This window comes from Zea mays, chromosome 4, assembly GCF_902167145.1.
Source record: "Zea mays cultivar B73 chromosome 4, Zm-B73-REFERENCE-NAM-5.0, whole genome shotgun sequence".
Classification (NCBI taxonomy): Eukaryota; Viridiplantae; Streptophyta; class Magnoliopsida; order Poales; family Poaceae; genus Zea; species Zea mays.
Genome location: NC_050099.1, coordinates 168,470,468 through 168,614,646, shown reverse-complemented (window position 1 = coordinate 168,614,646; position 144,179 = coordinate 168,470,468). Strand labels below are relative to the sequence as shown.

General features: G+C 46.9%; 2 protein-coding genes and 2 pseudogenes across 2 annotated transcripts; 2 read left to right on the top strand and 2 right to left on the bottom strand.

The window, feature by feature from the left end:
* Positions 1 to 61,919: 61,919 nt before the first annotated feature.
* Positions 61,920 to 64,963, bottom strand: LOC100277067 (uncharacterized). Its single transcript, NM_001371586.1, has 7 exons — positions 64,530 to 64,963; positions 64,057 to 64,230; positions 63,840 to 63,932; positions 63,655 to 63,723; positions 63,194 to 63,400; positions 62,541 to 62,666; positions 61,920 to 62,416 (listed from the first exon to the last, which is right to left on the bottom strand). The coding sequence occupies exons 1-7, from the start codon at positions 64,782 to 64,784 to the stop codon at positions 62,270 to 62,272; spliced, it is 1,071 nt and encodes a 356-aa protein (NP_001358515.1). The 5' UTR covers positions 64,785 to 64,963; the 3' UTR covers positions 61,920 to 62,269.
* Positions 64,964 to 90,345: 25,382 nt separating this feature from the next.
* LOC109945578 (uncharacterized) lies at positions 90,346 to 91,357 on the top strand (annotated as a pseudogene).
* A 799-nt stretch (positions 91,358 to 92,156) lies between these two features.
* On the bottom strand, positions 92,157 to 95,088 carry LOC100281530 (neutral/alkaline invertase). Its single transcript, NM_001154448.2, has 4 exons — positions 94,456 to 95,088; positions 93,451 to 93,882; positions 92,789 to 93,347; positions 92,157 to 92,666 (listed from the first exon to the last, which is right to left on the bottom strand). Exons 1-4 carry the CDS (start codon positions 94,873 to 94,875, stop codon positions 92,371 to 92,373), a joined length of 1,707 nt encoding a protein of 568 aa, NP_001147920.1. The 5' UTR covers positions 94,876 to 95,088; the 3' UTR covers positions 92,157 to 92,370.
* An 875-nt stretch (positions 95,089 to 95,963) lies between these two features.
* On the top strand, positions 95,964 to 96,120 carry LOC111591481 (uncharacterized; annotated as a pseudogene).
* The last annotated feature ends 48,059 nt before the right edge of the window (positions 96,121 to 144,179 follow it).

Below are 144,179 nucleotides of genomic sequence, written 5' to 3'. Positions count from 1 at the left end.
CTTATTCAGCTCCATGAGAGCAAAATCCCCCAAAATATGTAAATGTAAAATCTGAGCATGCACCTTCGAGTGCAGAGAAAAAGAAAAAACAGGGAGAAGCTCGAAAGCCATCCCTAAGGGGATGCAGAGCATGACGAAGCTACAAAAAATCGTTCCTAAGGGAGCGCAGCGTAAGTTTTTGCTCAAAAATCATTCCTAAGGGAATGCAGAGCCAAATGCCGCCGAAATATAAGGCGAAGCGTGAAAAGTCAACGTGAATACCGCCGAAATATAAGGCGAAGCGCGAAAAGTCAACGCGAATACCGCCGAAATAGAAGGCGAAGAAGTTCAAAAGACGTTTCTAAGGGGATGCAGAACTTACACCGAAAAATAAGCGGTGCAACCGAAAAATAAACAGCAAAGGGATTTCAGTCATTCCTAAGGGAATGAAGGTTGTGGATGAAGCTTCGAATGTGTGTGTTTGAGCATTCATTTGCATAATACATAACATCATACATTGCATTCATAAACATTCATTTAGACATAAATAGGATCATCATCATATCATACAGACACAGACAGTTGCTTCGGTTCTAAGCATACAGCTTCAAGAAGCAGATTCATGCTTTGTTGTGTATGAAAAGAAGGGAAGGTGTTTTTCGCCTTCGGCTCAAAAATACAGGTTTCGACCACATGAAAGCATTTCATACATCGATGGAAAGGTAAAAATATATTACAAGGTATGGACAAATTTACAGAGTACAATCGGATTCTTAAGTTACAATATTCTTTACAAGGGTTAATACAAAAGTTTTCTTAGAATTTTTTCCATAGCTAGGTACTCGAGCTTCGTCATCATCTGTTGAGCTTCGGATTGCCAGCTAAGCTTCGGCTCTGTGTTCTTCAGCTTTGTCATCCTGTACATATCAAAGCATTATAAGGAAAATTCAAGTTTCAAGGAAAAGGTAAGCACAAGGTATGATTTTATTACCGGCTTGAGATGACTCCGAGCTTCGTCGCCAGCTAGGCTTCGCCCACCCTTCGTCCATATTTGCTTTATGAATCTGTTTCCTATGCTTCGAGCTAGGCTGGGGATATCAATCAGATCTGCTGGTGATAAGCTGAAGTTTGGTCTATTAACAATTTTTCTATGCGTGCAACCAGACTTCATGAAGGCAACAGCTGTGCCCCGAGAAGCTAGCAGGGCACAGAAATCACTGTGTCCAGCTATAACTTCATCAAGAGCATCAACTTCGCCCTCAATGTGTTCGAAGGTCCCTGGTAGGTCTTCAACCAAAGGACTAAATTTCTCAGAGCTGGCTTCAACCGAGTTGAAGACCTGCCTTAGCCGCTGCACGCATCGGTTGCTGAACTCTAGACATTTATCTTGAAGCTCTTTCAATGATTTTTGCAAATTTGAACTTTTTTCAACCTCAGCCGCAAACTTTGTATCAAATTTCTGCTTTTCTTGTTCGAAACTTTCTGATTTTGAGAGAAGCTCCTTATCCAACTTTGCAATTTTGGCTTCAGCTTCTGCCAGTAAAACTTCCATTGTCTAAAGTTCGAAATCTTTCTTTTCAAGAGCAGTTGTTTGATCTTTTATTTTGCTTTCTAACCCTTCAATTATAACTTCGTGCTTTTTATCTTCAAGGTCATGTTGCATCCTCAAAGCTTTGCTTAATAACATACTCTGTACAGAAGCAACCTTCGTTAGAAAACACCTTCGTTGTTAAAAACAATGCAAAGTCGAAGAAAAGTTTTTACCTTGAAGTTAGAATAGAATAAACTACCGACGATATGCTGTCGTCGGTAGCGGCTAATATCGGTCTCAAGCTTCGGGAAGCCAATGCTCTTCGACAGAGTACCGACGACCTTCGCTCCAGTCTGGTCTCGGAGAGAACCTAAGCTTTCATCATCGATACCGCCGAAGAGTAGCGCTCCTGGCTGATACCCACAGGAGATGGCATAGTCTCTCAATTCTTCTTTCTCAGCCTTTGTTAATTCTTGTCCAATCAAGTTTTGAAAATTGAAATTTTCTTCTTCCGAAGCATCTTCGGCTATTTCCTTCTCTTTCTCAGGCACTGTGGCCATGGTTTCTTCGGCGGTTGCAGCAGCTTCTTCTGCGGGCATGTCCAGAAGTATTTTATCAATATTAGAAAGTGTTCTTTCTAAATTTGCATCGTCAGCTGTTGTAGCTTCAGTAGGTGCAGCTTCGGCAGCTGTAGTGCTCTCGACAGCTGGTGTCTTTGACGCCGAAGCTGGCGGTGGTGTTTCTTCAATAGCTTCAATCACAGTAATAATTCTTTGTTTTTTCGGCTCAGCAGACATCTTCGTTGCCGAGGGTTCCTTCTTATTCTGTAAAAGCTTCGTCAGATGTGGCCCCAGTGGACTTAGCTTGATAGGCAAGGATTCAGTCATTACCTTTAAGATTTCTTCCATGTTGGCAGCAGAAGGTGTTGAAGGAGTTTCTTCTTCCATATCAGTCGCCTTCTGCTTCGGAGCTGCAACTTTCCTTTTCTTCGGAGCCACTGCCTTCGGCTCAGGGCTCAGTTTTCTCTTCTTCAGGTTTTCTTCATCTTCTTTTACCATTCTAGTGGCCTGTCTGCCCACAACACTAACAACTCTTTTTCTTTTTTGCCCTTTGGCGCCCTTGCTCAATCGCTCATAGTCTGGATATTCAAAATTCAGGGCATCCATTACCCGATTCAATCTTCGCTTTGGTCGGGTGCCGAAGGCTGCATTCATAAACTGATCTTCTTTTCTCGTGTAATTGCCTAGAATCTTGTTGCACATAACTTCAATTGTATCCAACCATTCTTGGCAGGGTTCTTTGAAGTGTTTCTTGAACTTGAAATGATAGGGTAGCCGAACGAGTTCACTCTTCTTTTTCTTTCCTTCAAGCTTCGGCATACCCCATTCCCTCAGCGTTGGAAATACTCGGTTGGCCAGGTATTCTTGAACTAAGTCCCTAGTTCCGATGTGTTCAGATACAATTCTAAACTCATACACAGCATTTGGGCATGGTGCCCCCGGCGTCATGTTGCACTAAGGCCTAGTTAGCCCGAAGGTTAACTCCAGCGGGCTCTGCACTAGCTTCTATTTTTTCTCATCAATTTTAACATAAAACCATTCAGATTTCCAACCGGTCGGCCATTTAGTGCGATAGCTGACCACCTGTGTCTTCATGTCTTTGCGATAAGCAAAGTTGTAGCAGCCAAAGTTCTCATGCAGTCCGTCTTCCCTAGCCTTCGTTTGATAATGAAGTTCATGTACTCGGCAGAAGGCTTCGGCGAGTGGCTCCACCCCTTGACTTTGGAGGGCCCAGATGTAAACGCTGAGCCTAACAATGGCGTTAGGGGTCAGCTAATGAAGGTAAATCTCAAAATTTTCCAAGACATCTCCAATCATCTCGTGCAGAGGAAATCTCAGCCCTGCTTTGAAGAAGCTCTTAAAGACCACCACTTCATCATTCTAGTTTCGGGATAGTTTCTTCCCCACCAAAGCGAATCAACCCCTTGTCAGCTTCTTTGAAGTAGCCTAGCTTCGTCATCATAGCCATATCAGCTTCAGACACAATTGACTTTCCAAAATCCAAATGGCTGGGCTTCGATGGCATAGCGGTGTTATAATCAATCTCTTCTTCACCAATATCACCTTCTTCAATGTCTGCCTGCTCCACTTCAGTAGCAGGAGCGCCCTCCGTTACAACTAGTCCTGATCGCCTCATAACTTCGGAGATCAGAGCAGTTTCAGTAGCTTCGATTTCCTCTCCGTCGTGTGTAACCCTAGCTGTTGAGCGCACTCTGTCCATTTGATGTTGAATTTCTTGCGTTTTAACGAAGTTGAGTATTTTTGACGAAGCTCCCTCTTCTCACGAAGCTAGAGCAAAGTGATCCTTTGGCTGAGAATACAGTGAATAAGCTTCGGCGATGGTCAAATTTTTCGACAGCATAACAGTACAATAGCAGTAAATGTTGTGGTAACTTCACAACTACCCGTCTGTTTATATAGTGTTGCAGGTGGGAAGGTGAATCGTCAAGCCGCTCGCACCCGCTGAACAGTCACCCGCACTCGCTGAACGTTGGACCATAGTGCCCAAGAAGCTAAATCACCAGATCGCGCGTACCCGTTGCATGGTGGGACCATCCTTCACTCGGAATATTTAAATCGTTTCCCGGCAACGAGCTCAGGGAAGGTGTTTTTCGGACCTTCGGCATTCCGAAGCCTGAGAGAGTTTTTCACGGGTCGAGCTCGTTACGAAAAACGATCTGGCACCATGAAGGGGCTACTGTTGGGGGCCTGCTTCGTCGCCGAAGGTCCCATAAGAAGAAACACCTTCGGAAGATTGACACAAAGCCGAAGCTATCAATCAAAGGGCTTCAGAGTACATTTCCAAATGCACCAGCTTAAAGATGAAATGACCAATTGACCCGTGATAACTTGTATTATTATTGTAAACCTTTGTAAAGGACATGAATGTAATTTCTCACAGGCTGTATCCTGTGCCTATAAATAGATGAACAGTACCCATGTACTGTTCACGCTATCTTGTATTCGCTCGTGCGCAATGCTTGGATTTTTTGCCTTCTGTCAAGCCGAAGGTATAAATGTGATTAAATATTGTATTTAAATACTTGAATTTATATAATGAAGATATGCGAGTAATGCTATATGATTGTTCATGTTACCTCTCATGTCTCATATGCTTTGTCTCTCATTATCACTTACCATGATGATGAAGGTACGTCCTTCATGACCTTCGTCCGAAGATCGTTATATCCTAAGGGAAATAATGCTTCGAAGGACGAAGGATATTAACCTTTAACACTATGTTGCCTTGTTCTTAATTCATAGCATTTGAGAACAAGTCCCCAACAAGAACTCTATTTGTCACACCCGGTTTTAGAAGGCAAACCGAATGCGAACTATGTACGTGCCAGGATCAGAACTCACGTACACAGCGATTACATAAATGAACATCATCACACAATGCTCGAATAATAACTTAAAAGAGTACTTATTACATCATAGAGTCATAGACATCCACATAGTCATTGTCTTAACAGGTAAATCAAAGTGCTAAACGAAACGCAGTAAAGATAAAGCCTCCACAGGCAGCTGACTGGGGGTTGCCGCCAACCCACACCTAGAATTCATCATAGTCTTGGAACTCCTGGAAGTCTCCTTCCACGGCTTCGCCTTCTCCCGAGCAGTGGTTACAATGCGGACAACCTGGTGTTTTGTGGTAAAGCAAGGATGAGTACACATCAACGTACTCAGCAAATGTCCCGTTTGGCTGAGGTGGACTAGCTTTATGTGGGGTTAGGCTCCAGCAGTTGCTTTTAGTTGGTCAAGTATTTATCATTAGTAGAAGCCAGATTTTAGCATTAACCAATCCGTAAACCATTTCCTCATCGAGGAACATCATCATCATAGTCGAACCAAAACCATGTCATAATCATTATATCTCGAACCATCTGTATCCCTAATCAAAGAGGATCCCAAGGCTGCTCTTAACCGTGAGCACGGCTGATATACCAGTTTCACTACCCTCTGCAGAGGTTGCACACTTTACCCATGAGTCATGATTCCCTTTCTACCCGGGGAGAGCTAATCCCCATTGACCACTACCTAGGTGGTCCGACAGGGCATCACTACGTAGCTTTTACAAAGATTCCCTAGAGATCATAGCTGCCCGTTAGGTTTCTCCAGTTTGATAAACACAGTACCCCTCCCCGCAGGAGAGTGACTAACAAAGAGCAAAACGAAAGAACCTCGGCACTCAGCCTCGGCAGAGCAAGCACTGTGCCTGGACCCCATTGACGGCACGACGGCTAAGCAACTACACCTCTAGTTCATCCAATTAATCAGCTAAGGGCATCCCATTTCACCCTCATGGTTGCACTGTTATCCCGGGTGGTCTCTCAACGAACCAGTCCTTACGGAGAGGTACTCAGGAAACAGCCTGAGCCCCCTAGAGTATCACAAGATCATCAACATCAACAGGATAACAGTATCATAAATAGCCACATCATGTTCATTGATTATGTTAAAGCAATAGCAAAGTGCTAACCATAATAGCCCATAAGGTCATCAAGGATATAGTAAAGTGCAAAGCTAGTCAATCCTTAGGTTTCAAGTAAGTAATGCGGGGTAGTAAGTTATAAATGAATAGGACATAATGGGACAGAGGACACTTGCCTTCACCAAACTGCTGATCAGGGACTTCCTCTGCAACTGCCTCGGGAAACACAGACTGCTCGTTGTCTACGCAAAGCAATCATTCACACTATGCACTTGGGAAAATAACAAACAAAAACAATATACCAAACATATGCAGCAGAGAGGGGTCACAAGTTCATAACAGAAAAGGGATAGGCACTCTAAAGTTCCCTAGGTCTGGGGGTAGAGGACTACACAAAGTGATTTACTATCCACTAATCAGGTCTAAGTTAGTGGTGGGATTAAATAATTATCTGGTTTAAGTTCCTAAACTTAAGTGTTTAAGTCCATAAACTTAAGTAATCCAACTTTTATTAAAGTCTACTCATTTCCAATTATCTTAAATAAGGTTTCAATAGTCTTAATCCTATCCTAGTGATTAGCTATTAATTAATACATGGAAACAGCAGGGAAACATTGCATAAACAGATAGATAATAATATTATGAACATTTTGCAATTTGAAGCACCTAATTTGGAGTTCATATGACAAAGTTATGAATTTTACAAGATTAGGGGTTAAAATTATACCCTAAGGACTTATTTTTAATTAAATAAAAGGGCCAGGGACTTAACTGCGAGAAACCAGGGACGGTGGGCGCAATTTCCAGAAAACAGGGGGGCTCTTTAAGAAAATGCGCGGGCGAAGGGGTATCGGGCGCCTACAGCCGTTGGATCTCAGATCGGCGGCTAGGATTAGATCCTGCGGCGGGCGCGCGGGCGCGCGGCGGCGTGAGTGGCTGACAGGCGGGGCCGGGCGGACAGCGCGCGCAGGCGGACTGACAAGCGGGGCCTGGCGGGCAGAGAGACGGGGTGAGGGGGTAGTGGGCCTGGGCCGCTGGATCGCTGGCGGACGGCCAGGATTAGGTCCGGGCGAGTTGAATCAGGACCGCCCGATCTGGGTTGAACGGCGGAGATCGGATGGGCGGCCGGGGTCTTCCCTACGGCTAGCTGGGGCGGCGGCGCTCGTCCCCGCGGCGGAGGGCTCGCCGGAGACGAGGGGCACGGGCGACTAACGGGGCTCTGGGGCAATCCGAGTGGTCGGGGAGGTCAGGGAGGGCACGGGGACTCCATTGGTGGGGTCTGGGTCGGGGCAGAGGCACCGGAGGGGGGCGGTTCACGGCGGGGCGGCTCGGCGGCGGGGTTATTCTACTCCGGCGAGCAATCAAACGCAACAGAGAGCAAAACAAGGGGCGATAGGGGCGGGAGAGGTCCCTTACCTCAAGGCGGGCTCCGGGGACTCCTCGGCGGCGACAGAGACGCGACGGGGACCCGGGTCGACGGTGGCGGCTGCACGGCGGACGACGGGTGAGCGCGGGCAGAGAGAAATAGGGAGGGGGAGAGGGAATTGGGGCGCGTTCCGGGTTGCGGGCGTCGGGGCGGAGCTCACCGGGGCTAAGGGCGCGGCGGAGCTCCAACGGCGACGAGAAACCGAGCTCGGGACGGCGGGGTTATGGCGGCGGCGCTCTGCGTGCGCGCAGCGAGGGGGAAAGAGGGTCTACCGGGCGCAAATGGGGGGAGAGGGTGAGGGCGAGTGGGGCTCGGGGCACAAGTGGCCGAGGGCGAGGTGGGGCGAGTCCCACGCGCGACGTGGGCGCGGGGAAGGCGGGCGCGAGCAGCTCGGCGGCGGTTACGCGGGGACGACGGGGCTGACAAGCCGGGCCCGCAACGCAGAGAGAGAGAAGAAAGCGGGTGCGGGCGCGAGAGAAGCGGGGCTGACGGGTTGGGCCCACGGGCAGAGAGAGAGCGAGGGAGCGGGCGCGCGGGGGAAAGCGGCAGCGCCGACAGGTGGGGCCGGGCGAGCAGTGAGAGAGGGAGGCGGGTACGCGGGAGGCGACCGCACCGACAGGCCGGGCCCGCTGCGCAGAGAGAGGAGGGGAGAGAGGCGCACGCGGGAATGGGCCGGCTGGGCCGAAAGGCCGAGGGGGCGGCTGGGTTGGGCCTCTTTGCCTTTTTCTTTTATTCTGAATTGTTTTTCCCTTTTCTTTTTACCTATTCTATTTGATTCAAATTCAAATGAGCCCCAAAATCCAAATTAGACTTTTTGAGAATTATGCACCAAACAAAAGTGAAATCTAGGGTTCAACATGATGCAACAATTCATACTCCCTTAGGGTTTAACATAATAGACTATAATTACAAGTAAAATAAGCACTTAGCTCCTATAGAAATGAGAGAGAAAAGAATTAGGAAGGATGAGAAAAGGAAGTAACACCTGAATTTGTGAATATGAGCAAAGAAATTTTATACCCCCAAATTCAGGGTGTTACAAACCTATCCCCCTTAAAAGAATCTCGCCCCGAGATTCAAGGTTGGTCAGCAAAGAGTTCAGGGTATTTGGCCTTCAGGTCATCTTCTCGTTCCCAGGTTGCTTCTTCTTCGGAGTGGTGACCCCATCTGACTTTGCACATTCTGATGGTGTTCCTCCGGGTGACTCTGTCTGCAAACTCCAGAATCTGCGTTGGCTTCTCTATGTATGTCAGATCCTCCTGGACTTCCAAACCCTCCACTGGCAACTGTTCTTCTGGTACTCGCAGACACTTCTTCAATTGCGATACATGGAACACATTGTGCACTGCTGACAAACTCTCTGGTAGGTCGAGCTGGTAGGCCACTTCTCCACGCTTGGCTTGAATCTGATATGGTCCGACGTACCGGGGTGCTAGCTTGCCTTTGACTCCGAACCTTCTGACTCCCCTGATAGGTGACACCTTCAGATAGACGTAGTCTCCCACTTCAAAACTCAGTTCTCTTCTCCTTCGGTCCGCATAGCTTCGCTGCCTTGACTGGGCTGTCTTCAGGTTCTCCCGAACCATTTTGATATTCTGTTCGGCTTCAAGCAAGATGTCGGGACCAAACACCTGTCTCTCTCCAGGCTGGTCCCAGTGCAGCGGAGTCCTACAACTCCGTCCATAGAGTGCCTGAAACGGTGACATCTTCAAGCTGGCCTGGTAACTATTGTTGTAGGAGAATTCTGCATAAGGTAACCTTTTGTCCCATCCTGACTTGTCTTGCAACGCACAGGCTCTCAACATATCTTCTAAGATCTGGTTAGTTCTTTCAGTCTGGCCGTCTGTCTGCGGGTGATAAGCTGAGCTGAAGTTCAAATGTGTGCCCAAAGCTTCTTGTAACTGCTGCCAAAAATGAGATGTGAACTGCGTTCCTCGATCTGACACTATCTTCTTCGGCACACCATGAAGGCAGACTATTCGTGACATGTATAACTCAGCTAACGTTGCTCCGGTGTATGTCGTCTTCACAGGTATGAAGTGGGCCACCTTTGTTAAGCGGTCCACAACCACCCAGATGGAATCATAACCGGCCCGGGTACGGGGTAGGCCAACTATAAAATCCATCCCGATCTCATCCCACTTCCACTGAGGAATCCGCAATGGCTGCAACAATCCGGCAGGCCTCTGATGCTCTGCTTTGGTTCTCTGACAACTATCACAGATGGCGACATATTCTGCGATCTCTCTTTTCATGCCATACCACCAAAACCTCCTTTTTAAATCCTGGTACATCTTCTCACTTCCAGGGTGTATGGAGTAGGCTGTCTCATGAGCTTCCTTGAGGATCAATTCCCGAATAGGTTTGAGGTCGGGAACACACAATCGGTCCTTGAACCAGATTACTCCTTCTTCATCCTCTCGAAAGTCTTTGCCTCTTCCTTCTAAGATCAGCTGCTGAATCTTGTTGATGTTTTCATCATCCTTCTGCCCTTCTTTGATCTCCCGCTCTAGGGTGGGCTCTAACTCCACCGTTACTCCTTGCGTACTGTTTAGGAAACCAAGGCTCAGTCTGTCGAACTCTTTGGCTAACTCATACGGCATCGGGTACGATGCCAACATATTAACTTGACTCTTCCTGCTCAGAGCATCTGCAACAACATTGGCTTTGCCTGGATGGTAATGTATCTCCAACTCATAGTCTTTGATCAATTCCAACCATCTTCGCTGCCTCATGTTTAACTCTGACTGGGTGAATATGTACTTCAGACTTTTATGATCTGTGTAGATGTCGCATTTCTGTCCATACATGTAATGTCTCCAGGTCTTTAAAGCATGAACCACTGCTGCCAATTCCAGGTCATGTGTGGGGTAATTCTTCTCATGGGTCTTCAGCTGTCGAGATGAGTATGCTATAACTCTCCCTTCTTGCATCAGTACACATCCCAATCCGGTGTACGAAGCGTCGCAATACACTGAGAATGACTTGTGAACATCAGGCAGGACTAACACAGGAGCTGTAGTCAATCTATTCTTCAGTTCTTCAAATGCTTCCTGACACTTTTGGGTCCACTTAAACTCAACTTTCTTCGCTAGCAACGCTGTCATTGGTCTAGCAATCTTCGAGAAACCTTCAATGAAACGCCTATAATATCCGGCCATTCCAATAAAGCTCTTGATCCCACGAACGTCCTTCGGTGCTTTCCAGTTCAGGATATCTGCTACTTTCTTTGGATCCACTGCTAACCCATCTTGGTTTATGATGTGACCCATAAATAAGGCTTCATGAATCCAGAACTCGCATTTGCCCAGTTTGGCATACAACTGATGCTCTCGAAGTCTTTGCAATACCATTTTCAAATGCTCTACATGATCTTCTTCACTTTGAGAGTATATGAGAATGTCATCGATGAACACTACCACAAACTTGTCTAGATAATCCATGAACACACTGTTCATCAGGTACATAAAGAAGGCTGGAGCATTTGTCAAACCAAAGGACATAACTGTGAACTCATATAACCCGTACTTGGTGATGAATGCTGTCTTCGGTATATCCGAGGGTCGGATTCTGAGTTGATGGTAACCTGATCTCAGATCTATCTTCGAGAATACGCTGGCACCTCTGAGCTGGTCGAACAAATCTTCTATCCTTGGCAGGGGGTACTTGTTCTTGATAGTGACTTCATTCAAGGCTCTGTAATCTATGCACATCCTTTTGGTACCATCTTTCTTCTCTACAAACAACACTGGAGCGGCCCAAGGCGAGGTACTTGGCCTGATGTAACCCTTCTCTAGCATCTCATCTATCTGCTTCTTGAGTTCCACCAATTCTGGTCCAGACACTCGATAGGCTCTTTTGGAAATGGGGGCGGTACCAGGGATAAGCTCTATGGCAAATTCAACCTTTCTCTCGGGTGGCATGCCCGTTAGCTCCTCGGGAAACACATCCGGAAAGTCCGACACGACCTTGATAGCCTCGAGTGGGTTGGGCTCCTTACTATCAACTGAAATCTGGTGACAGACTCCTTCTTCTGACTTAGGCATCCTTAGCTCGGCCACTACCTCTTCTCCTGACGGGGATTTCAATGTTATGGTCCTCTTGTCACAACTAACATTTGCTTCATACTTCATCAACCAGTTCATCCCTAGTATGACATCTATCCCAGGGGTGCCTATTACTATTAAGTCACTGGGGAAACCTATCCCCCTTATTTCCACCATTATATTTGAGCATATTTTATCTGTTTGCACCTTGCCACCAACCGAATTAATCCTCATGGGCGGCATCATTGCCTCTACTGAGATGTTATGCAATTCTACCCATGTTGCAGTGACAAAAGAATGAGTTGCACCAGTATCAAATAGCACTTTTGCGGGATGAGATTCGACTGAGAACATACCTACTGCCACATCTGGTGCATCCTGGATCGCTTCGGCCTCCAAGTGGTTCACCTTTCCGCGGTTGTATGCTTGGCTACGATTGCCTGCTGCCGGCTGCAGTACACCTTGCTTTGCTGGAGCATTGGGGTTGGTCTGCTGCTGCGCCATCTTCTTTGGGCACTGCATCGCCCAGTGGCCTTGTTCTCCACAGTGGAAACATCCTCTGCCTCCTCCTTGTGCTGGGGCTGCTTGGTTGCTCTGATTCGCTGCTGGGGCAGGAAGGCGAGGTGCCTGGTTGTTCTGCTTCTGATACTGATTACCTCCCTGCTGGCTGTGCTGACGATACTGCTGCTGCTGCTGCGGGTACTGCCTCTGAAACTGCTGCTGGTGCGGACGCTGATTCTGATTCTGATATCCCTGTGGGTGACCAGGTCTGCCTTGCTGAGATGAACTGCCTGAGAAACGTGGACGGCTGACGCCTCCGGACTGGGGTCCACTCATCTTGCGCTTCCGATCTTCCATATCTTTACGCTTCTTCTCAGTCATGACTGCCCTATCGATCAGGTGCTGGAAGGTGGGGAAGGTATGATTCATCAGTTGGTAATGCAGGGGATCCACCAAACCTCTCATGAACCTGTACTGCCTCTTGGCATCAGTGTTGACGTCTTCAGGTGCATAACGAGACAGCTGCAGAAACTTGTCTCTGTACTCACTAACAGACAGGGGTCCCTGCTTCAGAGCCAGAAACTCCTCCTTCTTCACGATCATCAGTCCCTCTGGCACATGGTACCGACGGAAACTCTCGCTGAATTCCTCCCAGGTGATGGCTTCGGGGTCAGCATGGGTGGCGAGGTAGGACTCCCACCAGGACTGGGCTGCTCCCCTCAGCTGGCGGGGACCATACAGAACCTTCTCCCTGTCGTCGCATTGGGCGGTGCGCAGTTCCCTCTCCACTGTGCGCAGCCAGTCTTCTGCATCCATGGGGTCGGCAGAATGGGCGAAGGTAGGAGGGTGCCCTCTCATGAATTCACCACGCTTATCTCGTGGCATCTGGGCATTTGCACTTGCAACTGGGGTTGGGGCTGCTGTTGAGCCTGCTGCATGGCTGCCAGAGTCTGCCCAATGGCCTGCACTGCCTGGGTCTGCATCAAGAACATCTGCTCCACTGACATCGGGGGTGGCGGGGGAGGCTGCCTCTGATTTTCCTCCTGCTGGTCATGCTGCTCTAGCTGAGCATGCCTGTTGCATCGGCGCCTATTGTCAGACATCTGTGGAAGACATTTACACATCAGCATCGATCTTACAACCCTTCAGCATAAGAAAAGAGAATACAGAATTCCTCATGACACTGAGTGAACAAAGAGCTTCACTGATCCTCATTCATGATTCAACACAGCTTCTCAGATAAGAAAGGAAAGTAAGAGTAAATGGCTTCCCAACTAAACAACTGACTTCATTAATATTACTAGCTAAGCCAAACTGCAGGGGAAACCCACATGTTGGCTACAGTCATTACAAAGATTCAAATCCAGTACAAGTTCATCATAACAAGCATGAAAGCGACTGATAAGCAAACTAAACTAAATGGAAGCAACTGATAAGCAAACTAAATTGACTACCTACGACTGAGACATCTGACTTAAGATTTATTACAAACTCCGACGCTAACGATCTAAGGATCCAGATCTATCCTGGTCTTACAGACAGGAGAACCATAAGTGTGGTGACCACGTGGCGGTGAGCGGTATGGGTGCTGAGTCCCAACAGGTGCGGGAGAACCACCCTCTTGGTGATGGCGCTCTGCCAGCTCAGCACGCAACTCCGCAATCTCCGTTCGAGCCCTGCTTAGCTCGTCCAGAGAGTGATCCAGCTCTGTGTTAAGCACTGCGACTAGGTTGACTGTGCTGCTCAACCTAGGGTTAGCCTCACCAACAGGTGAAACAACCACACTCTCTGTGCTGCCAGTAGGGCGGCGGGGGTAGTACCGAAGGTTAAGACCGTCGGCCACGCCACCGAACAAAGAACAGTACTGAGAGAGTGCACGTCGTGCTGCATCCTGCATAGCCGCCTCTGCAGTGTCCCTCTCGGAGATGGAATAGTGCTCCGAAACGGCCTCCGCACCCCGGAGGTCATCCTCCGGACGGCGAACTAGGCAGGTAGCCTCCCAGCGGTCCGGGTACCTCCCGCGACTGTGCTGGTAGACCACACAACGATACTCGATCGACCAGGTGTGCCGGTCGAAAGCCTGGCGCAGCAAGGTGTCGAGTGCGTCGTGGAAGTGACAACCGCGAGCGGCGTCACGGGTGATGGGTCGGGCGACCCATCCTTCCGCCTCCTGCGGCTCAGAGGACTCCGTGCTGTGGTCTGAGTCGTCGTCGTCGGGGTCTCCTCCAACAGCTCCTCCAACAGCCGGGACGCCCCGCGGTGGAACAAGGGGCGCCTCCAGCTGGGCAACAGAGGAACGGGGCCTCACGGTCTCCACCTCCTGCTGGGGTGAGGAGGAAGAGCCCTGCTGCTCTCCGTGCTGGCGCCGGCGTTCCTGCTCCTCACGCAGGCGGTGGTGCAGCCTCTCCAGGTGACTCGACTGTCCGGACACGGTGCGGTGCAGAGGACGCTCCGCCAGTCGAGACGGCAGGAAAGGAATCACCGACTTACGTGCAGTGTGTCTAAGACGAGCCATCTACAAAAGACACCGTAAGCATAAGAGTAAGAGCAGAACTAATATGACAAGTGAATAAACCAAAGATAGAATAAGATAAAAAATTTTTAACAAGGTATAGTATAGATAGATAGTAAAACATAGGGTTGGTCGAGGTGACCGACTTTTGAAGTAACAACAGAGGTCAAGGTGAGAGGGAAGGTCAATAGTCCTTAGTACGACCAGTGCTACTCTAGGTCAACGGTCCTACAGTCAGCATGGGCTTTGATACCACTTATGTCACACCCGGTTTTAGAAGGCAAACCGAATGCGAACTATGTACGTGCCAGGATCAGAACTCACGTACACAGCGATTACATAAATGAACATCATCACACAATGCTCGAATAATAACTTAAAAGAGTACTTATTACATCATAGAGTCATAGACATCCACATAGTCATTGTCTTAACAGGTAAATCAAAGTGCTAAACGAAACGCAGTAAAGATAAAGCCTCCACAGGCAGCTGACTGGGGGTTGCCGCCAACCCACACCTAGAATTCATCATAGTCTTGGAACTCCTGGAAGTCTCCTTCCACGGCTTCGCCTTCTCCCGAGCAGTGGTTACAATGCGGACAACCTGGTGTTTTGTGGTAAAGCAAGGATGAGTACACATCAACGTACTCAGCAAATGTCCCGTTTGGCTGAGGTGGACTAGCTTTATGTGGGGTTAGGCTCCAGCAGTTGCTTTTAGTTGGTCAAGTATTTATCATTAGTAGAAGCCAGATTTTAGCATTAACCAATCCGTAAACCATTTCCTCATCGAGGAACATCATCATCATAGTCGAACCAAAACCATGTCATAATCATTATATCTCGAACCATCTGTATCCCTAATCAAAGAGGATCCCAAGGCTGCTCTTAACCGTGAGCACGGCTGATATACCAGTTTCACTACCCTCTGCAGAGGTTGCACACTTTACCCATGAGTCATGATTCCCTTTCTACCCGGGGAGAGCTAATCCCCATTGACCACTACCTAGGTGGTCCGACAGGGCATCACTACGTAGCTTTTACAAAGATTCCCTAGAGATCATAGCTGCCCGTTAGGTTTCTCCAGTTTGATAAACACAGTACCCCTCCCCGCAGGAGAGTGACTAACAAAGAGCAAAACGAAAGAACCTCGGCACTCAGCCTCGGCAGAGCAAGCACTGTGCCTGGACCCCATTGACGGCACGACGGCTAAGCAACTACACCTCTAGTTCATCCAATTAATCAGCTAAGGGCATCCCATTTCACCCTCATGGTTGCACTGTTATCCCGGGTGGTCTCTCAACGAACCAGTCCTTACGGAGAGGTACTCAGGAAACAGCCTGAGCCCCCTAGAGTATCACAAGATCATCAACATCAACAGGATAACAGTATCATAAATAGCCACATCATGTTCATTGATTATGTTAAAGCAATAGCAAAGTGCTAACCATAATAGCCCATAAGGTCATCAAGGATATAGTAAAGTGCAAAGCTAGTCAATCCTTAGGTTTCAAGTAAGTAATGCGGGGTAGTAAGTTATAAATGAATAGGACATAATGGGACAGAGGACACTTGCCTTCACCAAACTGCTGATCAGGGACTTCCTCTGCAACTGCCTCGGGAAACACAGACTGCTCGTTGTCTACGCAAAGCAATCATTCACACTATGCACTTGGGAAAATAACAAACAAAAACAATATACCAAACATATGCAGCAGAGAGGGGTCACAAGTTCATAACAGAAAAGGGATAGGCACTCTAAAGTTCCCTAGGTCTGGGGGTAGAGGACTACACAAAGTGATTTACTATCCACTAATCAGGTCTAAGTTAGTGGTGGGATTAAATAATTATCTGGTTTAAGTTCCTAAACTTAAGTGTTTAAGTCCATAAACTTAAGTAATCCAACTTTTATTAAAGTCTACTCATTTCCAATTATCTTAAATAAGGTTTCAATAGTCTTAATCCTATCCTAGTGATTAGCTATTAATTAATACATGGAAACAGCAGGGAAACATTGCATAAACAGATAGATAATAATATTATGAACATTTTGCAATTTGAAGCACCTAATTTGGAGTTCATATGACAAAGTTATGAATTTTACAAGTTTAGGGGTTAAAATTATACCCTAAGGACTTATTTTTAATTAAATAAAAGGGCCAGGGACTTAACTGCGAGAAACCAGGGACGGCGGGCGCAATTTCCAGAAAACAGGGGGGCTCTTTAAGAAAATGCGCGGGCGAAGGGGTATCGGGCGCCTACAGCCGTTGGATCTCAGATCGGCGGCTAGGATTAGATCCCGCGGCGGGCGCGCGGGCGCGCGGCGGCGTGAGCGGCTGACAGGCGGGGCCGGGCGGACAGCGCGCGCGGGCGGACTGACAAGCGGGGCCTGGCGGGCAGAGAGACGGGGTGAGGGGGGTAGTGGGCCTGGGCCGCTGGATCGCTGGCGGACGGCCAGGATTAGGTCCGGGCGAGTTGAATCAGGACCGCCCGATCTGGGTTGAACGGCGGAGATCGGATGGGCGGCCGGGGTCTTCCCTACGGCTAGCTGGGGCGGCGGCGCTCGTCCCCGCGGCGGAGGGCTCGCCGGAGACGAGGGGCACGGGCGACTGGCGGGGCTCTGGGGCAATCCGAGTGGTCGGGGAGGTCAGGGAGGGCACGGGGACTCCATTGGTGGGGTCTGGGTCGGGGCAGAGGCACCGGAGGGGGGCGGTTCACGGCGGGGCGGCTCGGCGGCGGGGTTATTCTACTCCGGCGAGCAATCAAACGCAACAGAGAGCAAAACAAGGGGCGATAGGGGCGGGAGAGGTCCCTTACCTCAAGGCGGGCTCCGGGGACTCCTCGGCGGCGACAGAGACGTGACGGGGACCCGGGTCGACGGTGGCGGCTGCACGGCGGACGACGGGTGAGCGCGGGCAGAGAGAAATAGGGAGGGGGAGAGGGAATTGGGGCGCGTTCCGGGTTGCGGGCGTCGGGGCGGAGCTCACCGGGGCTAAGGGCGCGGCGGAGCTCCAACGGCGACGAGAAACCGAGCTCGGGACGGCGGGGTTATGGCGGCGGCGCTCTGCGTGCGCGCAGCGAGGGGGAAAGAGGGTCTACCGGGCGCAAATGGGGGGAGAGGGTGAGGGCGAGTGGGGCTCGGGGCACAAGTGGCCGAGGGCGAGGTGGGGCGAGTCCCACGCGCGATGTGGGCGCGGGGAAGGCGGGCGCGAGCAGCTCGGCGGCGGTTACTTGGGGACGACGGGGCTGACAAGCCGGGCCCGCAACGAAGAGAGAGAGAAGAAAGCGGGTGCGGGCGCGAGAGAAGCGGGGCTGACGGGTTGGGCCCACGGGCAGAGAGAGAGCGAGGGAGCGGGCGCGCGGGGGAAAGCGGCAGCGCCGACAGGTGGGGCCGGGCGAGCAGTGAGAGAGGGAGGCGGGTACGCGGGAGGCGACCACGCCGACAGGCCGGGCCCGCTGCGCAGAGAGAGGAGGGGAGAGAGGCGCGCGCGCGGGAATGGGCCGGCTGGGCCGAAAGGCCGAGGGGGCGGCTGGGTTGGGCCTCTTTGCCTTTTTCTTTTATTCTGAATTGTTTTTCCCTTTTCTTTTTACCTATTCTATTTGATTCAAATTCAAATGAGCCCCAAAATCCAAATTAGACTTTTTGAGAATTATGCACCAAACAAAAGTGAAATCTAGGGTTCAACATGATGCAACAATTCATACTCCCTTAGGGTTTAACATAATAGACTATAATTACAAGTAAAATAAGCACTTAGCTCCTATAGAAATGAGAGAGAAAAGAATTAGGAAGGATGAGAAAAGGAAGTAACACCTGAATTTGTGAATATGAGCAAAGAAATTTTATACCCCCAAATTCAGGGTGTTACACTATTGGACACGGCAAGGACCATGCATGATGAGTACAAGACTACAGACCGGTTTTGGGCTGAGGCAATTAACACTGCCTACTACTCCATCAACCGACTCTATCTTCACCGAATCCTCAAAAAGACATCGTATGAACTCCTAACCGGTAAAAAGACCAATGTTTCGTATTTTAGAGTCTTTGGTAGCAAATGTTTTATTCTTGTTAAAAGAGGTAGAAAATCTAAATTTGCTCCTAAAGCTGTAGAAGGCTTTTTACTAGGATATGATTCAAACACAAGGGCATATAGAGTCTTCAACAAATCCACTGGATTAGTTGAGGTTTCTTATGACATTGTGTTCGATGAGACTAATGGCTCCCAAGTGGAGCAAGTTGATCTTGATGAGCTAGATGATGAAGAGGCTCCGTGCGTCCCGCTAAGGAACATGTCCATTAGGGATGTGTGTCCTAAGGAATCCGAAGAGCCCACTAATGCACAAGATCAACCGTCATCTTCCATGCAAGCATCTCCACCAACCCAAAATGAGGATCAATCTCAAGACAACGAAGAAGATCAAGACAATGAGCCACCTCAAGAGGAGGACAATAATCAAGGGGGAGATGACAATAATCAAGACAAGTAAGATGATCAAGAAATTCAGGGTCAACGACCGCCACACCCAAGAGTCCACCAAGCGATGCAATGAGATCACCCTATGAACTCCATCCTCGGCGATATTCATAAGGGGGTAACAACTCGATCTTGTGTCGCACAGTTTTGTGAACATTACTCTTTTGTGTCTTCTATTGAGCCATACAGGGTGGAAGATGCGCTAAGAGATTCAGATTGGGTGTTGGCAATGCAAGAAGAACTCAACAACTTCACGAGAAATGAGGTATGGCATTTAGTTCCATGTCCTAACCAAAATGTTGTAGGAACCAAGTGGGTATTCCGCAACAAGCAAGATGAGCATGGTGTGGTGACAAGGAACAAAGCTCGACTTGTGGCCAAGGGCTATTCACAAGTCGAAGGTTTGGATTTAGGTGAAACCTATGCCCCCATAGCTAGGCTTGAGTCAATTCGTATATTACTTGCCTATGCTACTTACCATGGCTTCAAGCTCTATCAAATGAACGTGAAAAGTGCCTTTCTCAATGGACCAATCGAGGAAGAGGTCTATGTTGAGCAACCTCCCAGCTTTGAAGATAGTGAGTACCCTAACCATGTGTATAAACTCTCTAAGGCGCTCTATGGGCTCAAGCAAGCCCCAAGAGCATGGTATGAATGCCTAAGAGACTTTCTTATCACTAATGGCTTCAAAGTCAGCAAAGCCGATCCTACACTCTTTACTAAAACCATTGCAAATGATTTGTTTGTATGCCAAATTTACGTTGATGAATCATATTTGGGTCTACTAACAAATCTACTTGTGAAGAGTTTAGTAGGATAATGATTCAAAAATTCGAGATGTCTATGATGGGGGAGTTGAAGTATTTCCTAGGATTTCAAGTGAAGCAACTCCAAGAGGGCACCTTCATCAGTCAAACCAAGTACATTCAAGGTATACTTACCAAGTTTGGAATTAAGGATGCCAAGCCCATCAAGACACCCATGGGAACTAATGGGCATCTCGACCTCGACACGGGAGGTAAATCCGTAGATCAAAAGGTATACCGGTCGATGATAGGATCTCTACTCTATTTATGTTCATCTCGACCGGATATTATGCTTTCCGTATGCATGTGTGCAAGGTTTCAAGCCGATCCTAAGGAAGTTCACCTTAGAGCCGTGAAAAGAATCATGAGATATTTAGTTTATACACCTATGTTTGGTCTTTGGTACCCCAAGGGATCCACTTTTGATTTACTAGGATATTCCGATGCTGATTGGGCAAGGTGTAAAATTGATAGGAAGAGCACGTCAGGGACTTGTCAATTTCTGGGAAGATCACTGGTGTCTTGGGCTTCAAAGAAACAAAACTCGGTAGCTCTTTCTACCGCCGAAGCCGAGTATATTGACGCAGGCCATTGTTGCGCGCAATTGCTTTGGATGAGGCAAACACTTAGGGACTATGGCTACAAATTGAGCAAAGTCCCTCTCCTATGTGACAATGAGAGTGCAATCCGCATGGCGGATAATCCCGTTGAACACAGCCGCACTAAGCACATAGCCATTCGGTATCACTTTTTGAGGGATCACCAACAAAGGGGGATATTAAGATTGCCTATATTAGCACAAAAGAACAATTAGCCGATATCTTTACCAAACCTTTAGATGAGAAAACCTTTACCAAACTTAGAAATGAGCTAAACATTCTTGATTCTCGGAACTTTGATTGACACTTTGCACACATAGTTCTTTTATGTACCTTTGATCATATCTCTTTTATGTCTAAAACTAAAGTGTTTTCAAGTATATCTCTATAATAAGTCGTAAGATTGAAAGGGAAATGGAGTCTTCGGCGAAGACAAGGCTTCCACTCCACTCTATCGGTATTATTTACCCTTCGCCGTCACTCCACACCGCTCTCCACTTTAGTATAATCTTCACTCTTATTACTCATACCATTGAGGAGAAAGTAAAAAGGGCTCTCAAAAGATTCCATTTTTGGCGATTAATGTCAAAGGGGGAGAAATATAGCCCAAAGCAAAAGGACCGCACCACCACCATTTTTTAAAAAGAAGCTTTCAATTGGTATCTTACTTTTGATATATTTCAAATTGGTATGACTACTTTCAAAATTGGTATCTAAAACCCTCTTGAACACTAAGAGGAGAATTTCATTGAGGGAGAGTTGTGTTTAAGTCAAAGGAAAAGTATTTGAAACAGGGGGAGAAAATTTCAAATCTTGAAAATGCTTCTTGCAATCTTATTCATATACCTTTGACTATTTGCAAAAGGACTTTGAAAAGATTTTCCAAAAGAATTTGCAAAAACAAAACAAGTTGTGCAAGCGTGGTCCAAAATGTTAAAAGAAAGAAAGCAATCCATGCATATCTTATGAAAGTAAAGAATAAATTGGTTTAATTCCAAGTAAACCTTTGCACTTACCTTATGCAAACTAGTTCGATTCTACACTTATATTTGCTTTGGTTTGTGTTGGCATCAATCACCAAAAAGGGAGAGATTGAAAGGGAAATAGGGTCAAACCTTTTCCTAAATGATTTTGGTGGTTGAAATGCCCAACACAAATAATTGGACTAACTAGTTTGCTCTAGATTACATGTTCTACAGGTGCCAAAGGTTCAACACAAACCAATAAAAAGATCTAAGTTAGGGTTCAAAACAAAGGAGCAAAAGAAACCGAAGAGAACCCTGGTTTGGCGCACCGACTAGTGTCCGGTGCCCCAGGGACCGTACAGGCTGAACTCTTCACCTTTGGGTTTCTGGAGAACCGCTCTGCTATAATTCACTGGACTGTCCGGTGTGCTAGTAGAGCAACGGCTCCAGCGCTATGGTCCACTCCAACGGACACCTGCAAAAGCGCTACAGTGCGCGGACAGTTCGCGCAGAGTCAGAGCAGCGCCAGAAGGTGCACCGGACAATGAATAGTGTCTGTCCAATGCAGCACCGGACTGTCCGGTGCCCCAAGATGTTAGAGCTCCAACGGTCAAAACCGTCAGAACCCTAACGGTTGGGTGACGTGGCTAGCGCACCGGACTGTCCGGTGCGCCCATCGACAGACAGCCTCTCCAACGGTTGAATTGGTGGTTGGGGCTATTAATACCCCCCAACCACCACCACTCCAAGCATCCAAGTTTTTCAGACATCTCATTCAATACAAGAGCTAGTGCAATCAATACAAGACACAATTCAATAGAATCAAAGCCTCTCCAAGTCCCAAATCCACTCCAAACAAATAGTGACTAGAGACAGAGTTTTGCTCGTGTTCTTTGAGCTCTTGTTCTTGGATCGCTTTCTTCTTCCTCTTTCTTGTACTCAAGACACTTGTAATCAAAGCAAGAGACACCAAGTTGTGGTGGTCCTTGTGAGGGGTCTAAGTGACCCGTTGATTAAGGAGAAAGCTCACTCGGTCTAGGTGACCGTTTGAGAGAGGGAAAGGGTTGAAAGAGACCTGGTCTTTGTGACCACCTCAATGGGAACTAGGTTCTTTGGAACCGAACTTCAGTAAAACAAATCACCGTGTCATCTGCTCTATTTCTTTGGTTGATTTATTTCCGCCCTCTCTTTTGGACTCGGTTTTATTTCTAACGCTAACCCCGACTTGTAGTTGTGCTTAAAGTTTGTAAATTTTCAGTTTCCGCCTATTCACCCCCCCCCCCTCTAGGCGACTTTCATGGGGTACTACCAATGTTTTCTAGCTTAGTAGTTAGCTCATTATTATGTATGCTAAGAATTTCCATTTTCTGTAGCAAATTTTCAATAGCTTCTTGGGAGATAGCTAACTTAGCCTTAAGTTTTTCATTCTTTTTAATAAGGTCATCATCGGTAGCAGTAGATGGAACACTAGATTCTAATAGCTCAATTTTAGTTGACAGCTCACTATTAGGGTTTAGGGTAAGTTTGCAAAAGTTTCGAATTTTTCTAGCAAACCTTTATAATCATTTTGGGAGCTAATGAACTTACTTTTCAAAGTTTTAAGTTGAGCTTTTTGCTTAGTGCAAACATCCTGGAAAAATTTAACGGCTTCCGCAAGCTCATCTACGGAGGGCTTTCCCTCACCTTCATCATCACTACTAATTTCATCACTAGAGGATGGAATGCTCATTTTACATCTTGCCATAAGGCATTTGCGTGATGACCGTGATGAGCGTGATGAGGACCGGTGGCTGTGCGTCCTTGGAGGTTCATCTTCACTTGAAGAATCATCCCAAGTCTTGACACTTGTTAGCGCCTTGCCTTTGCTCCTCTCCTTTTTGGGTTCGGCCATAGTTTTACAGTTGTCCCTGAAGTGGACCTTCTCTCCGCATGCGAAGCATCCTCACTTTCTTTGCTTTTTCCTGTCAATGTTAAAGAGAAGATCCACTACCTACATGGGCACACCCATTAGATTAATCTTGTGGATCATCCTCATTACCTTTCTGACGCGTCGGATTGTTTCTTCGTCCTCGGAGGATGATTTTTGTGGTTGATTATCTCCTTCATCATCACTTTCTTTTTCTTCCCCTTCTTCACTTGAGGAACTTGGAGTGGGAGCCTTCTTTTTACCCTTCCTTTCGTCACATGCAAAAGCATATGGCCTTGAGGAAGTTGACTCCTCTCCCCGACACATTTTTCGCGACATCTCAAAGGCCGCGATTTTCCCAATCACAATGGTCAGAGTCATGATACTCAAGTCCTCCATGTTGTAAATGATGGTGATGATGCTCCCATATCTTTGTTGTGGTAGCAGGGAGATAATCTTCCTCACAATGTCCGCATCACCTAGCTTATTTATGCCAATAGAATTGAGCTCACTGATAATTAGATTCAAACGAGAATACATGTCTCTAACAAGCTCATCATCTTTCATAGCAAAAGAATTATACTCATTTAAGACTAGGCAATGTTTTTGCTCACAGACATTGGATGTGCCGTCATGGAGCTCATGCAATTTTAGCCAGATCTCATTAGCAGTTTTCAAGGTGAATACTTGATTAAAAATATCCATGCTAAGAGATTCATACAAGCAATTTTTGGCTCTAGCATTTAAATGAATTTATTTTTCCTCACTTGTGGTGGGTTTCTCGGGATTCTTAGGGGGTTTCATCCCGTCACGAGTGACTCTCCAAACACCTAGATCAATGACCTCTAGGTAACAAGCCATTCTAGCACTATAATATGGGAAGTTAGTGCCGTCGAAGTGTGGTGGCCTATGGGTGTCCATCCCTTCCTCTAAAAAACGTCGGCTCTTTTAGCGGTGAAGCTAAAACGTTTCAAATGAGCCAAACCAGGCTTTGATACCACTTGTAGGAAACAGGTGACGCCTAAGAGGGGGTGAATTAGGACTTCTAAAACTTTCACTAAACTAGGCCATAAATAAATCCCTAGAGAAAAACCTATCCAAATAATCAAACTAGAATGTGCAAACTAGGTTTTGTCTAATTGTTGCTATCTCTATCGCAAAGGCTAAGTTTCAATCTACACTATATAAGTATGAATACATGATTGAAACTTAAATGATTAATATAAATGTGGAAACTTAAAGAGCAAGGTAGATATGCAAACTCTCATGGATGACGCTGGTATTTTTACCGAGGTATCCGGAACCGCGCAAGGTCCTAACTAATCCTCGTTGGTGCCCCTACGCAAAGGGAAGCCCACGCGAGGGCCAAGCACCTCGGTTGAGTAACTCCGTAGAGAGCCACAAGCCTTCTCCACGCACAAGTGGTGCTCCGCTTCCGGCTCCTCTCGGACGCTCCCCGCCGTCTCCACTATCGAGCTTCCGACCGAAACGTCATGGGCCTCGTTCCCTCCGGTACACGGTGGCGGCCGTGACACAAACGCGGTTGTCACGGTCTCGCAAGACTCTCGCCCCACTCGGTACAATTACAACGGCTCGCGCAAGAGCCGAGGGGTTGTGTGGTTTGTCTAAACTCACTCAACTAACTAGGATTCACCTAGAGCAAGCGTTAATGCGGTCTAACTAACCTAAGCACTTCGCAAAGCACCTACGCTAATCATTGAGTGATTCTATTAAGCACTTTGGTGTTTGAGCTCTTGGAAATGTGCACTATATGTCTTGGTATGTTGCTTGGGCTCTCACACTTGAGAATGGCCGGTTGGGGTGGTATTTATAGCCCTCAACCCCAATTCTAACCGTTGGACAGAAAGCAGCAGCTTTCTGTCGTCGGGCGCACCGGACAGTCCGGTGCACCACCGGACATGCACTGTGCAGCGTCCGGTGCACGCCACATCAGCCGACCGTTGGCGTCTGTAGCAGTCGACCGTTGGATCAGACCGTTACCCGGCTGTCCGGTGCACACCAGACAGTTCGATGCTACAGCCCGAGGGCTCCTGTCTACGACCCCTCTGCGCAGACTATCCGGTTGTCCCCCCGGACAGTCCGGTGCGCACCGGACAGGTACTGTTCACTGTTCGGTGCGCCACGAGGTGCTGGCTGATAGCCCTCTTCTAGGGCTATGCTGATTCCTTCGAGCTTCTTTTGTTCTTGAGTCTTGTACTTCTATGCATCTTTTTATGTCTTCTTTTGAGGTGTTGCATCCTCATTCCCTAAGTCCAATCCTCTTCGCATTCTGTGAACTACAAATATAAACACTAGCAAACACATTAGTCCACAGATTGTGTTAATCATCAAACACCAAAACTCATTAAGCAAAATGACCCAGGGTCCATTTTCCTTACAAATATCATATTCGGGTCTACTAACAAATCATCTTGTGAAGAGTTTAGTAGGATCATGATACATAAATTCGAGATGTCAATGATGGGGGAGTTGAAATATTTTCTTGGATTTCAAATCAAGCAACTCCAAGAGGGCACCTTCATCAGCCAAACTAAGTACATTCAAGACATACTTAAGAAGTTTGGAATGAAGAATGACAAACCCATCAAGACACCCATGGGAACCAATGGGCATCTCAACCTCGACATGGGAGGTAAGTTCGTGGATCAAAAGATATATCGGTCGATGATAGGTTATTTACTCTACTAATGTGCATCCCGACTAGATATTATGTTTTCTGTATGCATGTGTGCAAGGTTCCAGGAAAATCCTAAGGAAGTTCTGAAAGTTCCCTATGCCCGGGAACAAGATCTGGATGTCGCCTAGAGGGGGGGGTGAATAGGCGAATAATAATTATCACTTTATAACTGGAAATTCTTACTCTACTCGAAGGCTGGATCGTAGTGGAATGAAAGACCCTTCGAGTAGGTTGCAGCGGAATTGAAGTTCCTGTCTTAAAATACCCTGCACTTCGAAGACAACTTATACCACATATAAATATTGAAGTGCAAGTATAAACAACAAATAAGACAAAGAAATAGCACACAGCACAGAGCAGAGCACACAGACACATGGATTTATCCCGAGGTTCGGCCAAGCCTGAAATGCTTGCCTAGTCCTCGTTGGAGTTAGCCACACCTGGGCTTGGAGTCTATTTCAACTCCTTCCTCCGTTTGCTCAGATCTGTCAGTATGACAGATAGAGCCTTCCACTATGTTGATATTGGTTACAACAACATCGTGGCTTCTTACAGTCTTCTCGACAGCACTCCGGCAGAGTAACAATGCACTCAAGACTTTGCTCTAGCTCTCAGCAGCACTTCTCCACTCTCTAAAGGCTTATAGCTTTGCCTCTACACAAACTAGAGAGATATACACGAGAGGGAGAGAGAGAATTGATCCAAATGATGTATACAATTGTTGGCTCCACTTGTGTACTTGTTTGAGGCGCCTAGGGGTCCCTTTTATAGCCCCAAATGGCCTAGGAGCCGTTGGAGCTTCATTTGGAAGCTCCCAGCCTTCCCTGGTTGCGGGTGCACCGGACTGTCCGGTGGCGCACCGGACAGTGAACAGTAACAGATCTGATTGGCAGTTTCCTTCTCTGGAACAGCTAGCCGTTGGTGCACCGGACAGGTACTATTCACTGTCCTGTGCACCGGACATGTCACTATTCACTGTCCTGTGCACCGGACAGCTACTATTCACTGTCCTGTGCACCAGCCAACAGCACACTAAGTGATTTTTCCTCCGTTCTTTCTCCGTTTGACTTCAACTTTTGGGAGGATTTTCCTGAGACTTAAACAAACACATTTAGAGTATAATCCAATTGATTTAGTCCTAGAAACTTACATCTTTCTTGTTCTTCTCCTAGCTTTTCTGTTTCTCCTCCAGCAGAGCTCAGAATGGTACTTTCTCTACAGAAAGAGTTAGAGAGCAAACCAAAGCACCAAACTTGTAGTAAGAGGTGTATGCAACATGGTTGAACACTTAAACCTTACATACTTCACCTTTTTCATCGTTTTACCCAATTTGGCATGTTTGAGGTCGATGTTGGACTCTAAACCATTAAGTCAACTTGATCTAGATTGACATATCTGAGCTCCAACTCCCTTGTTCATTTCTCGAGCTTGATCTTGAGCCTTATGACTTACACCACATAATTGTAGATGTTACCTCATTGGTTGTAAGTCATGTCCTTATGTAGTGATCCTTGATGCACCATAACTCTTAACTCGATCAACCTTGACTTTGCAAGTCTTCTTCTTCACCCTTGGCTTTGGGTTCCTGGTCTCCTTGACCTTCTCCCGTGCACTCGGTACCTCGAAGCTCTTTGTAACACCCCAGGTGTTACTCAGGGTGTCCATCCCAAGGTTACCCCCTTTACCCATTATCACATGAAGACTGATTGGGCAAAGTATAATACTTGGAATTCTAGGTCCTGAGCAAGTGTAATCCACCTTGGATGTCATGCCCTAGCTTATCATGCACATCTAAGTGGGGATCTCCCAAAACCCTAAAGCAAAACCCCCATAGGCAATGGGAACCCTAATTGAAGCCATGATCAAAAGATCATGTAAACCTTATGATCATGGTTTGGGCCAAATATAAAAGTTGTGGTACACTTATTAACCTACAATTAATAGTAAGGAAGTACCCCCAAAAAGTTTTCAGAAAAGCCCTAAACAGTTCACCTAAGTTTTAGCACAAGGGAAAATTCAGTTTTTGCTTAAGTACAAAAACTAACCCTTGCACAAAGACTCCACATGTTCACCTTAATCCCCTTTTCAAAACCTTTCGACCCAATTGACAAAATGGCGCCAAATTAACCCTAGAACACCCTAGAAAGAGATGACACCTACCCTAGGGCGCTAGACACGACTTGACACCCCTTTTGTCTCGGTTCGGGCTTGGCTGACACAGCAAACTTCTCCCCTCTCTATCTCCCTACCCCGACCATATCTCGACTTGGAACTCACAGCGAAAAGATAGGATTTGGAGCAGAGAAGCGACCGTACACAGCGACTTTGCCAAGATACGCACGCTATGGCGCTCTAATCGGCCGTTGAACCATGGCAGAAGCAAGCTTCCACGTGTTCGACGCGAGCTGGCATCCGGGGGCGCGCTCAGAGCACGCCCGTGCGTGAACCCCCGCGCACCCGCGGCCGCCCGTGACCACGCCCGCGCCACGGCTATAAAGCCCGCCCCAGTGCTTGGCTGCCTTCCCCGTTACCTCCTCCGTACCTCGCCGGACTCGCCCGAGCCAGCCATTAACTCCGGCAACCTCCCCGCGACCCGCCAGTGCCGCCCGAGAGCAACCACCGTGGCCAGTCCCTCTCCCGTCCTCCTCCGTTCGATCCAAGCCCTTAGAGAACTTCCTGGTGAAGCCGTGAGTCTTGCTCAAGCTTGACCCAGGGACCCGCATCACCGGAATAGCCCAATCGCGCTCACCGGAGTTCAAGAACCCGCCGGCGCACGTGGACCGGGTAAGCCCCGGCACCATTTTCCAATTCCTTGCGCGTATGGCCTCTGTGTCACCCCGTGAAGCTCCTCGTGCACCCTAATTGATCTATGCCGCCGTGGTTTGGCCGGAGCAGGAGCCGCCGACGACCCCCGCCGCCTGTGCTCGTGGCTAGGGTAGCTCCGACCCCCTCCGACACCGACCCGCACATCGGCGTGACCGTTGCGACCTCCCGGACGTCACTGACCACCCCGCCAAAGCTCTACTGCCGCCGGTAAGCCCCACCGCCGTAAAATGTACCGCGGGCACTGTTTAAGCCGGTCAGGGAGCGCGGGTTAGATTTTAGTTAAGTCCAGGGGGCTTTGCGCAATGTCAGTGACTCAAACCAATAGTGGACCAAGGGCTGTTCTGTGAGAAAAGAAAAGGAAAAACCCCAGGGGCCTCGGCGTAAACACGTTTTCTTTTTCTATTTTCGAATTTCTTTTCTTTTGTTATAACAGATAGCTAAGTAAATGCATAACTTGCAGAATAATCATCCAAAAATGCTCAAACCAATTTTGCTAGATTCAGAAATTTATGAGCTATCAGAGAAAAATAATAGAACCCGTAGCTTCTGTATTTCTTTCTGGAGTTTAGAATTAAATAAGAAAACCACTCAAAACCCAATATTAGGAGGAAAAATAGGAATATTGTTTGACCAGGGTTAGAAAAATTTGGAGAAACTTATATCTACCTACTAGACCAAGTAAAAATGTTAAACCTCTCTGTCCACTCCATTTAAGTTAGTTTTACCCTTTATTCTATAATATGCTTAAGGATAAGGAAAATAGAAAATGCAACTTAATTAATGAACCAGAGAGTAATTCTATTTTTGTTAGGTTACTTATTCAATATAGTTCACTGGAAAAATATGTCATACCTTGGTTTAGTACAAATTAAGTAGGATATCTTTTATTTTATTAAAACAAGGATAACTTAGAAAAACCCTACAAAAATGACCCCAAAGTAAAAACACCCCCACCCTTGGGATGACTATTGTTTTATTAGAGGGAACTTAGGAAAAATATGAAATCTGCTGTTTGACATTTTTCAAATAATAATGCAGTAGAAAGTGCCTTTTTGGCATTAAACTTAAGAAAAGCATAACTAAATAACCACCCCTTAGTTTTCTGTAATTTTTAGCACAGAAACCTATTATTACCATAGGATGCCAACAAAAATAACCTTTAGGGCAGAACCCACCCCTAACTAAGAGGTGTAGTGTAAAGTGGCCCATTTTGCCTAACTTTTGTTATTTTTGTTTAAAGCCTAACTTTTATACTTTAAGCCTCAAATTCTTAAAACAAGCTAGAATAGCCAGTGATAACCCACTGGAATTTTTACAGAATTTTTGGAAATTTTTAAAACCCTGTTGTAGTTCAAACCTACCCTAGAAACCCAAAATGGAAATTAAGGAAGGGAAAATGAATAATAGAAATTTATGTCATCTTAAGACCTTTGTAAATTGTCCACTGAAATCTATAAAGACAACACCAATCCACTATAATAATCTAAAAGAAAACCTAATCTTAAAAGGTAATAAGTCTATATCTATGTATACCACTGGAAGCCCAGCGTGACTAAGAAAACCCTAAGTTACTTATTAACTTAGTTTCTTTAGCTTATTGTTCTTAAATCCTGCATAATCATGACATACATGTTCATTGCATTTCGATAGACTGTAATCTTGCTGACGGAGAGTACATCCTCGTGCCGGAGCAAGGAGCTGCTCAGGAGGTAGCCCCAGATCCAGCACCCGAGCCTGCACCAGAGGACCTGCCTGCCACAGCTTTGGAAGGCAAGCCCCGGTTTTATGCATAACCTGTTATTTATGCTATTTTACTATACTTAATGATTGTAGGATTGATTGTGCACTTAGGTGTAGGAGTTGACTGAAACCCTAGTTGCATGATCTCAGGAATCCCATTGAGATGGATACTAGTATGCTAAGTCGAGTAGCTGCTTTATTAATCAGGAATTTCGGTAGAAGTCGAGTGATTTTTCTAGCACTCGCGCGAGGTCAGGAAATTGATTGTATCCACTTTCGTATCATAATGATGTTGGGTTGTGGACAACAATCCATGGGGATTGGTTGTCTACGGGGTAAAAATTTGAATAAGGATTAAGGTGTGGTACCGTGAGTCAAGCGTTTGAACGTACTGAGCACATGCCGAGAAATATGGTAAATCGGTAAGCCTAGTACCTGATTGAACCTGGCAGCAGATTGCCCTCCTCACGCGACCTGAGACGAGGTCTCCCATTCCGGTTATGGTGGGTACAAGTGCGGTCATTGCACGACGGCCAGTCGGGGTCAGTGAGGCATTGTACGCCAAGGCGGTGAGCCCCTCTCTGCTGACGGGGAATCGATGGGGACGGTTGATGTGTGTGGGGACGGAGTGCCCCTGCATGTCGTGTGTTTAGGTTTACCTTGCAAGGATGAAAACTCGATTCGAATCGTCTGCTTCTCGCAGCTAATGAGACTGCTTGATCCATGCTGCTACATTGAGTAACAAGTGGAATGATGCGGAGATGATATAAGATGTTGATTGCTAAAATGATTGCTACCTTGTATGAATAGCTAGTACATTTTTAGCCTTAAGAGAGTCACACTTAACTTTGACCAAGTTAAAATCTTGATTTAGAAACTCAGCTAGTGCTTTTGGCAACCAAACCCCCACAGCCAAACAGCTGCATGTCTAGAGGTAGAGGAGTAGACTCCTCACACCGGGTAAGTCTAGCTGAGTATTAGTATACTCAGCCTTGCTTGTGGCATAATTTTTACAGGTTCTCTGGAGGAGATGGTTGCTGGGATAACTTGGCCGTCCACCTTGCCACCGGGTTGGACTGTTGAGTGGGACCCTGCCTCGGCCGAGGAGGAGCATGAGGAGTGATGGGACAGGCTTCCCCATCTCTCTGTTTAATTACCGTTAGTTTTATTCCGCTGCACTTCGAACAATGATGGTTACTTTTGCAAAAACTCCGATGATGATGATGGTGATGTAATAATTTAACATTGTGACATGTATGGTTTTATGTTTTATTGTATTTGCTCTGTGACTCACCTTCGAGTGAGATTGTGGTACTTGATCCTGTCAGTGGCCGTGTCGGACTAGATCCGAGGGATTGACGGGTTATTCCCATTTAAGTGTGGTCTAGCCTTTGAGGCGGGATTTGGGCACTTAAGTTGGAATATTTCGGGCAGTTCCGCCACAGCTGGTATCGGAGCTTGTACCACCACAGAGGAATCAATAAAATGTAAATACCATCAATTTTCTAAATAAAACTTGATAGAAACAAGGTTGGATAAATAGTAGGACGAGCAGGATAGACCTAGGACGCGAAGCCTTAGGATAATAGAGGGGTAGCTAGGTGGCTAAGTACCTAGGCCCTACAGGCCACTTTTACAGGATGGGGGTTCCTCCCTATTTCCTTTTATCTTGTGGTGAGGTCGTTCAGGACGAGCATGCATGCATTCATAATTAAGCAAATGGATAACTGAGTAAAGGACTTAAAAACAAGATAACCACCCAGTACCTTTTCATTTAACTAGAGAAAGGCTGCGTTTTATTTTCCTTGTTCTTTTTATAATTCTTTTTCTTTTACTTACGCTTAACCGTACACAGATGACTTCCCACGGATCCTCCGATGACGGAAATGCACTGACCCACACTGACGGACTTGCACGAGAGGGCTTTCCCCGCATTTTGTGGGAAGTACTTCAGGGGGCTGGATACACGACACCCCCTCAGTACGCGGTGCAGTAGTTCGAGAAGCACCGGGTGCCCCGCTGTAGGGTGAGGATGACTTTGGAGCCTCATCCCCTGCAGCCAGGTTGGCGCTCCGTGGACTCAGAGTCTTTCGGGTACCGGGCAGAGGACACGATCGAGGCGATCGCTCTGCATGGGTTGACTACCTTCTACGGATTCCATCCCTTGGAGCTGGCTACCCACCCCATTGGCTTGTTCCCCGCTGAGAAGGAGGACGACCCAATGTGGAAGGATCGGGTGGAGCACGCCAAGGACATCTGGGCCATCTACCCAGGACAGACTGCGCACTTGACAGTACGGTGCATGAATGCTCTGTACCGTCTGCAGGTGATGCGCGGTGAGGCAATGTCCCATCTGATGGCACTGCTGGAGGCAACAAAGATCACGTTGGATAACAGAGAGGAGCTCGTGGTTGATCTATCTCAGGAAATGGTGGAAAAGGACTTGCAGGTGGAGCAGCTATCCACTGATATTCAGGAGTTGGAGGAGCTGGTAGGCACCAGGGAGAACACCATCGAGGTTCTCGAGGATCAGCTCATTAACACTCAGCAGCAGCTTGCTGAGGCTAACGAGCACCTGGACATGCATCACCAAGAGATCCAGGACCAGGAGGCCAACGAGGACGTCGACATTGAGGGAGGAGATGAGCCTGCCTCCAGTGTGGACACCGCTGGCTCGGGAAGACCACCTTCCCCCGAGTCAAGTGTTGCTTCGTTCGCTCACTAGGTGTCCAGAGTAGGCTTAGAAGTTGGATAGTCGGACTCCTCGCAGCTAGCTTAGCTTTTGCACCCTTGGGGTACTAGGCTAGGTAGAGTTGAGTCATTTTGGGAACAATTTGATGTAATCGTGTTAAACTCTATTGGGAGATTGCTTGATGGATGCTTTTAACAGTTTAAATATTGGAAGGAAAAATTTATGCCTCGTAAAAATCCCTTTTGTTGGAATCGGAGTCTATCATGCTGTTTTAACTTTTTCCCTGATAAAATCTTGACATTGGAACTGTGGGGTTAAGTAAGTATGTGGTTTTTCAGATGGCCGGGAGACAGCGTCGTGGCCAGAACGAGCACGTTCCACCGCCACCCCCACCTCCCACTCTGCAGGAGCTCATGGCTCAGCAGAATGAGATCCTGAGGCAGCTGGCTCAACGTCAGCCACCACCCCAGCATTATGGTGGTGGAGACCACCAACGTCACCCCGCGGCGGCCACCTATCAGGAATTCCTCAGCACCCAGCCTCCACTGTTCACAAGGGCGGAAGACCCACTTGACGCAGATGTATGGCTGCGAGTGGTGGAATCCAAATTCCCACTACTCCATGGAGTTTGCTCAGAGGTCACCAAAGTCAGGTTCGCCACCTAGCAGCTTCGCGGACCTGCAAGGACTTGGTGGGATCATTTTCTTGCTATGCAGCCAGAGGACCGAGAGGTGGAGTGGAGGGAGTTTAAGGCAGCTTTTAGAGGACACCATATACCCGCCGGGATCATGGACAGGAAACTCAATGAGTTCTTGGCACTCACTCAGGGCAACAGGACAGTGTTGCAGTATGCCCAGGCCTTTAATGACTTGTGCCAGTACGCGGGGTATCATGCAGATACAGATGAGAAGAAGAGGGACAGATTCAGAAGGGGGCTCAGCACTAAGCTCCGGGATCGTCTCAACACCGTCAGGGCCAACAGCTACAATGAGTTGGTAAACATGGCTATCTCCCAAGAGGACTGCATCACAGCTAGGCAGGCAGAAAAGAAGAGGAAGACCCCCATGGCGGGACCCTCAGCTCAGCCACAGCGCTTCAGGATTGTGTCCGACACCCAGGGCAGGGGGCCTCAGCAGCAGCAAGGGCGATGGGTAATCCGACCTCAGCAGCAGCAGCAGCAGGGACCCAACCGCACCCAATTCACAGCTCAGAGGGGCAATCAACAGCAGCAGTACCGCCAAGCCAATGACAACAGGTGCTTCACTTGTGGCAACACTGGGCATTATGCCAAAAATTGCCCCAGGAACCAGCAGAGGCAGGGGCAGAATGTCAATCAAAACCAAGGCAAGAGTCAGAAGGTGCAAGTGAGGCAGGGCAGGCTGAACTTCACCACCATGGCTGATATTCCAGAGGGAGCACCCGTGATGACTGGTATCTTTACAGTTTTAAATTTTCCTGCTATTGTTCTGTTTGATTCCGGTGCTTCACATAGTTTTATCAGTGCCAAGTTTAGTGCTAAATGCCAGTTGCCCTTCCACCATACCGATGGGGGCATTACAATTTCAACACCCGGAGGCAGAGTTGCCACTTATCAAATCAACAGGCAAGTGCCTATAAAATTTGGTAGTCTGGTGATTAGAACCACCCTTCTCATCTTAGGATTGGATAGCGTGGATATTATTTTGGGAGCTGACTGGTTGACCAGGCATCAGGCAGTATTGGACATTGCAGCCAGAGCCATTGAAATCCATTCCCCTGCTTATGGCGAGACTGTTTTGTATTTACCCAACCAGGGTTGTACCCGATCTTGTGCCTTTGTTATGTTAGAATCCCCAGTGAAAGAGATCCCAGTAGTCTGTGACTACCCGGATGTGTTTCCGGAAGAATTACCAGGAATGCCACCTGACCGAGACATTGAGTTCGCAATTGAGTTGCAACCCGGGACTGCCCCGATCTCCAAGAGACCCTATAGGATGCCTCCCGCGGAATTAGCAGAATTGAAGAAACAATTGCAAGAGTTGTTGGACAAGGGGTTTATTCGTCCAAGCACTTCACCATGGGGATGTCCAGCATTATTTGTGAAGAAAAAGGATGAGAGTTTGAGGATGTGTGTTGACTACCGCCCTCTCAATGTGGTGACCATAAAGAACAAATACCCGTTGCCTCGCATTGATGTTCTGTTTGATCAGTTGGTTGGAGCCAAGGTATTCTCCAAGATAGACCTTCGCTCAGGATACCATCAGATCAAGATCCGTGCTAGCGATATTCCCAAGACGGCTTTCTCTACCAGATATGGACTGTATGAGTTTCTGGTGATGTCTTTTGGGCTGACCAATGCCCCGGCTTATTTCATGTACCTGATGAATTCAGTGTTTATGCCAGAATTGGATAAGTTCGTGGTTGTCTTCATTGATGATATTCTGGTTTATTCCAAAAATGAAGACGAACATGCTGAGCACCTGCACATTGTGCTTCAACGACTACGCGATCATCATCTTTATGCTAAGTTGTCTAAGTGTGAGTTCTGGCTAAAAGAGATTAAATTCTTGGGTCACACAATTTCTCAGGATGGGATATCAGTTGATCCTGAAAAGGTGCAAGAGGTAATGGATTGGAAACCCCCGACTACAGTGAAGCAAATTCGAAGTTTTCTGGGATTGGCAGGGTATTATCGACGATTTATTCCGGACTTCTCTAGAATCGCCAAGCCAATGACTGAACTGTTGAAGAAGGGAGTCAAATTTGAGTGGAGCCAAAAGTGTGAAGATGCTTTTCATACCTTGAGGCAGCATTTGACAACAGCCCCAGTGCTGGCCCAACCCGACAACACCAAGCCATTTGAAGTTTATTGTGATGCTTCTGGTACTGGTTTGGGATGTGTCTTGATGCAAGAGAGCAGAGTGATTGCTTATGCTTCCCGGGCACTCAGGCCCCATGAGCAGAACTACCCTACACATGATCTAGAATTGGCAGCTGTAGTTCATGCTCTGAAGATTTGGAGACACTACTTGATGGGAGCTCACTGTAACATCTACACTGATCACAAGAGTCTCAAATACATTTTCACTCAGGCAGATCTGAACATGAGGCAAAGGAGATGGTTGGAGTTAATCAAGGACTATGATTTGGAGGTGCATTACCATCCAGGGAAGGCCAATGTTGTGGCAGATGCCTTGAGCAGAAAGGCCCAGTGTAATTGTATGAGCATGGATGTGGGAGTAACCACCCTGTGTGATGAGTTGTGCAAACTGAACCTGGAAGTTGTTTCTTCGGGTAAACTAAGCTATATCTCGGTGGAGCCCACATTGCAAGAACAGATTGTCAGGGCACAGGTTGAGGATAAGGGTGTTCAGGTTATCAAAGATATGATCAAGCAAAAGGCAGAAAAATACAAGTGTTTCCGACAGGATAGCAAGGGAATTCTATGGTTTGGAGATCGATTGGTTGTTCCCAAGGACCCTGAGCTTAGAAAGAAGATACTAGATGAAGCTCACCTTTCAAAATTCTCCATGCACCCTGGTAGCAACAAGATGTACCATGATCTCAGATCTCTATATTGGTGGACTAGAATGAAAAGGGAAATTGCCAAGTACATATCCGAGTGTGATACTTGCCAGAGGATAAAGGCTAGTCACTTGAAGGCAGCAGGCCCTTTGCAACCCCTTCCCATACCATCTTGGAAATGGGAGGACATTTGTATGGACTTCATAGTGGGATTACCCAATACCTCCAGGCACCATGATTCTATTTGGGTTATCGTGGACAGGTTGACCAAGACTGCTCATTTCTTGCCAGTGCATACCACCTACAGGGCAGAGAAGTACGCTGAAATTTATGTTGATCAGATAGTAAGGTTGCATGGTATTCCCAAAACCATTATATCGGACAGAGGAGCACCATTTGTGGCACGATTTTGGGAGCAACTGCAAGAGTCACTTGGGACCCATGTCATCCGAAGCTCAGCATACCACCCCCAAACAGATGGCCAGACAGAAAGGGTGAATCAAATTTTGGAAGACATGTTGCGAGCTTGTGCACTACATTATGGAAAGGATTGGGACAAGTGTCTGTCTTTGGCAGAATTCTCTTACAATAACAGCTATCAGTCCAGTTTGAAGATGGCACCTTTTGAGGCATTATATGGGAGAAGGTGTAGGACCCCACTAATTGGTCTCAAGCAGGAGAAAGGGAAATTTTTGGGCCAGACTTGGTACTCGAGGCAGAGGCAAAGGTCAGGGTGATTACCAAGAACTTGGAAGCTGCTCAGGCTAGGCAAAGGAGCTATCATGATAAGAGGCGGAAGCCTCTACAGTTTGAGGTGGGAGATCATGTCTATCTTAAGGTATCACCCACCAAGGGTGTTCAGAGATTCGGGATCAAAGGCAAGTTAGCTCCTCGCTATATTGGACCCTACGAGATCAAGGAGGCTTGTGGACCCGTAGCCTATCAAGTGGAATTGCCACCTCACATGTCAGCAATTCATAATGTGTTCCATGTATCTCAGCTGCGGAAATGCGTTCGTCTGCCCACTGAAGTACTCCCGGAACCAGACATTGAGATAGAACCAGACTTATCCTACCAAGAGTACCCCGTCAAGGTATTAGATCAAAAGGAGAGATCAACTCGGGCAAGGTCGGTCAGAATGTATAAGGTTCAGTGGAGTCACCATTCAGCAGAAGAAGCTACATGGGAGACTGAGGATTTTCTACGCTCTCGCTTCCCCGACTTTCTACCCAAAGGAGTCGGTATGTAACCCCAAAACCCCACCCCCACCTGCCCTTTGAATTCAATTATAAGAAAAACTTAGATAACGAGGATAGTCTAAGTTGTGGATTTAACTTAAGAAGGGCTTCCTTCTGAAGTTGCAAAGAGGACGACATTCGAAGAGCAGTTAATAAGAGAAACTTAAGTGTGAAGGAAAAACAGCACCAGCACACCTTCAAGCACCCTCCAAGGGACTCTACCCAAATCTCGGGACGAGATTCCTTTAAGGGGGGAGGGCTGTAACACCCCAGGTGTTACTCAGGGTGTCCATCCCAGGGTTACCCCCTTTACCCATTATCACATGAAGACTGATTGGGCAAAGTATAATACTTGTAATTCTAGGTCCTGAGCAAGTGTAATCCACCTTGGATGTCATGCCCTAGCTTATCATGCACATCTAAGTGGGGATCTCCCAAAACCCTAAAGCAAAACCCCCATAGGCAATGGGAACCCTAATTGAAGCCATGATCAAAAGATCATGTAAACCTTATGATCATGGTTTGGGCCAAATATAAAAGTTGTGGTACACTTATTAACCTACAATTAATAGTAAGGAAGTACCCCCAAAAAGTTTTCAGAAAAGCCCTAAACAGTTCACCTAAGTTTTAGCACAAGGGAAAATTCAGTTTTTGCTTAAGTACAAAAACTAACCCTTGCACAAAGACTCCACATGTTCACCTTAATCCCCTTTTCAAAACCTTTCGACCCAATTGACAAAATGGCGCCAAATTAACCCTAGAACACCCTGGAAAGAGATGACACCTACCCTAGGGCGCTAGACACAACTTGACACCCCTTTTGTCTCGGTTCGGGCTTGGCTGACACAGCAAACTTCTCCCCTCTCTATCTCCCTACCCCGACCATATCTCGACTTGGAACTCACAGCGAAAAGATAGGATTTGGAGCAGAGAAGCGACCGTACACAGCGACTTTGCCAAGATACGCACGCTATGGCGCTCTAATCGGCCGTTGAACCATGGCAGAAGCAAGCTTCCACGTGTTCGACGCGAGCTGGCATCCGGGGGCGCGCTCAGAGCACGCCCGTGCGTGAACCCCCGCGCACCCGCGGCCGCCCGTGACCACGCCCGCGCCACGGCTATAAAGCCCGCCCCAGTGCTTGGCTGCCTTCCCCGTTACCTCCTCCGTACCTCGCCGGACTCGCCCGAGCCAGCCATTAACTCCGGCAACCTCCCCGCGACCCGCCAGTGCCGCCCGAGAGCAACCACCGTGGCCAGTCCCTCTCCCGTCCTCCTCCGTTCGATCCAAGCCCTCAGAGAACTTCCTGGTGAAGCCGTGAGTCTTGCTCAAGCTTGACCCAGGGACCCGCATCACCGGAATAGCCCAATCGCGCTCACCGGAGTTCAAGAACCCGCCGGCGCACGTGGACCGGGTAAGCCCCGGCACCATTTTCCAATTCCTTGCGCGTATGGCCTCTGTGTCACCCCGTGAAGCTCCTCGTGCACCCTAATTGATCTATGCCGCCGTGGTTTGGCCGGAGCAGGAGCCACCGACGACCCCCGCCGCCTGTGCTCGTGGCCAGGGTAGCTCCGACCCCCTCCGACACCGACCCGCACATCGGCGTGACCGTTGCGACCTCCCGGACGTCACTGACCACCCCGCCAGAGCTCTACTGCCGCCGGTAAGCCCCACCGCCGTAAAATGTACCGCGGGCACTGTTTAAGCCGGTCAGGGAGCGCGGGTTAGATTTTAGTTAAGTCCAGGGGGCTTTGCGCAATGTCAGTGACTCAAACCAATAGTGGACCAAGGGCTGTTCTGTGAGAAAAGAAAAGGAAAAACCCCAGGGGCCTCGGCGTAAACACGTTTTCTTTTTCTATTTTCGAATTTCTTTTCTTTTGTTATAACAAATAGCTAAGTAAATGCATAACTTGCAGAATAATCATCCAAAAATGCTCAAACCAATTTTGCTAGATTCAGAAATTTATGAGCTATCAGAGAAAAATAATAGAACCCGTAGCTTCTGTATTTCTTTCTGGAGTTTAGAATTAAATAAGAAAACCACTCAAAACCCAATATTAGGAGGAAAAATAGGAATATTGTTTGACCAGGGTTAGAAAAATTTGGAGAAACTTATATCTACCTACTAGACCAAGTAAAAATGTTAAACCTCTCTGTCCACTCCATTTAAGTTAGTTTTACCCTTTATTCTATAATATGCTTAAGGATAAGGAAAATAGAAAATGCAACTTAATTAATGAACCAGAGAGTACTTCTATTTTTGTTAGGTTACTTATTCAATATAGTTCACTGGAAAAATATGTCATACCTTGGTTTAGTACAAATTAAGTAGGATATCTTTTATTTTATTAAAACAAGGATAACTTAGAAAAACCCTACAAAAATGACCCCAAGGTAAAAACACCCCCACCCTTGGGATGACTATTGTTTTATTAGAGGGAACTTAGGAAAAATATGAAATCTGCTGTTTGACATTTTTCAAATAATAATGCAGTAGAAAGTGCCTTTTTGGCATTAAACTTAAGAAAAGCATAACTAAATAACCACCCCTTAGTTTTCTGTAATTTTTAGCACAGAAACCTATTATTACCATAGGATGCCAACAAAAATAACCTTTAGGGCAGAACCCACCCCTAACTAAGAGGTGTAGTGTAAAGTGGCCCATTTTGCCTAACTTTTGTTATTTTTGTTTAAAGCCTAACTTTTATACTTTAAGCCTCAAATTCTTAAAACAAGCTAGAATAGCCAGTGATAACCCACTGGAATTTTTACAGAATTTTTGGAAATTTTTAAAACCCTGTTGTAGTTCAAACCTACCCTAGAAACCCAAAATGGAAATTAAGGAAGGGAAAATGAATAATAGAAATTTATGTCATCTTAAGACCTTTGTAAATTGTCCACTGAAATCTATAAAGACAACACCAATCCACTATAATAATCTAAAAGAAAACCTAATCTTAAAAGGTAATAAGTCTATATCTATGTATACCACTGGAAGCCCAGCGTGACTAAGAAAACCCTAAGTTACTTATTAACTTAGTTTCTTTAGCTTATTGTTCTTAAATCCTGCATAATCATGACATACATGTTCATTGCATTTCGATAGACTGTAATCTTGCTGACGGAGAGTACATCCTCGTGCCGGAGCAAGGAGCTGCTCAGGAGGTAGCCCCAGATCCAGCACCCGAGCCTGCACCAGAGGACCTGCCTGCCACAGCTTTGGAAGGCAAGCCCCGGTTTTATGCATAACCTGTTATTTATGCTATTTTACTATACTTAATGATTGTAGGATTGATTGTGCACTTAGGTGTAGGAGTTGACTGAAACCCTAGTTGCATGATCTCAGGAATCCCATTGAGATGGATACTAGTATGCTAAGTCGAGTAGCTGCTTTATTAATCAGGAATTTCGGTAGAAGTCGAGTGATTTTTCTAGCACTCGCGCGAGGTCAGGAAATTGATTGTATCCACTTTCGTATCATAATGATGTTGGGTTGTGGACAACAATCCATGGGGATTGGTTGTCTACGGGGTAAAAATTTGAATAAGGATTAAGGTGTGGTACCGTGAGTCAAGCGTTTGAACGTACTGAGCACATGCCGAGAAATATGGTAAATCGGTAAGCCTAGTACCTGATTGAACCTGGCAGCAGATTGCCCTCCTCACGCGACCTGAGACGAGGTCTCCCATTCCGGTTATGGTGGGTACAAGTGCGGTCATTGCACGACGGCCAGTCGGGGTCAGTGAGGCATTGTACGCCAAGGCGGTGAGCCCCTCTCTGCTGACGGGGAATCGATGGGGACGGTTGATGTGTGTGGGGACGGAGTGCCCCTGCATGTCGTGTGTTTAGGTTTACCTTGCAAGGATGAAAACTCGATTCGAATCGTCTGCTTCTCGCAGCTAATGAGACTGCTTGATCCATGCTGCTACATTGAGTAACAAGTGGAATGATGCGGAGATGATATAAGATGTTGATTGCTAAAATGATTGCTACCTTGTATGAATAGCTAGTACATTTTTAGCCTTAAGAGAGTCACACTTAACTTTGACCAAGTTAAAATCTTGATTTAGAAACTCAGCTAGTGCTTTTGGCAACCAAACCCCCACAGCCAAACAGCTGCATGTCTAGAGGTAGAGGAGTAGACTCCTCACACCGGGTAAGTCTAGCTGAGTATTAGTATACTCAGCCTTGCTTGTGGCATAATTTTTACAGGTTCTCTGGAGGAGATGGTTGCTGGGATAACTTGGCCGTCCACCTTGCCACCGGGTTGGACTGTTGAGTGGGACCCTGCCTCGGCCGAGGAGGAGCATGAGGAGTGATGGGACAGGCTTCCCCATCTCTCTGTTTAATTACCGTTAGTTTTATTCCGCTGCACTTCGAACAATGATGGTTACTTTTGCAAAAACTCCGATGATGATGATGGTGATGTAATAATTTAACATTGTGACATGTATGGTTTTATGCTTTATTGTATTTGCTCTGTGACTCACCTTCGAGTGAGATTGTGGTACTTGATCCTGTCAGTGGCCGTGTCGGACTAGATCCGAGGGATTGACGGGTTATTCCCATTTAAGTGTGGTCTAGCCTTTGAGGCGGGATTTGGGCACTTAAGTTGGAATAATTCGGGCAGTTCCGCCACACTCTTCTTGCCTCCATCCTTGGCTTGATCGGTTGTCTCTGAGTTACGCACACCGAGTCTCACTTAAGCAATGTCCATCTTACTTGTGATGTCCATTATCTATAGATAATCCAGTCTTTGGACCATCACACTTGTTCACTTGTGTTGAACCCTGTTAGCTTTGCATTAAGCACCTGTTCAACACTTAGCACACTTGTTAGTCCTTTAATTGGGTTGTCATCCAAACCACCAAAACCCACAAGAGAGCTTTCAATCTCCCCTTTTTGGTGATTGATGACAACACAATTAAAGCTTACACAACAATAAGATTTAAAGCACAAATTTTGAACTCTAAGTTTATAGAATGCTCCCCCTAAATATGTGCTTACATTAAAATCTTAACTTTGGCCTTAAATGCCAAAATGCACATACTTAGGATAATTCAAAGCATTGCTACACCTTAGCACAAATAAGATTTAAAGCACAAATTTTGAATTCTAAGTTTATAGAATGCTCCCCCTAAATATGTGCTTACATTAAAATCTTAACTTTGGCCTTAAATGCCAAAATGCACATACTTAGGATAATTCAAAGCATTGCTACACCTTAGCACCTGTGGGATGCATTGTGTGAAGAATCAAACCGTGATGCGTATAACACACAAATGCACAGAATCAGAGTTAAACACCAATTAAATAAATATACCATAGGAATATCAACCTACCACTATTCACCATTAAGATACCGATTTAAAGCGCCAGAACCACATGAATATCTATCACAGGATAAACACAGTAGATACCAATTGATTCATATCAACGGAAGCACTAATTTTGCATTATCACCATATAATACAACAAGAAGCATATGATAAGTATTATCAACAAACTAACACATTTTTCTTTAAGATCAAGGAACTCAAGGAAACCCCTTTGAGTCCTTTAGCACACAAAAAAAATTAATCTTCACCCTTAAGATAAGCTTTCCTCTCAGGTCGAGGTAAGCTTTAATGCACAAATTCTCCCCCTTTGACATCAAACACCAAAATCATATTCAAGCAAGAACATAGGATGATGTCAAAGGACAGCAGGGTATTAAGCAGGGAAAATGCAACACACTAACATTACTCCCCCTTACACATTAAACATATGCAACACAAGCATTGGAGAAAAATTAAGATACAAATACGCAAAAAGGTCAATACATCCTTTTGTACCTTTACCATGTTATGGTGTACTTTCCATCTAAGTAGGCGGAGTTCCTTTTGTCATCAATTCAAGATTTCCATCTTGAAAGTTTTATCTCTAGGGAGCTCCTTTACACTTATGCCTGATCCTTTATCCTGGCCTTTTCTTGTTGCTAAGATACAAAACTTAGAACACGTTATAGTATTGTGGCACAAGATGAAGCTTCTATTCTAGTGATTACCAAAAGATACCAATTGAAGCACACTACCAAGGCTACCAATTGAACAATCATCACTGTCATAGCTCCATGATATTTAAAGATAAGCATCTAGGATCACCAACTATTATAGAGCACGAGCAACCTTTAAATACGTAATTACTCACAACTTTAGATACCAATTACTTGACTTGTGGAGGTACCCAAGTCCTGATTGCTCCATTTCTTGCTCATCTTCCCTTTTCCACCTTGAGACTATACAGGATCACTCAAGAAACAATTAGTCTCAAAAGACACAAGTTATGTGTGCTCCCCCTAAAGTTGTGCATCAAGTATTTGAATGACTTGCACTTTGCACATTCTAGCTTCCTCAGAACTAGAGGGGATCACAACATAACTTGGTCAAGGCATACTCTATCAATTTCATCACAAAGAGATACCAATTGAATAGTTGACTTAATACAACAATGCATGCCTCAATGAGTATAACATTTTACAAGCAACCTAGGCATGCTTCATACATGATAATCATTGCACCACATATACCAATTGAAAACGACAAGATCATGCATATAAAGCGCAATGTCTAAGTACACCATGATTAAGAAGTATTTTCTTAGGTACACCAAAGGAAACAACATTTTAAAGCATAAAGCACCTAAGCCAAGATACTACCAATTGAAAGGCAAGAACATAGCTATGATCACAATCAACGAAACTTCAAGATTTTCAATGAAATTGCATAGTTCCATCCTTCATACCTTTGCCTTTTACCTGAATGCCATGAGATTCATTCTTTTTAGGTAGTGTGGAGTGAGAGCACCTGTTGTCACCAATTGAGGGCTCCTTATGCTCATGCACCTCATAGCTCGAGAGGGTGCATTAGAGACACAACATGGATTTCTTATTTTGGTATACACAGAGTACCAAGACAAAGTAATCATGTGAAATGGACTAAACAAAACTATCATGCTTGCACATAGGTTAATACATAATCATTAAAAACCACACAACATGATTTACAAAAAGATACAGGTTTAGCCACATACACCAAGAGAGTTAATCATGGTAAATATATCAAATGAAAAGCTACCCATTGAATGATTCAAGAGATATAACCTATAAAACACACAGTCATGATTGAGCAAGCATGATTATGATCTTGGAAATCATGGATCATTAATTGAAAGATATTCAACACAAGCAATCTCAAAAGCATAACTACTCCAAGGATAGGTATAGCACGACAATCCAACTTCAAAGCAATGCTGATTAGATATAATGTACTTAAGATACACGGGTACCGTCCTTTGGAGAGCAAGTTGCAGATTCTCATCAAAGTCCTTTGCTTGATTCACCAATAATGATTAAGGACGTCTACAACTTATTTAACTCGAGATGAACATGAGATTAGTATTGCACAATAATTCAACCTTGGGCCAATAAATAGACAATAAAACTGACAACTTAAGCATAGAGTTTGAATTAACCATCTTAAGCTCTCCCAAGATCTTCAGTCCATCTCGAGACACCTGCATGGTCTAGTTGGCACAGTTTTGTACCCATCTCGGGATGGGTCCATAACGTTCATCTAAAAGAGCCTTTGGTACCCAAATAGCAGTTGTGCTAGTTCTAGGTGATCTCATTACTGATCTAACAGAAGTGTATGATTTGGGTCTCCTAAGCGAATAAGATTGAGATAAATTTACTTGCTTAGGAACCTTACCCTTCTTACATACCTTAGGTAGATGACCATGCTCACCACACATGTAGCAGAAGCGTCGCTCAACCTGACATGACACTTGTTGTTTGTCTTTTTTCTTAGTGAGGGTCATCTTGGAGGGTGCACGTCTTTGATTCTTCATGAGCGGACATGAAGTGATCATATGGTCCTTATCGTTGCATCCAAAACATCTCCTCATTCCTTCATCCTTGTCTTTGTGTGGACAAGATGCAATGAAGTGACCTAATTCCTTGCACTTGAAGCACCTCCTTTTTCCTCTTCCCTTTTTGCTCTTGGATGACATAGAGAGATGATCAGTGCAAACAACATGACTAATTGAATTTTTACCTTTTTCCTTGTTCATGTTGATTTCTTCATTTATTGCTTTAGGAACATCCTTCTTATGGAGTTTAACACTTGTTGCGGTTTCTCCCGTCTCAAGCTTCTTCACCACGCGCCCGTGGATATCTTGAGGAGGTTGAGCAATGCGTATTCTCCTTAGTTGCTTTGCTTTTTTGTTCCTTTCTTTATTGATGAGCAACTTTTCTTTTGATCCTACAGCTTGATGCTCATTCAAAAATTGGCTTTCTTTTGAGCAACAGAGGTTAGCACATGGTGATATATTATCTAAATGCGCACGTGTGCAAGAATGAGGTTCACATGAATTTAAGTTCGCAATTACAACCTCATGAGCAACATCAAGCATGATATGGTCATCAACTAATTCATTATGAGAATAAGATAGCATATCATATTTTTCACTTAGAGCAAGTTTTTCTAAATTTATCATTTCTACTTGACTCTTAAGCATAGAATTCTCAGTTTTAAGTTGAGCAACATCAGATAATACATCATGATTATTTCTTTGCTCAAATAAAACAGATTCATACCGTTGGACCAAATTATCATGAGAGCACTTTAGCTCCTCATGTTCTTTGATCATCTTCTCCAGGCTGTCGTTGGTTTTGATGAGAGTCTCCTCTAGCCTGAGAAGCATCTCGCCTTGTTCCTTGTTCCTCCTCAATAGCTTAACCAAGAGCACTTTGTCTTCTTTGTTGAGATGGGTGTAGAACCGGCGAATCTCCTCTTCTTCCACATCGACGATCTCATTTTCCCTGTCATTATTATCAGTGGAAGCAATACAGGAAAATGTACCTTGTGGTGAAGATTCATCCTCGCTATCATCCTCATATTCCTCATCATCGCTTTCGTCTCCACTATCATTGTTAGCAATAAGACATTTATAACTAGTGGAAGACAAACCTGTTGGTGAGGTGGATTCATCGTTTGGTTGCCATCGTTTTTCTTCTCCCTTTGAAAGGTTAGTACCACAAGCAACATAGGGAGTAGAAGTAGTACAATTGGACTCAGAATATTTTATTTTAATTCTAGTCCATAGATCATGAGCATCAACAAATAAATCACTATCACTACTCATGATGGCAAAATAAGCACATCTAGAAAGAGAGTCAACTAAGATGTTGCAAGCATGGTGATTAAGAGATAGACATCTTAGTTCAGCATTAGAAGGGTTTTTACTAATATTAGAGGGAAAAATACTTCTACTAAAGATCTGTCTCAAATTAGGATCAATATGCATGAAAGCATTATAAATAGAGACAGACCAAGATTTATAATTAGAACCATCGCCTAAAAGAAGTTCTAGAGTTACCTCTTGTGACGACATCGTCATCTTCGGACGGCTAAGCCCACACTGGAGAGGCCTAGCTCCGATACCAATTGAAAGTTCCCTATGCCCGGGAACAAGATCTGGATGTCGCCTAGAGGGGGGGTGAATAGGCGAATAATAATTATCACTTTATAACTAGAAATTCTTACTCTACTCGAAGGCTGGATCGTAGTGGAATGAAAGACCCTTCGAGTAGGTTGCAGCGGAATTGAAGTTCCTGTCTTAAAATACCCTGCACTTCGAAGACAGCTTATACCACATATAAATATTGAAGTGCAAGTATAAACAACAAATAAGACAGAGAAATAGCACACAGCACAGAGCAGAGCACACAGACACAGGGATTTATCCCGAGGTTCGGCCAAACCTGAAATGCTTGCCTAGTCCTCGTTGGAGTTAGCCACACCTGGGCTTGGAGTCTATTTCAACTCCTTCCTCCGTTTGCTCAGATCTGTCAGTATGACAGATAGAGCCTTCCACTATGTTGATATTGGTTACAACAACGTCGTGGCTGCTTACAGTCTTCTCGACAGCACTCCGGCAGAGTAACAATGCGCTCAAGACTTTGCTCTAGCTCTCAGCAGCACTTCTCCACTCTCTAAAGGCTTATAGCTTTGCCTCTACACAAACTAGAGAGATATACACGAGAGGGAGAGAGAGAATTGATCCAAATGATGTATACAATTGTTGGCTGCACTTGTGTACTTGTTTGAGGCGCCTAGGGGTCCCTTTTATAGCCCCAAATGGCCTAGGAGCCGTTGGAGCTTCATTTGGAAGCTCCCAGCCTTCCTTGGTTGCGGGTGCACCGGACTGTCCGGTGGCGCACCGGACAGTGAACAGTAACAGATCTGATTGGCAGTTTCCTTCTCTGGAACAGCTAGCCGTTGGTGCACCGGACAGGGACTATTCACTGTCCTGTGCACCGGACATGTCACTATTCACTGTCCTGTGCACCGGACACAGCTACTATTCACTGCCTGTGCACCGGACGCAGCTACTATTCACTGTCCTATGCACCGGACACAACTACTATTCACTGTCCTGTGCACCGGACAGGTCACTATTCACTGTCCTGTGCACCGGACAGCTACTATTCACTGTCCTGTGCACCAGCCAACAGCACACTAAGTGATTTTTCCTCCGTTCTTTCTCCGTTTGACTTCAACTTTTGGGAGGATTTTCCTGAGACTTAAACAAACACATTTAGAGTATAATCCAATTGATTTAGTCCTAGAAACTTACATCTTTCTTGTTCTTCTCCTAGCTTTTCTGTTTCTCCTCCAGCAGAGCTCAGAATGGTACTTTCTCTACAGAAAGAGTTAGAGAGCAAACCAAAGCACCAAACTTGTAGTAAGAGGTGTATGCAACATGGTTGAACACTTAAACCTTACATACTTCACCTTTTTCATCGTTTTACCCAATTTGGCATGTTTGAGGTCGATGTTGGACTCTAAACCATTAAGTCAACTTGACTTGATCTAGATTGACATATCTGAGCTCCAACTCCCTTGTTCATTTCTCGAGCTTGATCTTGAGCCTTATGACTTACACCACATAATTGTAGATGTTACCTCATTGGTTGTAAGTCATGTCCTTATGTAGTGATCCTTGATGCACCATAACTCTTAACTCGATCAACCTTGACTTTGCAAGTCTTCTTCTTCACCCTTGGCTTTGGGTTCCTGGTCTCCTTGACCTTCTCCCGTGCACTCGGTACCTCGAAGCTCTTCTTGCCTCCATCCTTGGCTTGATCGGTTGTCTCTGAGTTACGCACACCGAGTCTCACTTAAGCAATGTCCATCTTACTTGTGATGTCCATTATCTATAGATAATCCAGTCTTTGGACCATCACACTTGTTCACTTGTGTTGAACCCTGTTAGCTTTGCATTAAGCACCTGTTCAACACTTAGCACACTTGTTAGTCCTTTAATTGGGTTGTCATCCAAACCACCAAAACCCACAAGAGAGCTTTCAAGTTCATCTTACGGTCGTGAAAAGAATCATGAGGTATTTAGTTTATACTCCTAAGTTTGGGCTTTGGTACCCCGAAGGGATCTACCTTTGATCTAATTGGGTATTCCGATGCCGATTATGCCGGATGTAAAATTGATCGAAAGAGCACATCAGGGACTTGTCAGTTTCTGGGAAGATCCCTGGTGTCATGGGCTTCAAAGAAACAAAAATCAGTAGCTCTTTCCACCGCCGAAGCCGAGTACATTGCCGCAGGACATTGTTGTGCGCAATTGCTTTGGATGAGGCAAACCCTCAGGGACTATGGCTACAACTCTGACGGTTTCACTTACCCTTTGTCGTTACTCATGTATCTCTCAATTGGTATGACCCTTCGCTCATATTTATTTTACCATTTGGGAGAAAATGTAAAAAGGGCTCTCAAGTTCTACGTTTTTGGCGCTTAATGCCAAAGGGGGAGAAAGGATTAGCCCAAAGCAAAAGGATCGTGCCACCATTTCAAAAAAATCACAAATGTTTATTTCAATTGGGATTTGAGTTAGCCTCAAAATGATTTTTCAATTGGTATGTAAAAGTGAAACTTCAATCGGTATCTCATTTGGTATTTCAAAATTGTTTTTCAAATTGGTATATATTTCAAAACCCTCTTGAAAGCTAAGGGGAAAATTCATTCAGGGGAGATTTTAATTAGTCAAAGGAAAAGCATTTGAAACAGGGGAGGAGTTTCAAATCTTAAAAAATGCTTCTTGCAATCTTATACCTTTGACTATTTGCAATAGATTTTGAAAAGATTTTTCCAAAAGAATTGCAAAGATAAAACACGTGGTGCAAATGTGGTCCAAAATGTTAAATAAGAGAAAAGCAATCCATTCATATGCATAATGCCTTTCATTGGTTTAATTCCAAGTAACCTATGCACAACTATCTCAATTGCAAACTAGTTACATTTCTATACTTCATATTTGTTTTGGTTTGTGTTGGCATCAATCACCAAAAAGGGAGAGATTGAAAGGGAAATTGGGTTAACCATTCCCAATAATCGATTTTGGTGGTTGAAGTACAACACAAACCACATGGACTAACTAGTTTATCTAGATATCATTTATCTCAGGTGCATAATGTTCAACACAAACCAAGAAAGAATTTCAGTTAGGGACTCAATCAAAAAATTGGAGCAAGACATAGAGTGTGCTGATTTTTGGTGCACCGGACAGTGTCCGGTGTGCCAGGCCAGGCGCCCTTCGAACAGGCCACTCTCGGGAATTCAGAGACGCGCTCCACTATAATTCACCGGACTGTCCGGTGAGCTAGCGGAGCAACGGCTCCCTGCGCGCCAACGGTCAACTGCAAAACGCTACAGTGCGGAACAGTGTCGCAACAGAAGTCAGAGCATAGAAGTCCGAGGTCACTGGACTGTCCGGTGCAGCAAAAAGACAAACGCCTCCAATGATCAACTGCTCCAAAGCCTAACGGTTGCGCTGACATGGCGCGCACCGGACAGTGAACAGTGACTGTCCGGTGCGCCCATCGCCAGTAGACTTTGCCAACGGCTAGGAAGTGGTTGGGGGCTATAATACCCCCAACCACCTCATTCATTGACATCCAAGTTTTCAGAAGTTAACATTAAATACAAGAGTTATAGCATTCACTCCAAGACACAATTCCAAATATCAAATCCTCTCCAAGTTCCAAATTCATCTCAACCACTTAGTGACTTGAGAGAGAGAGTTTTTGTGTTCATTTGTGCTCTTGTCACTTGGATTGCCTTTCTTCCTTCCTCACTCTTCTTTTAAGTGCTTGTAAAGCTAAGCAAGAGACACCAAGTGTATGGTGGTCCTTGCGGGGTCTTAGTGACCCGTGTGATTAAGGAAAGGCTCACTCGGTCTAAGTGACCGTTTGAGAGAGAGGGAAAGTGTTGAAATAGACCCGGCCTTTGTGGCCTCCTCATCGGGGACTAGGTTCTTTGGAACCGAACCTCGGTAAAACAAATCACCGTGTCTACTCGCTTTTATTCTCGCTTGATTTGTTTGCCCTCTTTCCTCTCTCTAACGTTTCCGTGCTAGTATTAGTTTGAGTTTTCTCCAATACGTCATCCTCATCCTTTGAGCAACTCTTAACAAGAGAAACATTCTTTCGGTCTTGAATTTAATTCTAACGCTAACCCCGGACCTAGTGTGTGTTTAAAATTTTAGGTTTCGCCTATTCACCCCCCCCCTCTAGGTGACTTTCAAGGAGGACGGAAACGCAGGCGAGGCACGGGGAGGTGACCTCGAAGCGGTAGGCGGCCGAGAGGAGCAGCTGAGTGGTGGCCCAGATGACGATGAGCGGGACGACGAGCCAGGGGAGCATGGTGGCGACGCGCCACGACCACCGTTGCACGGCGCACAACGTACACATTGATTATCTGGCCGCCCTCACGCCCTGCTGGATCGCCAGCGCTGTCGCTCGGCTCAAACCCTTGAAAGCGAGTGGGTTGGTGGGTTGCTTGCTCGGTCCGTAATGATGCGATTCGATTTGGGGAAGGAGGGGAAACTGGCGACGGCTACGTGCCTTCGGGAGATAAAGATGGGAGCAGTTAGGGTAAAGAAATGCATGGGTAAAATGGGCCATCAAATAAAAGTTCACGTGGTTTTTCGTTGGAATGGACTGAGGTACTACTGGACCAGAATGTACCATCAGATCAGGGCTTCCTCTAATTATTGAAAGCTCATGGCAAGGAAGCTCAGGTCGATCATCCCTGTAACCTGGTTCAACCCAGCGCACCGACTAGATCAGGCTGTCGGTTGCACCATCCGCGCCCACGTCTGTGCGCGCAAAAAAGGAATGCATGCATGAGTCAAACACGTCTCCTTGCATGCGCATAAATTTAGGAAAGATATGTGTGACGGTTTCTATTTTTTAATGCTTTATTTCCTCCATAAATTTAGGATCGCTGCAACAGCCATGCAACTAGACTTGTAAGGATCATTTTATGATATATACTGCTACTAAATATGCTATCATGTGTAGATAATTATGCAATTCAGTATACTGCGTAAAAATCTGTTACCAGCTGCATGCACACGAATTTATGATGAAAATAATGTGCAGTGAAAGGAAATAAATTGCACGCATAGAAACAAAAAATCGTATTTAATGTTTTATTTTCTTCATAAATATACGATCCCTCCAACAGCCATACAGTTAAACACATTAGATCTAGTTTATGATATATATTGATATAAATTATACTATATGGTGTAGCTATTTATGCAATTCGTTACACTGCATAAAAAATCTGGCATGTTGTTCACTGGTGGACGCATCTCCGGGTTGGAAAGTAATAACCTTAAGTTTTGAGCATAAAATCCTTCAATTATAAGCGTAAATATCGAGCCAATGTGAGAGGTTGATAGCTCTAGTAGGTTGTTATTACGATCCTATTTTTATGGCAGATCCGAAAAACATGGCAGCCGCATGCATGCGGTTATACAGATCCAAAAATTATGGCAAAATGCATGCATGAGTCAAACACGTTCCCTTGCATGCGCGTTAATTTAGGAAAGATATGTGTGGCGGCTTCTATTTTAAATGCTTTATTTCCTCCATAAATTTAGGATTGCTGCAACAGCCATGCAGCTAGACTCGTAATGACCATTTTATGATATATACTCATACTAAATATGCCACACTGTGTAGGTATTTATGCAATTCGTCACATTGCGTAAAAAATCTGGCATATTGTTCACTGGTGGACGCATCCCCGGGTGGAGCGTAAAAACCTTAAGTTTTGAGTATAAAATCCCTCAATTATAAGCGTAAATACCGAGTCAATGTGAGAGGTTGATAGTTCTAGTAGGTTGTTATTACTATCTTATTTTTATAACAAATCCGAAAATATGGCAGCCACATGCATGCAGTTTCTATTTTTATACAGATCCAAAAATTATGGCAAAAATCGTGGGAGTTTCCATTGCATGCGCGCAAATTACGAACAGCATAAATCAAGGAATTGTCTTTCCAATGTGCATGCAGTAAACTAATATACGAACTCCGTGTTTAAGCATAAAATCATACAGTTTTTGGCATAAATAATACATGTGGTAGGCATAAAACACAATAATCGAAAAGAAAACTGCGTCGGATCGGAGGATGTCACGCGCGATCATCGCTGCGCGCATCTCGGGCCTTCCGTGACGCCGCTCGCTCGAAGATCGCGCCTCATGCGTCGCCGTCGCTACTCGCACGTCGACGGGCGTCGCTTGCTCGCCGGCCTTGGAAGTGCCGCCTCCTCGGGACCTTGGGGACACCGCCGCTTGCCCGCACAAGGGCGCCGCTGTCACTCGCCCTCTGGATCGGGGAGCCGCCGCCACCGACCTGGGAACCGCCGCCACTACTCCGGATCGAGGAACCTCCGCCACCGCGCGTCGAGGTCATGGAGTTGCGGCCACCAGCTGGGGGTCCACCGTCGCGCACGCTCTGGGGCAACCGCCGTCGTCGCACGCGGTGTCGCTAATGAATCGGGGTGGAGCGTAAAAAACTAAACCCTAGCACTCTGAGTCCTGTTTTATAGACGTCCGGATGTGATCCGACTCGACCGGATTGCACCGTCCGACCTGGGCTTCCTCTCGTTATTGAAAGCCCAGGGCTCCTAATATATAAACTATCTCTACTACTTATTAAGGCGGTAAGGAGTAGGCTGCCATTCCGTGTTCTGCCATTCCCATTCCCGCACTGTCTTTCTCATTCTCCCCTCCCTGCAAAGCCCATTCACATTCCTATTCCCGGCTGCCATTCTGTGTTCTGTCGGTGTTCTGCCATTCCCATTACCCCCTCCCCGCACTGTCTTTCTCATTCCCCCCTCCCCGCAAATCACATTCCCACGTGCATCCCACGCCTAGCTAAAATTAAATTAAAAAACACAAATATGGCTCCAATAGGATTCAAACCTACAACCTCTCAAGCAAATGTGCTCGTAGCTACCACTACACCACATGTGTGTTTATGTCAATATTTGTTACAGTAAAAATATATACTACATCTCTCCCAAAGCCCACCTGCTACATTTGCACAATGTGTAGTAGTAGATAATTATCAACGAGATTCCTGAATTATATTTTTGGATGGAGAGAGTAGTATTTAAAAAAGAGCCTTGCATGCAATTTCTTTTGTTTGAATAATGTTTTCAACTTAAATTCTTTTTATATGTGTGACATTTATTCTCCGTAATATTTTTCCATGGCTCTGACTTGTGAGTCATTTTCATAAACCAACGCCAAAGATGAATCCATGTTTCTTACTTGGAAACCCCGAACAAACACTACTGGCAGGAGGCGCTCGCGTTAGCGTCGCTCATCGACGACGAAAAGAAGCTTGGCGACTGCCAGTTCGACCTTTGGAAGCAGTACTACGTGACCGCATGCGTCGCTGTGTTCGGCAAGTTCCGGCGCAGCCGCCGCTTGGACGCGGTCTAGAGCGGCTGCACCGCGCTGTCCATCTTCAAATAGGGGGACCTCATGGTCGTCGCCAACGCCGGCGACTCTCGGGTTGTTCTGGGCACCGCATCCGACAACGGCGTCGTCACACCGTCCAGCTCATCATCCACCTGAAGCTCAACCTCCCACATAAGTCACTACTGACCGACCATGAATTCTTGTGCGCTGGGACGATGGTCGTTGCTGACGTTGTGTGAGTGTCCTCGAACAAGATTTATGTAGAGGAGTAGCACATCCGGTGGTGCAACGGCTAGGTGTACTACCTCGCTGATGAGCCCGGGGTGCACTTCGTTTGGCAGCCCAGCCAAGAGTCATCGGTACTCGTCATGTCGTGCGTGTTCGACGACTACTATATCAAGGACTATGGTGTCATCTTGGCACCAGAGGTGACGCAGAGGAGGATCGACAACAATGACCACTCGCCATCGTCGGGGTAGCTTTTGTGCCGGTCTGCCTTTAATTCTCTTCGCAAACACATACACTTGTTTTTTTGTTTAAGCAAGCGTGTATGGTGGTGCGTACCTGATGACTGACAATGTACGAGGGAACTTCTACCGGCAGGTGTGACACGTGCTCTTCAATGATGAGACCATACAAATCGTGGCATATATCGAAGTCTGCATGATACTGATGGTTGCAATAGAGTAGTGAAACAGCTAAATTAAAATAACAAATTTATGTATGGCTAGGATTACAAATGAATTATGAAATATTTTTTATAACAATATAAGACACATTTTGTATATAAGTTATTATGTTATTATATGTTCCTGTTGCAACGTACGGGTACTCACCTAGTATATATATATATATATATATATATATATATATATATATATATATATATATATATATATATATATATATATATATAGTATTTGTATACAGTCTTCCAAAGATTCTACGATGGACCTATTAACACGTTAATCGTCAGAAGCATTTTAATGAAATCCAATCAACAGATCCTAAGCTAGTGAAACAATCAGGCCACCTATACGTACTCTGCAACTGCAATGTCATCCTAGTCAGAATAAACAATAAACTGAAGAAACGTTTGTGGTTGTGCTTATAGATGTCCAAACGGGCGGCACGGCCCGGCCCAGCCCGAGCCCGTTTGAGCCCGGCACGTTTGAGCCCGGCCTGTTAACCGGGCCGGGCCGTGCCACCCGACGGGCTGAACCTTCTGCCCGAGCACGGCACTACACAGGCCTATCCGTGTCGGGCCGGCCCGGAAAGCCCGGCCCACGAAGGAGCCCGGCCCAGCCCGAGCACGCCAAGAAACACAGTAACAAATTCACACATTTCACATTTAAACAAGCACATAAATTCACAGTTTACATTTCCATCCACATAATGACATAAAATCATAAATCACAGACACACAGTTGACTAGTTGAGTATATACATATTCACACTTGCACATATGCACAAAACAGAAATATAAAGATAAGTAATATAAAATATTAGAGCTGTTTGTGCAATGGCTGCCTCATTAAAAAACTTTCTAGGTAAAAACTCACTCCTCGTGAGAAAACCCTAGAAAGGAAAAAAGAGTACAGTCCAGCTCTAATTTAATAAGTTCATGTCTAAGAGTACAGTTTACATCACCAGAATAGAGTAGGAATAGGAAGAATAGTAGGAGATTACAAAGTGTAGGGCCCTAGGCCCTAAGGGTCATCAAGATAAAGTCCTTCAAATGCTTCTTCAAGGTCTTCGTCCTGTGTAGAGTGTTGGCCTCTAGCTTCTCCTAGTTCCCAATCTTTCATGCAAAGTAGCATCTCTACCATTTCTGGTGCTAGGCGACGTCGTCGTTCCTCAATTATCCTGCCACAAAGACTAAATGCAGATTCTGAGGAAATTGTTGAGACAGGAACAGAAATAACATCTCTAGCTAAGATAGAGAGAATAGGATAGGACAACTTATGTTCATGCCACCAGTTTAGGATATTGAAGTCCTCATCAAACTTCTGTAAAGTGTCACTGTCCAGGTAGGAGGACAGTTCTGTGTCAAGTGAACTAAGGCCAGCACTAGAGTGTGCTTGTTGAAGCAAAGCAGATGCTGATGTTCCAGCTGCAAGGTTAGGAGTACTAGAATCAGATCCATAAATCAATCCCCAGCTTTGTTTCCTTTTACCTGTGACAGGAGGAGGAGGAGGCACTTGTTGCCTAATTGCACCAAACTTAACATCATATTTATTAAACATGGTAAACAATTCACTTTTCACACAAGTAAAATAAAGTGAGTAGTCAGTACCAGATAGACCAGATAAAATTCTTAAGATATTGCTAAAACCCCTTAGTTTGGCTCTAGGATCAAGTATAAAAGCAAATGCATAGAGCATAGGTATATCCCTCCAGTACTTAAGGAACTTAGATTTCATAGGAGCAACAGCATGTCTAAGCAATGCATCATTTTCATACTGATTTAAATGCTGGATAATGTCAAGAATATTATGCATAATAAGTGGAGATGTAGGATAGTAAACCCCAGAAAGGGTCACAGTAGCATCATAAAACAGTTCAAGAAACTGAAGCAACTTTTTAGCCACATACCAATGCGAATTTGTCAACAGATTAGGTTCACCTGGTTTTCTAGGATAGTTAGTGTCCATGAACACACCAAAGGTTCCCTTGTAAGGAATTAAATGCTTAAGCATAAGATATGTAGAATTCCATCTCACGGGCATGTCAATGCCAAATTTACGAGGTCGTACATTCATAGCAACACAATAACCCTTAAATGCAGCAATACGCTGATTAGAAGCATTCAAGAAGACAATTGCAGTTCTAAATGAATCAAGGTAAGGTTTTAGTCTTTTCAAGCCGCATTTCACAATCAAATTGATAATATGGCAAGCACAACGTTGATGCAAGAATAAAGTACCAACATATGCAGCTAAGGATGGACTAAGCTTCTCCATAGCTTTAGAATTGGAGGAGGCATTATCCAAGGTTACAGAAAAAACTTTATTAACAACACCATAATCTTCAAGCACAGTCATAACCCTCTCAGCAATGTTCTCACCAGTGTGAGCTGTTTCAATTAATCTAAGGCCAATGACCCTCTTTTCTAATGCCCAGTCCTTAGAAACATAATGAGCAACCACACTAAGATAGTCTTCCTTAGCATTACCACTCCAAATATCAGATGTAATTGCAATAGAAGAAACAGATTGCAAGCACTCAACAACTATCTTACGACGATCATTAAAGAACTTGACAAAGTCCCTAGCAGTAGTTTGATGAGATACTTTCTTAAAGACAGGATTATGAGATAGTCTAATATACTCCTCAAAAGCAGGTGACTCAGCAAAATTAAGTGGAAGATCAAGCCTAGCAATCAACCTACACATCTGAGTTCTAGCACGATCAGGACAGTAATCCCAGTTACGCACAGAACCATCAGGGTTAAACTTAAGGACTGACTGCTTGCCCTGCTTAGAAAGCTTAACTTTGCAATCACGTTGATGCCTAAGCAAATGACCAGTACCACTAGTAGACACAGCAGTCAATGTACATTTGCACCAGTGACACTTACCACCATACCTGATCCTCTTGCCGTCTACAGTCTTATATAGTGGTTCAAAATCCTGCCACACTTTAGATGTGCAAATTCTTTTATGCTTCTTACCATCAACATTTTCTGAAGTATTTGCATCTTCAGTACCATTGTTGGTAGCAGCACCCTCCTCTAAGTTAATAGGGGCAGCACTGCTACCATTGTTAATGGACTGAGATGGCCCATCCTCATCAGCGGGCATAATCCTCAGATCATTGTTGATGAACTGCGAATGACTGTTGTCACCACCAACATCTTGCTCCATCACAGCTCAGAGGCCGGAGCACCAGTTCCGTCGCCAAGGTGGCGCGCACCGGTTCCTCACGGCCTTGCACACATGTGAAAACCACAGATATTCAGTTCATATAAACAGATAGAAACTGATATAAACAGAAACAGATTATATAAACAGATTATATAAAGAAAACAGATTATCTAAACAGATAGAAACTGGTATAAACAGAAACAGATTATATAAAGAAAACAGATTATATAAACAGATAGAAACTGATATAAACAGAAACAGATTATATAAATAGATTATATAAACAAAACAGATTGTCTAAACAAAACAGATTGTCTAAACAGATAGAAACTGATATAAACAGAAACAGATTATATAAACAGATTGTCTAAACAAAACAGATTATCTAAACAGAAACAGATTATCTAAACAGATAGAAACTGATATAAACAGAAACAGATTATATAAACAGATTATAAACAGATTGTCTAAACAAAACAGATTATCTAAACAGAAACAGATTATCTAAACAGATAGAAACTGATATAAACAGATTATCTAAACAAAATAGATTATCTAAACAGATTATATAAACAGATTATAAAGACAACATGAACTTATTCAGTTCATATAAACAGATTACCTAAACAATATCACAACAGGATCAAGATATATATTCAGTTCATATAAACAGATTATCAAGACAGCATCAACTTAACGGAGAAGCACATTAACGATTCAACTGCTGTCCGCGTGCATATAAGCAGTTCATAAACAGTTCATATAAACGATTCAACTGTCGTCAGCATGAACTAAACAGATTATAAACAGTTCATATAAGCAGACACATTAACGATTTAACAGTTCATATAAGCAGACACATTAACGATCTAAACTAGACAGAATCACAGAAGCACATTAACGATTTAACGGAGAGAAAGATCTAGCGTTTCCGGTTTCCCTGCCGCAGAGGAACAAAAAAACTAGCCTCCAGTTTCCCTGCCGCAGAGCAACAACTAGCCCACCATGGATTCAACTGTGCAAGCCTACCATGGGGTCGGAAAGGTTACCTTGGCCGGTTGAGCAGGGAAGCCACCGCCGGAGGAGGGACCGAGGGAGCAGGGAGCGCCGGGAGGAGGGACCGAGGGAGCAGGGAAGCCACTGCCGGCGGAGGGACCGAGGGACCAGGGAGCGCCGGGAGGAGGAGGGATCGAGGGAGCAGGGAGCGCCGGGTGGATGGAGCAGCCGAGCAGGGAGGGAGCCAGCCAGCCAGGGACCACCGGGATGACCGGATGAGGGAGCAGCCGAGCAGGGAGCACCGGGAGGAGGGAGCAGCCGAGCGCCGCGCCCGAGACCGAGTCGCCGACGCCGCGAGACAGAGAACCGCGGCCGCCGCAAGGAGACGCAGGTGGGAGGGAGGAGAGTGCGTTAGGGTTAGGGTTGCCGGTCGCGCTCGCGCAAGCCGTGTGACTTATACGGGATTTGTGGCCTGCGGTAGCAGCACGCCTGCGCTTAGTTGGGCTGGGCCGTCCGCTAAGTAGCGTTACTGCGTTAGCGTAAGCAGCCCAGGTCCCAGGTGCATTTGTTGAACGGGCCGGTTTAAAAGCCCGGCTGTTAACGGGTCGTGCTCGGGCTAGCCCAACGGGCTCAAATTGCTGTCGAGCCCGGCACGCTATCCGGGCCGGACTAAGCCCGGGCCCGCTTCATTCCGTGCCGGGCCGGGCTCGTGTCGTGCTAAAAAATCGTGCTTCGTGCCGGGCTAACGGGCCACGTGCTTTCTGGACATCTATAGTTGTGCTTGCACCTATCTATTTTACGCCAAATCAAGGGAAGAAAAAACAAACGTGCATACCTTTCTTTGTAGGTGATATTGCGGTGTTAATTTCCTTACAAGTGTTGCGCTAGCGTTCGTCAGGGATCATCGACGGTCTTGATGCGCGCTGCCACCAGCCGGGACACGCAACCGCGTGCAGGAGAGCGCAGCCACGAGCGAGGCTCGCCGCCGTCAGACGCTGCGAGGACCGCTGACGGGGACGCGTGACGCCCTTGACGCGCGCCGTCGCGAGCTGAGGAAGCACAAACGTGAGCGATGGTGGCCACCACTGGTGCTGCGAGGGACACGGCTGGGAGCTGCAACGGCCACCGGTTGGGATGCGAGATGCCACGGGTAGATAAGCGCCGCCGTGAGCAGGGGACGGGAATTCAAGCGCGTTGCCCGGTACGGAAGGGATAAAACTAGAAGAAACAGAAATAGATAAAAAAAATTAAATTTGGTTTACTCTCAAGGCAACAAAAGCAGCCCTCTACCTGCTTTGGGTTGTGGGGAAAAGTTATTGGAAATTAGATCCCTTTGGCTTAGCTTCTATTTTTTAAAAGTAAAAACAGGTGGAAAAGCAAAACCAAACGCGACCAGAGTCGTTTGGCTTTAGAAAGAGTTCAACCTAGCAGAAAGCAGGATGTGTTATATCGAACCAAATGGTATAAAAATCAGTATTTTCAATAAGGCAACATATCTAATATATGGAGTGTTAAAATACTAATATCAAATTATGTCAATCGAATCTACCATCTACGACTGAGTATAAACAGAGAATGGATGAATCCTACTTGAGAATGAACGTGCCAGTAGTGTAGCCAACCACATTCTTGGGAACATTACCAGAGAATGAATGAATGATGACCGAGCAATTGATCTTGGATTTTAGTTTCGTCTTGCAAAAATTTACAAATCTTCGTTGATAGTAAGATGCAGATCTTGTTGTGAAATGGTCTTGTCGAATTCTAAATGAAAACTAGGACATTCCTTCGTCAACTTCTTTATCGGTTTAGGGCAATGTTTGGAAGCACCCAATTTTTAATAAAGTGACTTATAGAAATTGACGTGATTCTAAACATCTCAGTTTATGTGTCAGATTATAGAAACTGGATTCTCAGTTTCTTAAAAACAAAGAAACCCCCTTTTCCTAGTTAAAATATAAAAATCAGTTTCTTAAAAACTGCATTGCTTCCAAACAGGACCTTAATCATTCACTTTCCTTCTCAATTGGGGAAAAAGGGTAATGCATAATTACAGAACACAGAAAATACTGATATGGTTCCTAACTCTTTTGCATGCTGTATCATTGTTACGCCTTGCATTTGCAAGCTTTTGTAGCAAATAAGATGCCGATCTTGTTATGAGATAGGAACTCGACAATTTAGGTTACTGTAAATAATGTATTCCCTCCAATTTCTTTTTCCAAACTAACCTAAGATTTGCTTTGCGCTGCTGAGGAAGAGCAGCTTGTAGTGTAATCTGTTGCGTGAGAAGTATATTTTTGGTCGATCGAAAAGTTTCTCTGTTTCGGAACTACATCAGACACTACAGATGTCTGAACTAGCCGGATATCAGTTTCAAGGAGAAAGACAGATTTATGAGGAAGCTATACATTTTATTTTCATAAGTGATATGTGGTTCACAAAGAAGGGTATCCACTATCTTAACAAGAGCAAGCAATGAACAAGCATGTCTTCGGGCCAACTTAACCACCTTCAGTACAGCAGCATTTGGAAACGGATACCCAATTGTCAGTTGGGGTGATTTAGTGTTGCATCCTGATATCTGTCAATTCATAAGATATCCAGATGCACCAGCTGCATAGAGTCTATACTTAATCCTTTCCCTTCAGGTTAATCACTGAAAGCTCCTGCTCGACATAATCCCCAGCGCATATAGGTGGATAGGAATGAGCATCAGGTGTTTCAGCAAAGTGGCCGAGCGGCTTAAGAATTGCATCCGAAGCAATGTGCGCGAACAGCTGTTTGGAGAAAGAGAAAATGAGTTAGTATGTAAAACGTCAGGCTGTAGAATTTGACCACTGCCAGCTTTTAAAACTTTGTCCAAACTAATGCTTACATAAATTGAGAATCAATAGTACTTACTGTTGATGAAACCCTCCACAAGCTTCTATTCTGTTCTTTCGCTAGCGCTATGGCCTCTAGTGTCCTCTTAGTTACCACTACCTCATGCATTCCAGCCAAACAATCGCCACCAGTAAGCCATTCCAGCTGTTCAGAAAGGAACACATCTGATTGGTAAATAGTCGTACAGTACAATATCATTTTTTTTCTTTACAGTTACAGCCACACCCAATATTTTTAGTACTTCTGTAGTTCTGTTGAAGTATTTGATACTCCATAAGAGAACTTATATATTCGCTCCAAAACTTTAAGAAAATCTATCTAGGTTTGTCCAAACTCTGATTTTTTTACTTTGAATCTATAAAATTAAAATATATATCTTATGCAAAAGAGTTACTTATTATGAAATTATTTTTCCTAATGAATTTAGTAATGCCAATTTTGTGTTGTGAATCCATATAAAATATTATATGCCGATGGTCAAAGCTATAAAAGTTTGATGAACCTGATGCTTTATGATTGAAGGTAAGTATAAAAGTAGAGTTCAATTTGATTTTTACAATCACTTTGGTTATGGAATCAAGTATTCATAAAGACCAAACAAAACAAAATATCAATAACCATCAAACTGAAAATGCTGATAGAGATTTTTACATAAAAGTAGCAAAGCTGACCTGTTTTCCAGACTGAATTAGAAGGCAACCAACAGGGACTTTCACCTCCATCTTTTTACCATTCCTTAACCAGATGTTAAGGCCTGGGAATCTACTTCGGCCATGTATCGTCAAGAAATTAAGATCATAGTGGAATCCAGCAAAAACGGTGCCCTCAGAACCATGACGCTGCAGGTCACTTCCAGTTGGTGCGAGGAGATGTGGTCCCTATTGTTCAAAGAGAAATTGAACCATCTCAAGAAATTATTATAGAAATTGAATGTGAATATCTCTAACTGCGTCACTACAGAAGTGCAGAATGGAAGATCTCATGCCATACTTTAGAAGCCACTAAGTAACCCAATGATGGCTTTTGACACAGAGAAAGGGGAAAATGAAATTAAGAAAACAAACTGAGTACAACAGAACAAGACAAAGAATTTTCTTTTTTGAATTAGTAGCACAGATAATGACAATATTACCTCTTTCATCAAAGAAGTAAATGCATCCTTCGATAGGCCAAAGCCTATTGCAGCCATCTCAGCAACAACCTATGAAAACATAACCATACAGGCATGGGTGTAGTGTAGAGCATAAAAGAGACGTATAAGACATCAAACATTGAATACTGTTCATAAAAAGGTGCTATCATGATAGATATATATACCTCAATTGCAGAAATCATTTTAGAACCCCAGGAATCCATCATCTCTTCCCACTCAGGTAATCCCTCAGGGATAACAGGTTCTGAGTTCAGCTCCTAAAAAAGGTTAATTACCAGCTCAGTACAAAGCAACAAAACTAAAACTGCCGCCGTCAATAGTTAACGCATTTCATATTTTAAAATCCAAGATCATAGAGAGATATCACATGGAAATCACAACCTTAAAACGGGTGTTTGTAGGGCGAGGACCCACTCTCCACATGTATCGCCATTTCGGGTCCGGCCCTTTAGGAGTGGCTGGCCTAAAGTCCTTAGGCATGCTCCTGATCTTCTCCTGCATGTTCTTGTCGACCAAACTGCGAGGCACCTCCACCCCTTCGGGTGTGACACCAACCTTACCAATAACAAGGATAAACAAACTGGATCGGTAATTCAGCACGGTGGAGTAAGTTGAATTTGTAACAGACATTAAGCAAGACCCAACCGTGCCCTATTTTACAATGTGGTCCGATCACGGGACTGATCCAAATCCAACCGAAGTGCTGTTAATCTCAGCACCGTGAGTTCAGTGTTTAGAGCCGTCCGGATGAGGGATGACCATACGGTACCCACACGGCCACACCTCCGATCCATCAAACCCGCTGGCCCAATTCGACAAGCAGACAGAAAAAGGAAAAGGTGACACCTGCTTACCTGGTAGTGGAGGTGGGGCCGTTCCTGGAGGCGCTTTGCGTCGGCGGATCGGGCGAAGTAGCGCTCGACGACGTCGAGGAAGCGGTCGTTGTCCGCGGCGGAGCAGCGCGGGTCCATCACCAGCAGCGCCCCCGTGTCCCGCAGACTAGCGCTCACTGTGGCGCACAGCGCGCGCAGCTCCTCCACGCCCGACGCGGCCGGGCCGCCGGCTGCGGCCCCGAGATACGGCGTGAGATCTACCACTGGCAGGTCCATTTGGGCTGCCGGGCTGGGGCGGCGCGGCGCGGGAGATGCGAGTTGAAATGAAAGGGGGATCGGGGCCTCGGGAGTATGACGAGCGGACGATGTGAAACAGAGTTGTAGTTGCAGGGAGCGGTGGGGTGATGCGTGAAGGCACCGAGAGGGAGAGTTGGGGCAGGAACAGCAAACCGGGTGCGCACGGAACCTGTTTCGATAAAGAAGATAAGGGTTTGTTTGGTGATAAGTAAATTAAGAAGATTTGTTATTTATGATTGAATAGCAAGGAATTTTATTTTCTATGGATCCTCTATAATTAGAGAAATTTATGTTTATAGCTGGTGGTATCATCTCTGTCTATAATTTATAGGTCCAATAATATACTGATGAAAACCACAAATAATAATGAAAAATTTGCCAATAACTTATAATTGTTTTGTCACTGAACCATATAAAGATTTCCCGTCCCGCCGTTACGGTGGTTGCAGCGGCACACATGCAATTGGAAACACGTTTCTTCACAGTGTTCTATAAAAGGGAGTAACATGAGACAATTTTTTTTTGTGTATGAAGACAAACAAAATCCCCACACATATGTTTGCAAGCTTGATAGAGTAGTTATGGATTAAAACAGACGCCTAAGACATGATATTCAAGGTTGAACACCATATTGCATGAACTCAGTTTTGTCTTATCTAAATCTGATGCATCTTTATTCATCTGCCAAAGGTCATATATTACCACATACTAGTTAGTTGTCTATACGTTGCTATGGCTTTTGCGAATCATATAAGTATAACTCGCTTAAATGGAATATTCATTCAAATATGGTTATATTTTTTATTTCCAGATTATTAGAATATATATATATATATATTTACAATATCTATCCTTTAAATAACACAAACAAACGAGAGCTCTGATGATTAGATGAGAGGAGCTTGTATTTAGGCAGATAGGATTTGATCCCTTCTCCCCCTTCAAATTTTTGGGCACACGCGGGATTAGAGTTACTCCGAGAATTTATTGGCACGAGAGGGGGCGTCGCTGGGTGGCCGTCGAAAGTCGTGCTTTAAAAGTGTAGTGATGTGCTTATTTATGTAGATGATATTGTCATTGCTACTTGTTCTAGTGAGGCAGTAATTGCATTATTAAAATATTTGAATTAGAGGTGTTAATGGGGAATTCATCACCGGGTTTCGACGCCCCATCCCTATGAAGCTATACCCATCCCTATCTATATACTCATACCCATCATGGTATAAGATTCATCCCATACCATCTATATTCGGGTATCGGGTTCCCAATGGGTCCTCATCCCCTAAAAAAATATTATCACATTATATTTTACATGACATTAACAGACACATGACACCCAACTACAATAAGTCACCAATAAATATGATATGTAACAAGAAAAACATTGTTTAACCATACAAAACTGCAAAAACAAAGTGACACATGGTGTCGGCGTTTCGAGACCGGGGGGTCCCTGGACCGATGAGTGAAATGTCGTCGCGTGCCCCAGCCCAGATGGGTCGGCGCGAGACGGAGCGCGAAGGGGGGGGAGGAGACGGGCGTGAGAGGTGGAAATCTCGCGGCCTTCGTGTTTGTCCCGCGCCCAGGTCGGGTGCGCTAGCAGTAGGGGGTTACAAGCGTCCACGCGGGAGGGAGTGAGCGGCCTCACGCGAGCGCCTGCCCCGTCCTCTTCCCCGCACGGCCAACCCTCTGTAAGAGGGCCCTGGTCCTTCCTTTTATAGGCGTAAGGAGAGGATCCAGGTGTACAAGGGGGTGTAGCAGAGTGCTAACGTGTCTAGCGGAGGAGAGCTAGCGCCCTAAGTACATGCCATCGTGGCAGCCGAAGAGGTTTTGGCACCCGGTTCGTGTGGTGTCGTGGCCGTCGGAGGAGCGCTGGAGCCTGGCGGAAGGACAGCTGTCGGGGCTGTCGAGTCCTTACTGACGTCCTCTTGCTTCCGTAAGGGGGCTGAGAGCCGCCGTCGTCATAGAGCGTGCGGGGAGCCATCATTACTTGTCTGGCGGAGCGAGCCAGATGGGACGCCGGTCTTGTTCCCCGTAGCCTGAGTCAGCTTGGGGTAGGGCAATGATGGTGCCTCCTGTTGACGTGGTCGGTCCGTGCCCTAGGTTGGGCGATGTGGAGGCTCCTCCGAGGTCGAGGTCGAGTCTGTATTCCGAGGTCGAGGTCGGGTCCGAACCCCTGGGTCGGGCGAGGCGGAGACCGTCGGCTGAGGCCAGGGCTGAGTCCGAGCCCTGGGGTCGGGCGAAACGGAGTTCGTCGTCTTCCGGGGCTGAGCCCGAGTCCGAGCCTGGGTCGGGCGGAGCGGAGTTCGCCGTCTTCCGGGGCTGAGCCCGAGTCCGAGCCCTGGGTCGGGCGGAGCGGAGTTCGCCGTCTTCCGGGGCTGAGCCCGAGTCCGAGCCCTGGGTCGGGCGGAGCGGAGTTTCCTATGGTGCCTGAGGCCGGGCCTGGCTGTCTGTCAGCCTCACTCTGTCGAGTGGCACAGCAGTCGGAGCGGCGCAGGCGGCGCTGTCCTTCTGTCAGGCCGGTCAGTGGAGCGGCGAAGTGACTGCGGTCACTTCGGCTCTGTCGACTGGAGGACGTGCGTCAGGATAAAGGTGTCAGGCCACCTTTGCATTAAATGCCCCCACGATTTGGTCGGTTGGCATGGCGATTTGGCCAGGGTTGCTTCTCAGCGAAGACTGGGCCTCGGGCGAGCTGGAAGTATGTTCGTCGCTGGAGGGGGGCCTCGGGCGAGACGTAGATCCTCCGGGGTCGGCTGCCCTTGTCCGAGGTTGGGCTCGGGCGAGGCGTGATCGAGTCCCTCGAATGGACCGATCCCTAACTTAGTCGCACCCATCAGGCCTTTGCAGCTTTGTGCTGATGGGGGTTACCAGCTGAGAATTAGGAGTCTTGAGGGTACCCCTAATTATGGTCCCCGACAGTAGCCCCCGAGCCTCGAAGGGAGTGTTAACACTCGCTTGGAGGCTTTTGTCGCACTTTTTTGCAAGGGGGCCAGCCTTTCTAGGTTGCGTTTTGTTCCGGTGGGTGCGCGCGAGTGCACCCGCCGGGTGTAGCCCCCGAGGCCTCGGAGGAGTGGTTTGACTCCTCCGAGGTCTTAATGCCTCGCGCAATGCTCCGGCTGGTCTGGTCGTTCCCTCATGCGAGCTGGCCGTAGCCCGGGTGCACGGTCGGGTCCCAAGTTCTCGGGCTGGTATGTTGACGCTGTCAACAGTTTGGCCGGAGCCGGGTTTGCGAGAGCAGCCCCCGAGCCTCCGCACAGGGCGAGAGGACGGTCAAGGACAGACCCGACTTTTTTACATACGCCCATGCGTCGCCTTTCCGCAAGGAGGAGGGGGGAAAGCGCCATGTTGCCCTCGGAGGGCGCCGAACATGGTGTCTCCGGTGAGCTGCTGGCGGGTAATCCGAGTGGACGCCCGTGCCCCATTTGTTAGGGGTCGGCTAGAGGCCCGGAGGCGCGCTCAAAAGTACCTGCGGGTGATCTGTCGGGCCCGGTCCCCTGTCGACGGGGTCCGAGGGCTCGATGCCTCCCTCTGATGGGATTCCGTTACAAGATCGTTCCCGCTGGTCTCGGAAATGTCCTAGGGTACCTCGGGAGCGTAGCCCGAGCCTTGGTTATGTATCGAACGTACCCAGGGTCATCCCTCGCTCTATGTCTGAGGCGGCTGTGAACCCTTCGAGGGCCAGCCTACAAACCCCTGATCAGTAGTGGGCACGGAGCCCGAGTGGCCTGAGGCGGCCGTTGAACCCTTCTGAGGGGCCGGCCTTCGAACCTCTGACCAGTAGTGGGTGTGGAGCCCACGCGCTCTGAGGCGGCTGTTAAACCCCTCTGAGGGGCCAGCCTTTGAACCTCTGATCAGTAGGGAGGCTCGGAGCCTGTTTCCTTCACAGAGAAGGATCCTTTTCGGGGTATCCCCCTTTCCCGGTCCCTGTTGTAAGAGAGAGAAAGAGGAAAAGGAAAAGTATACGAAATCGAATGACGTGGCGTACCTTTTTTGATGCGGTCGTTATGGCGAAGGCGAAGCGTCGCTCGCCTCCCCTGCCAGAGGCGCCGCCTGTCCCGCCGCGGAGTTAATGCGACGGGGCGAGTGGTTCGCGGGGCGGCCGTTGCGCGTGCGCGAGCCGTTCGAGGAACGGAACACGAGTGCTCCTTCTTCACGCCGTGAGAGAGGTTTCTCTCACTGTCCCTGGATGGGACGTAAGCTTGGCTGACGACGTGACCGCTGCTCCTGCCCGCCTGCCACCGCCATTACTGCTGGCCCATTTTTGGCCGTATTGACCGTCACGCCAGGCTGGCACTGCTGGGTCGTACGCAGGGTCGCCTCGAGTCGCGGTACTGGTTCCGCAGTCGAGGAGGCGTGGTAGTGGTGCGAGTGGCGGTGCAGTTGCTTGCACGTAGCAACCGGCGCGTCGGTTGCATGACGCGTGGGCGTGGGCCCCCATGCTAGGTGCGTTGGAAGTTGGAGGGGCGCGCCCACTTGGCGCGGTTGCATGCCGCCTGCATGGCTGCCCTCCCTTTCGCCCGCTGGTCTGGGCGATAGTGGAGGAATGCTCGTAACCGCTGGGCGGTTGCATGCACCGCGCGTGGTGGTTTGGCTTCTTCTGCTCTGGGCCAGCTTGCATGACGCGTGGGACCCAGCCCCCGCGCCGTAGGGGGAGGACCTTGGAGCGTGTTGGAGAAGACTCAGCCCACGACGGCTGGGGACGCAAGTAGGGAGAGTCGCCTTTAAAAGGAGGGTGACCCCCTTGAAAGGCGACCATGTCTTCGTGCTCCCTTATGCACCGTGTCTTTCCACCTTTCGAGCCCCCGGATGGGGGGCACCCGCAATCCTTCCGCCTTGTCGTTGAAGGAACGCAACTTTGTGGAAGTTGGTACCTTTCAGCCATCGTTCGGCTTCAAGGATTTTCATCAGTCAGCCCGGCTGCATCCCCTCGCCGGTGGTCACCCAAGACGGTGACCACCAGCCCCTGGGTGGGGAGAAGCAAGCCGGGCTATGATCTTGGTCCCGCCCTCAGCTTCAAGGATGTTCATCATCCTCGCTGGGGCGGAGGTCGGACTGAGCCGGAGCCTCTCCTTCAGCATTCAAGGGAGAGGGCGCTCACTGGCCCTGCGAGCGGGGCGGACTTCGATAACGCGGGGCTGGCCGACGGCGGGCGTCGTCAGCTTCAGCGCGTTGGGCTTGTCGGCTTGGCTCCTGGTGCCCCCTCCTGCCGCGAGGGCGGTTGTCGCGCCGCGCGCACGGGAGGACCGTCCAAGACGTCGCGCGCTGCTAGGGCGGCGTTCGTGTTCTGGGGCGGTCCTGCCTTTGCACCGGTACGGCGCCTCCGCGCGGAGGTCGGTGCTCCACTCGTCCGGGAGGATCTGAGTGGGGACCTACCGGAGGGCTGACGGCTCCTGTCGTTGGTGCCGAGGTGGGGGCGGCTCGAGAAGTCCCCGTCGCCGACGGGATCACCGCCACCATCCGCGCTTCGGGCCTCCGGCTCTTTGTACTTGTCCTCGCCCCTCGAGCGTCGGCGTGGGCGAGGGCAAGGTTGCAGTAGCGTCCGCCCTGAGGCCATCGTTGCTGCAGTTCGGTCACCCGGAGCGGGGGTCGTTGTCGCTGCTGCCGGAACGGGCGACGGCGAGCCACCCGTTGGTCTTCTGTTGCTCCACAGGCCCCCAATCGTGTGGGGTTGTTTGTACCTGCAGAGGTGTTACCGGAGTTCTGTTTGTAATGGCACCTTGAATGCCGGTCTTTTGTTCATTGCGGCTGTCGGGGCCTGAACGTGTATGTATTTTTGGCGCGGAGCCGTGTTTTTTCCTCATTTTCGAGCACTAAGACTCGCCTGTTGGTTGTCTGAACTGCTTCACCAAGCGTGAGTCGCCCCGTGCAAAGGTGACGAGTGAGGTATCCGTATCCCGGAGGCGTAGGAGTCCCTCGGCTCGGTCGGCCTTGCTGTCCGAGGCTTCTCTTGCTTAGTTAAAGGAACCCCTCGGCCACTCTTCGATGAGCCGAAGCCAGGGGTAGTGGTGTCAGCACGGACAGAGGCAGAGTCGGCTCGAAAAGAAGACTTGGTCGGCCGGAGCCTGGCCGGGTCGTCCGTTAGCGGGACCGACGCCGGAGTTGATCTGCCGAGGCCTCAGGCCGAGCTGATGTCTTCGGGGGATAGCTGGCCGAGGCCTCGGGGTGACCAACCGAGCCGCCTGCTCGAGCCGGATTCTTGGAGAAGACCCTGGCGGCGATGGCCCGGGCGTGATGATGACGTCGTCCTTCAGAGTGGAGATCCTCGGACCGCGTCGCCGTCCGAGGCTAGATCGGACCTCGTCGAAGGTGTAGTCGACGCCGAGGGTGCTGCCGCTCTCTTCAACTATCGAGATCCGAGCCTGCAGAATCAGATTATCTTGTAGCGTGTGTTTTCTGCGGCCGCCGAGGCCCAAACACACCCTCGTCGTGTTGTAAAGCTGCGCTTCTTTTCCTCTTGTTTCGAGTATCTGGACTTTTTCGTCGGTAACAGAATTGTCTGTGCGAGCGAGAGTTGCTTTTCACAGGAGGCGATGAGTGAGGTATCCGTATCCCGGAGGCGTAGGAATCCCTCGGCTCGGTCGGCCTTGCCGCTTACGCGTGCTCTTGCCCGTCCATGGGGTTCTGTCACCGACGCGGTCGAGAAGGCCCGAAGAATCGCTTCGGCAGAGGAGCTTTTCGAGCGTGAAGACTTGTTCGGTCCGCGGAATCACTAATCCGAACGCGAGTTACTTATCGCAGAAGGTGATGAGTGAGGTATCCGTATCCCGGGGGCGTAGGAGTCCCTCGGCTCGGTCAGCCTTGGCTGCTTACGTGTACTCCGCCATTTTCAGGATCCACTTTCGAAGCAGTCGAAAAGCACGAAAGATATTCTGGCAGAAAAGATCTTTTTTTTGAGGAAAATTTCGACGCAGAGGGGGTTCCCCCCTTTTAGCCCCCGAGGGAGGGTCGGGCTTTGCCGAGGCAAGGCTGACCCTTTCTTGATGACTAAACTTTGTGTGGGAACGAGGTATATGAACAACTTGAAAGCATCTTAAGGGTAGAAGCGACGTAGCTGTTGGATGTTCCAAGCGTTGCTGTAGACCTCGCCTTGACTATTGGCCAGCTTGTACGTTCCGGGCTTCAGAACTTTGGCGATGACGAACGGCCCTTCCCAGGGAGGCGTGAGCTTGTGCCGCCCTCGGGCGTCCTGTCGCAGCCGAAGCACCAGGTCGCCCACCTGGAGGTCTCGGGACCGGACCCCTCGGGCGTGGTAGCGTCGCACGGACTGCTGGTACCGCGCCGAGTGTAGTAAGGCCATGTCCCGAGCCTCTTCCAGCTGGTCCAGCGAGTCTTCTCGACTAGCTTGGTTGCTTTGGTCGGTGTAGGCCCTTGTCCTCGGGGAACCGCATTCTAAGTCTGTGGGCAAGATGGCCTCGGCCCCATAGACTAGAAAGAACGGCGTGAAGCCCGTGGCTCGGCTCGGTGTTGTCCTCAGACTCCAGACCACCGAGGGGAGTTCCTTCATCCATCGCTTGCCGAACTTGTTGAGGTCGTTGTAGATCCGAGGCTTGAGTCCTTGTAGAATCATGTCGTTGGCACGCTCTACTTGCCCATTCGTCATGGGGTGAGCTACGGCGACCCAGTCCACCCGGATGTGGTGATCCTCGCAGAAGTCCAGGAACTTTCTACCGGTGAACTGGGTGCCGTTGTCGGTGATGATGGAGTTCGGGACCCCAAAACGATGGATGATGTTGGTGAAGAACGCCACCGCCTGTTCGGACCTGATGTTGTTTAGGGGTCGGACCTCGATCCACTTGGAGAATTTGTCGATGGCGACCAACAGGTGCGTGTAGCCCCCGGGTGCCTTCTGCAAGGGGCCGACGAGGTCCAGACCCCACACAGCAAAAGGCCAGGTGATGGGTATCGTCTGCAGGGCCTGAGCGGGCAGGTGGGTCTGCCTTGCGTAGAACTGACACCCTTCGCAGGTGCGGACAATTCTAGTGGCGTCGGCCACCGCCGTCGGCCAGTAGAAACCTTGTCGGAAGGCGTTTCCAACAAGGGCTCGAGGTGCTGCGTGATGATCGCAAGCCCCCGAGTGTATCTCTCGTAGGAGCTCCTGACCATCGGCGATGGGGATGCATCGCTGGAGGATGCCTGAGGGGCTGCGATGGTAGAGCTCCTTCCCATCTCCCAGCAAGACGAACGACTTGGCGCGTCGCACCAATCGCCGAGCTTCAGCTCGGTCGAGGGGTAGCTCTCCTCGGTGGAGATATTGCAGGTACGAGGTCTGCCAGTTTCGATTAGGCGTGACCCCGCTTCGCTCCTCCTCGACGCGCAGTGCCTCACCCTCGGGGGCCGAGGGTACCTCGGGCTGAACCGAGGGTGCCTTGGGCCGAGCTGAGGGTGCCTCGGACTGAGCCGAGGGTACCTCGGGCTAGGCCGAGGGCGCCTCGGGCTCGGGCGTGTTGTCGATCTTGACGGAGGGTTGATGCAGGTCTCGGGAGAAGACGTCCGGGGGAACCGTTGTTCGCCCCGAGGCTATTTTAGCCAGCTCGTCCGCAGTCTCGTTGTAGCGGGGCGATGTGGTTGAGCTCGAGCCCGTAGAACTTGTCTTCCAGGCGCCGAACCTCATCGCAGTAGGCCTCCATCTTCGGGTCGTGGCAGTGGGAGTTCTTCATGACTTGGTCGATGACGAGCTGTGAGTCACCGCGAGCGTCGAGGCGTCGGACCCCTAGCTCGATGGTGATCCGCAACCCATTGACCAGAGCCTCGTACTCAGCCACATTGTTGGACGCCGGGAAATGGAGGCGTAGCACGTAGCATAGGTGCTTCCCGAGGGGCGAGATGAAGAGTAGGCCTGCACCGGCTCCCGTCTTCATCAGCGACCTGTCGAAGAACATGGTCCAGAGTTCCGGCTGGATCAGAACTGTTGGGAGCTGGGTGTCGACCCATTCAGCCACGAAGTCCGCCAAGACCTAGGACTTGATGGCCTTCCGAGGGGCGAACGAGATTGTTTCGCCCATGATTTCCACCGCCCACTTTGCGATTCTACCCGAGGCCTCTCGGCACTGGATGATCTCCCCCAGGGGGAAGGATGACACCACAGTTACCGGATGAGACTCGAAGTAGTGTCGCAACTTTCTCCGCGTCAGGATCACCGCGTATAGCAGCTTTTGAACTTGTGGGTAGCGGATCTTGGTCTCGGACAGTACCTCGCTGATGAAGTAGACTGGCCTCTGGACGGGCAATGCATGCCCCTCTTCTCGTCTCTCAACCACAATCGCGGCGCTAACCACCTGAGTGGTCGCGGCGGCGTAGATCAAGAGGGCTTCTCCGGCAGCGGGGGCACCAAGATGGGCGCGTTCGTGAGGAGCGCCTTCAAGTTCCCGAGGGCTTCCTCGGCCTCAGGGGTCCAAGTGAAGCACTCGGCCTTCCTCAAGAGGCGGTACAGAGGCAGACCTCTTTCGCCGAGGCGCGAGATGAAGCGGCTCAGAGCCGCAAGACATCCCGTGACTCTCTATACGCCTTTCAAATCCTTGATGGGCCCCATGCTGGTGATGGCCGCGATCTTCTCCGGGTTGGCCTCGATGCCCCGCTCGGAGACGATGAACCCCAAGAGCATGCCTCGGGGAACCCCAAAGACACACTTCTCGGGATTAAGCTTCACGCCTTTCGCCTTGAGACATCGGAATGTCACTTCAAGGTCGGAAAGGAGGTCGGAGGCTTTCCTCGTCTTGACTACGATGTCATCGACGTAGGCCTCGACCGTCCGGCCAATGTGTTCGCCAAACACATGGTTCATGCACCGCTGGTACGTCGCACCCGCATTCCTCAAGCCGAACGGCATGGTGACATAGCAGTACATGCCGAAGGGTGTGATGAAAGAAGTCGCGAGCTGGTCGGACTCTTTCATCCTGATTTGGTGATACCCTGAGTAGGCATCGAGGAAAGACAGGGTTTCGCACCCAGCAGTGGAATCCACGATTTGATCGATGCGAGGCAGAGGGTAGGGAACCTTCGGACATGCTTTGTTTAGACCAGTGTAGTCTACACACATCCGCCATTTCCCTCCTTTCTTTCTCACAAGCACAGGGTTGGCAAGCCATTCGGGATAAAATACCTCTTTGATGAACCCTGCCGCCATTAGCTTGTGGATCTCCTCGCCTATGACTCTGCGCTTTTCTTCGTCGAATCGACGTAGAGGCTGCTTGACGGGTGAGAGCACCTACAGGGGGGGTGAATAGGTGATCCTGTAAAACTTAAACTTAAAGCCACAAAAGCTTGATTAACGTTAGCACAATAATTGCCAAGTGGCTAGAGAGGAGTCTCAACAAAACACAATAACCACAAGAGATCAATCACAGAGATGGCACAGTGGTTTATCCCGTGGTTCGGCCAAGACCAACGCTTGCCTACTCCACGTTGTGGCGTCCCAACGAACGAGGGTTGCAATCAACCCCTCTCAAGCGGTCCAAAGACCCACTTGAATACCACAGTGTTTTGCTTGCTTTACTTTATCCCGTTTGCGAGGAATCTCCACACTTTGGAGCCTCTCGCCCTTACCCTTGAAGTTCACAAAGAAGCACAGAGTAAGGGAGGGATGAGCAACACACTCAAGACACAAAGATCACAGCAACACCACGCACACAAGTCGCAACAAGAGCTCACAACACAACTCAATGAGTTCACAACTCAACTAGAGCTCTAAGTGCTATCGCAAAGAATCAAAGGCGCGGAATCGATGTCTTAGTGCTTAGGAATGCTTTGAGAATGCTTGGTGTACTCCTCCATGCGCCTAGGGGTCCCTTTTATAGCCCCAAGGTAGCTAGGAGCCGTTGAGAGCATTCCAGGAAGGCAAATCTTGCCTTCTGTCGCCTGGCGCACCGAACAGTCCGGTGCGGATTTCTTTCCTTCTGTGGTGCAGTCGACCGTTGGCGCCTGGGAGCCGTTGGCGCACCGGACACTGTCCGGTGCACACCGGACAGTCCGGTGCCCCCTCCCGACCGTTGGCTCGGTCCACGTGTCTCGTGCAGATCGCGCAGCCGACCGTTGGCCCGGCCGACCGTTGGCTCACCGGACAGTTCGGTGCACACCGGACAGTCCGGTGAATTATAGTCGTACGTCGCCGATGAATTCCCGAGAGCGGCCAGTTCGCTCGAGCCAGCCTGGCGCACCGGACACTGTCCGGTGCACCACCGGACAGTCCGGTGCTCCCAGACTGAGCAGAGTCTTGGCTGCTCAAGCCAAGACATTTCCAATTGTTCTTTTCCTGTTTCCAGCACTTATACACAATACATTAGTCTCAAAAATAATGTACTAAGTCTGAGAAACATACCTTTTGACATGATTTGCACTTTGTCCACCCCTTTGCATAGATTAACACAAAAGCACTTGTGTTGGCACTTAATCACCAAAATACTTAGAAATGGCCCGAGGGCACATTTCCCTTTCAATCTCCCCCTTTTTGGTGATTTATGCCAACACAACATGAAGCAACTAGAACAAGTGCAAAATCACTTCAAATAAGAACTCAAACTTGTTTTGATTCAAATTTGGCATATATGGATCATTCTTTGCCACCACTTGGTTTGTTTTTGCAAATCAACCTCAATTTCCTAACTCTAAGTCAAATTCACTTGTAAAGACATAAAGAGAGGTATTCCAAAAGAAATTGATTCAAGATTTCAAAAACTCCCCCTATTTCCCATAATCAACCATTCTCCCCACAAGAGACTAACTTTTGATAATAAGAAGCAAACAAGAGTATTTTGACAAACAAAAACTCTAACTCGAGTATTTTGACAAACAAAAACTCTAACTCTACTTTTTCAAAATTCTATCAAGTGGTAGCTGATCCATTTATTGCTTTGGCCTTTATTTTCTCCCCCTTTGGCATCAAGCACCAAAACGGGATCAATCTTGGCCCTTTAACCCCATTGCCTCACCAAAATCTTCAGCTAAGAGTAAAAGACAATAAGATCATAAAGATGAACTTGAAATAAGTTACCCTCTCATCGGAGTGCAGTGGAAGTCTTGCATGGTCCAAGTCCACCTTTTCCCTTTCAATCCTCCTTAGAGACTAAATCAAGCAAACTCAAGCACATGGTTAGTCTCAAAGGGTCAAGTTGTAACACATCTCCCCCTAAATATGTGCATCACTTTGCAACGGACTTGTGAGGTCCGGGGAGTGCTTGTACAACTTGAGCACCATAAATAGGCAACAAAATGCATAAGAAACATGATCAAAGGCATAAACACAAGTATGCTATAAATCAATCCAAGTTCCGCGAATCTAAGACATTTAGCTCACTACGCAACTTGCAAAAGGTCTGCTCATCTAAAGGCTTGGTAAAGATATCGGCTAGCTGGTTCTCGGAGCTAACATGAAACACTTCGATATCTCCCTTTTGCTGGTGATCTCTCAAAAAGTGATGCCGGATGTCTATGTGCTTTGTGCGGCTGTGTTCAACAGGATTATCCGCCATGCGGATAGCACTCCCATTATCACATAGGAGTGGGACTTTGCTCAGATTGTAGCCAAAGTCCCTGAGGGTTTGCCTCATCCAAAGTAGTTGCGCGCAACACTGTCCTGCGGCAACATACTCGGCCTCAGCGGTGGATAGGGCAACGGAGGTTTGTTTCTTAGAACTCCATGACACCACAGACCTTCCTAAGAATTGGCACGTCCCCGATGTACTCTTCCTATCGACCTTACATCCAGCATAGTCGGAGTCTGAATATCCAATCAAGTCAAAGGTAGACCCCTTTGGATACCAGATCCCAAAACAAGGCGTAGCGACTAAATATCTAAGAATTCGCTTCACAGCCACTAAGTGGCACTCCCTTGGATCAGATTGAAATCTAGCACACATGCATACACTAAGCATAATATCCGGTCTACTAGCACATAAATAAAGTGAAGACCCTATCATAGATCGGTATGCTTTTTGATCAACGGACTTACCTCCTTTGTTGAGGTCGGTGTGTCCGTCGGTTCCCATCGGAGTCTTTGCAGGCTTGGCGTCCTTCATCCCAAACCTCTTGATCAAATCTTGTGTGTACTTCGTTTGGGAGATGAAGGTTCCATCCTTGAGTTGCCTCACTTGAAACCCAAGGAAGTAGCTTAACTCTCCCATCATCGACATCTCAAATTTCTGAGTCATCACCCTGCTAAACTCTTCACAAGACTTTTGATTAGTAGAACCAAATATTATGTCATCGACATAAATTTGGCACACAAAAAGATCACCATCACAAGTCTTAGTAAAAAGAGTTGGATCGGCTTTACCAACCTTGAAAGCATTAGCAATTAAAAAGTCTCTAAGGCATTCATACCATGCTCTTGGGGCTTGCTTAAGTCCATAGAGCGCCTTAGAGAGCTTACACACGTGGTTGGGGTACCGTTCATCCTCGAAGCCAGGGGGTTGCTCCACATACACCTCCTCCTTGATTGGCCCGTTGAGGAAAGCGCTCTTCACATCCATTTGGAACAACCTGAAAGAATGGTGAGCGGCATATGCTAGCAAAATGCGAATGGACTCTAGCCTAGCCACAGGAGCAAAACTCTCCTCAAAGTCCAAACCTGCGACTTGGGCATAACCTTTTGCCACAAGTCATGCCTTGTTCCTTGTCACCACCACGTGCTCGTCTTGTTTGTTGCGGAACACCCACTTGGTTCCCACAACATTTTGCTTGGGACGAGGCACCAGTGTCCAAACTTCATTTCTTTTGAAGCTGTTGAGCTCCTCTTGCATGGCCAACACCCAGTCCGGATCTAGCAAGGCCTCTTCTACCCTGAAAGGCTCAATAGAAGAGACAAAGGAGTAATGCTCACAAAAATTAACTAATCGAGATCGAGTAGTTACTCCCTTGCTAATGTCACCCAGAATTTGGTCGACGGGATGATCTCTTTGAATCATCGCTCGAACTTGGGTTGGAGGTGCCGGTTGCGCTTCTTCCTCCATCACATGATCATCTTGTACTCCCCCTTGATCACACTCCTCCTCTTGATGAACCTGTTTATCGTCATGAGTTGGGGGATGCACCATTGTTGAGAAAGAAGGTTGATCTCATTCATCTTGTTCCTGTGGCCGCAAATCTTCAATCGCCATGGTGCGTATTGTGGCCGTTGGAACTTCTTCTTCATCGACATCATCAAGATCAACAACTTGCTCTCTTGGAGAGCCATTAGTCTCATCAAATACAACGTCGCTAGAGACTTCAACCAAACCCGATGATTTGTTGAAGACTCTATACGCCTTTGTATTTGAGTCATAACCTAACAGAAACCCTTCTACGGCTTTGGGAGCAAATTTGGAATTCCTACCCTTCTTCACTAGAATGTAGCATTTACTCCCAAAAACTCGAAAATACGAAACATTAGGTTTGTTACCGGTTAGTAGCTCATACGATGTCTTCTTGAGGAGGCGATGAAGGTAGACCCTGTTGATGGCGTGGCAAGCCGTGTTCACGGCTTCCGACCAAAAACGCTCGGGGGTCTTGAACTCTCCAAGCATCGTTCTCGCCATGTCTATAAGCGTCCTGTTCTTCCTCTCTACCACACCATTTTGCTGTGGTGTGTAGGGAGCGGAGAACTCGTGCTTGATCCCTTCCTCCTCAAGGTACTCCTCCACTTGAAGGTTCTTGAACTCGTACCCATTGTCGCTCCTTATCTTCTTCACTTTGAGCTCAAACTCGTTTTGAGCTCTCCTTAGGAAGCGCTTGAGGGTCCCTTGGGTCTCAGATTTATCCTGCAAAAAGAATACCCAAGTGAAGCGGGAAAAATCATCAACTATAACAAGACCATACTTACTTCCTCCTATACTTAGATAGGCGACGGGTCCGAAGAGGTCCATGTGAAGCATCTCCAAAGGTCTTGATGTGGTCATCACACTTTTGGTGTGATGTGCTCCTCCTACTTGTTTACCTGCTTGACAAGCTGCACAAGGTCTATCTTTTTCGAATTGCACATTAGTTAAACCTATCACGTGTTCTCCCTTTAGAAGCTTGTGAAGGTTCTTCATCCCTACATGTGCTAAGCGGCGATGCCACAGCCAGCCCATGCTAGTCTTAGCAATTAAGCATGCATCTAGACCGGCCTCCTCTTTTGCAAAATCAACTAAGTAAAGTTTGCCGTCTAATACACCCTTAAAAGCTAGTGAACCATCACTTCTTCTAAAGACAGACACATCTACATTTGTGAATAGACAATTATATCCCATATTGCATAATTGACTAACAGATAACAAATTATATCCAAGAGACTCAACTAAAAACACATTAGATATAGAGAGCTCATTCGATATTGCAATTTCGCCTAATCCTTTCACCTTGCCTTGATTCCCATCACCGAATATGATTGAATCTTGGGGATCCTTGTTCTTGACGTAGGAGGTAAACATCTTCTTCTCCCCCGTCATGTGGTTTGTGCATCCGCTGTCGATAATCCAGCTTGAACCTCCGGATGCATAAACCTGCAAGGCAAATTTAGGCTTGGGTCTTAGGTACCCAACTCTTGTTGGGTCCTACAAGGTTAGTCACAATTGTCTTAGGGACCCAAATGCAAGTTTTGTCTCCCTTGCATTTTGCCACTAATTTTCTAGCAATCACCTTTCTATCCTTTCTACAAATTGCAAATGAAGCATTTAAAGCATGATATATTGTAGAAGGTTCATTAACTTTCCTAGGAACATTGACAACATTTCTCCTAGGCATATGATGAACAACATTTCTTCTAAACACATTTCTACCATGCATATAGGAAGAACTAGAAGCAAACATGGCATGAGAGTCAAAAGCATCATAAGCATTACAACTCCTATAAGACTGTCTTCTATCATTGTACATAAAAGCATGGTTCTTTTTAGTACTACTAGCCATAGGGGCCTTCCCTTTCTCCTTGGCGGAGATGGGAGCCTTATGGCTTGTCAAGTTCTTGGCTTCCCTCTTGAAGCCAAGTCCATCCTTAATTGAGGGGTGTCTACCAACCGTGTAGGCATCCCTAGCAAATTTTAGTTTATCGAATTCACTCTTGCTAGTCTTAAGTTGGGCATTAAGACTAGCCACCTCGTCATTTAATTTAGAAATGCAAGCTAGGTGTTCACTACAAGCATCAATGTTAATATCTTTACACCTAGTGCAAGTTACAACATTTTCTACACAAGAGTTAGATTTACTAGCGTTCTCTAACTTAGCATTCAAATCATCATTAACACTTCTTAAATTAGAGATGGATTCATGACAAGTAGACAACTCACAGGCAAGCATTTCATTCCTCTTAATTTCTAATGCAAGGGATTTTTGAGCCTCTACAAACTTATCATGTTCTTCATACAAAAGATCCTCTTGCTTCTCTAGTAGCCTATTCTTATCATTTAAAGCATCAATCAATTCATTAATCTTGTCAATCTTAGATCTATCTAAGCCCTTAAATAAGCATGAATAGTCTATTTCATCATCATCACTAGACTCATCCTCACTAGAAGAAGCATAAGTAGAGTTTCGAGTACTTACTTTCTTCTCCTTAGCCATGAGGCATGTGTGATGCTCGTTGGGAAAGAGAGATGACTTGTTGAAGGCGATGGCGGCGAGTCCTTCGTTGTCGGAGTCGGACGTGGAGCAATCTGAATCCCACTCCTTTCCAATATGTGCCTCGCCCTTTGCCTTCTTGTAATTCTTCTTCTTTTCCCATTTTGCACTCTTCTTTTCCTGGTCACTATCATTATCGGGACAATTAGCAATAAAGTGACCAATCTTACCACATTTGAAGCATGAGTGTTTCCCCTTCGCCTTGGTCTTGTTGGGATGTTCTTTGCGACCCCTCAACGCCGTCTTGAAGCGCTTGATGATGAGGGCCATTTCTTCATCATTAAGCCCGGCCGCCTCAATTTGTGCCACCTTGCTCGGTAGCGCCTCCTTGCTTCTCGTTGCTTTGAGAGCGATAGTTTGAGGCTCTTGGATTGGGTCGTTCAATGCATCATCCACGTATCTAGCCTCCTTGATCATCATCCGCCCGCTTACGAACTTTCCAAGTATCTCCTCGGGCGTCATCTTGGTGTACCTAGGATTCTCACGAATATTGTTCACAAGATGAGGATCAAGAACAGTAAAGGACCTTAGCATTAGGTGGACGATGTCGTGATCCGTCCATCGCGTGCTTCCATAGCTCCTTATTTTGTTGACAAGGGTCTTGAGCCGGTTGTATGTTTGGGTTGGCTCCTCCCCCCTTATCATAGCGAATCTCCCAAGTTCGCCCTCCACCAACTCCATCTTGGTGAGCATGGTGACGTCGTTGCCCTCATATGAGATCTTGAGGGTGTCCCAGATCTGCTTGGCATTGTCCAAGCCACTCACCTTGTGGTACTCATCCCTGCACAATGAAGCTAGCAACACAGTAGTAGCTTGTGCATTTTTATGAATTTGTTCATTGATAAACAAGGGACTATCCGAGCTATCAAATTTCATTCCACTCTCTACTATCTCCCATATGCTAGGATGGAAAGAGAACAAGTGACTACGCATTTTGTGACTCCAAAATCCGTAGTCCTCTCCATCAAAATGAGGAGGTTTACCAAGTGGAATGGATAATAAATGAGCATTTGTACTTTGAGGAATACGAGAGTAATCAAAAGAAAAGTTCGAATTGACCGTTTGGGAAGAGGAAGATTCGTCGCTGTCGTAGTAGACTATCTCCTTGATGCGCCTTGTCTTATTCTTCTTCCCGTCTCTTCTTTTGTGGCTTGAGCCCGAGTCCGTAGACTCCTTTTCGTTGTTGACCACCATCCCCTTTCCCTTAGGATCCATCTCTTCGGGCGATTAGTCCCCTCTTGAAGAGAACGGCTCCGATACCAATTGAGAGCACCTAGAGGGGGGTGAATAGGTGATCCTGTAAAACTTAAACTTAAAGCCACAAAAACTTGATTAACGTTAGCACAATAATTGCCAAGTGGCTAGAGAGGAGTCTCAACAAAACACAATAACCACAAGAGATCAATCACAGAGATGGCACAGTGGTTTATCCCGTGATTCGGCCAAGACCAACGCTTGCCTACTCCACGTTGTGGCGTCCCAACGGACGAGGGTTGCAATCAACCCCTCTCAAGCGGTCCAAAGACCCACTTGAATACCACGGTGTTTTGCTTGCTTTACTTTATCCCGTTTGCGAGGAATCTCCACACTTTGGAGCCTCTCGCCCTTACACTTGAAGTTCACAAAGACGCACGGAGTAAGGGAGGGATGAGCAACACACTCAAGACACAAAGATCACAGCAACACCACGCACACAAGTCGCAACAAGAGCTCACAACACAACTCAATGAGTTCACAACTCAACTAGAGCTCTAAGTGCTATCGCAAAGAATCAAAGGCGCGAAATCGATGTCTTAGTGCTTAGGAATGCTTTGAGAATGCTTGGTGTACTCCTCCATGCGCCTAGGGGTCCCTTTTATAGCCCCAAGGCAGCTAGGAGCCGTTGAGAGCATTCCAGGAAGGCAAATCTTGCCTTCTGTCGCCTGGCGCACCGGACAGTCCGGTGCACACCGGACACTGTCCGGTGCGGATTTCTTTCCTTCTGTGGCGCAGTCGACCGTTGGCGCCTGGGAGCCGTTGGCGCACCGGACACTGTCCGGTGCACACCGGACAGTCCGGTGCCCCCTCCCGACCGTTGGCTCAGTCCACGTGTCTCGCGCAGATCGCGCAGCCGACCGTTGGCCCGGCCGACCGTTGGCTCACCGGACAGTCCGGTGCATACCGGACAGTCCGGTGAATTATAGTCGTACGTCGCCGATGAATTCCCGAGAGCGGCCAGTTCGCTCGAGCCAGCCTGGCGCACCGAACACTGTCCGGTGCACCACCGGACAGTCCGGTGCTCCCAGACTGAGCAGAGTCTTGGCTGCTCAAGCCAAGGCATTTCCAATTGTTCTTTTCCTGTTTCCAGCACTTATACACAATACATTAGTCTCAAAAAATAATGTACTAAGTCTGAGAAACATACCTTTTGACATGATTTGCACTTTGTCCACCCCTTTGCATAGATTAACACAAAAGCACTTGTGTTGGCACTTAATCACCAAAATACTTAGAAATGGCCAGAGGGCACATTTCCCTTTCAACGGGTCGGGCTCCAGCTCGGATATCTAGTGAGTGCTCGGCGACATCCCTCGGTATGCCGGGCATGTCCGAGGGACTCCACGCGAAAACGTCGGCGTTTGCGCGGAGAAAGTCGACGAGCACTGCTTCCTATTTGGGATCGAGCTCGGAGCCGATCCGGATCTGCTTAGAGGCGTCGCTGCTGGGGTCGAGGGGGACGAACTTAACCGTCTCCGCTGGCTCGAAGCTGCCGGCGTGGCGCTTCACGTCTGGCACCTCCTTAGAGAGGCTCTCCAGGTCGGCGATGAGGGCCTCGGATTCGGCGAGGGCCTCGGCGTACTCCACGCACTCCACGTCGCATTCGAACGCGTGTCGGTACGAGGGGCCGACGGTGATGACCCTGTTGGGGCCCGACATCTTGAGCTTGAGGTAGGTGTAGTTGGGGACGGCCATGAACTTCGCGTAGCATGGCCTCCCCAGTACTGCGTGGTAGGTTCCTCGAAACCCGACCACCTCGAATGTGAGGGTCTCCCTTCAGAAGTTGGAGGGTGTTCCGAAGCAGACGGGAAGGTCGAGTTGTCCGAGGGGCTGGATGCGCTTCCCGGTGATGATCCCGTGGAAAGGCGCAGCGCCTGCCCGGACCGAGGATAGATCAACACGCAGGAGCCCGAGGGTCTCGGCGTAGATGATGTTGAGGCTGCTGCCTCCGTACTTGAGGACCTTAGTGAGCCTGACGTCGCCGATGATGGGGTCGACAACGAGCGGGTATTTCCCCGGGCTCGGCACGTGGTCGGGGTGGTCAGCTTGGTCGAAGGTGATGGGCTTGTTGGACTAGTCTAGGTAGACTGGCGCCGCCACCTTTACCGAACAGACCTCCCAACGCTCTTGCTTGCGGTGCCGAGCCGAGGCGTTCGCCACTTGCCCACCGTAGATCATGAAGCAGTCGTGGACCTCGGGGAACTCTCTGCCTGGTGATCTTCCTTCTTGTCGTTGTCGCGAGCCCTGCCACCCTCCGCGGGTGGCCCGGCCCTGTGGAAGTGGCGCCGAAGCATGGCGCACTCCTCAAGGGTGTGCTTGACGGGCCCCTGATGATAGGGGCACGGCTCCTTGAGCATCTTGTCGAAGAGGTTGGCACCTCCGGGGGGTTTCCGAGGGTTCTTGTACTCGGCGGCGGCGACAAGGTCCGCGTCGGCGGCGTCGCGTTTCACTTGCGACTTCTTCTTGCCCTTCTTCTTGGCGCCGTGCTGAGTTGATGCCTCGGGGGCATCTTCCGGTGGGCGGCCCTAGGGCTGCTTGTCCTTCCGGAAGATAGCCTCAACCGCCTCCTGGCCAGAGGCGAACTTGGTGGCGATGTCCATCAGCTCGGTCGCCCTGGTGGGGGTCTTGCGACCCAGCTTGCTCACCAGGTCGCGGCAGGTGGTGCCGGCGAGGAACACGCCGATGACATCCGAATCGGTGATGTTGGGCAGCTCGGTGCGCTGCTTCGAGAATCGCCGGATGTAGTCCCGGAGGGACTCTCCCGGCTGCTGCCGGCAGCTTCGGAGGTCCCAAGAGTTTCCAGGGCGCACGTACGTGCCCTGGAAATTGCCGGCGAAGGCTTGGACCAGGTCGTCCCGGTTAGAGATCTGCCCCGGAGGCAGGTGCTCCAACCAGGCGCGAGCGGTGTCAGAGAGGAACAAGGGGAGGTTGCAGATGATGAGGTTGTCATCGTCCGTTCCACCCAGTTGGCAGGCCAGCCGATAGTCTGTGAGTCACAGTTCCGGTCTCGTCTCCCCCGAGTACTTTGTGATAGTAGTCGGGGGTCGGAACCGGGTCGGGAATGGCACCCGTCGTATGGCGCGGCTGAAAGCCTGCGGACCGAGTGGTTCGGGCGAGGGACTCTGATCCTCCCCGCTGTCGTAGCGTCCCCCACGCCTGGGGTGGTAGCCTCAGTGCACCCTCTCATCGAGGTGGGCCCGACGGTCGCGGTGATGGTTCTCGTTGCCGAGGCGACCCGGGGCCGCAGGCGCTGTGTTGCGCGTGCGCCCGGTGTGGACCGAGGCTTCCCGCATGAATCGGGAAGTCGGAGCGCGATGTTCCGAGGGGTATCCCTGCCTTCGGGAGGCGGAGCTTTCGGCCCGTCGGACCGCGGTGCCCTCCAGGAGATTCTTGAGCTCTCCCTGGATTCGCCGCCCCTCGGTGGTTGATGGCTCCGGCATCACGCGGAGAAGCATTGCTGCTGCAGCCAGGTTCTGGCCGACTCCACTGGAAGCGGGTGGCGGCCTCACCCTGGCATCGTCGGCGATGCGGTGCTGGAAACCCTGGGGTAGATGACACATTTCTCCGGCCGGAGGTTGGCTCGCCCATTCCTGCCCGACGTCCCGGCGGATCGGCTCAAGTGTTCCTGCTCCCTCGTCGAGCCTGGCCTGCACCCCGCGGATTTGCTCGAGCTATGGGTCATGACCCCCCGCCTGAACGGGGACCACAGCTAGCTCCCGTAGGATGTCAACGCGAGGCACAGGCCTAGGGAGATCACCGTTCTCCGGCATACCAAGATGGTTGCCTTCGGAGGGACCCCATAGATCGACGTGGAAACATTCACGACTTGGGCCGTAGTCCTCGTCATCGAGGCTGCGGCTACCGTCGGAACAGTCGGAAAGGCAGTAGTCACATGCGGTCATGAAGTCCTGCATGGCACTGGGGTTACCAAGTCCGGAGAAGTCCCAACAGAAGTCGGGCTCGTCATCTTCCTCGGACCCCGAGGGCCCGTAGGTCGAGACGTCCGTCAGCCGGTCCTAGGGTGACCGCATACGATACCCCAGAGGGTTCGGGCTCGCCTCTATGAGAGCGTCCGCCAAAGCGAAGCCGCTTGGCGGGTCGAGGCCGAATCCAAGAGGCGTGAGATGGGAATCGGTGGGTACCTCTTGGTTGACGGGCGGTGACGAAGTCACGTCAGGGACTGACTGCACCGTCGTCTCAGGTACGAGGGTGACGCCCAGCAAGCCTTTCGTGAGCGTGCTGGCGTCGTCCGTTCGCTTGGAATTGGCGCGTTGCGGGGAGACGGCGCTCGTCTTCGTCTCAGACGCGAGGTCGATGCTCGATGTGCCCCCGGTTGGGGCGCCGTCGACTCGCTCGACAGCCGACGAGGTGCCGCCTCCTGCTTGGCCTTGGTTGCCCCGCCTCCTCCTCCGTCGGCGGGGGAGGGGACGGGGTGAGCTCGAATGTTGTTCTTCCACCACGCGGGGAAGACGTTGTCGATTCCGCCGCCAGCGGGCGGGCTGTCGGCCGCCATTGTCGTTGTCGCACGGCAGGGGAAGGAGTATCATGTCATAGCTGCCGTTGAGGGACATGAACTCAAGACTCCCGAAACGGAGCACCGTCCCGGGCTGGAAAGGTTGCTGGAGACTGCCCATCTGGAGCTTGACGGGAAGTTGTTCGTCAACACGCAGCAGGCCCCTACCTGGCGCGCCAACTGTCGGCGTTTCGAGACCGGGGGGTCCCTGGACCGACGAGTGAAATGTCGCCGCGTGCCCCAGCCCAGATGGGTCGGCGCGAGACAGAGCGCGAAGGGGGGAAGGAGACGGGCGTGAGAGGTGGAAATCCCGCGGCCTTCGTGTTTGTCCCGCGCCCAGGTCGGGTGCGCTTGCAGTAGGGGGTTACAAGCGTCCACGCGGGAGGGAGTGAGCGACCTCACGCGAGCGCCTGCCCCGTCCTCTTCCCCGTGCGGCCAACCCTCTGTAAGAGGGCCCTAGTCCTTCCTTTTATAGGCGTAAGGAGAGGATCCAGATGTACAAGGGGGGGTGTAGCAGAGTGCTAACGTGTCTAGCGGAGGAGAGCTAGCGCCCTAAGTACATGCCATCGTGGCAGCCGGAGAGGTTTTGGCACCCGGTTCGTGTGGTGTCGTGGCCGTCGGAGGAGCGCTGGAGCCTGGCGGAAGGACAGCTGTCGGGGCTGTCGAGTCCTTGCTGACGTCCTCTTGCTTCCGTAAGGGGGCTGATAGCCGCCGTCGTCATAGAGCGTGCGGGGCGCCATCATTACTTGTCTGGCGGAGCGAGCCAGATGGGACGCCGGTCTTGTTCCTCGTAGCCTGAGTCAGCTTGGGGTAGGGCAATGATGGCGCCTCCTGTTGACGTGGTCGGTCCGTGCCCTAGGTTGGGCGATGTGGAGGCCCCTCCGAGGTCGAGGTCGAGTCTGTCTTCCGAGGCCGAGGTCGGGTCCGAGCCCCTGGGTCGGGCGAGGCGGAGACCGTCGGCTGAGGCCAGGGCTGAGTCCGAGCCCTGGGGTCGGGCGAAACGGAGTTCGTCGTCTTCTGGGGCTGAGCCCGAGTCCGAGCCCTGGGTCGGGCGGAGCGGAGTTCGCCGTCTTCCGGGGTTGAGCCCGAGTCCGAGCCCTGGGTCGGGCGGAGCGGAGTTTCCTATGGTGCCTGAGGCCGGGCCTGGCTGCTTGTCAGCCTCACTCTGTCGAGTGGCACAGCAGTCGGAGCGGCGCAGGCGGCGCTGTCCTTCTGTCAGGCCGGTCAGTGGAGTGGCGAAGTGACTGCGGTCACTTCGGCTCTGTCGACTGGAGGACGTGCGTCAGGATAAAGGTGCCAGACCACCTTTGCATTAAATGCCCCCGCGATTTGGTCGGTTGGCGTGACGATTTGGCCAGGGTTGCTTCTCGACGAAGACTGGGCCTCGGGCGAGCCGGAAGTATGTTCGTTGCTGGAGGGGGGCCTCGGGCGAGACGTAGATCCTTCGGGGTCGGCTGCCCTTGTCCGAGGCTGGGCTCGGGCGAGGCGTGATCGAGTCCCTCGAATGGATCGATCCCTGACTTAGTCGCACCCATCAGGTCTTTGCAGCTTTGTGCTGATGGGGGTTACCAACTGAGAATTAGGAGTCTTGAGGGTACCCCTAATTATGGTCCCCGACACATGGGCTGGTGGATGGGACGGTTGATGGCTGGCCACATAGGTTGGATGTATCGGTGCTTAAAAGGTTGGGAGAGGTATGATTAGTTTTTGCGCTTATTACCTATTAGTCTGCACACCTAATTTTACTCTGTGAATATTACCCATGGGTAATCGGGTTCGGATGACCGCTTACCGAATGGGTGAGGATTTTGTCCAATATTTATACCCAACGGGAAGATTTTTGTCCCATACCCTAACCCTAATAGGAGAATTCTCCACGGGTGAGCGGGTATCTGGTCTTTATTGACATCTCTAATTTGAATAAATACTTGGGTGACTTGCATTATTTTATTGGGTAGAAGTTTAAAAATCAATTTTGATCTATTACTTATTTGGGTTGGTACTTACACTTAGTAACTGCTAATAAAATTTTGACCAACTTTAAAAGCAAGGCTCAGCTTTAGTCATCCTCTTTGGTAAGCCTTACACTTCACATGAGCTCTCACATTTGGTGAGTTCATGCACATTATTTCTCATAACTTGTTGAGCGATGAACATATGTGAGCTTAGACTTGCTGTCTCACACACCCCACAGGTCAAGAGCAGGTACCGCAGGATGAGGCACGTGAAGGATGTTATGATGAGTTCTGAGAGGTCTAGGTCGTTGTCTTTCAGTTAACTTTGAGTTGCTGGATCGTTGTCTCCATATGATGTAATTATTTATTTATTTTGTACATAACTATCATTATATAGTAAAAATGTGACATTCGTTTCTGTACCATGAGTCGTCATATGTGTGAGACTTGGCATCAGCATATTTGGTGATTATTTCGCGTCTGGGTTTTGGACCCTGAAACTCGGGTGTGACATTGGATAAGGCTGTCTTCTGTGGATAGAGTAAAATTAGGGACGTGAAACGGTATACGACACTCTTTAGTACTGTTTGCAAGATAAAGTTTAAAATATAGAATATAATACGGGATGAGATATGAGATCTACTGAGGAGAAAGATGAGAGTAGGAGGATACAAGGCCAATGCGGCGGGGCAATGGATATTGGATAAGGAGATAGAAGGCAAGAAGGCTGAAAAAATAAATGAGAGGAAAAATGAAGAAAAGAAGAAGAAAAGCATTAAATGGGTTTTGCTATTTTCATCAATTAAGAGGTACTCCATCCGTTCATAAATATATAATACATTATTTTTTAAAAAAAACTTTAACCACTTATTTTATTTTATGATAGTTTATACTTAACTTAAAATTTTATATTTTTGAATAAATATTTTGAATAAAATGAGTGGTCAAAGTTTTTAAAAAAATCAACGGTGTTATATATTTGTAAACGGAGTTAATATTGTTTTTCACATTAATGGCTAGTTTGAGAACTATATTTTCCTAAGGAAAATTAGGAGAAAAATGAAAATCCCGTGGAAAAACGGGGTTCCCAAACTAGCCCTAAAATTTGATTCAGCTTATAAAATCTCTGCTCCTAAGCACGACATTCGACATTCACACGTGTCGGGTGTACATGGAAACCCTTCCGCACCTGCTCCGTGGAAATCGCCTGACCCGAGCGCGCGGTTCGCGTCATCTGGGAGCTCTCGAACTCTGTGTCTCAAACTGCCCGATCCGAACACGCCCGACCTCCATCTCTCACGCTGAGCTCCGTGTCCTCTCGCGTCGAGCTCTGCATCAACGAATCCTGCTCGCCTCGTTTACGACGCTCGAACCTCCTGCCTCATCGGGATAAGAAGGGTCATGCTCCGCCTGTTTCTGTGGCTCCACGACTCCATGCAAAGGTGATTCTTCCACTGGTGGCCCATCACGGGAATCGCAGGGTTGTTCGTGCGTCCTCCTCATTCGTGTCGCTCGCCCATTCGGCCATTCCGTCCCCAATCTGCTTTACGCACCCGTCGTCGTCCTTCAGCCTCGTCCTCTGTGTGCTCGCCACACTCGCCCCATTCCACGACCTTGCTCCGCTGCCATGGGCCGTCTTCTCTCATTTTCCGATTCCCATCTCACCCATCTCTCTCCATGAGAGCACGAGCGAGCGGGTTCGATCAGCAGGTGAAAGAGCAGACCCAAGGAGCTTAGGCACCTCAAGACCGCAGCGTTGAAGGGCATCAAGGCGAACAGCGAGTCGTACAAGAAGGCATGGGGCAAGGTCAGGAGCAGCATCAAGCGCTAGCCCTAGGCGATCGAAGACTTTCATGGCCGCGGTGGTTAGTTTTCAGAACTGTGGTAGATTGGGCTTTTGTTTTGTTTGATCTATTTGTTTGAGCAAGTTTCTATGTACATACTTGTATTCGTTTGATGTGTGGTCCTCGATGTTCATGATTTTCTTTCAATGGATTTGTAGCAGATAGATCTTTGGATGTATGCCAATTGCCAACCGCCAACGAACATTTGAGTCTGGATGTTTATCGCACATCGGAAGAGACTAGGAAGAGTTTTAGTTTTACATCTCTGTGAATGCAACATAGGGTCCGCACCACCTTCTCATGGTCTAAGGTAGTGTTTGGTTGAGAAACCAAGTAAAACGGAGCCGTTCTATCCTTGATTCTAGGAACGGAGCCGCTCTGTTCTGTGTTTGATAATCTGGAACGGAGCGGCTCTGTTTTTTGTTTGGTTGCAGAGTGAACGGAACGGAGCGTGACTGTGAGAGCGGGATGGGAACAGAGCGGCTCCGTCCGGTTGATTTTTTGGAGCGGAATGGTTCCGGATCTGAGGAGAATATTCCCTAATTGGAGCCATTCCGTTCTAGTTACTTTGTAACCAAACAGCAACAAAACTGGGACAGAACGGTTCCGTTCTACTTGGCTCTTTAACCAAACACTACCTAACCTACCTCGATTCCGCTCTCTAGCTATGTCAACGAATTTTATATTTATTCTTTTGAGAAGATATGTGATAAATTTGAACTTTATCTTTTATATATCTTTATAAAATTAATGATAAAAACAAGAATAACAACTTACATAGCATATTATATATCATATCTATTCACCACCAAAGAAAAAAAGTGGTATCTGAATAGGTATGTACTCATTTTCATCCCTACAATTTATTTGATGAATTTAATAGAAATTATGGTCCCGGGGGTGATTTTTGTAAAGTTTAAACTGGTGAATTGTATAGTGAGATATAGATAAGGTAGAATTAATTGTGCATAAGCGAAGATCGAACCTTAATTGTTAGCTCTACATTCGTATATACTTAAACAATAGAATATATATATATATATATATTATTAAAATAAAGTCTACTTATATGATATATAGAATACTTATATGATACATATATATGATACATAGAAGAGGTAGCAATGCATATGCATGTGAGCAGTTTTATATTTTTTTAAACATTTTATTATTAAAGTTGAGCTGTAGCAAATAGATATAAAATAGATAAAGCTCGCATCTTGTTGCCCTGGAAATAACACGAAAAATCTTTTCGTTGTTTCCTTATTTCACCGACGGGACGTATAAAGATTCATACATGGAAGACCCACCAAAACATTGGACACGCCTACTTCCCCAGCCGTAAAGCAAGAAGTTGCAGAGAAATTCGAGATGTTAGCTCAAAGAACCAGAACTCGGGTCCTGCTGCCGTCTTTGTGGCCGCCACTACCTTACCCTGTCCAAGAGGCCGACCTCCTGAGCACCGGCTTGGTCGGCTTCTCCTCCTCCAGGGAGATCATGCCGAGGTGGGACGGATCCTCCACCATCATCTTGGCCACTAGGTACCCCGCGATGGACCACGTCTGGAGCTTCCTCGCCTGCTTGCCGATGTAGCGACCCAGCTTGCCGTCGTAGTACTCTGGCCAGCCGTCCCTCGCGAGCCTCGCCTCGGCTAGGTCGATCGCGCGCCGAGCGATCTTCAGCCTCCCGGTCTTGATGCATGCCGCGGTGAGCAGCCACAGCAGCACTGCAGGAAAGGTGAGTGAGAGGTGCATTCAGATGTGAGCTCAACTGCTGAACTTGTTTGCGGCAGTTGTTTCTGAAAACCATGGGGCAGGCAGAACGCTGCAGTTTGATCGATCTACTGACCTGGCCAAGATCCCCCGTTGTGGTAGCTCCATCTTGTGTTCTTGGGGTCGCAGCCCGTGACTATCTGCCACTCGTGCCCCTCGATGGCCGGGTAGCATATCTTGACGGGCATCTCGCCGACGAGGTCCTCCCAGCGCTCCTCGATGAGGTCCATGATGGCGGCGGCCTGGTCGGGCGTGGCGAGCGAGGCGAGGATGGCGACGCAGTTGCCGAGCGCGAACCAGCGGAAGTCCATCCGGGCGGGGCTGACGTTGCCGACGAAGTAGCCGCCGCGGGTGGGCATGAAGTCGAAGAGCCAGTCCGGGATGGACTCCGGGTTCACGTTGAACTTGTTGACGGCCGTGTGCGAGTACTCCTCCGTCTTGAACCTGTAGATGTCGTTGAGCTGCTGGAAGTCCAGCCAGAAGTAGCTCCGCATGTGGTAGCTCAGCGCCGTCAGCCGCGTCACGATCCGCTCCATGATCTCCTTCCCCTCCGCATCCGGCTTCAGCATGAGGAGCGCGCACCGCAGCGCCATGAAGAACAGGGCCTGGATCTCGATCGGGTACCCATACACACCCTGCATGCGATTCACAAGCAAGTCGATCGATCGGTTTATTTTAACTGAAGGATTTCTTGACTCTCCAACACCCCGGCACTCGGCTGCTTGCTTAGTTGCTTACCATCCTGCGATCGATCATGCAGCAGCCGTCGGCGCAGAGCAGGGTGGGGAAGGTGTCGAAGCCCTCGGCGAGGCACTGGTTCATGATGAGCCGGATGCCCTTCTGGCACATGGGCGTCTCGGCGAGGGTCATGTCGCCGGTGGACTTGGTGTAGGCCCTCAGGATGATGATCCACCAGAACCCGGAATCCACCGGCGCCACGCGGCCGATGGCGCTCTCCCCGAAGTCGGCCACCAGCTTGTCGACGCCGCGCTTCGGGTCCTTGAGCACCTTGAAGCTCGCCGGCATGGCGCCCTCGCCGAGCTTGAAGCGGTCGATCCGCTTCTCCCACCCCTGCAGCAGCAGCGTCTTCAGCAGGAAGTTCCGAACGATCTCCGGCTCCCCGTTCATCAGGAACGCCAACGCGCTCGGGACGAAGTCCCTAACGAACACCTGCACGAGCGCGCGCACAATTGAATTGAACAGGTCACGGGACAATCAAACAAATGAATATTACGCTTGACGTTTGCGGCCTTATTCTGCATAATTTCAAATAATACTCCCTCTGGTCAGAGAACATATCATTTAGGATAGTGTTTTGTTAAACCTTAAAAACTACAAACATAAAAAAAGATTATTTAGTTTGTTTGGAAACATATAACTTATGTGTGTACATTTGTATTCAAATGCACCTACATAATCTCATAAATTTGATGAATTTTAACAAATATGTATTCTACAAGAAACTATACCAATCAATCACAAGTATTTTTTTATGAGAGGGAACATGTGGTGTACACCATACTACTCTTGGACTAACCACTTGCCCGTTCTTCCAAGTAACCATATAGTCTGAAATGTCTATCTTGATCACCATAATCCCCTTACTTTCCAAAAAAGATCGAATCTCGATCAAGGTAGTAACAGAGTCTGACAACCCAAGAAGCAACAACGACGCAGACACAGAGCAAGAAAGTGTGTCCGAGCAAGGCAGCAGCATGCCGTTGTCGTTTTATATCATGCTACCTGGTCGTAGTTGAGCACTTCGCCGGAGGAGTGGTCGACGGCGGCGATGGTGCCGAGCGGCTGGCCGCGGAAGGACACCATGGAGCGGCGCAGCGCGTCCCAGGCCTCGCCGATGAGCGGGTGGGGCTCGAACGAGAGCCGCGTGGACGAGGCCGGCGTGCCGCAGTAGGACCGCAGCCCGCCGCCGGGGGAGTACATGCTCTCGTAGCTCTCCATCCCCCCGCCGCCGTAGCCCCAGCCACCGCGGCTGGCCGTGCCCGCGCCGGCGAGCGATATCTCGCCGAGGGAGCGGTCGTCGAACGACCGCTGCCTGTCCACGTTGATCCGCGGCTTGTGGTTCAGCAGGCGCGTCAGGTCGAAGTCGTCTGGGTCCGCCAGCGACGCCTGCGACGACGCCTTTCGCATCGGCGCCGCCTCCATCTCGAACTCCGCCACCGTCCCCGTCTTCGCGCACAGGTACGTACGGTCCCCCGCCGGGCCCCGCGCGACGCTCCAGGAGAGAGAAGCGAACGGTTGGTTGCTGCCACGTACCGAGACGGCGGTGATGTCTCACGAGGAAGGTAAGAGAAAGGAGGGAGGAGAGGGAGTCTGAGCTCGTATAGCTGCAGAGTCAGGCTCTCTCTGCTCGGGCGCGGGAAAGGAAGTTGCGGTTGGGCGGGTACATAAAGCGCGCGTGCCCAGGGATGACGTGTGAGGACGGGCAATGCGCGGGCCCACGTTGCAGGGGCTGTTGATGGTCAGCGTCAGATTTTGTGGGGCCGGCTGAGGTGCGCGGGTAGAGATGACTAGAGGTGGTCATTCCGTCTATTCGGTTGATTTGGTTTGGTATGTTTGGATTTTTTGAAATTCCGGCTCTAAAAATAAAGACTATTTTTAAAAACAATATTAAAAATCGAACTGAATAGCCTGACAATCTATATTGTGTCTATTTAGTTCTGAATAGACTAAATGATAGAGAGACTAGTGTCTTTTATTAAAATATGCAATGAATAATTGAATACAAGTATAATTATAACAAAAGGTGAGTATAAATAAAACATATAGACATACATACTACCACTAAGATGACACAAAAAATTTTAGCTAATATCATCACATATCACACACTAAGGACTGATTTGGTAGACATGAAATTAGAGGGATCCATGTGGGAGTAATCCCTTCCAATTCAAATTTGAATAGGGAGGGGATTACTCCCACATGGATTATCTCCAATTCTATGTCCACCAAACCAGCCCTAAGAGTTCTTTATGTTTCGGGTTATTCGATATATCTCTACTCCTATAAAACACAACTTTTCATGGTTTCATGGTTCCACCGTGGTCGACGTACGTCATCAAGTGACGTGGGGCATTACCTTCCAGATGGACCGTGAGAAAAAACACCCAAACCCAACAATACACGAAGCCGCACGCAACACAATATTCTCGGATAGTACCACCTCACTAGCTAAAGAAAGACGAGCGGTTGAGCAAGCGATAAAAAAATGCAATTCTCCTTTTAAATTCATACTTTTTTGACCTTTTGGCTGAGATAAAGTGCAATATCTGCAGTTTAATATCTGGTATGCGTGCCATATGTCCACTTTAATTTTAAATTTATTATTTGTGGGAAGGATCCATCGTAGTGGCTTGCCTTTAGGCACTCTCGTTTCGTACAAATATTGTATTATATCATCAAATATGATTGGTGTGTCGTCACATACATGGACATTGTACCAGTTCGAATTTTAAAGGCTAAAAACAAAACCATAATCATACCTAAAACATAGTATATATAGAAATTGAGCCCGAACCAGAAGACCCGAATAGCATATAATTCGGTCTATTTGAATTTGGGTTTGGTCTTCGCTCCTAGAGATGGGCTCGCATCAAACTCAGAGCTTGTTCGGTTGTTTTCAATCCATATGGATTGGAGCCTGGAGGGGATTGATACGGATTGAGAGAAATTTTGACTTAGGCCTTGTTCGTTTCTGCCGGATTGGTGGGTCGGAACGATTCCTGACCGGATTGTTTCTCTAATTTATATAAACTTTGATTAGCTGAAACAATTCCGGGTGCCATCCGACGGAAACGAACAGGGCCTTACTAGGAATTGAAACTCTCTCAATCCCCCTCAATCCATATGGATTGGAGTAAAACCGAACAAGTTCTCAGTGGGGAAGTCCCTCGTAGCCACACCCGCTAACATAAAACTTCCCCAAAACCCACACCCACACCCGCGTTGAGTAAAAAAGTAAGATAAAAAGATTTACGTCTTATTCTTTTAGCCTTTAAAATACAAATCATTCCTATTGGATACTAAATGAGTTTTTGATTCCCTATATAGCACTATCGTTGGTTCTGATCTTGGTATTAACTTTTATATAAAATAGGCGATTTTATGCCTAATAATTTTTAAATGAATACATGTTACAAGTATTAGTACATAAATAATTGTTTTATAAGAGTAAAATCTTATTTTCACATGAAAGTTAACATCATTACATGTCAGTGCTAACGGTAATGTTATATAGTGACCAAATTTATATATAGTGTCAAATACGGAAGATTTATATTTTGAGGACCAAGAAATAAATTAAGAACTTTATTAGAGTCATGTTGGGGCCTTTGTCTTTCGAAAGTCCTCAAAAACATGATTTAACAATACGAAGGTTGACGCAGCGTCGAAGATATGCGCAAGGGATCTTCGGCATGACAGCAGAAAAGGGAACCGACTTAAAGGGGAAAAAGGCTATTTAGACCTCGATGGATTACCTTAGGGTCATTAGCAAATGTAAAGAGCATGGATGTAATTTTACATGGGCTGTGTCCCGTGCCTATAAATAGATGAACAGTGCCCCCGTACTGTTTCACACTGACTTGACATTTGCTTTTGCGTCACGCTCGTACCTTTGTTTTCTGTCAAGCCGAAGGTACAAAATGTAATTCAATATTGTCCTTATATTAATTTACGATTATATACTGAGAAATGTATATGATAATGTTATTGTTCACATTATTTCTTACGCTTTACATGTTCCATTCGTTGTTAATATTTATACATATATGTATGTTGAGATGATGAAGGTATGTCCTTTATGACCTTCGTCCGAAAATCATTATATCCTTGGGGAAATAATGCTTCGAAGGATGAAGAGCATTAACAAGTAACCTATTTTGGTGTTGCCTTGTTCTCAATTTATAGCATTTGAGAGCAAGTCCCCAACAAGTCAAATAATGAATTATCTCTAAAAGCACCCAATACCCATCACATGGTACCCATCGTGTAACCCACAAATAGAGGTGGTCACTTTTTTTACCATAATCGAAATGGTGGATTTTTGGTATTTCGGTCCGCTTTATTTATTTTTTTTGCATCATGAATTTCGATGTTCGGTATCGTAATCGGTTTTCAATGTATACCGAATCGAATACCAAGAAACCGAACAACCTAACTTTATCTGTTCTGAAATTTTACTCTTTAATTATGTGTACAAAATGTGTGTTGCAATAAACTTGTTACTCTCGTATTTGTATATGATTGTATCTCAAAATCCTTATATTATATTATATTATATTATATTATATTATATTATATTATATTGTGTGTAATATATCGAATAAACTTGTTGTATGTGATGGCATGCAATCTTCTTGATTATAAGTTTGGGATCCAATTTTTAGGGAAAAACAAATTAAAACTATAATTTTTTTTTCTCGAATACGCAAGAGAATTGTGTATTTTTGTATTAATAGGGGAAGCAAAAACACAAAAGTCATAGCCAAGAGGCCACACAAGAATTAAAGGGGGATTACAAGAGGAGAGAAACATAAACAAACAAACAGCCCCAAACACACAAACACTCATGAAACACAATAGCACTTAGGTAGCAACATCTGGCAGTGACAAACCTTTGGCACCAGCCAGCTTCCAAAGCATAATATCATTTCCAACCATGGCTAAGGCAGCAGAAAGATTTGGACTCATCCCATTGAAAACACAATCATTCTGATGCTTCCAAAGACACCACGCCCCCAGGATCACTATGGAATTAAGGCCAGCCTGAGAAGATCCCCCCAAGGGAACAAAGATGCCTTTCCACCATGCCATGAAGTCCTCTTCACCCGGTTGCGGTGCCACACCAGCAAGCCCAATCCTTTGGAGAAGGATAAACCAGAATTGTCGAGCGAAAACGCAAGACAGCAGCAGGTGGTTGATCGTCTCCTCCTCCTGGTCACAAAGGACACAAGCGTCGGGATGGTCGAGGTTGTGCCTAGCCAACCGGTCAGCCGTCCAGCAAAACAACGGTTGTGGGCAACCAGCCATAAGAAGAATCGACACTTTGGAGGCGCCCAACTTTTCCAAATAAGATCGCAATGCTCGAAAGTGATTGAGCCCATGAAGATCATCCCATAAGCAGACTTTGCTGAATACTGGCCCGAGCTTGAGAATCTCCAGATATGCTTATCAGGGGTATCGGGCAACAACAACACCTCTGAAATAGCTTCCGCTAAGTTAATGAACTATGCGATGACCACAATAGTCACTACACCAAAATCATACACTTCCTACGGTTTTTTAACTTCCTATAACTTTTATAACAAACCGCAGGAAATAAATAACTTCCAAGAGGCAACTGGTAGCTCTAGGAAATAAACATAAGTTCCTACGGTATTTTATAAAAGTCGTCGGAAGTTAAAAAACCGTAGGAAGTTAGATAACTTCCTACGGCCTCCTCTAGGAAGTTAGGTTTCAGTTGTTGACCAGTCAAATGAAAAGCTAACTTCCTACGGCTGGCTCTAGGAAGTTAGCTGCCCAACTAACTTCCTATGTCCTCCTCTAGGAAATTAGGTTTCAGCTGTTGACCAGTCAAACAAAAAGCTAACTTCCTACGGCCTCCTCTAGGAAGTTAGGTTTCAGTTGTTGACCAGTCAAACGAAAAGCTAACTTCCTATGGCCGGCTCTAGGAAGTTACAACTTCCTAGAGTAAATGTACAAACTCTAGGAAGTTACATAACTTTCTATGGCTTTACTCTAGGAAGTTACGTTTTTATTTTAAACCTCTCCTCAACCTTATCTCTTCTCTCACCTTTCTCAACCCCGTCTCTCTCGCGTCTGTCTCTTGGAGCCGCCCGCCGCCCACGCCACGCCGCGGCCGCCCCCGCCCGCAACCGCCGCCTTCGTAACTCCCCCTTTCCCTCGCCTCTCTGCGGCGCTGCGCGGCACCCGGCCTCCTATACGAAGCACCGAAGGTGGGGTAGACTAGCGGGTTGGCCATGGCGTCAATGGTGCTGGGGGCGACGAGGGTGGCCCATGAGGACTTGGAGAGGCTGGAGCGCCTCGCGGCACGCGAGCTGCAACAGGAGCCCGCTAACCTGCGCGACCGCCTTTTTCATTCCCACCGCGTCTGCCACATGCTCGACCACATCGTCTCCACCTCCGGCAAGCTCGTACGTCCATTTCTTCTCTTTCTGAGGGAAGATCGTGAACCCAAGCCATATCAGTTAAGCCCTCAACAACCGTTCTCTTGTTAGCTACTCTCTTAGGAACCATAGCATATAGGTGGGGGGCTAGATCAACCGGGCGCTGCCCTAACAGCCATCTGTCACACCAAAACAAGGTGTTGCTGCCATCTCCAACTTCAGAGACTAAGGCAAGATCGAAGAGAGACTTGACCTGATCTGAAAACTGGAGTTGAAAAGAAGCCCAAGCCTTGTCCGGACTAGTCTTTTTAAGCCAAAGCCATCTAACACGGAGAGCCCAATTCAAAGACTGTAAATTAGAGATACCGAGACCGCCCAGCTCTTTATGTCTAGTGACTTTAGGCCAAGCAATCAGACAATAACCTCCATTAGTCTCGCTTCTGCCACGCCAAAGAAAATTTCTCCTGATTTTATCCATGGCCTTGAGGGCCCAAGGAGGGAGATCTAGAGCCATAACATGATAGACGACATTAGCTGTCAACACAAACTGAACCTGGACCGCTCTTCCTGCCTTAGTCATAAGATCAGCCTTCCAACCCGGGAGAGAGTTCGCCAAGCGGTCAATGAAGGGATGTAATTGCGCTTTATTGAGCTTTTTTAAGGAAGCTGGAGGAATTCCCATTAAAATATTTGGGGTTAAAACTATAAATCGTACTAATCAATTTTCCATTTTCTAATAAACCGATCGATTCCTGTTGTCTGTAAAATTCAAAAACCGAATCGATTCTTAAAAAACTGAATGGCCAATCCTACCCACAAATGATTCATAAAAACATTAGTACAATGTATGTGACGACATATAATCATATTTGATGAGTGACTTTGGCGAAGAAATGTATCCTTGATATCTTTTGTGCACTTTCTCATTTCCACATGCGTACATAAGAGTTCATGAACACGTCACTGTCGCGATAATGATGCCGCTTGTTATGCTCGCACTCTTGCTCCCTCACCATCTCCTCTTCCCTGACAAGACACCACACGTAATTCTTGCCGAAGAAGTGGTGGCCCACACTGTAGACGCCCTGGATGATGGGCACTAGCTTGGTATTGCTCACCGCCACCACGCGCATGGTGCGTGCCTCGCCAGTGTCGTCGCCTGCTGCGCGAGAAATAGCACGGACCGGAGAGTCACCATCGTCGTGCCCTCCGTAGTAGCCACAGACGCCATCTCCTCTTTTGTTATCGGTGCCACCGCCACCATGAGAGTTGGTGGTGGTCGGTAGCCGGTTGGTCTGGCACAGGAGCGTCTGCGCACGAGATGCATGGATCGAAGCATAGTCATTGTCGCACCCTCGTCGTAGACACATACGCCATCTTCTCTTTCGTCGTCGGTCCCGTCATCGTTGTGAGGGGTTAGTGGTGGCCGGTGGTCGACTGGAGGGGCACGGGCACGTCTAGCGAGAGGAGGAGGGAACTAGATGTCGTCTGGAAGTGGCAACGCCGGTGCGGCTATGGAGGCGAGGGCACTGGGAGGCGAGCATCGGGTGAGAACAGAGGCTAGAGCAATGGAGCGAGAGGCGGCTGAGGCAATGGAGCGAGAGGCGGCTGAGGCAATGGAGCGAGAGGCGGCTGAGGCAATGTCGCTAGGGTTTGGCGTGAGTCGTTAGGGCGGGCTGGTGGCTAGCGTGAGCAATGGCAATGTGCGGGCGCTGCAGTTGTCCATATGGGTCACTCACAGTTGGATCTTGTGTTGGTTACTCAAAGATATATGAGTTTTTTAGAGTATTGACATACGACGACGGTAAAAACTTGTGATTTATAACAGTAGAAATAACTTTTTTTAACTTGTCAAACGCATAGAACAACGGCTGGTGAGTACTTTCGTGGTCTTGATTACATGCCACTTCATAAAAACTATTCGTCTATATACTATTAGCGAATGCAATACCGAGTAAGTTCATTGTAAAGAAACATTTCATAGTAGATTTAACAAAAAGTAATTAAATGCCACCGGCATTGGTGCAATCTTTCGACGAATTTAGCAAAAATAGGCTGGAAGTTGGCAGTGACCAGGCTGGAGAGGTGGAAACGCAAGGGACAAACAGTCCATCTGAGCGGTGGTGATGACGGCGAGCGCTGCCCTCTCCGTCTCCACGCTCGTGCAGGCCGGTGGTGTTTGGTGAGCTCCGCCTCCACAGTGCGCTTTAGTGCCATGGGGGGCCTCCCAGTTGACTCTGCCTTGGACTTTTCTGTCGGCCTTCGTTTTCAAGATTGGATCCTATGCAAGTTCAATCGCCCGATCAATCTTCTTCCGGGTAAATTTGATCGCCACAAGTTCTTTTTAGTCGTCTCTTTCGGCAAGTGCTCATGGTGTCTGTGTGAAGAGTCGGTGGGTCTTCTTCTTCAATCCTTCATCGATGGTTCAGCGAAGCTTTTCATGATTTCTTCTCTGTCGGACCGGGTTTTTCGTTTCTCGCTTTCCTGCAAGGATGTGGGTCTCGTAGTTTACAGACACCACTCATTTATTTGCTCATCATTCAAAGTGTACCTTCATCTTTGAAATTCTGATGGCCCTAATTGGATCAAAGAATGGCAGCTTTTCACTGAAGAAGAATCAAGTTCTTGGACTCTAGTTTCTCGCGGCCGTAATCTGAAGGCTTCTTTTGCTGATATTGTTCGAAAGCCAGCTTTGTCTGGCGCTAATTTGGTTCCTTTGGGTGGCCAGGTCAGGGCCGGGTTTTTGCCTTCAAGTATGCAGCATAGATCCTCGGTGTTCAATCAGATTTCTTTCCCTGTTCGTCATCGCGTTGATCAGTCGGCCATTCATTCAACTTCCCAGGCGCAGTTTGCAAGACGTGCTAATTTTCAAAATCTTTCAAAATTTAGCAACGGTCGCCTTGAGAGGCCTAACTCTTAGTCTTCTCTGAGGGGCTCCCGGGCGTGCCCTTGGGCTTCGTGGAATTTAATTTGGTGGCCCAAGAAGATACCGAAGCAACACCAGGAGATCTCTAAGAATAAGTCTGTCCTCAGCATTAATGGCGCCTCAGCTCATGGGTCAGATGATTCTTGTTCCCTCGGGGATTATTCTTTTTCAGGCAATAACTGTCAACTATTTGGATTTCCTGGGTAGAATTGTAAAAGAGATTTTCTTTCCTTCCCCAGTAAGTTTGAGGATGTCTCCTGGGAATTCCCCCCGCGGCTGTGGTTCAAGTCTGCTCGCCTCTTGCCTACAGGTGGGCCTTCTCCCCTGCCTTTTTTAATAATTTTGGCGAGTTTGCTCAGGCGGTTCTATCGATAAGTGGCTCTCTGCCTTCCACGGAACTTGCACTGTTTACAAAACCCTCTTCCTCCTCGCTGCCATGGGTGACCCCGTCGCTATTAAACCCTCATCTGCGGAGCGTGTGTTCGTCGTGCCAGCGGATCCCGCCCTCCGAAGTCTCGGAAGGAATGGCTTTCCACAGAGTTGATCCCGCTCCTTTTCTTCCTCATGGCTTCATGGCGCAACAAGTTGATCACTAGGAAATCATGGTACGCACTGTCACCTGTCCTCAACCCTCTGCTTATGAAGATTGGGGCATTGTTCTTGTTCAGCCGCTACCAGAGCATGAGGTCAACTTCCACTTTTTTGATGACATTATCCGTGAGTACCTCTTGGAAGTTAGACACGTTCAGATTAGGAGAATTCAGCGCTCCCATTTGGGTCAGGCTCTAGTGAGATTCAGGTTTGCTTTCGACCGAGACAATCTTGTGGCTCTGGGCCCGCAGCAAGCCCTAGGCTTCTCCTTCACTGTGATTAGGCACAATGAGGCTTGGAATCAGCGAGCGCTGTATTTAAATCACGAATGTTGGCTGCTGCTTCTTGGAATTCCCTTGGATTTTTGGACACATGAACATATTCAGAATGCTATCGGTTCCTTTGGTCGGGTGCTCAAGTGGGACCTTGACCCTTCTAATGTTACTAGACTGCTTGTTAGGGCCAGAGTGACGTCCCTTCAGGAAGTCCCCAATTTATTGTATTTTCAGTGGCTGAAGGATTTCAAGGGGTCTCCTGGATTGTTCGGTGCGACATAGTCTAGCAATTCATGCTTGGTGCTCAGCCTCAAGATGAAGACCCCATGCCCCCTTACCCCCACGATGGTCATCAGCTTCCGGTGGAATTCTTTGGGATGGGCCAGCCTGTGCCAAATTTTCAATTTGATCTCAACATCCCTCCCATTGGTGAAATTGAAGAAGAAGCCGACAATGAAAACAACACTGATGATGGTTGGGATCCCTAGCCGGTTCAACAGGCCCAACAAGCGCAACCCCCTGCTCCAGTGTGAGAGCACCTAGAGGGGGGGGTGAATAGGTGATCCTGTAAAACTTAAACTTATAGCCACAAAAACTTGTTAAGTGTTAGCACAATTATTGCCAAGTGGCTAGAGAGGAGTCTCAACAAAACACAGTACCACAAGAGATCAAACACAGAGAGAACACAGTGGTTTATCCCGTGGTTCGGCCAAGACCAACGCTTGCCTACTCCACGTTGTGGCGTCCCAACGGACGAGGGTTGCAATCAACCCCTCTCAAGCGGTCCAAAGACCAACTTGAATACCACGGTGTTTTGCTTTGCCTTTCAATATCCCGTTTGCGAGGAATCTCCACAACTTGGAGTCTCTCGCCCTTACACTTAAGATTCACAAAGAAATACGGAGTAAGGGAGGGAATGAGCAACACACACAAGACTTCAAAAGTTCAGAGCAACACACACACAAGCAGCAACAAGAGCTCGCAACACAACTCAAAGAGTTCACAACTCAACAAGAGCTCTATATGCTATCACAATGAAACGAATGCGCGAGATCGATGTCTTGGTGCTTAGGAATGTTGTAGGAATGCTTGATGTACTCCTCCATGCGCCTAGGGGTCCCTTTTATAGCCCCAAGGCAGCTAGGAGCCGTTGAGAACAAATCTGGAAGGCCATCCTTGCCTTCTGTCGTCGGGTGCACCGGACAGTCCGGTGCACACCGGACACTGTCCGGTGCCCGATTTATTTCCATAAACAGCGCAGCCGACCGTTGCAGACCATTGAAGATCTGGTAGCCATTGGCGCACCGGACATGTCCAGTGCACAACGGACAGTCCGGTGCCCCCTTCCGACCGTTGGCTCGGCCACGTGTCTCGCGCAGATTGCGCGGCCGACCGTTGGCCTGGCCGACCGTTGGCTCACCGGACAGTTCGGTGCACACCGGACAGTCCGGTGAATTATAGCCGTACGCCGTCGGCAAATTCCCGAGAGTGGCGTCTTCGCCCGAGGCAGCCTGGCGCACCGGACACTGTCCGGTGCACCACCGGACAGTCCGGTGCCCCAGACCGAAGCAGCCTTTTGGCTGTACACAGCCAACTCTTCTTCTTTCTTCTTCTCTCTGTTTCTATCACTTAGACAAGTATATTAGTACACAAAACCAATGTACTAAGGCTTAGAAACATACCTTTACTTGTGATTTGCACTTTGTTCATCCATGGGCATAGATTTACATTTAAGCACTTGTGTTGACACTCAATCACCAAAATACTTAGAAGTGGCCCAAAGGCTAGCTGGTTCTCGGTGCTAACATGAAACACTTCGATATCTCCCTTTTGCTGGTGGTCTCTCAAAAAGTGATGCCGGATGTCTATGTGCTTTGTGCGGCTGTGCTCAACAGGATTTTCCGCCATGCGGATAGCACTCTCATTGTCACATAGGAGTGGGACTTTGCTCAGATTGTAGCCAAAGTCCCTGAGGGTTTGCCTCATCCAAAGTAGTTGCGCGCAACACTGTCCTGCGGCAACGTACTCGGCCTCAGCGGTGGATAGGGCAACGGAGGTTTGTTTCTTAGAATTCCATGACACCAGGGACCTTCCTAAGAATTGGCACGTCCCCGATGTACTCTTCCTATCGACCTTACATCCAGCATAGTCGGAATCTGAGTATCCAACTAAGTCAAAGGTAGACCCCTTTGGATACCAGAGCCCGAAGCAAGGCGTAGCAACTAAATATCTAAGGATTCGCTTCACCGCCACTAAGTGACATTCCTTAGGATCGGATTGAAATCTAGCACACATGCATACGCTAAGCATAATATCCGGTCTACTGGCACATAAGTAAAGTAATGACCCTATCATTGACCGGTATGCTTTTTGATCAACAGACTTACCTCCTTTGTTGAGGTCGGTGTGTCCGTCGGTTCCCATCGGAGTCTTTGCGGGCTTGGCGTCCTTCATCCCAAACCGCTTTAGCAGATCTTACGTGTACTTCATTTGGGAGATGAAGGTGCCTTCCTTGAGTTGCTTCACTTGGAACCCAAGGAAGTAGTTCAACTCGCCCATCATCGACATCTCGAATTTCTGCGTCATCACCCTGCTAAACTCTTCACAAGACTTTTGGTTAGTAGAACCAAATATTATGTCATCGACATAAATTTGGCACACAAACAAATCACCATCACATGTCTTTGTAAAAAGAGTTGGATCGGCTTTCCCAACTTTGAAAGCATTAACAATTAGAAAGTCTCTAAGGCATTCATACCATGCTCTTGGGGCTTGCTTAAGTCCATAGAGCGCCTTAGAGAGCTTACACACATGGTCGGGGTACCGTTCATCCTCGAAGCCAGGGGGTTGCTCCACGTACACCTCCTCCTTGATTGGCCCGTTGAGGAAAGCGCTCTTCACATCCATTTGGTACAACCTGAAGGAATGATGAGCGACATATGCTAGCAAGATACGAATTGATTCTAGCCTAGCCACAGGAGCAAAAGTCTCCTCGAAATCCAAACCTGCGACTTGGGCATAACCTTTTGCCACAAGTCGAGCCTTGTTTCTCGTCACCACCCCGTGCTCGTCCTGTTTGTTGCGGAACACCCACTTGGTTCCCACAACATTTTGCTTCGGACGAGACACCAGTGTCCAAACTTCATTCCTTTTGAAGTTGTTGAGCTCCTCCTGCATGGCCAACACCCAGTCCGGATCTAGCAAGGCCTCCTCTACCCTGAAAGGCTCAATAGAAGAGACAAAGGAGTAATGCTCACAAAAATTAACTAGTCGAGATCGAGTAGTTACTCCCTTGCTAATGTCACCCAGAATTTGGTCGACGGGATGATCCCTTTGAATCATCGCTCGAACTTGGGTTGGAGGTGCCAGTTGCGCTTCTTCCTCCATCACATGATCAACTTGTGCTCCCCCTTGATCACACGCCTCCTGTTGATGAACCTGTTCATCGTCTTGAGTTGGGGGATGCACCTTAGTTGAGGAAGAAGGTTGATCTTGCTCCAAGTGTTCCTGTGGTCGCACATCACCAATCGCCATGGTGCGCATAGCGGCCGTTGGAACATCTTCTTCATCTACATCATCAAGATCAACAACTTGCTCTCTTGGAGAGCCATTAGTCTCATCAAATACAACGTCGCTAGAGACTTCAACCAAACCCGATGATTTGTTGAAAACTCTATACGCCTTTGTATTTGAGTCATAACCTAATAAAAACCCTTCTACTGCTTTGGGAGCAAACTTAGAATTTCTACCTTTCTTCACTAGAATGTAGCACTTGCTCCCAAATACACGAAAGTAAGATACATTGGGTTTGTTACCGGTTAGCAGCTCATACGAAGTCTTCTTGAGGAGGCGGTGAAGATAGACCCTGTTGATGGCATGGCAAGCCGTGTTCACGGCTTCCGTCCAAAAGCACTCGGGGGTCTTGAACTCTCCTAGCATCGTCCTCGCCATATCGATGAGCGTCCTGTTCTTCCTCTCTACCACACCATTTTGCTGTGGTGTGTAGGGAGCGGAGAACTCGTGCTTGATCCCTTCCTCCTCAAGGAATTCCTCCACTTGAAGGTTCTTGAACTCGGACCCGTTGTCGCTCCTTATCTTCTTCACCTTGAGCTCAAACTCATTTTGAGCCCTCCTGAGGAAGCGCTTGAGGGTCCCTTGGGTTTCAGACTTATCCTGCAAAAAGAACACCCAAGTGAAGCGGGAAAAATCATCTACAATAACTAGACCATACTTACTTCCTCCTATGCTCAGATAGGCGACGGGTCCGAAGAGGTCCATATGCAGCAGCTCCAGGGGTCTTGAAGTGGTCATCACATTCTTGCTGTGATGTGCTCCTCCCACTTGTTTACCTGCTTGACAAGCTGCACAAGGTCTATCTTTTTCGAATTGAACGTTAGTCAAACCTATCACGTGTTCTCCCTTTAGAAGCTTGTGAAGGTTCTTCATCCCCACATGTGCTAAGCGGCGATGCCACAGCCAGCCCATGCTAGTCTTAGCTATTAAGCATGCATCTAGACCAACCTCTTCTTTTGTAAAATCAACTAAATAAAGTTTGCCGTCTAATACACCCTTAAAAGCTAGTGAACCATCACTTCTTCTAAAGACAGACACATCTACATTTGTAAATAGACAGTTATACCCCATGTTGCATAATTGACTAACAGATAGCAAATTATAACCAAGAGACTCTACTAAAAACACATTAGAGATAGAGTGCTCATTAGAAATTGCAATTTTACCTATCCCTTTTACCTTGCCTTGATTCCCATCACCGAATACAATTGAATCTTGGGAATCCTTATTCTTGACGTAGGAGGTGAACATCTTCTTTTCCCCCGTCATATGGTTTGTGCATCCGCTGTCGATAATCCAGCTTGAACCCCCGGATGCATAAACCTGCAAGGCAAATTTAGGCTTGGGACTTAGGTACCCAACTCATGTTGGGTCCTACAAGGTTAGTGCAAATATCCTTAGGGACCCAAATGCAAGTTTTGTCTCCCTTGCATTTTGCCCCTAACTTCCTAGCAACAATTTTCTTATCCTTTCTACAAATAGCAAAGGAAGCATTTAAAGCACAATAAATTGTAGAAGGTTCATTCACTACTTTCCTAGGAGCATGAATAATATTCTTTCTATGCATAGCATTTTTCCTAGACATATTTCTACCATGCATAAAGGAAGAACTAGAAGCAAACATGGCATGAGAGTTAAAATCATCATATGCATTATAACTCCTATAAGTATTTCTAGTTTGTCTCCTATCATGATATATAAAAGCATGATTCCTTTTAGTGCTACTTGCCATAGGGGCCTTCCCTTTCTCCTTGGCGGAGATGGGAGCCTTATGGCTTGTTAAGTTCTTGGCTTCCCTCTTGAAGCCAAGCCCATCCTTAATTGAGGGGTGTCTACCAACCGTATAGGCATCCCTAGCAAATTTTAGTTTCTCAAAATCACTTTTGCTAGTCTTAAGTTGGGCATTAAGACTAGCTACCTCTTCATTCAATTTAGAAATGCAAGCTAGGTGTTTACTGTAAGCATCAATGTCAATATCTTTACACCTAGTGCACGCTACAACATTTTCTACACAAGAGGTGGATTTACTAGCAATCTCTAACTTAGCATTCAAATCATCATTAATGCTTCTTAATTTAGAAATTGTATCATGGCAAGAAGATAATTCACAAGAAAGCATTTCATTTCTTTTAACTTCTAGAGCATGAGATCTTTGAGCTTCTACAAATTTATCATGTTCTTCATACAACAAATCCTCTTGCTTTTCTAAAAGTATGTTCTTATCATTCAAGGCATCAATCAATTCATTAATTTTGTCTACCTTGGTTCTATCTAGGCCCTTAAACAAACACGAGTAATCTACTTCATCCTCATCACTAGATTCGTCCTCACTTGAAGAAGCATAGGTAGAGTTCCGAGTACATACCTTCTTCTCCCTTGCCATAAGGCATGTGTGACGCTCGTTTGGGAAGAGGGTTGATTTGTTGAAGGCGGTGGCGGCGAGTCCTTCATTGTCGGAGTCGGAAGAGGAGCAGTCCGAGTCCCACTCCTTGCCTAGATGTGCCTCGCCCTTTGCCTTCTTGTAATTCTTCTTCTTTTCCCTCTTATTTCCCTGTTCCTGGTCACTATCATTATCGGGGCAGTTAGCGATAAAATGACCAATCTTACCGCACTTGAAGCATGAGCGCTTCCCCTTTGTCTTGGTCTTGCTTGGCTGCCCCTTGTGACCCTTTAGTACCGTCTTGAAGCGTTTAATGATGAGAGCCATCTCTTCATCATTAAGTCCGGCCGCCTCAATTTGTGCCACCTTGCTAGGTAGCGCCTCCTTGCTTCTTGTTGCTTTGAGAGCAAAAGGTTGCGGCTCGTTGATCGGTCCATTCAAGGCGTCGTCCACGTACCTTGCTTCCTTGATCATCATTCGCCCGCTAACGAATTTTCCTAGGACTTCTTCGGGTGACATTTTGGTGTACCTGGGATTCTCACGAATATTATTCACCAAATGAGGATCAAGAATGGTAAAGGACCTTAGTAATAGTCGGACGACGTCATGGTCCGTCCATCTCGTGCTTCCATAGCTCCTTATTTTGTTGATAAGGGTCTTGAGCCGGTTGTATGTTTGGGTTGGCTCCTCGCCCCTTATCATCGCAAACCTTCCAAGCTCGCCCTCCACCAACTCCATTTTAGTGAGCATGGTGATGTCGTTCCCTTCGTGGGAAATCTTTAGGGTGTCCCATATCTGCTTGGCATTGTCCAAGCCGCTCACTTTATTGTACTCGTCCCTGCACAAAGAGGCTAGCAACACAGTAGTAGCTTGTGCATTTTTATGAATCTGTTCATTGATAAACATAGGGCTATCCGAGCTATCAAATTGCATTCCACTCTCTACAATCTCCCATATGCTAGGATGGAGAGAGAACAAGTGAGTACGCATTTTGTGGCTCCAAAATCCGTAGTCCTCTCCATCAAAGTGAGGGGGCTTGCCAAGTGGAATGGGAAGCAAATGCGAATTTGAACTTTGCGGAATGCGAGAGTAGTCAAAAGAAAAGTTCGAATTAACCGGTTTCCTTTTCTCGTAGTCGTTGTGGTCGTCGTCCTTTTGGGAAGAAGAGGATTCGTCGCTGTCGTAGTAGACGATCTCCTTGATGCGCCTTGTCTTCTTCTTCTTCCCATCTTTGCGCTTGTGGCTTGAACCCAAGTCGGTAGACTTGTCATTCTTCGGCTCGTTGAAGATAGACTCCTTCTCGTTGTTGTCGACCACCATCCCCTTTCCCTTAGGATCCATCTCTTCGGGCGATTAGTCCCTTTCTTGAAGAGAACGGCTCTGATACCAATTGAGAGCACCTAGAGGGGGGGGGTGAATAGGTGATCCTGTAAAACTTAAACTTATAGCCACAAAAACTTGTTAAGTGTTAGCACAATTATTGCCAAGTGGCTAGAGAGGAGTCTCAACAAAACACAGTACCACAAGAGATCAAACACAGAGAGAACACAGTGGTTTATCCCGTGGTTCGGCCAAGACCAACGCTTGCCTACTCCACGTTGTGGCGTCCCAACGGACGAGGGTTGCAATCAACCCCTCTCAAGCGGTCCAAAGACCAACTTGAATACCACGGTGTTTTGCTTTGCCTTTCAATATCCCGTTTGCGAGGAATCTCCACAACTTGGAGTCTCTCGCCCTTACACTTAAGATTCACAAAGAAATACGGAGTAAGGGAGGGAATGAGCAACGCACACAAGACTTCAAAAGTTCAGAGCAACACACACACAAGCAGCAACAAGAGCTCGCAACACAACTCAAAGAGTTCACAACTCCACAAGAGCTCTATATGCTATCACAATGAAACGAATGCGCGAGATCAATGTCTTGGTGCTTAGGAATGTTGTAGGAATGCTTGATGTACTCCTCCATGCGCCTAGGGGTCCCTTTTATAGCCCCAAGGCAGCTAGGAGCCGTTGAGAACAAATCTGGAAGGCCATCCTTGCCTTCTGTCGTCGGGTGCACCGGACAGTCCGGTGCACACCAGACACTGTCCGGTGCCCGATTTATTTCCATAAACAGCGCAGCCGACCGTTGCAGACCGTTGAAGATCTGGGAGCCATTGGCGCACCGGACATGTCCGGTGCACACCGGACAGTCCGGTGCCCCCTTCCGACCGTTGGCTCGGCCACGTGTCTCGCGCAGATTGCGCGGCCGACCGTTGGCCTGGCCGACCGTTGGCTCACCGGACAGTCCGGTGCACATCAGACAGTCCGGTGAATTATAGCCGTACGCCGTCGGCAAATTCCCGAGAGTGGCGTCTTCGCCCGAGGCAGCCTGGCGCACCGGACACTGTCCGGTGCACCACCGGACAGTCCGGTGCCCCAGACCGAAGCAGCCTTTTGGTTGTACACAGCCAACTCTTCTTTCTTCTTCTCTCTGTTTCTATCACTTAGACAAGTATATTAGTACACAAAACCAATGTACTAAGGCTTAGAAACATACCTTTACTTGTGATTTGCACTTTGTTCATCCATGGGCATAGATTTACATTTAAGCACTTGTGTTGACACTCAATCACCAAAATACTTAGAAGTGGCCCAAAGGCACATTTCCCTTTCACAGTGCCAAATGCCAACAACGAGGAGGAGCAGTTCAGTTATCAACTTTCTGGTCTCGAGGACCTACCCTCTGATGAATCTGTGGGTCTTTTCAATGACATCATTATCCCTCAAGAGGTTCAATTCCCTCAGGAGGAAGCCCCAGAAAATGAAGATGTTGTGCTTGCTTTACCAGCCTTCCGCCCAGCGGATTTGATTTTGGAGGGAAACAACAATCAGGGGAGGAGAATTTGAATGTGGAAGAAAACATCAATGTGGGCTGCATGCAACACTTGGAGCATCCCATTCATGATCCTACTTATGAAGATTACCTGGCCAGGAAACGCTTCTCATCTTGTGCTGAAATGTTCCCCACCAACTCAGAATTTATTCCTATTCCAAAAATGTGGGCTGCTTTCTTTATGGGCCTGCTTCTAAGGCCGGATTCTTTTGAGTGGGCCAAGAAATTTTTGTTGTCTAGAGCTCTTTCTTCTTTCGTTGAGCCCAACATGGAAACTGTCCCCATCAAGATTCCCTCCAAATGCCTGCTCCCTCCTAGTCAGGAATTGCATAAGGAATCTCAGTCTCCTTCGCCTGCAGATGTTGTCAACAGAAAGAAGCGTTCAATCTTGGTTGACACTGAAGTTAGAAGGAGTGCCAGGCTCAGAGAGAAGGCTAGAGGTTTTAAGTCTTGCTCTGGAATAAGGAAGAATTGCTTGTGCTGTGCTAGGCCGTCGCCACCCTCTATCTTCCACAAGATTATTAAGAAATTGGGGGCTAAGTTCTGCAAAGTTGATCCCTCCAAGTTATGCCCTGATGCATTGAACAGCTCCAGATCCTCCAGCTCTGCCATCTAGAGGCCACATTCTTCTTCTAGTAGCAGGGTCGAGCTGCGTGCAACGCGTGAAGATCAGAGGGATGAATCAGAAGATGATGATGATGTGGGGTCTCGCACCCCGACTGGGCTGTAAGGCTTCGCCTTCTTCCTTGGGTCAGCCAGTCTTTACTGTGCTTCGGATGGCGATAACTTTTGGGGTTATCATGTATATCAACTGAAAGTCGCCTAGAGGGGGGTGAATAGGGCGAATCTGAAATTTATAAACTTTAAGCACAACTATAAGCCGGGGTTAGCGTTAGAAATATAATCGAGTTCGAAAGAGAGGGTGAAAAACAAATCTCAAGCAAATAGCGAGAGTGACACGATGATTTGTTTTACCGAGGTTCGGTTCTTGCAAACCTACTCCCCGTTGAGGTGGTCACAAAGATCGGGTCTCTTTCAACCCTTTCCCTCTCTCAAACGATCACTTAGACCGAGTGAGCTTTCTCCTTAATCAAACGGGTCACTTAGACCCCACAAAGACCACTACAAACTTAGTGTCTCTTGCTTTGATTACAAGTGCCTTGAGAATAAGAATGGGAAGGAAGAAAGCACGATTGCAAAAGCCAAGCGACAAGAGCGACAAATAACACACGGATCACTCTCTCTCTCAAGTCACTAATCACTAATGATCACTTGTCTCAATTGTGGAACTTGGAGAGATTGGAGGCTTTGATTGTGTCTTGGAATGGATTGCTAGCTCTTGTATTGAATGTTGAAGTTTGGAATGCTTGGGTGAAGTGAATGAAGGTGGTTGGGGTTGTATTTATAGCCACCAACCACTTCCTAGCCGTTGCTCCTTTCTGCCGACCGTGGACGGTCCGCCCGCCTGGTCCGGACGGTCCGCCCCTGCAGATCAACGGCTGAAAACGCAACGGTCAGCAGTAACGGCTATATCAACGGCTATATTGCATTTAATGCGTCGTCAGATGTCAGATAAAGCCAGTCGCGGGCGGTCCGGTCGTGCACCCCGGACGGTCCGCGAGGACGCTATAATTCATTTGGCCGAACCCGTCACCTTCGGGTTTTTCTGTTCCTCACCTACTGGACGGTCCGCGCCTGAGCCCGGACGGTCCCCGCGTGGTCTCGGATGGTGCTTGCTCTTCCATCGGACGGTCCATAGTAGAGACACATGTTTTTGCATTGGTTCTGTCCGAGGGTTATTTAGGTGTCGCGGACGGTCCGCCGCAAAGGCCCGGACGGTCCGCGCTTGGCCTGATTTTCCAAAAAGCTTCTCCTGTTCGGAATAATCTACGGTATTCTGGACAGTCGATTTAGTATAGTTGTAGATGAACCTTTGGCACCTGTAGAACATATAATCTAGAGCAAACTAGTTAGTCCAATTATTTGTGTTGGGCAATTCAACCACCAAAATCAATTAGGAAAAGGTGTAAGCCTATTTCCCTTTCAATCTCCCCCTTTTTGGTGATTGATGCCAACACAAACCAAAGCAAATATAGAAGTGCATAATTGAACTAGTTTGCATAATGTAAGTGCAAAGGTTACTAAGAATTGAACCAATAAATTCTCATAAGATATGCATGGAATGTTTCTTTATTTTTAACATTTTGGACCACGCTTGCACCACATGTTTTGTTTTTGTAAATTCTTTTCAAAGTCCTTTTGCAAATAGTCAAAGGTAAATGAATAAGATTTTGAGAAGCATTTTCAAGATTTGAAATTTTCTCCCCCTGTTTCAAATGCTTTTCCTTTGACTAAACAAAACTCCCCTTCAATAAAATCCTCCTCTTAGTGTTCAAGAGGGTTTTAAATGTTAGTTTTTGAAGAGGGTGTACCAATTTGAAATTCTATAAAAAATAAGATAGCAATTGAAAAAATTCATTATTTCAAGACTTTTTCTTAACTTAAATTTTCAAAAAATGGTGGTGGTGCGGTCCTTTTGCTTTGGGCTTAATACCTTCTCCCCCTTTGGCATGAATCGCCAAAAACGGATACTTGAGTGAAATAAAAAGCCCTTGTTACTTTCTCTCCCTATGGTAAATAACATATGAGTGAAGATTATACCAAAGTTAAAGAGTTGCTCGGAGCGACGGCGAAGGATGAGTAATTGGATGGAGTGGAGTGGAAGCCTTTGTCTTCGCCGAAGACTCCAATTCCCTTTCAATCTATGACTTGGTTTGAAATACACTTTGAAAACACATTAGTCATAGCATATAAAAGAGACATGATCAAAGGTATATTAATTATCTATGTGTGCAAAACATCAAAAGAATTTCCGAGAATCAAGAATATTTAGCTCATGCCTCAGTTTGTTAAATGTTTGTTCATCTAGTGGCTTGGTAAAGATATCGGCTAATTGTTCTTTGGTGTTAATATATGCAATCTCGATATCCCCCTTTTGTTGGTGATCCCTTAGAAAATGATACCGAATGGCTATGTGTTTAGTGTGGTTATGCTCAACGGGATTATCCGCCATGCGGATTGCACTCTCATTATCACATAGAAGAGGAACTTTGGTTAATTTGTAACCATAGTCCCTGAGGGTTTGCCTCATCCAAAGTAATTGCGCACAACAATGGCCTGCGGCAATATACTCGGCTTCAGCGGTAGAAAGAGCTACAGAATTTTGCTTCTTTGAAGCCCAAGACACCAGAGATCTTCCCAAGAACTGGCAAGTCCCTGATGTGCTCTTTCTATTAATTTTACACCCCGCCCAATCGGCATCCGAATAACCAATTAAATCAAATGTGGATCCCCGAGGGTACCAAAGCCCAAACTTAGGAGTATGAACTAAATATCTCAAGATTCGTTTTACGGCCGTAAGGTGAGCTTCCTTAGGGTCGGCTTGGAATCTTGCACACATGCATACGGAAAGCATAATGTCTGGTCGAGATGCACATAAATAGAGTAAAGAACCTATCATCGACCGATATACCTTTTGATCGACGGATTTACCTCCCGTGTCGAGGTCGAGATGCCCATTGGTTCCCATGGGTGTCTTGATGGGTTTGGCATCCTTCATCCCAAACTTGTTTAGAATGTCTTGAACGTACTTTGTTTGGCTAATGAAGGTGCCCTCTTGGAGTTGCTTCACTTGAAATCCCAAGAAGTACTTCAACTCTCCCATCATCGACATCTCGAATTTTTGTGTCATGATCCTACTAAATTCTTCACATGCAGATTCGTTAGTAGACCCAAATATAATATCATCAACATAGATTTGGCATACAAACAAATCATTGTCAAGAGTTTTAGTGAATAAAGTAGGATTGGCCTTTCCGACTTTGAAACCATTAGTGATAAGGAAATCTCTAAGGCATTCATACCATGCTCTTGGGGCTTGCTTGAGCCCATAAAGTGCCTTAGAGAGTTTATATACATGGTTAGGGTACTCACTATCTTCAAAGCCGGGAGGTTGCTCAACATAGACCTCTTCCTTGATTGATCCATGGAGGAAGGCATTTTTCACGTCCATTTGGTAAAGCTTAAAGCCATGGTAAGTAGCATAGGCAAGTAAAATGCGAATTGACTCAAGCCTAGCTACGGGTACATAGGTTTCACCGCAATCCAAACCTTCGACTTGTGAATATCCCTTGGCCACAAGTCGGGCTTTGTTCCTTGTCACCACACCATGCTCATCTTGCTTGTTGCGGAAGACCCACTAGGTTCCTACAACATTTTGATTAGGACGTGGAACTAAATGCCATACCTCATTCCTAGTGAAGTTGTTGAGCTCCTCTTGCATTGCCACCATGAGAGCACCTAGAGGGGGGTGAATAGGTGATCTTGTAAACCTTAAAACTTAACACCACAAACTTGATTAAGAGTTAGAACAATGAAATCAAGTGAGTAGAGAGGAGAGCTCTTGTGAAGCGCAATAGACACAAAAAGGACAAGCACAAGAGACACGAGGATTTATCCCGTGGTTCGGCCAAGTACAAAACTTGCCTACTCCACGTTGTGGCATCCCAACGGACGAGAGTTGCACTCAACTCCTTTCAAGTGATCCAATGATCAACTTGAATACCACGGTGTTCTTCTTTACTTTACTCTTTCTTGTTTGCGAGGAATCTCCACAACTTGGAGTCTCTCGCCCTTACAATAAGAATCACAATGAAGCACTAGAGTAAGGAAGGGAAGCAACACACTCAAATCCACAGCAAATACGCACACACAAGATCAAGACTTGAGCTCAAAAGAGTATCACAAGGTTCTCACTAGAACGGAGCTCAAATCACTAAGAATGTCAAACAAGTGCGCAAGAATGAAGTGTGAATGATCAACAATGCTCAAAGGTTGCTTGGTGTACTCCTCCATGCGCCTAGGGGTCCCTTTTATAGCCCCAAGCATCTAGGAGCCGTTGAGAGCATTCCAGGAAGGCAATTCTTGCCTTCTGTCGCCTGGCGCACCGGATAGTCCGGTGCACCACCGGACACTGTCCGGTGCGGATTTCTATCCTTCTTTGGCGAAGCCGACCGTTGGCACTTTGGAGCCGTTGGCGCACCGGACACTGTCCGGTGCCCCACCTGACCGTTGGCTCTTGCCACGCATCGCGCGCGGATTATGCGGCCGACCGTTGGCCCAATCGACTGTTGGCTCACCGAACAGTCCGGTGCACCACCGGACAGTCCGGTGATTTATAGTCGTACGCCGTTAATTGCTTCCCGAGAGCAACCGGTTGACAGACACCGGCCTGGCGCACCGGACACTGTCCGGTGCACCCAGACCGGGCTGAACAAAGCCATCTCTTTTCCAACTTGATTTCTCCTGTTTCCAGCACTTAGACACAATACATTAGTCTCCAAAATAATGTACTAAGTCTTAGAAACATACCTTTTTACTTGATTTGCACTTTGTCCATCACTTTGCCTAGATTAACATAAGTCCACTTGTGTTGGCACTCAATCACCAAAATACTTAGAAATGGCCCAAGGGCACATTTCCCTTTCAATCTCCTCCTTTTTGGTGATTTATGCCAACATAATAAAAAGCAACTAAAGGAAGTGCAACATCAATACAAATTAGAACTCAAAATTGTTTTGATTCAAATTTGGCATATATGGATCATTCTTTGCCACCACTTGGTTTTTTTTTGCAAATCAAACTCAATTTCCTATCTCTAAGTCAAACACACTTGTTGAAACATAAAGAGAGATATTTCAAGAGAAATTGATCAAGATTCAAAAACTCCCCCTATTTCCCATAATCAAATATTCTCCCCACAAGAGATTAACTTTTGACAAATAGATTCATTTAGAAGTTTGACAAATCAAAAATTCTAACTCTACTATTTTCAAAATTCTCAAGTGGTAGCTGATCCATTTATTGCTTTGGCCTTATTTTCTCCCCCTTTGGCATCAAGCACCAAAACAGGATCAATCTTGGCACTTTAACCCCATTGCCTCACCAAAATCTTCAACTAAGAGTAAAAAGGCAATAAGAGTACAAAGATGAACTTGGAATCAGTTACTCTTTCATCGGAGTGCAGTGGAAGTCTTGCATGGTCCAAGTCCACCTTTTCCCTTTCAAACCTCTTTTGAGACTAAATTAAGCAAACTCAAGCACATAGTTAGTCTCAAAGAGTCAAGTTGTAGCACATCTCCCCCTAAATATGTGCATCACTTGCAAGTGGACTTGTGAGGTCCGGGGAGTGCTTGTACAACTTGAGCACCATAAATACACAAAATGCATTAAGGAACATGATCAAAGCATAAAACACATGTATGCTATAAATCAATCCAGGTTCCGTGAATCTAAGACATTTAGCTCACTACACAGCCTGCAAAAGGTCTTCTCATCTAGAGGCTTGGTAAAGATATCAGCTAGCTGGTTCTCAGTGCTAACATGAAACACTTCGATATCTCCCTTTTGCTGGTGGTCTCTCAAAAAGTGATGTCGGATGTCAATGTGCTTTGTGCGGCTGTGTTCAACAGGATTACTCGCCATGCGGATAGAACTCTCATTGTCACATAGGAGTGGGACTTTGTTCAGATTGTAGCCAAATTCCCTGAGGGTTTGCCTCATCCAAAGTAGTTGCGCGCAACACTGTCCTGCGGCAACATACTCGGCCTCAACGGTGGATAGGGCAACGGAAGTTTGTTTCTTAGAGCTCCACGACACCAGGGACCTTCCTAAGAATTGGCACGTCCCCGATGTACTCTTCCTATCGACCTTACATCCAGCATAGTCGGAGTCTGAATATCCAATTAAGTCAAAGGTAGACCCCTTTGGATACCAGATCCCGAAGCAAGGCGTAGCGACTAAATATCTAAGAATTCACTTCACAGCCACTAAGTGACACTCCTTTGGATCGGATTGAGATCTAGCACACATGCATACACTAAGCATAATATCCAGTCTACTAGCACATAAATAAAGTAAAGACCCTATCATAGACCGATATGCCTTTTGATCAACGGACTTACCTCCTTTGTTGAGGTCGATGTGTCCGTCGGTTCCCATTGGAGTCTTTGCGGGTTTGGCGTCCTTCATCCCAAACCGCTTGATCAAGTCTTGCGTGTACTTCGTTTGGGAGATGAAGGTCCCATCCTTCAGTTGCTTCACTTGGAACCCAAGGAAATAGCTTAACTCGCCCATCATCGACATCTCAAACTTTTGAGTCATCACCCTGCTAAATTCTTCACAAGACTTTTGGTTAGTAGAACCAAATATTATGTCATCGACATAAATTTGGCACACAAAAAGATCACCATCACAAGCTTAGTAAACAGAGTTGGATCGGCTTTCCCAAACTTAAAAGTATTAGCAATTAAAAAGTCTCTAAGGCATTCATACCATGCTCTTGGGGCTTGCTTAAGTCCATAGAGCGCCTTAGAGAGCTTACACACGTGGTCGGGGTACCGTTCATCCTCGAAACCAGGGGGTTGCTCCACGTACACCTCCTCCTTGATTGGCCCGTTGAGGAAAGCGCTCTTCACATCCATTTGGAACAACCTGAAAGAATGGTGAGTAGCATAGGCTAACAATATGCGAATTGTCTCGAGCCTAGCCACAGGAGCAAAAGTCTCCTCAAAGTCCAAACCTGTGACTTGGGCATAACCTTTTGCCACAAGTCGTGCCTTGTTCCTTGTCACCACCCCATGCTCGTCTTGTTTGTTGCGGAACACCCACTTGGTTCCCACAACATTTTGCTTGGGACGAGGCACCAGTGTCCAAACTTCATTTCTCTTGAAGTTGTTGAGCTCCTCTTGCATGGCCAACACCCAGTCCGGATCTAGCAAGGCCTCTTCTACCCTGAAAGGCTCAATAGAAGAGACAAAGGAATAATGCTCACAAAAATTAACTAATCTAGAACGAGTAGTTACTCCCTTGCTTATGTCACCCAATATTTGATCGACGGGATGATTCCTTTGAATCGTCGCTCGAACTTGAGTTGGAGGTGCCGGATGTGCTTCTTCCTCCATTAAATGATCATCTTGTGCGCCCCCTTGATCACACGCCTCCTCTTGATGAACCTGTTCATCTTCTTGAGTTGGGGGATGCACCATTGTTGAGGAAGAAGGTTGATATTGCTCCTTTTGTTCCAGTGGCCTCACATCTCCAATCGCCATGGTGCGCATTGCGGCCGTTGGAACGTCTTCTTCATCTACATCATCAAGATCAACAACTTGCTCTCTTGGAGAGCCATTAGTCTCATCAAATACAACATCGCTAGAGACTTCAACCAAACCCGATGATTTGTTGAAGACCCTATACGCCTTTGTATTTGAGTCATAACCTAACAAAAACCCTTCTACAGCTTTGGGAGCAAACTTAGAATTCCTACCTTTCTTCACTAGAATGTAACATTTGCTCCCAAATACACGAAAGTAAGACACATTGGGTTTGTTACCGGTTAGAAGCTCATATGAAGTCTTCTTGAGGAGGCGATGAAGGTAGACCCGGTTTATGGCGTGGCAAGCCGTGCTCACGGCTTCCGTCCAACACCGTTCGGGCGTCTTGAATTCACCAAGCATAGTCCTCGCCATGTCTAGTAGCGTCCTGTTCTTCCTCTCTACCACACCATTTTGCTGTGGTGTGTAGGGAGCGGAGAACTCATGCTTGATTCCTTCCTCCTCAAGATACTCCTCCACTTGAAGGTTCTTGAACTCGGACCCATTGTCGCTCCTTATCTTCTTCACTTTGAGCTCAAACTCGTTTTGGGCTCTCCTTAGGAAGCGTTTGAGGGTCCCTTGGGTTTTAGTTTTATCCTGCAAAAAGAATACCCAAGTGAAGCAGGAAAAATCATCAACTATAACAAGACCATACTTACTTCCTCCTATACTTAGATAGGCGACGGGTCCGAAGAGGTCCATATGAAGTAACTCCAGGGGTCCTGATGTTGTCATTACATTTTTGGCATGATGAGAGCTTCCCACCTGTTTACCTGCTTGACAAGCTGCACAAGGTCTATCTTTTTCGGAAGTTACATTAGTTAGACCTATCACGTGTTCTCCCTTTAGAAGCTTGTGAAGGTTCTTCATCCCCACATGTGCTAAACGGCGATGCCACAGCCAGCCCATGCTAGTCTTAGCAATTAAGCATGCATCTAGACCGGCCTCCTCTTTTGCAAAATCAACTAAATAAAGTTTGCCGTCTAGTACACCCTTAAAAGCTAATGAACCATCACTTCTTCTAAAGACAGACACATCTACATTTGTGAATAAACAGTTATATCCCATGTTACAAAGTTGACTCACAGACAACAAGTTATATCCAAGCGACTCAACTAAGAACACTTTAGAAATAGAGTGCTCGGATGAAACAGCAATTTTTCCTAACCCTTTCACCTTGCCTTGGTTCCCATCACCGAATATGATAGAATCTTGGGGATCCTTGTTCTTGACGTAGGAAGAGAACATCCTCTTTTCCCCCGTCATGTGGTTTGTGCATCCGCTGTCGATAATCCAGCTTGAGCCCCCGGATGCATAAACCTGCAAGGCAAATTTAGGCTTGGGTCTTAGGTACCCAACTCATGTTGGGTCCTACAAGGTTAGTTACAATAGTCTTAGGGACCCAAATGCAAGTTTTATCTCCTTTGCATTTTGCCCCTAACTTCCTAGCAATCACCTTCCTATCCTTTCTACAAATAGCAAAGGAAGCATTGCAAGCATGGTAAATTGTAGAATGTTCATAGTTTACTTTCCTAGGAACATGAACAACATTTCTTCTAGGCATAGCATTTTTCCTAGCCAAATTTCTATCATGCATAATAGAGGAACTAGAAGCAATCATAGCATGAGAATCAAAAGCATCATAACTTCTATAACCATTCCTAGAATGTCTCCTATCATGATACATGAAAGCAGGGTTCTTTTGAACATTACTAGCCATAGGAGCCTTCCCTTTCTCCTTGGCGGAGATGGAAGCCTTATGGCTTGTTAAGTTCTTGACTTCCCTGTTGAAGCCAAGACCATCCTTAATTGAGGGGTGTCTACCAATCGTGTAGACATCCCTTGCAAATTTTAGTTTGTCAAATTCACTCTTGCTAGTCTTAAGTTGAGCATTAAGACTAGCCACTTCATCCTTCAATTTAGAAATTGAAACTAGGTGTTCACTACAAGCATCAACATTAAAATCTTTACACCTATTGCAAATTGCAACATGTTCTACACAAGATGTTGATTTATTAGCTATTTCTAACTTAGCATTCAAATCATCATTTATGCTCTTTAAGCTAGAAATAGAGTCATGGCAAGTAGACAATTCACAAGAAAGCATTTCATTCCTTTTAATTTCTAAAGCAAGGGATTTCTGTGCCTCTACAAACTTATCATGTTCTTCATACAAAAGATCCTCTTGCTTTTCTAATAATCTATTCTTATCATTCAAAGCATCAATTAATTCGTTAATCTTATCAACCTTAGTTCTATCTAGGCCCTTGAATAAACATTAATAGTCTATTTCATCATCGCTAGATTCTTCATCACTTGAGGAAGCGTAAGTACTAGTATTATGAGTGCTTACCTTCTTTTCCCTTGCCATGAGGCAGGTGTGATGCTCGTTTGGGAAGAGGGCCGACTTGTTGAAGGCGGTGGCGGCGAGTCCTTCGTTGTCAGAGTCGGACGACGAACAATCCGAGTCCCACTCCTTTCCAAGGTGTGCCTCGCCCTTAGCCTTCTTGTAAGCCTTCTTCTTTTCCCTTTTGTTCCCTTGTTCCTGGTCACTATCATTATCGGGACAATTAGCGATAAAATGACCAATCTTACCACATTTGAAGCATGAGCGCTTCCCCTTCGTCTTGGTCTTGTTGGGATGCTCCTTGCGACCCCTTAGCGCCGTCTTGAAACGCTTAATGATGAGGGCCATCTCTTCCTCATTGAGTCCCGCCGCCTCAACTTGTGCCACCTTGCTAGGTAGCACTTCCTTGCTCCTCGTTGCTTTGAGAGCAACAGTTTGATGCTCGTGGATTGGGCCGTTCAACGCATCGTCAACGTATCTTGCCTCCTTGATCATCATCCGCCCGCTTACGAACGTTCCAAGTATCTCCTCGGGCGTCATCTTGGTGTACCTAGGATTCTCACGAATATTGTTCACAAGATGTGGATCAAGGACAGTAAAGGACCTTAGCATTAGGCGGACGACATCGTGGTCCGTCCATCGCGTGCTTCCATAGCTCCTTATTTTGTTGACGAGAGTCTTGAGCCGGTTGTACGTTTGGGTTGGCTCCTCGCCCCTGATCATTGCGAATCTCCCAAGTTCGCCCTCCACCAACTCCATCTTGGTGAGCATGGTGACGTCGTTCCCCTCATGTGAGATTTTGAGGGTGTCCCAAATCTGCTTGGCGTTATCCAAGCCGCATACCTTATGGTATTCATCCCTGCACAAAGAAGCTAGAAGAACAGTAGTAGCTTGTGCATTTTTGTCAATTTGCTCATTAATAAACATGGGACTATCCGTACTATCAAAGTGCATTCCATTTTCTACTATCTCCCATATACTTGGATGGAGAGAGAACAAGTGGCTACGCATTTTGTGACTCCAAAATCCGTAGTCCTCTCCATCAAAGTGGGGGGGGGGGTTTACCGAGGGGAATGGAAAGCAAATGAGCATTGGAACTTTTCGGAATACGAGAATAATCAAAGGAAAAGTTTGAATTAACCGTCTTCTTTTTCTCGTAGTCGTTGTCGTCGTCCTTTTGGGAAGAGGAAGATTCGTCGCTGTCGTAGTAGACTATCTCCTTGATGCGCCTTGTTTTCTTCTTCCTCCCGTCTTTTCTTTTGTAGCCCGAGCCTGAGTCAGTAGGCTTGTCATCCTTTGGATCATTGACGAAGGACTCCTTCTCCTTATCATTGACCACCATCCCCTTGCCCTTACGATCCATCTCTTCGGGCGATTAGTCCCTTTCTTGAAGAGAACGGCTCCGATACCAAATGAGAGCACCTAGAGGGGGGGTGAATAGGTGATCCTGTAAACCTTAAAACTTAACACCACAAACTTGATTAAGAGTTAGAACAATGAAATCAAGTGAGTAGAGAGGAGAGCTCTTGTGAAGCGCAATAGACACAAAAAGGACAAGCACAAGAGACACGGGGATTTATCCCGTGGTTCGGCCAAGTGCAAAACTTGCCTACTCCACGTTGTGGCGTCCCAACAGACGAGAGTTGCACTCAACTCCTTTCAAGTGATCCAATGATCAACTTGAATACCACGGTGTTCTTCTTTACTTTACTCTTTCCCGTTTGCGAGGAATCTCCACAACTTGGAGTCTCTCGCCCTTACAATAAGAATCACAATGAAGCACTAGAGTAAGGAAGGGAAGCAACACACTCAAATCCACAGCAAATACGCACACACAAGATCAAGACTTGAGCTCAAAAGAGTATCACAAGGTTCTCACTAGAACGGAGCTCAAATCACTAAGAATGTCGAACAAGTGCGCAAGAATGAAGTGTGAATGATCAACAATGCTCAAAGGTTGCTTGGTGTACTCCTCCATGCGCCTAGGGGTCCCTTTTATATCCCCAAGGCAGCTAGGAGCCGTTGAGAGCATTCCAGGAAGGCAATTCTTGCCTTCTGTCGCCTGGCGCACCGGACAGTCCGGTGCACCACCGGACACTGTCCGGTGCGGATTTCTTTCCTTCTTTGGCGAAGCCGACCGTTGGCGCTTTGGAGCCGTTGGCGCTTTGGATCCGTTGGCGCACCGGACACTGTCTGGTGCACACCGGACAGTCCGGTGCCCCACCTGACCGTTGGCTCTTGCCACGTGTCGCGCGCGGATTATACGGCCGACCGTTGGCCTAGTCGACTGTTGGCTCACCGGACAGTCCGGTGCACCACCGGACAGTCTGGTGATTTATAGTCGTACGCCGTTAATTGCTTCCCGAGAGCAGCCAGTTGACAGACACCGGCCTGGCACACCGGACACTGTCCGGTGCACCACCGGACACTGTCCGGTGCACCCAGACCGAGTTGTCTTTGGCTGAACAAAGCCATCTCTTTTCCAACTTGATTTCTCTTGTTTCCAGCACTTAGACACAATACATTAGTCTCCAAAATAATGTACTAAGTCTTAGAAACATACCTTTTTACTTGTTTTGCACTTTGTCCATCACTTTGCCTAGATTAACATAAGTCCACTTGTGTTGGCACTCAATCACCAAAATACTTAGAAATGGCCCAAGGGCACATTTCCCTTTCAATCTCCCCCTTTTTGGTGATTTATGCCAACATAATAAAAAGCAACTAAAGGAAGTGCAACATCAATACAAATTAGAACTCAAAATTGTTTTGATTCAAATTTGGCATATATGGATCATTCTTTGCCACCACTTGGTTTGTTTTTGCAAATCAAACTCAATTTCCTATCTCTAAGTCAAACACACTTGTTGAAACATAAAGAGAGATATTTCAAGAGAAATTGATCAAAGATTCAAAAACTCCCCCTATTTCCCATAATCAAATATTCTCCCCTCAAGAGATTAACTTTTGACAAATAGATTCATTTAGAAGTTTGACAAATAAAAAATTCTAACTCTACTATTTTCAAAATTCTCAAGTGGTAGCTGGTCCATTTATTGCTTTGGCCTTATTTTCTCCCCCTTTGGCATCAAGCACCAAAACAGGATCAATCTTGGCCCTTTAACCCCATTGCCTCACCAAAATCTTCAACTAAGAGTAAAAAGGCAATAAGAGTACAAAGATGAACTTGGAATCAATTACTCTTTCATCGGAGTGCAGTGGAAGTCTTGCATGGTCCAAGTCCACCTTTTCCCTTTCAAACCTCTTTTGAGACTAAATTAAGCAAACTCAAGCACATAGTTAGTCTCAAAGAGTCAAGTTGTAGCACATCTCCCCCTAAATATGTGCATCACTTGCAAGTGGACTTGTGAGGTCCGGGGAGTGCTTGTACAACTTGAGCACCATAAATACACAAAATGCATTAAGGAACATGATCAAAGCATAAAACACATGTATGCTATAAATCAATCCAGGTTCCGCGAATCTAAGACATTTAGCTCACTACGCAGCCTGCAAAAGGTCTTCTCATCTAGAGGCTTGGTAAAGATATCGGCTAGCTGGTTCTCGGTGCTAACATGAAACACTTTGATATCTCCCTTTTGCTGGTGGTCTCTCAAAAAGTGATGCCGGATGTCAATGTGCTTTGTGCGGCTGTGTTCAACAGGATTATCCGCCATGCAGATAGAACTCTCATTATCACATAGGAGTGGGACTTTGCTCAGATTGTAGCCAAAGTCCCTGAGGGTTTGCCTCATCCAAAGTAGTTGCGCGCAACACTGTCCTGCGGCAACATACTCGGCCTCAGCGGTGGATAGGGCAACAGAAGTTTGTTTCTTAGAGCTCCACGACACTAGGGACCTTCCTAAGAATTGGCACGTCCCCGATGTACTCTTCCTATCGACCTTACATCCAGCATAGTCGGAGTCTGAATATCCAATTAAGTCAAAGGTAGACCCCTTTGGATACCAGATCCCGAAGCAAGGCGTAGCAACTAAATATCTAAGAATTCGCTTCACAGCCACTAAGTGACACTCCTTTGGATCGGATTGAGATCTAGCACACATGCATACACTAAGCATAATATCCGGTCTACTAGCACATAAATAAAATAAAGACCCTATCATAGACCGGTATGCCTTTAGATCAACGGACTTACCTCCTTTGTTGAGATCGGTGTGTCCGTCGGTTCCCATTGGAGTCTTTGTGGGTTTGGCGTCCTTCATCCCAAATCGCTTGATCAAGTCTTGTGTGTACTTCGTTTGGGAGATGAAGGTCCCATCCTTGAGTTGCTTCACTTGGAACCCAAGGAAATAGCTTAACTCACCCATCATCGACATCTCAAACTTTTGAGTCATCACCCTGCTAAATTCTTCACAAGACTTTTGGTTAGTAGAACCAAATATTATGTCATCGACATAAATTTGGCACACAAAAAGATCACCATCACAAGTCTTAGTAAACAGAGTTGGATCGGCTTTCCCAACCTTAAAAGTATTAGCAATTAAAAAGTCTCTAAGGCATCCATACCATGCTCTTGGGGCTTGCTTAGTCCAAAGAGCGCCTCAGAGAGCTTACACACGTGGTCGGGGTACCGTTCATCCTCGAAACCAGGGGGTTGCTCCACGTACACCTCCTCCTTGATTGGCCCGTTGAGGAAAACACTCTTCACATCCATTTGGAACAACCTGAAAGAATGGTGAGTAGCATAGGTTAACAATATGCGAATTGACTCTAGCCTAGCCACAGGAGCAAAAGTCTCCTCAAAGTCCAAACCTGCGACTTGGGCATAACCTTTTGCCACAAGTCGTGCCTTGTTCCTTGTCACCACCCCGTGCTCGTCTTGTTTGTTGTGGAACACCCACTTGGTTCCCACAACATTTTGCTTGGGACGAGGCACCAGTGTCCAAACTTCATTTCTCTTGAAGTTGTTGAGCTCCTCTTGCATGGCCAACACCCAGTCCGAATCTAGCAAGGCCTCTTCTACCCTGAAAGGCTCATTAGAAGAGACAAAGGAATAATGCTCACAAAAATTAACTAATCTAGAACGAGTAGTTACTCCCTTGCTTATGTCACCCAATATTTGGTCGACGGGATGATTCCTTTGAATCGTCGCTCGAACTTGAGTTGGAGGTGCCGGATGTGCTTCTTCCTTCATTAAATGATCATCTTGTGCTCCCCCTTGATCACACGCCTCCTCTTGATGAACCTGTTCATCTTCTTGAGTTGGGGGATGCACCATTGTTGAGGAAGAAGGTTGATATTGCTCCTTTTGTTCCAGTGGCCTCACATCTCCAATCGCCATGGTGCGCATTGCGGCCGTTGGAACGTCTTCTTCATCTACATCATCAAGATCAACAACTTGCTCTCTTGGAGAGCCATTAGTCTCATCAAATACAACGTCGCTAGAGACTTCAACCAAACCCGATGATTTGTTGAAGACCCTATACGCCTTTGTATTTGAGTCATAACCTAACAAAAACCCTTCTACAGCTTTGGGAGCAAACTTAGAATTCCTACCTTTCTTCACTAGAATGTAACATTTTCTCCCAAATACACGAAAGTAAGACACATTGGGTTTGTTACCGGTTAGAAGCTCATATGAAGTCTTCTTGAGGAGGCGATGAAGGTAGACCCGGTTTATGGCGTGGCAAGCCGTGCTCACGGCTTCCGTCCAAAACCGTTCGGGCGTCTTGAATTCACCAAGCATAGTCCTCGCCATGTCTAGTAGCGTCCTGTTCTTCCTCTCTACCACACCATTTTGTTGTGGTGTGTAGGGAGCGGAGAACTCGTGCTTGATTCCTTCCTCCTCAAGATATTCCTCCACTTGAAGGTTCTTGAACTCGGACCCATTGTCGCTCCTTATCTTCTTCACTTTGAGCTCAAACTCGTTTTGGGCTCTCCTTAGGAAGCGCTTGAGGGTCCCTTGGGTTTCAGTTTTATCCTGCAAAAAGAATACCCAAGTGAAGCGGGAAAAATCATCAACTATAACAAGACCATACTTACTTCCTCCTATACTTAGATAGGCGACGGGTCCGAAGAGGTACATATGAAGTAACTCCAGGGGTCTTGATATTGTCATTACATTTTTGGCACGATGAGAGCTTCCCACCTGTTTACCTGCTTGACAAGCTGCACAAGGTCTATCTTTTTCAAAAGTTACATTAGTTAGACCTATCACGTGTTCTCCCTTTAGAAGCTTGTGAAGGTTCTTCATCCCCACATGTGCTAAACGGCGATGCCACAGCCAGCCCATGCTAGTCTTAGCAATTAAGCATGCATCTAGACCGGCCTCCTCTTTTGCAAAATCAACTAAATAAAGTTTGCCGTCTAGTACACCCTTAAAAGCTAACGAACCATCACTTCTTCTAAAGACAGACACATCTACATTTGTGAATAAACAGTTATATCCCATATTACAAAGTTGACTCACAGACAACAAGTTATATCCAAGCGACTCAACTAAGAACACTTTAGAAATAGAGTGCTCGGATGAAATAGCAATTTTTCCTAACCCTTTCACCTTGCCTTGGTTCCCATCACCGAATATGATAGAATCTTGGGGATCCTTGTTCTTGATATAGGAAGAGAACATCCTCTTTTCCCCCGTCATGTGGTTTGTGCATCCGCTGTCGATAATCCAGCTTGAGCCCCCGGATGCATAAACATGCAAGGCAAATTTAGGCTTGGGTCTTAGGTACCCAACTCATGTTGGGTCCTACAAGGTTAGTTACAATAGTCTTAGGGACCCAAATGCAAGTTTTATCTCCTTTGCATTTTGCCCCTAACTTCCTAGCAATCACCTTCCTATCCTTTCTACAAATAGCAAAGGAAGCATTGCAAGCATGGTAAATTGTAGAATGTTCATAGTTTACTTTCCTAGGAACATGAACAACATTTCTTCTAGGCATAGCATTTTTCCTAGCCAAATTTCTATCATGCATAATAGAGGAACTAGAAGCAATCATAGCATGAGAATCAAAAGCATCATAACTTCTATAACCATTCCTAGAATGTCTCCTATCATGATACATGAAAGCATGATTCTTTTGAACACTACTAGCCATAGGAGCCTTCCCTTTCTCCTTGGCGGAGATGGAAGCCTTATGGCTTGTTAAGTTCTTGACTTCCCTGTTGAAGCCAAGACCATCCTTAATTGAGGGGTGTCTACCAATCGTGTAGACATCCCTTGCAAATTTTAGTTTGTCAAATTCACTCTTGCTAGTCTTAAGTTGAGCATTAAGACTAGCCACTTCATCCTTCAATTTAGAAATTGAAACTAGGTGTTCACTACAAGCATCAACATTAAAATCTTTACACCTATTGCAAATTGCAACATGTTCTACACAAGATGTTGATTTATTAGCTATTTCTAACTTAGCATTCAAATCATCATTTATGCTCTTTAAGCTAGAAATAGAGTCATGGCAAGTAGACAATTCACAAGAAAGCATTTCATTCCTTTTAATTTCTAAAGCAAGGGATTTCTGTGCCTCTACAAACTTATCATGTTCTTCATACAAAAGATCCTCTTGCTTTTCTAATAATCTATTCTTATCATTCAAAGCATCAATTAATTCGTTAATCTTATCAACCTTAGTTCTATCTAGGCCCTTGAATAAACATGAATAGTCTATTTCATCATCGCTAGATTCTTCATCACTTGAGGAAGCGTAAGTACTAGTATTATGAGTGCTTACCTTCTTTTCCCTTGCCATGAGGCAGGTGTGATGCTCGTTTGGGAAGAGGGCCGACTTGTTGAAGGCGGTGGCGGCGAGTCCTTCGTTGTCAGAGTCGGACGACGAACAATCCGAGTCCCACTCCTTTCCAAGGTGTGCCTCGCCCTTAGCCTTCTTGTAAGCCTTCTTCTTTTCCCTTTTGTTCCCTTGTTCCTGGTCACTATCATTATCGGGACAATTAGCGATAAAATGACCAATCTTACCACATTTGAAGCATGAGCGCTTCCCCTTCGTCTTGGTCTTGTTGGGATGCTCCTTGCGACCCCTTAGCGCCGTCTTGAAACGCTTAATGATGAGGGCCATCTCTTCCTCATTGAGTCCCACCGCCTCAACTTGTGCCACCTTGCTAGGTAGCACTTCCTTGCTCCTCGTTGCTTTGAGAGCAACGGTTTGAGGCTCGTGGATTGGGCCGTTCAACGCATCGTCAACGTATCTTGCCTCCTTGATCATCATCCGCCCGCTTACGAACTTTCCAAGTATCTCCTCGGGCGTCATCTTGGTGTACCTAGGATTCTCACGAATATTGTTCACAAGATGTGGATCAAGGACAGTAAAGGACCTTAGCATTAGGCGGACGACATCGTGGTCCGTCCATCGCGTGCTTCCATAGCTCCTTATTTTGTTGACGAGAGTCTTGAGCCGGTTGTACGTTTGGGTTGGCTCCTCGCCCCTGATCATTGTGAATCTCCCAAGTTCGCCCTCCACCAACTCCATCTTGGTGAGCATGGTGACGTCGTTCCCCTCATGTGAGATTTTGAGGGTGTCCCAAATCTGCTTGGCGTTATCCAAGCCGCTCACCTTATGGTATTCATCCCTGCACAAAGAAGCTAGAAGAACAGTAGTAGCTTGTGCATTTTTGTGAATTTGCTCATTAATAAACATGGGACTATCCGTACTATCAAAGTGCATTCCATTTTCTACTATCTCCCATATACTTGGATGGAGAGAGAATAAGTGGCTACGCATTTTATGACTCCAAAATCCGTAGTCCTCTCCATCAAAGTGGGGGGTTTACCGAGGGGAATGGAAAGCAAATGAGCATTGGAACTTTGCGAAATACGAGAATAATCAAAGGAAAAGTTTGAATTAACCGTCTTCTTTTTCTCGTAGTCGTTGTTGTCGTCCTTTTGGGAAGAGGAAGATTCGTCGCTGTCGTAGTAGACTATCTCCTTGATGCGCCTTGTTTTCTTCTTCCTCCCGTATTTTCTTTTGTAGCCCGAGCCTGAGTCAGTAGGCTTGTCATCCTTTGGATCATTGACGAAGGACTCCTTCTCCTTATCATTGACCACCATCCCCTTGCCCTTAGGATCCATCTCTTCGGGTGATTAGTCCCTTTCTTGAAGAAACGGCTCCGATACCAATTGAGAGCACCTAGAGGGGGTGAATAGGTGATCCTGTAAACCTTAAAACTTAACCCCACAAACTTGATTAAGAGTTAGAACAATGAAATCAAATGAGTAGAGAGGAGAGCTCTTGTGAAGCGCAATAGACACAAAAAGGACAAGCACAAGAGACACAAGGATTTATCCCAAGGTTCGGCCAAGTGCAAAACTTGCCTACTCCACGTTGTGGCGTCCCAATAGATGAGAGTTGCACTCAACTCCTTTCAAGTGATCCAATGATCAACTTGAATACCACGGTGTTCTTCTTTACTTTACTCTTTCCCGTTTGCGAGGAATCTCCACAACTTGGAGTCTCTCGCCCTTACAATAAGAATCACAATGAAGCACTAGAGTAAGGAAGGGAAGCAACACACTCAAATCCACAGCAAATACGCACACACAAGATCAAGACTTGAGCTCAAAAGAGTATCACAAGGTTCTCACTAGAACGGAGTTCAAATCACTAAGAATGTTGAACAAGTGCGCAAGAATGAAGTGTGAATGATCAACAATGCTCAAAGGTTTCTTGGTGTACTCCTCCATGCGCCTAGGGGTCCCTTTTATAGCCCTAAGGCAGCTAGGAGCCGTTGAGAGCATTCCAGGAAGACAATTCTTGCCTTCTGTCGCCTGGCGCACCGGACAGTTCGGTGCACCACCGGACACTGTTCGGTGCACCACCGGACACTGTCCGGTGCAGATTTCTTTCCTTATTTGGTGAAGCCGACCGTTGGCGCTTTGGAGCCGTTGGCGCACCGGACACTGTCCGGTGCACACCGGACAGTCTGGTGCCCCACCTGACCGTTGGCTCTTGCCACGCGTCGCGCGCGGATTATGCGGCTAACCGTTGGCCCAGTCGACTGTTGGCTCACCGGACAGTCCGGTGCACCACCAGACAGTCCGGTGATTTATAGCCGTACGCTGTTAATTGCTTCCCGAGAGCAGCCAATTGACAGACACCGGCCTGGCGCACCGGACACTGTCCGGTGCACCACCGGACAGTCCGGTGCACCCAGACCGAGCTGTCTTTGGCTGAACAAAGCCATCCCTTTTCCAACTTGATTTCTCATGTTTCCAGCACTTAGACACAATACATTAGTCTCCAAAATAATGTACTAAGTCTTAGAAACATACCTTTTTACTTGATTTGCACTTTGTCCATCACTTTGCCTAGATTAACATAAGTCCACTTGTGTTGGCACTCAATCACCAAAATACTTAGGAATGGCCCAAGGGCACATTTCCCTTTCACACCACCCAATCCGAATATTGAAGTGCTTCCTCTACCCTGTGTGGCTCAATAGAGGAAACAAAAAAGTAATGCTCACAAAAATGTGCAACACGAGATCTAGTGGTTACCCCCTTATGAATGTCGCCGAGGATGGTGTCGACAGGGTGATCTCGTTGGATTGCTTGGTGGACTCTTGGGTGTGGCGGTCTTGGAACTTGTTCATCTTCCTCATCTTGATCATGGGCATCTCCCCCTTGATCATTGCTTTCCTCTTGAGGTGGTTCAACTTCTTGATCTTCTCCTTCATCATTTTGAGCCTTATCCTCATCTTGAGTTGGTGGAGATGCTTGTGTGGAGGAAGACGGTTGATCTTGTGGTGGCTCTTTGGATTCCTTAGGACACATATCCCCAATGGACATGTTCCTTAGTGCGACGCACGAAGCCTCTTCATCACCTATCTCATCAAGATCAACTTGCTCTACTTGAGAGCCGTTAGTCTCATCAAACACAATGTCACAGGAAACTTCAACTTGTCCAGAGGACTTGTTAAAGACTCTATATGCCCTTGTGTTTGAATCATATCCTAGTAAAAAGCCTTCTACAGCCTTAGGAGCAAATTTGGATTTTCGACCTCTTTTAACAAGAATAAAGCATTTGCTACCAAAGACTCTAAAATATGAAACATTGGGCTTTTTACCGATTAGGAGTTCGTATGATGTCTTCTTGAGGATTCGGTGTAGATATAACTGGTTGATGGCGTAGCAAGCGGTGTTGACCGCCTTGGCCCAAAACCGATCCGAAGTCTTGTACTCATCGAGCATGGTCCTTGCCATGTCCAATAGAGTTCGATTCTTCCTCTCCACTACACCATTTTGTTGTGGGGTGTAGGGAGAAGAGAACTCATGCTTGATTCCCTCCTCCTCAAGGAAGCCTTCGATTTGAGAATTCTTGAACTCTGTCCCGTTGTCGCTTCTTATTTTCTTGATCCTTAAGCCAAACTCGTTTTGAGCTCGTCTCAAGAATCCTTTTAAAGTCTCTTGGGTATGAGATTTTTCCTGCAAAAAGAATACCCAAGTGAAGCGAGAATAGTCATCCACAATAACTAGACAGTACTTACTCCCGCCGATGCTTATGTAAGCAATTGGGCCGAATAGATCCATGTGTAGGAGCTTGAGAGGCCTGTCAGTCGTCATGATGTTCTTGTGTGGATGATGAACACCAACTTGCTTCCCTGCCTGACATGCGCTACAAACCCTGTCTTTCTCAAAATGAACATTTGTTAGTCCCAAAATGTGTTCTCCCTTTAGAAGTTTGTGAAGATTCTTCATTCCAACATGTGCTAGTCGGCGATGCCAGAGCCAGCCCATGTTAGTCTTAGCAATTAAGCAAGTGTCGAGTTCAGCTCTATCAAAATCTACTAAGTATAGCTGACCCTCTAACACTCCCTTAAATGCTATTGAATCACCACTTCTTCTAAAGACAGTAACACCTACATCCGTAAAAAGACAGTTGTAGCCCATTTTACATAATTGTGAGACTGAAAGCAAGTTATAATCTAAAGAGTCTACAAGAAAAACATTGGAAATGGAATGGTCAGGTGATATAGCTATTTTACCCAATCCTTTGACCAAACCTTGATTTCCATCCCCGAATGTGATAGCTCGTTGGGAATCTTGGTTTTTCTCATAGGAGGAGAACATCTTCTTCTCCCCTGTCATGTGGTTTGTGCACCTGCTATCGATGATCCAACTTGAGCCCCCGGATGCATAAACCTACAAAACAAGTTTAGTTCTTGACTTTAGGTACCCAAATGGTTTTGGGTCCTTTGACATTAGATACAAGAACTTTGGGTACCCAAACACAAGTCTTTGATCCCTTGTGTTTGCCCCCAACATACTTGGCAACTATCTTGCCGAATTTGTTAGTTAAAATATAAGATGCATCAAAAGTTTTAAATGAAATGTTATGATCATTTGATGCAATTGGAGTTTTCTTCTTAGGCAATTTTGCACGTGTTGATTGCCTAGAACTAGATGTCTCACCCTTATACATAAAAGCATGATTAGGGCCAGAGTGAGACTTCCTAGAATGAATTCTCCTAATTTTGCTCTCAGGATAACCAGCAGGGTACAAAATGTAACCCTCGTTATCCTGAGGCATGGGAGCCTTGCCCTTAACAAAGTTTGATAATCTTTTAGGAGGGGCATTAAGTTTGACATTGTCCCCCTTTTGGAAGCCAATGCCATCCTTGATTCCAGGGCGTCTCCCACTATAGAGCATGCTTCTAGCAAATTTAAATTTTTCATTTTCTAAGTCATGCTCGGCAATTTTAGCATCTAATTTTGCTATATGATCATTTTGTTGTTTAATTAAAGCCATATGATCATGAATAGCGTCAATGTTAATATCTCTACATCTAGTGCAAATAGTGACATGCTCGATGGTAGATGTAGAGGGTTTGCAAGAATTAAGTTCAACAATCTTAGCACGTAAAATATCATTGTTATCTCTAAGATCGGAAATGGAAGCATTGCAAACATCTAATTCTTTAGCCTTAGCAATTAATTTTTCATTTTCAATCTTAAGGCTAGCAAGAGAGACATTCAATTCTTCAATCTTAGTAAGCAAGTTAACATTATCATCTCTAAGATTGGGAATTGAAACATTACATACATTTGAATCAACCTTAGCAATCAAACTAGCATTCTCATTTCTAAGGTTGGTAATAACATCATGGCAAGTACTTAGCTCACTAGATAGTTTTTCACATTTTTCTACTTCTAGAGCATAAGCATTCTTAACCTTGACATGCTTCTTGTTTTCTTTAATTAGGAAGTCCTCTTGAGAGTCCAAGAGATCATCCTTCTCATGAATAACACTAATTAATTCATTTAGTTTTTCCTTTTGTTGCATGTTTAGGTTGGCAAAAAGGGTGCGCAAATTATCCTCCTCATCACTACAATTATCCTCATCACTAGAGGTTTCATATTTAGTGGAGGATTTTGATTTTACCTTCTTCTTTTGCCGTCCTTTGCCATGAGGCACTTGTGGCCGACGTTTGGGAAGAGGAGTCCCTTGGTGACGGCGATGTTGGCGGCGTCCTCGTCGGAGGAGGAGTCGGAGGAGCTCTCATCGGAGTCCCACTCGCGACACACATGGGCATCGCCGCCCTTCTTCTTGTAGTATCTCTTCTTTTCTCTCCTCTTTCCCTTCTTGTCGTCGCCCCTGTCACTATCACTAGATAATGGACATTTAGCAATGAAATGACCGGGCTTACCACACTTGTAGCACACTTTCTTGGAGCGGGGCTTGTAATCCTTCCCCCTCCTTTGCTTGAGGATTTGGCGAAAGCTCTTGATGATGAGCGCCATTTCCTCGTTGTCGAGCTTAGATGCGTCGATGGGTTGTCTACTTGATGTAGACTCCTCCTTTTTCTCCTCTGTTGCCTTGAATGCAACCGGTTGTGCTTCGGGCGTGGAGGGTCCATCTAGCTCGATGATTTTCTTTGAGCCTTTGATCATCAACTCAAAGCTCACAAAGTTTCCTATTACTTCCTCGGGAGACATTAGTGTATATCTAGGATTACCTCGAATTAATTGAACTTGCGTAGGATTAAGAAAAACGAGGGATCTTAGAATAACCTTGACCATCTCATGGTCATCCCATTTTGTGCTCCCGAGGTTGCACACTTGGTTCACCAAGGTCTTCAAGCGGTTGTACATGGCTTGAGGGTCCTCGCCTTGGTTGAGTCGGAATCGACCGAGCTCCCCCTCGATCGTCTCCCGCTTGGTGATTTTGGTCACCTCATCTCCTTCGTGCGCGGTCTTGAGTACGTCCCAAATCTCCTTGGCGCTCTTTAGTCATTGCACCTTGTTATACTCCTCTCGACTTAGAGAGGCGAGGAGTATAGTGGTGGCTTGAGAGTTGAAGTGTCGGATTTGTGCGACCTCGTCCGATTCATAGTCTTCATCCCCCGGTGATGGTACTTGTACTCCAATCTCAACAACATCCCAAATGCTAGTGTGGAGTGAGGTTAGATGATGCCTCATTTTATCACTCCACATATTATAATCTTCACCATCAAACATAGGTGGTTTGCCTAATGGGACAGAAAGTAAAGGAGTACGTTTGGAAATGCGAGGGTAACGTAGGGGAATCTTACTAAACTTCTTGCGCTCATGGCGCTTAGAAGTTACGGACGACATGTCGGAGCTGGAGGTGGATGGCGACGAAGAGTCGGTCTCGTAGTAGACCACCTTCCTCATCTTCTTCTTCTTGTCACCGCTCCGACCCGACTTGTTGTGTGAAGGGGATCCCTTCACCTTGTTGGCGGACTCCCAGGATAAAGCCTTCCCATGGCTTGTGGCGGGCTTCTCGCCGGTCCCGAACTCCCTCTTGGCGGATGCTCCCGACACCACTTCGAGCGGTTAGGCTCTAGTGAAGCACCGGACTCTGATACCAATTGAAAGTCGCCTAAAGGGGGGTAAATAGGGCGAATCTGAAATTTACAAACTTTAAGCACAACTACAAGCCGGGGTTAGCGTTAGAAATATAATCGAGTCTGAAAGAGAGGGTGAAAAACAAATCTCAAGCAAATAGCGAGAGTGACACGATGATTTGTTTTACCGAGGTTCGGTTCTTGCAAACCTACTCCCCGTTGAGGTGGTCACAAAGACTGGGTCTCTTTCAACCCTTTCCCTCTCTCAAACGGTCACTTAGACCGAGTGAGCTTTCTCCTTAATCAAACGGGTCACTTAGACCCCACAAGGACCACTACAAACTTAGTGTCTCTTGCTTTGATTACAAGTGCCTTGAGAATAAGAATGGGAAGGAAGAAAGCACGATTACAAAAGCCAAGCGACAAGAGCGACAAATAACACATGGATCACTCTCTCTCTCAAGTCACTAATCACTAATGATCACTTGTCTCAATTCTGGAACTTGGAGAGATTGGAGGCTTTGATTGTGTCTTGGAATGGATTGCTAGCTCTTGTATTGAATGTTGAAGTTTGGAATGCTTGGGTGAAGTGAATGAAGGTGGTTGGGGTTGTATTTATAGCCACCAACCACTTCCTAGCCGTTGCTCCTTTCTGCCGACCGCGGACGGTCCGCCCGCCTGGTCCGGACGGTCCGCCCCTGCAGATCAACGGCTGAAAATGCAACGGTCAGCAATAACGGCTATATCAACGACTATATTGCATTTAATGTGTCATCAGATGTCAGATAAAGCCAGTCGCGGACGGTCCGGTCGTGCACCCTGGACGGTCCGCGAGGACGCTATAATTCATTTGGCCAAACCCATCACCTTCGGGTTTTTCTGTTCCTCGCCTACTGGACGGTCCGCGCCTGAGCCCGGACGGTCCGCGCGTGGTCTCGGATGGTGCTTGCTCTTCCATCGGACGGTCCACAGTAGATACACATGTTTTTGCATTGGTTCTGTCCGAGGGTTATTTAGGTGTCGCAGACGGTCCACCGCAAAGGCTCGAACGGTCCGCGCTTGGCCTGATTTTCCAAAAGGCTTCTCCTATCCGGAATAATCTACGGTATTCCAGACAGTCAATTTAGTATAGTTGTAGATGAACCTTTAGCACCTGTAGAACATATAATCTAGAGCAAACTAGTTAGTCCAATTATTTGTGTTGGGCAATTCAACCACCAAAATCAATTAGGAAAAGGTGTAAGCCTATTTCCCTTTCATCAACAAAACTTCTATTTATGGTGATGGGCTTGGCGTGCCCTTTTTGTCTGCCTCAACAAACTTGGCTCCAGATTATGACTTTTGGGTGGTTGGCACAAATATTCATATTATGCGGATATTTCGTGGCTTGTTTCTTATGGTCCTTCTGGGAAATTTTGTGTTTGAATTTCCGGGGGAGATTTCGCACGCAACCTTTCATTTTCATTGGGTATTCCGAATTTATATGTCCTCGTCATAATTTATGCTTGGGTCTTTGCCGACGTATGCTAGGCGTACTCATGCCTTCTAGTGAAATGACTTTGGCTTCCGATGAATAATCCCTCTCATAATATGCATCGGTCCCTGAAAATTTTGTCTCACAATATCAGAGGCATCAACTCCGACACCAAGTAAAACTCACTGCAGAATAATATTTTGGAGTCCAACTCCGACATTGTCTGTATTCAGGAAACAAAAAAGGAGTCCTTTGATGACTCATATATTTGTCTTTTCTGCAACAGAGCTTTAGATAAGTTTGCTCACGGCCCTTCTCTTGGAGCTTCTGGAGGTTTTATCACAATTTGGAAATGTAGTCGATCAGAATTTGTTTGGGCACACAATTCATTTTCGATCTAAATTAACAGGTCTTGATTGGTGGCTAACCAACATCTATGCCCCATGTTCTACTCAAGGCAGAGAGGGCTTTCTTGCCTGGTTTTCTAACCTTGAAATTGATGAAGATAAGCTCTGGATTTTTCTTGGAGATTTCAACATGATTAGATATCCCGAGAACCGCAACAAACCGGGAGGAGACCCTATTTGAATGCTCAACTTTAATTCGGCAATCAGCCAGCTGGGCTTACAAGAGATTCCTCTCAAAGGGCAAGCATTCACTTGGTCAAATATGCAACACCAACCTTTACTTGAAAAGCTGGACTGGTGTTTTATCTCGCAGGCTTGGTCTTCCAACTTCCCCGCCACTTCTGCTCATACCTTGGCTAGGGGTACCTCAGATCACGTTCCCTGGGTGATCAATGTCCAAATTAACGTTCCTAAACCACCCATTTTCAGATTTGAAAATCATTGGCTTCAATTTGAATAATTCCATTCAATCTTCCAAGGCTCTTGGTCTCAAGTGTTGTTTCAGCCATATCCGGCACAAAGGCTTATGGCTAAATTTAAAAGGGCAATAAAGGTGCTCCATGGGTGGCAGAAATCCCTACCCAACCTAGCTAAGTTGATTACTAAGGTGGAAATGATCATTCAGCTTATGGACTTCATTGAGGAAAGCAGAGATTTAACGATTCAAGAATGGAATTTTAAGGATACTCTCGTTCACCATCTGCATGATCTTCTTTCCAAACAGCGAACTTACTGGAAACAGAGAGGACAAATCAAATGGGCTACGTTGGGGGATGCTGGCACAAATTTTTTTCACGCAAATGCCACTATCAAGCACCACTACAACCATATTTTGTCTCTCGTTGGTGTTAATGGCACTACTGTTACCTCTCATGTGGACAAAGAAGAAGTGCTTTTCCAATCCTTCAAAGATAGATTGGGGACTTCTCAACCAACATCTATGGTTTTCAACTTGTCTTCGCTGATTCAGCCTGTTAGCAACCTGTCAACACTGGAGATGCTCTTCTCCCACAGTGAGATTGATCAGATCATCAAGAATTTACCTTCAAATAAGTCGCCAGGTCCGGATGGTTTCAACACGGATTTTGTGCGCAAATGCTGGCCGGTGATTGCTTCAGATTTTTATGAGCTTTGTGATAATTTTTATGATGGATCAATCTGCATGGATAGCATTAATGGTTCTTATGTGACTCTCATCCCTAAACACAGCTCTCCGGCCTCGGTGGGAGATTACAGACCGATATCCCTCCTCAACACAAGTATGAAAGTGCTGACTAAACTTCTTGCTAATCGTTTGCAGTTGGTGATGACCAAATTAGTTCACCAGAATCAATACAGCTTCCTGAAGGCAAGGACAATTCAGGACTGTTTAGCTTGGGCCTTTGAGTAAAGAAATGGTCATTTTAAAACTGGATTTTGAAAAAACTTTTGACAAATTAGAGCATGCGGCTATCATTGATATTCTGAGGCATAAGGGCTTTGGGGACAAATGGATCCACTGGATTTCATTGATCTAGGTTCTGGCACATCGCAAGTTCTTTTAAATGGTGTTCCGGGAAGACGTTTTCATTGCAGGCGCGGGGTCAGACAGGGGGACCCCCTGTCCCCCCTTCTCTTTGTCCTAGCAGCAGATCTCCTTCAATCAATTATTAACAAGGCCAAAGACTGTGGCATCCTCAAGCTCCCGATCCGGCATTCTTGTGGAACTGATTTCCCGATTATCCAATATGCAGACGACACTATTCTGATCTTGGAAGCGTGCCCTAGACAACTTTTCTTCCTCAAAGTGATGCTTAACTCATTTGTAGACTCCATAGGCCTCCATGTGAACTATCACAAATCTAATATTTATCCCATCAATGTTTCAGATCAGAAAATGGCAGCTTTAGCAATACGTTTCACTGCAAAGTCGGATCTATGCCTTTCACATATCTCGGGCTTCCTTTGGGGCTTAAAAAACCCAACTTGGGAGCATTCCTCCCCCTCGTTCAGAAGATTGAAAGAAGGCTTGCATCAACATCTATTTTTTGATCTCAGGCTGGCAGATTACAAATGGTCAACGCCGTATTCTCCTCTCTTCCAACATATTTCATGTGCACCCTGAAGCTCCCAAAAACAGTGATCAATCAGATTGACAAATTCAGACGACACTGTCTTTGGAGAGGAGCAGACATAAATGCAAAAAAAAACATCTCAAGTCGCTTGTAAAACAGTCTGCAAACCAAAAGCCAGGGGGGCTTGGCGTCATAAATCTTGAGTTGCAAAATGAAGCGCTCCTTATCAAATGTCTCCATAAATTCTATAATAGAGTCAACATTCCGTGGGTAAACATTATCTGGGCTACTCATTACAACCATTCTTTACCTTCAGCTAGACATGTTGGTTCGTTCTGGTGGAAAGATATTCTCAAAATCCAAGACGTATTTGAGGAAATTGCCCAGGTGGAGATTGGAGATGGAAAATTCACTCTCCTGTGGCATGATCGTTGGGATGGTCTGCGCAAATCTGTAAAATTATCGGAGCTTTGGTCTTTTGCCTCCATCAGAGACATCAACATTAATCAAGCAAGGCTGGCTCCACCGAATGAAATGTTCCACACTCTCCTCTCTGCCGAAGCGTTTGAACAGCTGCTTTCACTTCAGGACATTTTGGCAAATCTTCAGTTGCATGATCACAATGATAAATGGCGCTGCATTGCCTCTTCCAATTTGTTTTCCTCTCATAAGGTCTATTCTCACTTGATCGGCAACCAACAGTCTCACCCTCTCTTCTCCTGGTTATGGAGATCTAAAACACAAGGTGTTCTTCTGGTTGCTGCTTAAAAACAGATTGAACACCCGCTCCTTCCTCAGGCGGCGATCAATGCCTTTGGACTCTTTCACCTGTGATAACTGTATATATTTTAGATAGAAGAGACGGTTATTCACTTATTTTTCAGATGTAATTTTGCTCGGAGATGTTGGTTACTTCTGGACATCCGCCCGCCGTGAACAACGAATCTTCTACATACCTTAATGAGGATTCGAAGGAGATTGCAAGTCTCATGGAGGTTGGAAAGTGTCATCATTATGACGTGGTGCATTTGGAGGAGCAGAAACAATTGGATTTTCAATGAGACCCCTCCCACAGTTATTGAATGCAAGGCAATGTTTAGGAAAGAATTTCTCCTGATGTGTCATCGAGTCAAGCCTTCTCTCAAAGAGGAAATTAGTAATTGACTGCATAATTTAGACCTGTAACCCTTCTTCTTCCTCTTTTCCTTTCATTTCCTTCCCTTCTTATGTAATTTTCTTTTTTTTTGCACTATTTCTTTTTTGAGTCAATAAAATTACCGTAGGTTCTCTCTACAGTACCTTCACTTAAAAAAATTAGCAAAAACTAGAGAAATTTGATTTAGGACAAATAAAAACAACAACATGTAATTCAAACCCGAGGCCCGAGGGCGTATGTCCGAACAATCCAGATGGTTTACCCAATAATGTCTTCTACTGATGATATCAACATGGCCAGAGTCATCCATCTATCACGCACACGAGAGGCCCCACCAAATGATTTCTCCTCGTTTAATCATCTCTCGCGCATTCAAGGTGAGTAATGACGTGTCACATCGTGTGGGCTCCCTCTCCCAGCTAGCTACCGTTCTCCACACAAGAGAAGATGAAACGGGTAACAACTGTATCATTGCTGAAAAGGAAGTAGAGCGAACCGTTTTCACCCGAAAATAAAATAAAAAAAATCAATGAGCACGCAGAATCGTCGTCGTACGTGTTCATCAGTCAGCTAGCCCCTGTTATCAGCCACACGAAACGGGCCCGGAATGTGTCCGGATCCTCGAGTTCGTGGCTCGATCGTGAGACGAACGAAATCACGGGGCACAAGTGTGTGTTCTCTAGTCTGTACGAAAGCTTGACATATATATATTAGCAGGGGTTTATACGTACTACATAAGAACACAAAAAGAACGGTCGTGTCGTGTAAGTAACTAATATAAAGGTCTGTTTGTTTGAAACTATCCAGCTGTCCTGCCACTGCCATGTAATGTAACTTAGCCTGGTAGCTTGAGTGCTTGACCGTGATTTCTGAGCGCAGTTGGAGGTCATCTCCTTGACTCCTTGTGCGCAAATATCTTTTTTGGTTAATTATGAACGCGAAAACAACGGTTGCCATGCTCTTCACGTTCCTGGGACGACGACGACGACGATACCTGCGGCGAGCTCAGACCAGCTGTTGGTTCACAGTCGTGCCTTGCCGGCCGCTAGCTGCTGCGGCCTGATAGTAGCTGGTAATAATTAAGCACTCGGTCTAGTACGTACGTGTACGTTTTTCAGAACAGCAGACCGCACGAGACGCGTTCCCAACGCAATAACAGAGAATTCTAAGGAATGATTTCGCGCGTGTAGTGTAGAAAAGGACTAAATTGTAAAAAAGACGGTCGACGAGACACGTGAACCTGCTGCAGTGTAGTGTAGCTAGCC

Bases quoted from the DNA above. Each gene is read 5' to 3' on its own strand.
- LOC100277067 (NM_001371586.1), bottom strand. From the start codon at position 64,784: ATGGACCTGCCAGTGGTAGATCTCACGCCGTATCTCGGGGCCGCAGCC. The intron at 63,401-63,654 runs GTAATATTGTCA...TTTGAACAATAG, and splicing joins TTACTTCTTTGATGAAAGAG to GGACCACATCTCCTCGCACC. The intron at 62,417-62,540 runs GTAAGTACTATT...TTCTCCAAACAG, and splicing joins TGTGGAGGGTTTCATCAACA to CTGTTCGCGCACATTGCTTC.
- LOC100281530 (NM_001154448.2), bottom strand. From the start codon at position 94,875: ATGGAGGCGGCGCCGATGCGAAAGGCGTCGTCGCAGGCGTCGCTGGCG. The intron at 93,883-94,455 runs GTAGCATGATAT...GCGCTCGTGCAG, and splicing joins AAGTGCTCAACTACGACCAG to GTGTTCGTTAGGGACTTCGT. The intron at 92,667-92,788 runs GTCAGTAGATCG...CCTTTCCTGCAG, and splicing joins CAACGGGGGATCTTGGCCAG to TGCTGCTGTGGCTGCTCACC.